Source organism: Falco peregrinus, chromosome 10 (assembly GCF_023634155.1).
Source record: "Falco peregrinus isolate bFalPer1 chromosome 10, bFalPer1.pri, whole genome shotgun sequence".
Lineage (NCBI taxonomy): Eukaryota > Metazoa > Chordata > Aves > Falconiformes > Falconidae > Falco > Falco peregrinus.
In genome coordinates this window covers 33,046,331-33,161,655 of record NC_073730.1, presented here as the reverse complement: position 1 = coordinate 33,161,655, position 115,325 = coordinate 33,046,331, and the positions used below count along the sequence as shown (strand labels likewise).

At 43.2% G+C, this 115,325-nt stretch overlaps 2 protein-coding genes and 1 long non-coding RNA gene across 14 annotated transcripts; 1 reads left to right on the top strand and 2 right to left on the bottom strand.

Annotated features, from left to right (window-relative positions):
* Positions 1 to 1,875: 1,875 nt before the first annotated feature.
* On the bottom strand, positions 1,876 to 6,932 carry LOC129785237 (uncharacterized). The gene is made up of 2 exons (XR_008749003.1): positions 6,491 to 6,932; positions 1,876 to 5,585 (listed from the first exon to the last, which is right to left on the bottom strand). It is a non-coding gene; the product is annotated as an uncharacterized LOC129785237 (long non-coding RNA).
* Positions 6,933 to 10,861: 3,929 nt separating this feature from the next.
* Positions 10,862 to 73,618, top strand: JAK1 (Janus kinase 1). 4 transcript variants are annotated; one of them, XM_055815215.1, is made up of 25 exons: positions 10,862 to 11,007; positions 42,978 to 43,053; positions 43,921 to 44,119; positions 46,333 to 46,456; positions 51,602 to 51,755; positions 53,677 to 53,840; positions 54,414 to 54,753; positions 56,245 to 56,421; positions 57,156 to 57,313; positions 58,039 to 58,162; positions 59,653 to 59,842; positions 61,782 to 61,888; positions 63,153 to 63,299; positions 64,147 to 64,234; positions 64,789 to 64,916; positions 65,421 to 65,556; positions 65,997 to 66,148; positions 67,270 to 67,420; positions 68,149 to 68,243; positions 68,428 to 68,620; positions 69,237 to 69,361; positions 70,114 to 70,286; positions 70,738 to 70,855; positions 71,211 to 71,321; positions 71,972 to 73,618. In XM_055815215.1, the coding sequence occupies exons 2-25, from the start codon at positions 43,048 to 43,050 to the stop codon at positions 72,071 to 72,073; spliced, it is 3,462 nt and encodes a 1,153-aa protein (XP_055671190.1). In that variant the 5' UTR covers positions 10,862 to 11,007; positions 42,978 to 43,047; the 3' UTR covers positions 72,074 to 73,618. The 4 variants fall into 4 exon arrangements, with proteins under 4 accessions (XP_055671190.1, XP_055671191.1, XP_055671188.1 ...); XM_055815216.1 differs by having other exon boundaries at positions 42,974 to 43,053; positions 59,656 to 59,842; XM_055815213.1 differs by having other exon boundaries at positions 42,974 to 43,053.
* A 169-nt stretch (positions 73,619 to 73,787) lies between these two features.
* On the bottom strand, positions 73,788 to 113,061 carry RAVER2 (ribonucleoprotein, PTB binding 2). 9 transcript variants are annotated; one of them, XM_055815219.1, is made up of 15 exons: positions 112,434 to 112,808; positions 102,230 to 102,296; positions 95,458 to 95,927; positions 91,347 to 91,538; positions 90,329 to 90,455; positions 89,321 to 89,406; positions 85,782 to 85,886; positions 85,448 to 85,559; positions 84,095 to 84,333; positions 82,121 to 82,232; positions 81,583 to 81,728; positions 79,673 to 79,762; positions 78,858 to 78,986; positions 75,627 to 75,728; positions 73,788 to 74,954 (listed from the first exon to the last, which is right to left on the bottom strand). In XM_055815219.1, exons 1-15 carry the CDS (start codon positions 112,605 to 112,607, stop codon positions 74,892 to 74,894), a joined length of 2,214 nt encoding a protein of 737 aa, XP_055671194.1. In that variant the 5' UTR covers positions 112,608 to 112,808; the 3' UTR covers positions 73,788 to 74,891. The 9 variants fall into 9 exon arrangements, with proteins under 9 accessions (XP_055671194.1, XP_055671199.1, XP_055671195.1 ...); XM_055815224.1 differs by having other exon boundaries at positions 84,095 to 84,324; XM_055815220.1 differs by having other exon boundaries at positions 89,321 to 89,403.
* Between the last annotated feature and the right edge of the window lie 2,264 nt (positions 113,062 to 115,325).

Sequence of the window (115,325 nt, the reverse complement as noted above, 5' to 3'; positions counted from 1 at the left end):
GCCCCAGCTGCTGCTCGCTGCTCCAGGGAGAGGATGAGGATTAGCTCAACCAGCGGTCTGCTCCAAGATAGCAGTTAGGTGGTTTATGTTATTTTTCTGATTCTTTCGTACTGGAAGGCGTTTCTGCCAGACTGCTGCTGGCTGTGTCTGTGGGCTCAGACAGGGTCAGTGCTATATAGCCATGATGGAACATTTTGCCAGCGTGCGTCATTTAAATGGAGGAAATTATTACTGGTGTTTTGATAGTGCCTCGAGTCTGTTTCTGGAGGAGGGCTTTTATTGTACTAGAGACTGCAAATGATAAAAAAGACATCCTGCTACCAAGAGTTTAAGTTCTAGATAGGTTACAATCTGAGCAGACTCAATGCTTGGCTTCCTCTCTGTCTCTTCCCAAAGCCTGCAGGGACCCCTCAACCTGGGCAGGAATACCCTCATCCCAAAAAGGAGAGCTGGTCGTCTCCTGTGGCTGCAGCTGTCCCTAGCTGTATGACAGCAATACGCCTGCGCTTCTTCACGAGCCATGGCACGCTTCTGTTTTGGTTGCAGGATGAACGGGAGAGAAGAGGAACTGTGCGAGTGGAAGCATTTGTAAGCTTGCAGGCTGGCCAGGGCTGGGGTTCATCTCTTTTTGCCTATTTCTGCTGTTGTTTTAGCATCCATCAGGTGCTCGGGCAATGTACATCCACTTTCCTGGGAGAAAGGTAGGTGGCAGTGAGGTTTGGAGCTGGAAGTAGCATGGTATTCATCCAGGTCCTTGTGGTGCTGCCCCAGGGATGGCTCTGGGTGTTCACTCATGAATACAGTAGAGATGCTGGCTCGTACTAGAAACCAAAAAGTTCTTGTCCTTCCCCTGCTAAGACACACATACCAGGTGTGTTATGGACCAGGTCCAAGGAATGAGGTTCCTCACCTACTGAGCCCTGCGTCAGATTTGAGGGTTAATGACCAACCCAGCTCATTTGGTGGGATGTGCAGCAAAGCTGCTCGCTGTGTACTGCTGCACATATCAAGTACTGGTGAAAGAGAACAAAGAGCCTGTATGAGTGACATGTGCCTCTGGCTTCAGATTGTGATTCTTGTTTCCTGTTACAACAAGTACGGCTTCGAGGTCTGACAGGAACTGAAATGCTGTCTGTGCCTGAAAACAACACCTCTCTGATTAGATTTACTGGGAGCCTTTATCTCCTTCTAGCTCAGCAGACATAGAGTCAATCTCTTTTTTCCTTTAGCTTCCGACTGATATCATAATGGGACAGACTCATAAATACTGGTGGGTTTGTTATGTCTAAATATTGCTACACATGAACAATGCAACTATCAAGTCTTTTTTTGGCAGTGGAGCACTTCCTCCCACAAACCGTGTTAAAGCAAGATGTAAACAGCATGCATACAGTGATATGTGGCATCACTTTCTGCTCAAAAGTAAGGTCTCTGAGGACCATCCGTTTTCTGATAAAACTTTGTTATTTATGGGTTTGGTTCCCAAGGCGAGGCAATTTTCTTGTGACACGTCTCAGCTGTCATTCCAGATGAATTTGTTCTAACCCAGTGGTTCTCAGGCTTTTTCATCAGGAAAGTCCCTTTTCCCATCTGGAGGCCATCGCCTTCCCACCCACGTTTTGCATGAGAAGAACAGCAGTTCTGCTCCTGTGACATCTCCTTGGGACTGCAAGGCTGCAGACAAGAACGGCTGTTCTGTTCCTGGCTCTCGTCCACAAATCATCCTTTTAAGGGTTGAAGTTTCTGCTCTGAGCAAGCTGGCCAGCAGCTATCAGCTTCTGACAACAGCAGGATAAAAGAGTTCCATTGTCTCTTAGCTCTCAGCCTTGAAACCAGGTGAAGATGTTGCTTTTCCCCAAAATACTTTTTTTAAAAAAAAAAAAAATGTGACTCCTGTTACTGTTCAGAGTGAACCATCGGTACCAAAAAGCCTCGTTTCAGTTGTACTAAAATAAAAAGAATCATTCCCAACAGAGTTTCAAGCACACAGTTGTCTTTTCGAAGTCCAGCAGTGCCCTGTATGAATCAGACTGTGTTTTAATTACTGTTCATTCAAATCGTTTCTGGCTAGCACAGAGCATTTGAACTTTAATCCAGACCTTCTTGATTAAAGATCTTTACAAATCAAGTAGCCTAATTGGAATGTCCCGATATGTGCAAATGTTAGATGAACCAGAATGTAACTTGGTTTTAGGTCAGGTTAAGCAATTTCTGAATGTGAACCTGGAGATGTTGGACAAAGTGGAATGAAAAAACCAAGTGGATGAAGGCTCTGGTGAAGTCTGTGTGATCAGAAATGTTGGGGGCTCAGCTGTGCAACGTTGATTTTCTTCAGGTGCAGAGATACCTTCTTGGCATGCCAGCTCCAAACCTGCTCAGTTAGAGCACCCCGCCTGCAAAATCTCCTGAGTTTGACAATAATTCAGCATTATTCATTCATTACAAATATGCTCAGCTCAACTGTGGCAGTATTTTCTTTGAGTAAAATTGGATCGATGTGTTGGAGCTGCATTCCCGCTCTTGCTATTCTCAGCAGAGTGCTGTGATGATGTTCTTGCTCCTGTTTGCAGGTGAGGGCTCCTTTTCCACCCAGTGCAAACACTGCAGTTACAGTAATGGCAATTACACCTGCCTGTTACCGGGAAAAGTAGTCCCCAGGAGTACCGTGAACAGAGGACGACACAATCATTTCTGCTCTATGCATAAAATATTTCTGACTGTATCTCATCTTTTGGAGATAAATACTAGCTGAGTTGTTGAATAATATGTAAACCCTGCATTTTTGTCATTCATGTGATTCACAAAGGGAAATGGTGACTTTAATTAGTGTTTGATTGTGGACAAAAAAACTCCTCAGAAACCGAGTGTTTCTGTGTGGTACAGTACCAAAGTTACTGCTATCATTTCTGTATTCAGGCAGATGATGAAGTCAAGGTTGTGCAGCTTGGTACGTAATTTGCTCTTCATAACCTTTCATGGGAGCAGGAGGGGGGCATGGATCTGTGGGTGGATTAATACACTCTTACATGAGATGATGGATTTATGTTGGGCTAACGTTCCAAGCTTTCTGGGACCAAACACTGCTGGAGCCAGAGGAAGAACCCCTCTTGACTCCAAAGGGCTGTGGCTCAGGCCTATACTTCAAATGAGAGGTGAAATTCTGATCCCAATCTCAAGTTCCCCATTGACTTCAAGAGGACAAGAGCTGCCCTTAGTCAGGGTTTTTTGTGATGCACAGGGATGTGCATCTGACACTGGAAAAAGCCACATTCAACCGTAGCAGAAAATGGGGCTGGGGGAAAGGTGTGAGGCTGTTCAGGAGGGAAACAACTCTCTTTTTGGGTGGTTCCCTGGACCTTCTGAAATCAAGCACTGCAGCCTCAAACACAGCTCGGGACATGTTAGTCCCTAGTGCTGTGCATACACTGGTTTCCTTAAATTAAGGCAAACTTGTTAAGATTTGGTGCTCTGCTGCATCTGGTCACCACTGCCAAGGGAGCACAGCAGTTACGGTGTGGCAGCTTGTGGTGCAGGAGGGGTGGGGAGGGAAGGTGGTTATCAGCACTTTGTCTGCCACAGTTTGCTGCTTCCTCCCTACGGTGAATTGAGAGCTCGCTATCGACTGCCCTCCATTTTAATTAACTCCAGAAGCAGGCAAAGTACACTGAATAATTCAAGAGAGACATGTGTTTAAACATTTGCGCAAGCTTCACGTTTCTCTTGCCTAAAAATAAGTCTGTGAGAGAGCAAATGATTCCTGTCCAAGGTGCTGGCAGATGGACAACAGAGCCATGGACCCCATCCCAACACCATCGTGTTGCATCACCCAAGAAGGCGCCATCCATGGGGCTCATCCTTGCTGCTGGGACCGTCCTGGGGCTGATGGTGGTGGGAAGTTCAAGGAAATGAGTCAAAGGCTGCATGCACAACGGCACCACCAGCACAGGCAGTCTTGGTCTGGCAGTAGCAAAGAGCTCCTAGAGAAGAGCCCTGGAGGAAGGGCTGGTAGAGGAGTAGGTGAGGTCAGCGACAGGTCTGAACATCAGTCGTTTTAATTGTTACTCTGAAGTTACAGTGGTAGCTGTTTTCCGTAACTGGGAGTCTCACCTCCTGCATTTTTTTTAATAGAGCATGACTTTAACAAAAGCACACAAGCAAAAATGTGAATGTGAAGATGCCCTTTAGGGTCAGTGTTTTGGAGTGCTAAAGCAGATGCAATTCTTCCAGAGGGAAGTGGGTTAGGAGGAGTCAATACCTTTCCTGTGGAAGCGCACTGATAATGGCTGTGCCGGTTTAGATGGGCACAGATCAGCAGAGACAATGTGAGAGGCTCCACGCCGATGTTTCTGATGTGTGGCCAGGATTACCAGCTGATTTGGTGTACTTTATATGCAAGCAATTTCCTTAAATGTGTTGGCTTCACATTCCCAGAGTGATAAAAAATGTCATGTTTTAGAAAAAAAAATTTCCACCCGCTGCAGAACAGCAACATTCAAGACAGCATGTGATGCCGCCCCTCCAGCATCCAAAGCCTTGCTGCATTCTTGTTTGAAATGCAGTGCTCCAGGGAACTCTGGAAATAAAAATTTCCGGAGGCTTATTGCTGTTGAAGCTTAATTAATTTAATTAATTTTGGATGTAAATGTGACATGCTGCAGTTGTAGTTGCATCCCCATTAAAGGAAAACTAATTTTAATCACAATCCACAGTGGGTGTTTTATCTGAAAATTATTAGAGGAACATAGTAGCTATTTACTTTCTTCTTAGTCGAAGGGCTTTTCACTTTTTCACCTCTGTAAGTGGGTTGAAGTTAAAGGAAACACGCGACAGCCTTTTAAAACACTTGCATGAAATACAGCATGTTTCACTGAAGAGGAAATGAGGAAAACAATTACTGAAAACGGGAGAAAAATCCTACACTGCTTTTCACATCCATAGGTCTCATGGAATGAAACAGTAACATCAGCTGTTTTCACCAGATTTTGTATTGCAGCCTGCATGTTCTCGGTGCCTTTGAAACCCATAGCTAACAATATCCAAATGCACTGTAGGAATTACCCTCTTGCTGTAGACAGTGTAGACACATGGTCCTGCTGAATCCATGGTACACGTGGCTAAGCAGCATGGCGGGCCGAAGGCAAAGACTGGGGCACTAAGCTCCTGACAATGATACTGCTAGTTCTTAATAGGCTTGGGAAAAAGTCCACGTTTCTCCAGGCTGGGAGTTTGTTTGCCATTCTGCTTTTTTCTGAACCCTCTGTGCCATTATGAGCAACACCCTTCTGGAAACATGACCTTAATTCTCTGTCTCCATATGGCAGAGGGAGGGGAATAAGGCAAATGACATATAAAAATGCTACTTTATAACACAGACCAAGGAAATGTAGTTTCCAGAAGTACACCTAAGAAAAGCAGCAGCAACAGAATGTGCTTTGGAAGTTGTCCAAGCAAGGCTGCTAGTGATTTGTTAAAGATTTTAGAAATGCAGTGTGCTCCAGGTCGTGTGTGTTCTGAAAGACACAGGCACGTGGTCTCTGGACGCTGACCTGAGACATGTCCCCAGCCATGCAAACAAGCTCTGTGATCTGTGGACCACAAGGGACGCGAATCAATGTTGTGTATCATTATGGAAAGGTGAATGCTTTGGTGACAAGTGTGGCATTTCCAATCCTAAAATGTTTAATTATTGCTCTGGTTGAGGTCACTGCTCTGCTTTGTCCCTCCCCACCAGCAGACCCACCTCAAGTTCCAGTTAGTGCTAGACTTGCCCTTATAAAAGCCAACCGTTGCACATAGAGCTTTTTCTGGGTTTTATATGTGTGTGTATGTGTATATATATATATATGAAGCTAGTATATAAGCAACTGTGTCTAGCTCTAGTGGTGTAGCTGGCAGGCAGCGTGGTGGCAAGTGGGTACCTGTGAACTGTGCAAGCACCAAACTCATCCTGCTGGAGACAGCAGTGCTGGAAAGCAGATGAGCTGAAGAAAATGCATTTGAGGTTCTGGGCAGTACTGATTTGTCTTTGCATATTTTACTAGTTTGCTTGAAGCACAATAAAAAGGTGCTCATCAAATGAGTCTGACTTCAGTGGAGAAGGAATCAGAAGTGGGATTTGGAGCTGGCCACCATCACCACCACCCCACCATCATTGCTACCAGCACCACCACCACACTGCTTTACTATGTTTCAGAGCAGTGATGGCTGAGACAAGGAGCCAGATTTAGGCTGCCCCAGTTGCAGTGTGCCAGCTGCGCGGCCACAGGCACTGGTGTAACTCCCATCCTTTGCAGCTGCTCTACAGGTCTTTACACAAACCCAGTTTCTGCCTTACGAGAAGTGAACACAAAGTATATTTTTCAGCAGAGAAATCTAGGGAAAAAAATGCACATAATGCTGTTGGTTCAGTTTGTTAAGAGGACAATGAACAACCAGAAAGCGAGCAATGGGAAAAAACAGACAGTGAAGGCAAGCAGCAACTTGCACATACCTGATTCAGGATTGAGGCACAGCAGCAGCAGCACCATGCTCCTAAGCTTGGAGCAAAGTGAGCAGCTCCAGCTCCCTGGCCCGGGAAATCGGGAAATCGAGCTATGTGTTACACCTCCTACACACTGCTCTGCCAGCTCGCTTCAGCCCCGTGCAGGAAATCCCCCTGCAGCTTGGCCTTCAGCAGCAGCTGCCACGGCACCCTCAGAACAAGGACTGCTTTGGATGGGCAAAATTTAATCCTTTGTTTTGCAGAGTAAATTTGGACTACTGACATGAAGTACCTCTTCTTCCCCAAACTGAGGTTATTAGAAACCCCACTTAGCTTAAAAAAAGGGGGTTGAGCATGATATTTAGAAGTAGTTAATAATGAAGAAGCAATTCACACATTCCTGATGTCTCAAAATAAATTCTCACACTTGACGAGCACTCTGAAAACTGTCACAAACATGGTTTCACCCATGTTGTGTGAGCACAGGAAGTTTAAGATAAATTCAGCAACAGATCAGATGAAAGAACTTGTGCACTTGTGTATCTATTTATACAGCTCCCATGGCAAGTCCCACCCCACCACTGCAGTGTCTGGGGGCCTCACAGTCTCTAAGATACTGCATGGTGATGGTGTACAGCGCTACCCACTTCGTCAATGGAGAGTCATGACGGGAAGGAGGTTGCAGCATGAATTCACCCGTAACACCCAGCTGACGGGCCGGCACCCAGTGGGTGGTTTGGAGCCCCTAAGGTTGTTGCGGTGTGACCCCCTTCACCTGACCCAGCTCTGTGTTGCCTGATAGCCTGGTCCTCCTGCTCCTCCTGGCCCTGCATCCTGGCTGCTCCCCATGCTCCAGCCACAGCAGGGTGAACCAAACCCAGCGCGGGTCCAGATGAGAACAGCTTCTGCTCTCTGTGTTATAAAAAATAACTTCAAGTGAAAAGATCAGTGTGGTTATCTTGATGAAAAAATCATAGAATCACAGAATGGTTTGGGTTGGAAGGGACCTCCAAGACCACCCAGTCCCACCCCACACCACGGGCAGGGACCCCTCCCCCCAGCCCAGGCTGCTCCCAGCCCCGTCCAGCCTGGCCTTGAGCCCTGCCAGGGATGGGACACCCACAGCTGCTCCGGGCAGCCTGGGCCAGTGCTTCGCTGCCCTCACAGTAAAGAATTTTTCCTAATACCTGCCCTAAATCTACCCTCTTTTAGCTTAACTTCATTACCCTTTGTCCTACCCATACCCTACACGCCGTTGTAAAAAGTCCTTCAAGTTGCTTTCCTTTGTAACTCCCGCTTTTTTTCCTGGAGATAAAAATGGAAGAATGTTTTTCTTTTGGGGGAAAAAAATATTTTAAAAATAAGTTCTAATTTGAGCAGCACTGAACATAGCCTGACACTCTGCAGGAGCATACAAGAGCACAGAGAATTATTCTCAGAATACTTTCTAATACTATCCAAAGTTTAAGGAATTGCTGACATTGAAAGTCAGCAGCTTATTTTACACATTACACAGCACCTCTGACTTCATTGCCTCCTCCTGATTTTTGCTAGTACGTATGAGAAGAACCAGGCTCCAGAAGTACTGCCAGGAACAAATCAATGACAAACTGAAGCCACTTAGGTAGTGTTAGATCATATTTATGTAAAGGTCCAGACAATCCCAAGCTGATGGCATCGGTGATTTAAAGCACTTTACTGTATGTACAGCTCCTCACTGTACCTTGAAATGCCATGAAAAAAAAAAAGCTTTCCAGACATTTATACTGTTTAAAATAGTGTGGAAACACCACCATTTCAGAGGCAAAAGTGAAGTTTGGCTTCTGGAAGCTTGAAAACCAAACTGCAGAGCAGGCAAGTAAGACATAATGTGTGCATCCATCCTTACCCCTTCTTTAAAGAAGGCTGCCAAAGAGGGTTTGTTTGAATTTAGTTTGGTTTTTAATTCACAAATATCAAGACAGTCAATGCTGGCCATGTTTATTTTGCCTTTTTTTTTTTTTTTTTTTGTGGAGGATATCCATGAATCCTGGAATTTGCAAAATAAATACATAAGACACAAAATAATTCTTCTGACCTGTCACTGCACCCAAGTACAGGACTGACAGGGGAAAGAAAAATTTATTTTGCATCAAACGCCTTTTCTGCAGCTCTTTACAAGCCTATTCTCTATATAAGCAAGAAAACATATTCAGCAAAAAATACATGTGATTAATTCCTTAGAGAAGACTACTTTAAAGGTTTTAATGCAAAATTACATCCTTCCCATAGGATGGTATGTTGTGGTAAAAGCAGACCATTTTGGGTATAGGTTGGAAATCCTCCCCTGTTATTAACATAGTTCTTGGAGTAATTTTTAGAAGCACATTAATTTCATCCCAGTTATATGTCATGGAACAACTAGTAGAAACGAGCAGACACTAGTGTCCTGAAATTAAAGAGAAAAAGCAAAAAGCTCACATTGCAGGCAGGACTAGGAGACTGAACACGCAGCTTCTGTGAGACTGTAAGTGCCATAGGAGCTCAGCCCCTTTTTTAGAGAGACATGTGTGAACATGAGTGTTTAATTCCCACTGAAGGATGTGGCCTTTCGGAGCCTGCGTCATTCCTGGACATGGTCTTGGGCTCTAGGCACTGATTTAGACGGAGGCAGAGGTAAAGCTGCTCTGCTCTGAGCTGCTGCAGGCACAAGCAGGCCCAGGCTAAGCCCCTTATACAATCCTTCCGTCACAGCCACCTCCTCAGCTTTGCTTTGATTTGATTTGTAGCTTTGAGCTTCAGGATTCAAGGACTTCTGCAGCATCAGTTGCTGTGCTGGGAAACGACCCCTGCCTGTAAAGCATAAATAATAAAGATCTGGTATGTTATTTGGCATGAAAACCCACTGAGAAAAACTGATTTTATCATGATAAAGGCAAAGCCATGGAAAGGACTAGCAAGAATGAAAGCTAATCAATGGAAGCACAGCCTCTGCAAGCAGATCCCAGAGCGGAGGGTGGGGAGCAAAAGAGCAAGAAAAGGTCGGGTCTAAGAGCCTTGGCACAGCCCCGTGCATGTGCAGGGTTTGACATCTCTCCTTACAGCCTCAGGACCATTTCTGACCTGAGTTAAGATTACCAGAGTGATGGAAACAGGGCGAGACTATGGTGCTTTCCTCTGCACCCACAGCACACGGTTAATCCAGACCCAGTGGCTGAGGAAGAAGATTAACAGGGTGCAAAAACATCCAAATTAGGCTCTGCTGGCTCCTGGACAGCTGGGGAAGCAGGTGGGGAAGGGCTAGCTTGCTCCCTCTTGCTGAAGGGGAAAAAAAAAGTCAATATTTATCTAGCTATAATTTGTAAACTACAACCACCTGACATGCACATCCATTGGCCGCGGCCTCCCAGCTCCCGTTGGAGAAGAAAAGCTTTGGTTTGATTTCCTGGAGAAAAGGTTCAGGACTCAGGACTGCTGAGGCACAGGGCAGCTGAGCTGGGGCCAATTAACTGTGCTGGGATATAAATGCTTCAGAACACAAAGGGGCTTGCACAGTTGTGCGTAAGGAGAGCTTGACAAGATGTTACCAGTGCTCCAATTAGTCTGAATTATGTGAAACTCCATCATGTCAACAAGGGGCACGTTTACCAGGGTGGTGGTGTTTTTTTTTTAAATGACCGATTCAGCTGTTGGGACAATTTTCGAAAATGCAGCAGCAGGTTGGCTCTTTCAGAAGAAAACACCAAATATATGTGTGTGTGTGTGTGTGGGAAAGAGGGAATCATTCCATTGAACTGCATCATTTTCTTACTGCTACTACTTCCACTTGTGCCATTCCCTGTGATTCCCGAGAGAAAAAAAGGAGTTTGAAACCTCAGTGAAGCAACCAGCTTCGGTACGGGCAGCAGAGCTGCGCGTTATCTCATTTTGGTGTAAACACCAGGCTGTTTGCGCCGGCTCGTTCGTGTCTGCTGAGGCTGGAGATAGGGCCACAGGTTTGTTAACCCGACCCCGCCGGTCACCCAGCTACGGCACGGCAGGCACTGGCCCGCGCAGCCGGAGCACCCCTCGCCCTCACCGCGCGGCGCCATGTTGGCTGCCGGGGGGCCTGAGGCACCTGCAGATCAAACCTCCGGGCTGGCGCCCCGCCGCACGCCTTGAACGCTTTGCCTCGCTTCACACCAGCCGGGGACAGCCCCACGTCAAACCCCGCTGCCTCCTCGCTGAGCGGGCTCCGCGACGGCCCCAGCAGGAGTGGCCTCTGAAGGCTCGAGCCGCCCGCGGCTCGCCCGCCGGCAGCTCCCCTCAGCCCGCGCGGCGGGAGGTGGCGGCGCGGCACCACCCCGGGGCGGGCCCGGCCCGGCGCATGCTCCGCAGGCGGGCTCCGCCGCCGTGCCGGGACCGCCGCCCTGCCGCTGCCGAGCGCCCGCCGGCTCCGCTCTCGGACAGCACCGGGCCGGGCCCTGCCGCCCCGCCAGCGCTGCGGCTGAGCGGAACGGCCGCCCCGCACTCCCCTCACGCCGGCTCGGCTCGGCGCGACGGAGGCGGTGAGTGGGGCCGGGGGGGGGGCTGCCGCGCCCCTCGGCCGGGCCCCTGGGCTGAGTGGAGCCGGGGAGGGCGGTGCGGGCGGCGGGCGCTTTTGCTGAGGGAAGCTCCCGAGATGGCCGACGGCGCGGGGGCGGCCTGAGGCTTCCCGGGCTCAGCGCGGCGGCCGGGCCCGGGGCCGCTGGGTTCTCCTCGGCGGTGAGGGGCCGGCGCCTGGGCTGGGGTGCGGGGCTGTGGGCTCCCCTGAGCGGTGAGGGGCCTGGGCTGGGGTGCGGGGCTGTGGGCTCCCCTGAGCGGTGAGGGGCCTGGGCTGGGGTGCGGGGCTGTGGGCTCCCCTGAGCGGTGAGGGGCCTGGGCTGGGGTGCGGGGCTGTGGGCTCCCCTCGGCGGTGAGGGGCCTGGGCTGGGGTGCGGGGCTGTGGGCTCCCCTCGGCGGTGAGGGGCCTGGGCTGGAGTGCGGGGCCGCTGGGCTCCCCTCGGCGGTGAGGGGCCGGCGCAGCATGGGGTATATGAGCCGAAGGGAGTTTCAGAGCCATGTTGTGGCGGGGGGGGGGGGGGGGGGGGGGGCAGGTTTGGTGATGGGAGGAACGGGAATGAAATAACTTCGGTTCTGCCCGCGGATGGGAAAGGGTGAGGTGAAAAAATATCCCAGGTGCTCCTGAGTGAGCTCAGATCCCCTGTGCTTGGTCTCTGTTGTGACTGGAACTGCATAGAGATACTGCTGCCTTGCCCTTCTGTGCAAATTAAGGGCTTGGAAAAATTTATTTGGGCTAGCTGTCAGTCTGGCATCTGTTCCTGTATGAGGGATAAAGACGCTTTTTGGACATCTCTTAGCCCCCATCTGTAGGTGCTCCTTCCCCTAAGGGTGGGGACAGCTGCTATGCAGGCAGGCAGGTCACCCATCAGCTGGATATCCATCACGCGAAGGGACAAGCAGGCATGTGGAGCAGGTAACCTGGCATTTGGAATGTTGCGCCTACTTTCCACCTTCTCCAGACACCTAAAAACATAATTCTGCTGTACGTGGTGTGAAAGCAATTATTATGTTGTTTGGATAATCCTGTTGAGTTGGGATTTTCAAGATCTGTATAGAAAGGACATACATAAGGAGAATCAGGACGCAAAAGCCTGAAGCATGTCAACCATGGAGGTTGATGGCAGAGACAACATGGCAGCCACTCAGTGTGGCAGGAGAGGCTGGACCCACCTCTCTTTAAACAGGCATTGAATCTGTGCTTAGGAGGAGGGTGGGGCGATGCTGGGGAAGCATGTGGCTAATGGGGTGGCCACTCCAATGGATTAGGGATGGGGGGATGTATTTTGAAGCATAGAGACCTGAAGGGCAGATAAGTGCAGTACAAGAAAGTTGGGGTTTTTTTCATTGTTTTTGGTGGTGGTTTTCCTGGGGGGAGATGGAAGTAATTCAAAGTTGCATTGGTGTTTAAACTTAACTCCAGTTAGCTCAGTTTAACTCTTGCTTGTAAAAGTTTCTCTGCAGTTTTCTTCTTGAGCAGAATGTATATATGTTGGTACCATTTTATTCTTGACTGCTGGAGCTTGATATTAAGTTCAGTTTTGACCATATATGGGGAGTAGTAGGCATTTCCTCCTGGCACTTGTTTTTAAAACACACAGGAAGTTGCACCTTGATCTGGGTTTGTGCTAGGTGACACAGAGGCAGGTGCTTTGAAATACAGAGCCAGCTAAGGACATGCTGCTCATGTCTGAGCAAACAGCAGATCGCATCAGGCTCTTGCTGTCATTTGCGGTGTTGAAAGTTAATGATTACAGGCAGATTTTAGAAGTGTTTTTCTCGGTACATTTTTAGTGATTCAGTTCTCCTTAAATACCTTACTTGTTTAAGTATCTGCAAGCTGTTTGCCCCAAAGCCCAGTGGAACAGAGAATATACTATGCTCCTGCAGAGCAAAACTGCAAATGTTTGACCTTTGGGAAAGATTAGGTGAAAGCTTTGTAAAAAGCCAGGGTGAGTGGGTTTAAATTTGCACAAAAATATAAACACAAAACTGGAGCAACTTTTAGTTTGCGAACTCCTGGAAGTAGCTGCACTGCAAAAATCAGAATTTGTTTCAAGGTGGCCTTGTTTGAAAGGCAGCTCCTGTAAATCTTGAACTGTTCAAGCATATGCTGTTTCTATGTGTCCGAATTAACTTGCGTGTTCGATGAGTTTATTTAAAAAAACAAATGGGAAGCAAGATCTGGAGAGAATATCTACTACAAAAGCTTTGGAAAGTAGACCTGTTTCAATTGCAAAGCAAAAAGCTGAAGTGTACATGAACAGTCACTGGACAGACTCAGTGGTGAAAATCAACATACCTTTTAAACTCTTTTTCCTTAGCCAGAGTTTGCAATTTAAACTTTAATTCTTTTACTTTACCTCTTGGGGGACTGGAAGTAAGCCAGGGTTCTGGGCTGGAAGAATAAGCACTACTAATTCAGTAAGCTTAGCTGGACGCTTCTGTAGCAGTTCACGACCTTGCAAATAAAAGACTGAATTCACAGAAACTAGCTTCCCTTTTTTTGTGTAGAGGGGAAAAATCTTTCCGTTTTCATAGGCAGCATCCTGACAGTGATGCCCGCAGTTGCGGGCAGGAAGATTTCACCTCTTTCCTACCATGTGCCTCCCCATCCTCCCTCAATCTGGAGGTGAAACACCTTTTTCTCCTTGGCACCTTGCTGCTGGCTGACTTGGTATGAGGAAGAGAGGTTCAAAATACAACACCAACCCAAATGGAGAACCCTTGAAACTTTGTTCACTTTGTTGGGTATGAATTGCTCTGTGTTTACATAAAGAGGAAGGTGTTTGAATTGTTTTGAGAGGTTAAAGCTTTTACACATAAAAACAAACCCTTAAGACTGATTTGTATTTAGATGTGAAAAAGATTGTTATGAGAAGCTACGAACCAGAAAGCATGCTGAGAAGCCAGGTTATGAAGACTGAGCTGGGTTCCTGACTCATCTTATGTCCAACAGCAATTAAAAGTGACAAAATGTTTTCTTCTGGACAATAAATTGGCAGTATTCAAGTTGTTCTTCTGTAGCCTGTCCAACAGTTTGCGATTTCTTAATGATCGGTTATTATTTCTGTAAACACATCCAGAGTTGCTGTAGATCTCTAAAGCACTTAAAATGCAATTAGCTTTCAGGTATTGGTAATAGCAAGCACTTGCCAAAGTGATAGAAAATGGCTTTTACAGTTCAAGCACATGATTCAGTCAGTTAGTGCTCAAAGCCTGCCTTTTCCAAAGAAAACTTTTTCATGGACTGATACTGCTCAGTTTTGCTAGCAGGGTGAGATAAATATGGTTGGAGCTCATCAGGAAAGTGGAATCTCAAAAGAACGGCATTTTGGGTGTTTGATAGCTAAAATTGTTACACCTATCTGTTGCTGCAGTATATGAAGTGACAGACTGGGGGGGTGTTATTCTGCTCATCACTTGATGTCTTTATCAGACCTTCAGGTACCCTGTCCAGTATTTGTTTTCCCTGTTCACCTGATCCTTCCAAAACCCTGAAACAATGCTAAAAAGTGCTAGGTTACTGGAAAAAGAAGTTGATGATGGTTCTTTTGGGCAAATTGGTTGCAGTTTCTCTTCATTGAGAGTGAGGAAGTGTGATTTAGTGGTTTTAATGTCCTGGCCTGTTGAAAACAGGTGGATTTTTAAGGAACAGGTCCTGACATTTTTCTTTGTGCTGAAGGGTTTATAAAAGTACAGACAGTTTTGCTGGCTAGAGTAAGTCTCATTTTTTCCCTGAACTGGTTATATAAGTGTAACATAAGTTGCATAACTGACATAAGAACTGAGCTACAAGGAACTGGAAGAGCAGCTTCTACTTGGAAGGAGGGTAGTCTGTACCACTCATATTACACATCATTAGCTTTTACCATCCTCTGACACTGTATGAGTTGTTTGATAAGTGGTGTGAATATGGTTCTCTGCATGTTATGTGATTATGATCACACTTTAAAACAGCTGTCCCATAAAATTATTCTGTTAGATTATTTTTTTTTTCCCTGCAGGATGTGAAAGGTAAGATAGGAAATAAAGGAAAAGAACTGGAAGTTGATGGAAAAGCAGAGAATGTATACATCATCCTGAGCTATGGAGCAAGGTGGTGGTGAAAGTCTGGGAAAAATCAAGTTGGAGTTTTTGTTTGAGGAGGAACTTGCCTGCAAGGTTAAGATTCTGAACAAATGCTGTTATAGCTACCAAAGAATAGGAAAATTGTATTGGAGTAAATGCCTTGGTGTTACTATTGATTCTGCTTCGTCAGCAGTTCTGAAAGTAAACAGTCCTCCAGGAATACCAAGTCACGGTTCTGCTGTAGCTGTGGATGAGCAGCAAGGGCTTGCTAGTAAAGAACAAACTTTTACAAGTTTTACAGTTTTACAATCTGGCTTCAAGAAATACATGCGTTTATGATGGATGAATCTAGCAGCTTTGCTTTGTGAAGTCTTTTGGACTCGTATTTGAAGCCAGTCTGTTATGTAGAGGAGGGTCTGCTAATAAATGGAATAAATTCAGTATTTAATGCTGTGTTCTCTGACTTTTGAGGCACATAGGATTTACCATGAGTCAAGACTTCGGTTGCCTTTGTGTGTAGTGGAGGAGGAGACGGGAAGGCTCACAAAGATAAGGAGTCAGTCTGCTGGTGGATAAGCATGTAATGCAGCATTTGAGGAGTATAGAACCCTTGAGGTGTTTTAATCTCAGATGTGTCACTGGCCAGTGCCTGACTTTGGCTGAACAACCTGTTTATTCCTTCAACACATTTCTCCTCCACTCTCCTGGAAATGTTGTGTTCCCTCCCCAGTCCTCAAAGGCTTACTTCCCTTTAAACACAAAATCTAAGTGACGACGGCTACTCCTACTTCCAGGAGAAAACTCCTAAAGGAAAATTTGCACATTCCTCAGACTGTGGTACGCTATCTCCCTTTTTTTGCAGAGTGGATCTCAGAGTGGCCCTCGCTTGTTGAGCCACTAATATACATGAATATACTGCAAGTTTTAGCAGTTTTGTACACCAAGTGCCATTTAAACTGTTTCTCCAGTGTTTTGTTTCAGGTCATTTTCAGCTATTTGAAGACTTGAGTGGAGTCTGGATTGCCCATCAGGTGGCCCAGTTGGAATTTAGCAGGGTATTGAATTACTTAATTTTATTAGCAGTATTCCTAATAATTACCTTTCAGTCTGGGGCGTATTCTGTCAAAATAAATTTGTTGGCCTTCCACTTCAGATCTTTTAAACTACTTAGTTTGACTGGTTGGAAGTTGAGATTGAGGTAATATTGACTCATGCTATTTAGAACAGGAAAAAAATTCTTGTTCAGCCTGGGAGGTTGTACCTAGATCTGTGAGAGCTACTGTGCCTAGGGCTGTGCTGGAGACAGCAGTTCTTGAAAAAAAAATCCTTACACCTTTCATGTCAGAGGAAGGACTAACTTAAGCCTTCTACTTTTTTATATAAGGAAGACAGAGCAGAATGCTGGATCATCATGGTAGGTCTGCGACTTGAGAGGGGAGTGAGAGGAGAGGGAACACTTGCAAAAAATTTGTATGCAAACTGAATTTTTGAGGAAATTAATTTGGCGGAACTTACTTTTATACTTATTTTGATACACTAGCAGCACAAGACATACATTAAGCAAAACAAACCTTAAAAGCCTTGGCACTTGTACTGTCTACATAACTTGCTGTTGCTTGCCATCCATAAATACCTGTCTCTACTCCTCTGGATTTTACCAGAGTGTGATAACAAATTCAAAGCAGGCTGTTTGTTTGGTTTTTATAAAGCTATATTAGTTTTTAGGGCATTAGATGTTTAAGGGGAAAAACACCACAAGTACAAAAGGTACTGTCTAGCTTAAGCGTTGCATTAGGCTCAGTCTTTTATATTTAAATCCGCTATTTTAGTTGGGTTGTTTCTGTTGTCCCTAGGGTATCAAGTGCTTGCATCTCAACTCAAGTTGGTGGCCGCCTGCATGGAAAGAAAGTGTGGCCACTCAGTTCTGAGGTTTCTGATGAAGAATAACTATAAGCTGGCATTTGGAGTTTACTTATGGTTTTCTTATACGCAGAGTGTCTTTCGTGTTTACTGCAGATGCACAAGAAATAACCTTTCACTTCCTGAATGTTTCTGCATTTCACTTTTCCTCAAAGTATGGCAAAACAAATGCTAATAATTTTGAAATTGCCAGAGCCCACCTGTTCAGAGAGTTTAAAAGTTCAAAAGGAACCAGACAGTTAAGTCAGCGAGCCTGACCTGTATGTATCAGCCTCTGTTGCCACCCTTCACAGCTCTATTAACTGTGCTGAAGCACTCTCTTCTACAGGACATATCCTCTCCCCTGAGAACAAAAGATTACACATTCACTGTTTACCTTTTTGTTTTTTCCTGCTATTGATTTCTGTTGCCTTTGTATTAAACTGTGGGGGGGTTTTTTTCTTCATTTGAATCTTCTGTCCTTCTTTCTTGTTCTTTAGACTTAAGCTGAAGGAAGAAAAAGGTTCATTTGACTTCACTAATTGAAGTAACAGCTGCAATGCTGAACCTTAGCGCTTGCTGCCTTCCAGTTTCTAATGGTAAAGTCTATTTGGTCTGTAGGCCATAATGGACCGCACGTTCTTCTGAAACCGTGTTATAGCCTTGTAACTTTTTCTCACTGTTTTCCTATTAGAAACATCAGTGCCTGGCTTGGGCAGAGAATGGCTGAAAACGTGTTTTATTTGATTGTTACATATTGATTTTTAGAAAGCCTCTTAAAAACTCTGTCCCCTAAAGGTAGGGAATAGTCAAGAGTTCATCCAGTCTCTGCAGAGTGCTGGTATAGTCAGAGAAGAGGGGCCTGTCTGATGCCCATTTGTTTGTAGGGTCATAACTCTTCATTGCCAAGAAAATGTCTGTTTGTGTTCATGCTGCTGCATCATTGCCCTCATGAAGGGAATGTAGAAGTTGTGTTTAGTGATGATACAGAACAGGCCCCCATAGCCCACTGAATGTGTTGTACATATGTGCAAATCACTAGCACAAGCATTGCCAACTGGGATTTTCACCTGGAAGCCTTTGTCTTAACACCAGCATCACCTAGAAAAAAACCCAACTTGTGTTGTTTTATACAAGCACTCATTTTAGTAGTAATTCATCGCTGTGAACAGCTTTCTTACAAGTGTGGAATTGTTTAGTACAGGAGAGCCTGGGTTTGATTTCACTGTCAAAGGCACAGGTGGTGAGTGAAAGGACATACAGGGATAGCTGACTTAAAAAGCTTCATTTTACAAAAGAAGAACAGCTATCTTCTGCCAAGTTTAAAAAAAAAAAAAAAAAAAGTCCTGCGGGTTTTACAGTCCTTTCAGCTTCCTGTACATGTGACTTACACCACCACCAAGTTACATCCATATAAGCAAGATTCATCAGCAAACGGAAGGCTTGCTTTGCTTAAAAAGAGGTAACTTTAAGTCTTGAGTAGTCAGTATATGCCAGCACAGCCTTAAACAACTAAAACCCATGATACTGGTCACAGTAGCTTAGCTGTGTACAGATTAACTGTTTGCTCCTTGTTGGTACTACCTAGAAGTTTATCTTGCAATGAAAGTGTGTGGTATCTCCAGGTTTCATCTCACCATGTTTTTACAAGTTTGCTGTCAAATTAAGTGAAAAAGTTTTCTTAGTTTATGCTGTGTGTGTGGAGGGTTTCACATTGCAGGTCACAGCAGCACTGTTAAGGCACTCCTGTTGTGGCATGTCATCCCTTTGGTTGAGCAATTGGCATACTCTGATGGATACCTCTTCCAGCTCAGAGGACTTCTCATCAGCTGCCTCCTCTGCTTTCCTCAGGGATGTGTGAACTTGGACACTGTGTTGTGAAAATCCTGCTTAAGAAACACCAGTATACTTTTAAGTAGAGGCAGTGTGACTTCTTCATATAGCCCAGCACACACAAAATAGTTCTCTAGACCCGACTTGCACCACGGCATATACCTATTAACATGCTCTGTGTGCCATTTAGCATGCAGAGAAGCATTTACGTAGAACCACCCTCTCGCTCTGTATGCTTGGAGAATTAATTTTACATGGCGAGGGCAGGACCTGTCAACCTATAGGACTCTGCCTCTTCAGGGAGAGAAATCTGGATTGCTCATTACCTTCACCTCTGCTATGCTGGCACAACCTCTTTGCGTGTCTTGTGATTGTTTCATGCTTTCTCTGATGAATACATTTCTTAAGGCTGTTTAAATCCATTATATCTTTGTTACTTAACTGCTTGATAAAGTTTAATTAGCAGTTAATGTAAACTGCTGTGCTTGTTAGTGTATGTATATGTGCTAACTCCCATTTGTCTTTAGTTCCACACAAGTTTAGTTTCTCACAGATAGATCAGTGCATATCAGTGAAGCTGAGTAATTACATAAAGAACTTTATTTGTCCCAAGCTTTGTGGTGAGTTCAGCCTTTAAAATACAGCTGAGATGCAAACCACCATCTCTTCCTGCTAATTTTGCCAAAGCTGGCAAAGGCTTTTCTTAGAACTGCAACTTTTTTCATCACTCCATCTGGAAATACAATTTACCACATGTTTCAGCTCACGTATATAAAGCAATTTGATCAGCACTTGTTCTGCTTTCAGGCCAAGAGAGCTTGCTCATACCTATGTAACCACTTGAGCTGTACCATCCCTGAGTTGTTCACTGCTCCCTTTTTGTTGAAAGGTACTGCCGCTCTCCCCACAGCTGAACCATGTACGCTTTCTTTTTTTGCCAGAAAGGCTGGTAAACACCAGTAAAATAGTAACACCTTTACCAGGCTCTGCTGCCTGTACAAAGCATGTACATCTGCTCACAGCCAAAGTAGTTTTAGAAATGTTTTAGGGTATGGCCTAATGACTGAATGATGCTTTAAAAGAAAATCCTTTCTTTTAGATATTAAAAGCAGTGGAGGTCAGCAGTTTTCCCAGACCATTTCAAGGTATTTGTTTTTCAAAATCTATTGTTACTCAGTTTCAGAGGCAGAGAAAGTTAGGAGTAGTTTAATTAGCAGGCAAGACTGATATAACAATCCTAATCTTGGAAACAAGTACATGCTTGTGGGCCTACAAAGCTATTCTACTGGTTTTAATGGGGCTTCTTGTGGTGTGTACTCATAAGGGCACAGCCTACAAACACTAACATATAATTCACAGAGTCCCAACCACACACTTAAGAAGAAGCCAAGTATCTTCGATCTCTTTGTTAATAGAGGATAATTTTTCTCGACTTACTTTAGAATCAGGCTGTTAATGGTAGGGAATATGGCATAGTTCTGCAGAAAAGCAAGCAGTCTGCTCCATGAACATCCCATTATAAAATGTTCTGAAGGGGTAATTCCCTTTCTTTCATCTGTCTCAGGTCTTGCCCGTAATAAGGGATGAGCTATAAAATATCTTTTAAAGGGTAGGAGTAAAAGGTACCTTCTTGGGAATTTGACCTGAGGAGTCAATGTGGAGAAGCCTAGTGTGGTGGGTGTGCTTCAGTAGCAGGCATTCTGCAATAAATAGTTGATGACTTAGAAACGCTGTTGTAGAGTTCTGTCTTGATTTTGCGTGCCGACTCCTGCATCAGATTTTCTTAATTTATAGCTGAGGTATATCTTCCTGGTTTGATTTGCATTTGAGCCTGTTAATTTCCAGAAGCTGTGACCTTACAAATTAATTGGTATATTTTTTTGTGTGTGAGCATGAGTAATGTAAGGGTGGGTGGGGGCCCAGTCCAATTAATTTTGCAGTAATTCAATGTTTTTTCCTCTTTTATGTTATGATTTTATAGCTGTGGTCTTGTTCTAAGTCAAAGGCGCTGGATTTAGGGAAAGAAAAATAATTTAATCCTGATTAGTTTTTTATAAGGCACCATGTCATCTTATGCTTAAGAAAACAAATAAAGTTTTTAATTTTTTAAACAGTTTTGAAAAATTATTTCACAATCAAGAGGCTGGAGCATCCTTCCTTGAACACTTTAGTACTGTGAGGGTGGCCAAACACTGGACCAGGCTGCCCAGAGGTGTTGCCTGCAGAGAGATGAACAGCCTAAGTGGGGACATCCCGGGCAGCCTGCTCCCACCACTCCTGCCTGAGCAGGGCTTGGAGCAGGCAGTCTCAAGAGGTCCCTTCCCGCTTCAGCCATTCTGTGGCATGGAAGTTGTGGTTTAATAAAATTAACAACTCTGTGTGTCCATTTTTAATTTAATTCTGTAGTTGGATTTATTGCCAGATTAAATTTGTGTGTTTCAGTCCTCTAAAAAAACCCAACCGATAATAACTAGTAAGGAACGGCTTGCTCGGAATATCTGGTATGTGTATTCTGTTTCCCTTGCCACATCTTTGTTCTCTTGTTACAATAAACAGAAAAGAATCGACAAGATTTAAAAATGGTGGGTTTGGCTTTTGTAATTCTCAATTAAACTTTCATCATTCCTAGCTAAAATTGCAGGGTGCCTCTTTCAGGGTTTTTGACAAAAGTATTTTTTGGGAGTCTAGGTTAAGTATGTGGTGGTAACTAGCAGAAAACAAAGTTTAAAGCAGCCTAAGTGAAGTCCTTTGCCATGGTTTCAGTGACTTCTGGTCACAGTCCATGAGGTCTCAGAAATTCTTGAGACAAAAAAAAAAAGCGGTATGGTATTTCTGATGTGTTTGACACTTAACAAATCATGTCTTCTGGTATCATCAAAGAAAAAAACCAGAGCAGTTTTTCTGTATCTCTCTTGAATCTCTTAGGTGTACTTTTGCTTCCTTGCTATGATAGAGAAGGAAATAGTGGCACACAGATTTCTCTCTCTTTGCAGATGTTAGGAATTTAATTTTACTCAGAGTGATTTTGTAGAAAAGGCTTGTGGCCTTTTTGCTCATGTGTGAGGTGACTTTGCTCATGAGTGGTTTTTGCATGCCTTGTTCCACTAGACTTTCAGATTTTCAGAAGAGATTGAGAGATTAATTGTACACTGAATGCTGGAGGGGAGGAGTGAAAAGGCTGTATGTTCTTGTTGGAAGCCAATGGATGCTGAGAGCCAGCTTTCTGGTGGCTTGGTAAGAAAACAGAAGATGAGAAATTTGAGGTTCTTGTAACTGTAGGTGTCATGTATTTTTTTAAAAAAAGTAAAATTGTACATGAGCCATTTTGACAAACATTAGTGAGAATCCGTCTTTCTGCTTAAGCACTTGTGGTTTGAGTGGAACGGGCATACTGTGAGCATCCTTGTTCCATGTGGGTGAAGATCCTGCCAGAGCAGAAACTGTTAAATATATCTCCAGAGATGATCTCCCATCCTGAGTGGTGGCATAAGACATGTGTTGAAGTGGAAAGGAGAAATTGTGGGGAGTGCTGAAATCCCCTCTTCCTCCCCCACTTTCTGCCTCAGAAGCCTGCAAGGATGGAGTACTGCTGTAGGTTTATCAGCTGGCTTTGAGTGTGATCTGTGTAATCCTCAGGATCGTCCAGAAATGGTACCAGAAGCCTCCAGCACAGCGATCAGGGAGATGTTTGCTGGATGGGTTGTGTGTTGTGGTGTTAGTCATCTTGATGCACAGACATGGAAGTGACAAGTTCTGTACTGTTGACTTGTTGAATGTCTATAGACCAACAGCACACTGGGTTTTTTTAAGTTTGTTTCCCCTTAAGAATGAGGGAAATACTTTTTTTTTCTATTTGCATAGAAAGACTGTGTCTAGAATGGTATAGAGAAGTGCAGTAGACATGTTTTTAACTGCAAAAACCCTTGCATATTAGAGGTAACCACTAAATATGTGCAGAAGTTACATACATAAAAATAAATGTTGGTGTTCTGTTTTCTGGTTAAGTACAATTTATGTGCGTTTATCCATGTGAGATACTGAACCGATTTTACTTTGCAACATAGAAGTAGACACCAAGGTAGAAGTGCAGCGTGGTTACAGCCAGATTTCTAGGTTGTTAGACACAGGGAAAGATTTTGACGGCTTGTTTGAAAAATGGGGTCTGTCTGCTCTGAAGTTCGTATGAAAACTCTCAGATTGCTTAAGAAAACTGCTGGAGGGGTGATATACATCCAAGTTACTACAGGAATTACAGGTATTTTTTCTAAAAAATAAAAGGTTGTAGAGATCACTTGTAACTAATTTCTGTGAGTTTTCTCTGAAGTCTAGTTAACTTTTCAATACAGAGATATGCCTAACGTAACTAATACCTGTTGCAAATTTATTGATACACAATTTCAGTGTGTTAAGATACAAGAATAGGTTTTTTGACTAGTTTTTAAAATGTGAAAACTAGCCAAGCATTATGATTCTTCTAATATGTCGATGAATTTTGAGTCAGTTTTTCATGGGATAACAGCCTTCTGGCAATTACAGTGACTTAGGGCAGTGGTTTGGAGTGAAGCTGCTAGTCTTCCTAAAATCCATGAAGCTTCTGTAAATGCTGAGGAATGCCTGATGTGGTATTGCTACTTTTTGTAAGGGTTGGACAGTTTAAGACTGGGGATGTTTGTATGTTAGGTCAAACCAACAACACAGTAAAATTTGAAAGAGGTTTTGTTGTTAAGATTCCTGCATGTTAACTTGCAATTCAATTTCTAAGTTGCTTTTAAGGACAGAAAAAAGGAAGTACTTTTATGGCTAAGAGTATTTCGAGCTAAGGCTTAAGTAGCCATCTTGTACTGCCGGAGCTAACAGGCTGTACTTGGCAGTTAGTGTATGCCCCATGTGCCTTCTGGTTTTATTTTTCATTATTTTCTGCAGAAGTGCATGTGCTTTAACAGACAAATTTGCTCCCCAAAGCTTTTTTTCTCTGAGTATTTGTAGGAAGCGTTGCCTGCTACAGTTAAATATTTATTGCCCAGAATAGCTGCACTGCTGTATTTGCAAATTGTCTAGCTGCAGAGCTTGAGCGAAGCATGAAATGCCCAGCTGCTTTTTGAAAGTTCCTTTTCTCCATAGTTTTTAATTTTGAGATCCAGGCTTTGGAACTCTTAATTGTAAAACATCCAGTTCCCATCACAGTGTATAAAACCAGGGGAGAGATGTGATTTAAAGTTCCTCAGATTTGCCTCTCTCCTTCTCTTCTTTTTTTTTTTTTCTTTTGTCTTTCCTAATTTCCTGGCAGTGGTGTTTTACTGGAGGACCTCTCTGGTAGCCTTTCCTTTTCAGCTGTATTCACTCTTCTGTGTTTTCTCATTTGTAGAAGTATGAAAAGGAGTACACTGTCTGTGAAGCTACTCTCTGTTTAGTTGAAGTTAGAACTGACTCTTTGCAGCAAATAGTTGATTTTAACTTTACACACACACACCCCAAATTCAGAAGATTTTGTCTCATGGTCTCGATGCAAAATGTGTTGTTAGTTCTGGTATCAAGTTCAAAAGGGGAAATACGAAACCTCAATTCTAGAGCACAGTTCCTGTTTTTCTGACTTGACAGTTTGAGCTCAGACTTCATTACTGCTAGTTTTTGTTAGTTTTGGAAGCAGTCAAATGCTATTTGATAGTTAAGCAAATGGGTCAGTCTGGGCATAACATTTATCTGTCCTCTCTTCTCAGTTATGCTGAAAACATCCCCCACACATGTCATGTTATGCTTTTCCTAGCAAATAATAGAAGAAAGTTATAATTTTTAAGGCTAGCATATCCTAACATAAGAGAAAAAGTAACTATGAATAATTCACAAATAAGGTACCTAATAGAGTAGTGCAAATACAGCACTCAGCGACTTGGGACTTGTGTAAAATAGGAAGTATTTTTATTAATGCTGTCAGGATAGTGATTCTCCTTCTGCATTTTCTTTTCCCTTGATGTCTGAAAAAGCCACTCAACCCCTAAAGAAATATACTATTGTTGTTTTGTCAATGAGAAGTGAAGATGTAATAAAAACTTGACATAACTTCTGAAGGATATATATGCTGATTAACTATATGAAGTTGCTTTGCTACCACTGGCTTCTCTCCTTCCTTTTGTCATTTTCTTTCTGATCTCTTTTAAGGCATGAGCATAAAAATTAAGTTATTTGGGTCAGTGAATATTACTGCAGATCTGGCAAAGACTTTGCTCTACATGATTTTTAAGCACATAAAAATAGTTCTGGAGGGCTAGTTATTTATATAAAATATACAGGATCACATATTGCCACCTATAGTGTATATGTAGTATTAAACAGATTGTAACTGATAGCTGATTAGCCTGATTAGTCTTGATTAAATTGTACATAGAATCATAGAATTGCAGAATGGTTTGGTTTGGAAGGGACCTTGAAGGCCATCTAGTTCCAACCCCCTGCCACTCTTCAGGGATACCTTCTGCTAGACCACGTAGCTCTAAACCCCATCCAGCCTGGCCTTGAACCCTGCCAGGGATGGGGCATCTGCAGCTGCTCTGGGCAACCTGCTCCACTGCCCTCACAGTAAAGAATTTTTTCCTAATATCTACCCTAAGTCTACCCTTTTTTAGTTTAATACATCTATTATGAAGGTTTTGTAATGGCTTTTCCGTTCCTCTCTGATGTTTTGATGGTAAATGTACAGTTGAAGTATAAAAGTTACAAACTTAACTGTGTGGAAATTCCCTATATGTAACCACTAGTTCCTGTAAACTCCAGTAAATAAGACTAAGGCTTGCTTTAGAAGGGTTTTTCTCTGATTTTTTGGGTGGTTTGAACAAAGACTGCCAGAGAGACTGCATTCAGAAAGCCTGTCCACCCAACTTGCGGGTTTCTAGGAGGATGATCTTGTTAGAGGGCGTCTCTGTGTGGCTGCAGCTAGGAGGGAGAGAGGGTAAGGAAGTATTTTGTGAAGCGAGATGCTTGGTAGTTGCCTGTCAGACTTTTTGAGACTGATTTAAGCATGACAGCCCTTTAATTTCTAGTCTTTTTTGATGTTGGCTTTCAGTCCTTTTGCAGCATAATCCTGTGAATCATTTACTTAGAAATGATCACTGAAGGCTGAAAAAACACGTAGAAAATTCTGATGAAACCTTAGTGTTGAGTATTGATGCATGTGACCCCTCCATCCTGGACATCTCAGTTAGCAGTGGCGTTGTCCAGTATGTAAAATAAGAGATGTTACGGTCAGCATGTGGAAGGTAGATAAGGCAAGAGGTACTTGGGGTGAGTCATAGACAGTTGAGTCAGTGTTAAAAGCAATTGAACAAGAGTGCCCCTGCTATTTTTAATATTTGCTTACTCACATTTACTGTACTAAGCTCTTTACAGGAAAGGCAGTTAAAAGCTGTAATAAGGTCTTAAAGCTACTTTTAATGGCAACAGCTTATTTTATTGATTTGGACTGACGTCTTCAGTCCTGCCTTTTCAGAGATTTTTAGTTCTTAGCATAATTCTTGCTCTGCTTGATGCTTCCAGAAGTACTGCAGTCCAGTATTCACAGCATTGCATCTAGACCTATGTGAATAAATTGGCAGAGGCCAAACCTTACAACCAGATCAGCAGTGGCACAACTGAAGCGATGAAGAGAGGTGGTGATGGAGTAGCTTGATAGTACATAGAGGTGCTTTTATATCTCATGAAGTGGAAGTCTCTTTCATAAGGGACTTGATTTAATATAGTAAAAAAAATATTCCTGGGTTTTAGCCACTATGGAATATAAAAGTCACAGCTTTTCTTTTGTAGAAGCCTGCTTGCAATTTAGATAATCATTAGGGTGCTGCCCTTCCCCAGACAGCAGCATGTTCAGTTCGTGGATCTCTGATGACCCGTAAGCTGCACCCCTGATGCCCTTCTTTACAGATAGGGATAGTCTCTTCTTTACAGTGCTGACGGCTGTATTTGCAGGAGGAAGAAGTTTAGGAGGTTGCTTGGGGTGCACATGTGTGTCATGGAGTTCGGTGGTGGCTTCCTGTTTACTGCTGCTGAGTGAGGATTTGGGCTTGGGCCAGAGAAGGTGCAAGAGTGTGGCTTGTGGATTTGCTGTTACACTGGTTTGCCCCTGCCTCTCCCCCACCCTCCCTCTCACTAGCAAGATGTTGCAGAAATTACTGTAGCCATGGGTTGGGTTGTTTCTGCAGAGCAGCCGCAGAATCAATATGCTGGCTGGAAGTCGCTTTCTTTTCAGGCTGTTGAAAAAATTTCCCAGTGTGCAGCCAAGTTCCTTGAGCTTCGTGTTGGCACTGGAGCGGGGGAGGGAGATTGGGGTGACAGTTCTTCAGACCAGAGACTCTTCAGTTGAGTGTGGATAAACTGCGCCTGCTTGAGCTGTTGGAGCAGAGATAACTGTTGTTATCAGTCTCTTGGGAAGAAAGGCTGACTGCGGCACGTCCAGCTAGTATCTTGGGACTCGTCAGTGGGGAGGGGAGCGAAGCAAGACGGAATGATTTCTTGGTGTCGAGTCACAGCAGCAGCGTAATGGTTCTGCATCCAAAGCTGCTGTTGTGAGAGAGGCATCGGAAGAGAGGGAGGGAGAACTGCAGCTAAGCAATGTCCGCTGCTGTGTGCTCAAAAGAGCTGAAATAAAATTATACCTGGACTGAAAAGTGAATTGGCTGTAAACTTTTATGAAACTGCTCCTGGCCAAAACTGAACATTCAGAAACAGTGAGCTACTGTAAATTTTCATAATATAAAGACAGTACTGGGAATGCAGATAGGTTCCTGAAAATGAGGATAATACTCCTCTCATAATTTTTGTCTTTGAACAGACCTTGTAGCTGTGCTCTGAAGAGTGCCACTCGGTATTCTGAAATATAGAGTATATATTACTCACACTTTTTTTTTTTTTTGTCTTTCATACACTGTATAAGACTCATAGGAGGATGATTTTGTTGTTGAGGGGAAGATCACCAAGTTACCAGGCAGCAGCTGCAGAAATGGGGCAAGCAAATGTTTTCTAAAAAGAGAAATCAGTGAACTGTAAATAAACATGACATTATTCAGCCCTACCAGAAGTTTATAGAAGAGTTAAGTTGGATTGGTAAACCAGAAGAGGTTTAAGACTTTCTAGGCAGAAAAGTATTTGGACTGCCAGGTTGAAGTTGTTGTGCAGGTTGAGATTCTGTGCGTTGTCACACCTCTATGTCAAATGCTAAGCGTAGTAGAGTCTGTCTGGGTACGGATGGGTGTAAAGGCCAGCTTTAGTCATTCTGGGACCAAACCATCAGCGATTAAGATAATTGTGCAATCTGCAGTACAAATTCTGAAATTCGTAACCCAAGCAAGACTTCCTAAGAAAAGAAAAAGTCCCACTGCTCACCATTGTACATTAAAGCCACCGACATGTCTTACCACCTTTGAACCACTGTTGGCCCAGCTCTGAGGTAAACATGTAAAATTTGCTCCTATTTAGCTGGTTAGTTAAAAATAGCATATGTATTTGTCCAGGAGATTGAATGAATTGAGTGTAAATATTTAGTTTGCTTTACAGGGCGATACGAGGACATAGCTCGTAGTTGACAAAGACTCACACCAGTAATTCTCTTAATTGTAAGAAGTACACTATGTCAAGCCATAGCATTCACAATTAAACTAGATAGTGGAAATTTGGTAGAGAACTTGCTGAAAATAATTGTTAGAACTTCAGTTGGTTGAAAAAGTCTGTAATTACTGATACAGTGTCTTGAAACACCGTACTGCTGTGCTCAGATTATCAATTCAGGTATGTGCAAGCTGGGGAAACACTGAAATCTGTGTTAATAGGTGGTGATGGAGCAGCAGACTGCATTTATGGGTTCCTTCTCAGCCCCATGTTCCCGCAGAATAGACTGCTTGTGGCAAAGTCAGTCTGTGCTTAAACTAAATAGTTGGTTGCTTTAGTTGTCTCAGGAGATAAAACTGATACTGGAAGAATATCAGGGTGTTCTTGTATTTCAAGCAGAAAACAACTGTTAGATAAGACTTTTAACTGCAGCAGTTGGCAGCCTGGCCTTCATAACGTCACAGCTGTCCCATATTCTGAACTCCTGTGGGAGAATCAATATGAAACTATGAAGGATGTGTGCTGTCTTAGTATCCAGAGACCACCTGAGGTATGACTGACATCATGCTTGCATTGAAAGGAGCAGTTGATTACTCTGTTGTATGTGTGTGTGCATCTAAGTGAAAGAGCAGCCAGCACCATCTATAGGGATGAACACAGGAGGCCAGAAGAGTGAAGGAGGAGCATCTGACCCTACTGTTGGAGAGCCACTGCAGTTCAGATGCTGCTTTTTTAGTCAGCAAAGGGAAGCACAAGGATCCTTGTTATCCAGCAGAGCTTGAGTTGTCTGCTCAGACAACTTTCTAAATAGCTTAATTTGGATTTCACGGATTGGCTTCCCTTGTTTCAAGTGGCTTCTGCCAATTTACTTGTATTCGGTGATTCTTAGGCAGAAAAGAGCCTGCAGCTCTGAAAAATGGTGATTTTTTTTCCAGTCTTTGTTGCGTTTGAGATCACAGAAAAAGGATTTAGGGTGAGATCTGTACCATGTCATGTCTTTATCAACTTTGCAGGTGATATCTAGGGCTTAACTCCTCTTTTTAAAGTAAAGTAGGCAATGTAAGGATTCATTAAAGCCTGAGAATATAAAAGTAATTGCAAGCAAACAAGTATATCCTGGGGAGAGTCTGCTCATCCAGCTTTTGAATCTCTAGTTTAAAGAGAAAAGCTTAGATGCAGATGTCTGAGATCCCTTCTCAGTTAGAAGAAAGATTCAGAAAATTCATCTGACCTACTTCAGATTTGCATCTTGGGCTTAATTGTCCAGATTGACAATGAGAGGAGCATACAGTGTCTAGGTCAAAGGCAGACATCTGAATTTAGGCAGATATACGGAAAACTGGGCAACGTACAAGTATTGCCAGGGTCCCCTCTCAGCTCTGGCTGGGAAACCTGTTTTGAGCACAGCTTCTTTCTTAACAAACCATTTGCCTGAGGCTGAGATGAATAAAGGTCAGTGCAAACTAATTTTTCAGCTGTTAACCTGTGCGTCTCATTTGTGGGAGAAGAGGTGTAACTGTGCTTGGCTTTTTGGAGAGAAGAGATGAGAGCTTATCCCAGTGCTTTTCAGGCAGAGACTAAAAATAAGCCAGTTTTGAGTTTCATCACTGTGATCCTTTTTCTCTAAAGGTCGGTGTATACACCATTTTCCATACTCTTCTATTTTCTGCACACTTGCAGCTACTCCTGGCTGGCCTTTGAAATGAATGAAACAAGGCATGAGAAGTCCTTGGTGGTAAGGCTACAGGGTGTAGCACAGCAGTCCTTGCAGAGGGACCTTGCAGGTGAGCTGACCTGCTGCCTGCCCCAAGAAGCTCTAACTTTGGTGAAATGGTGAGGAGAAAAAAAAATAAGCTGAAAATAAACCCATAAAATGGACTGGATGGAATTAGAAGAGGTATTTCAGTGTTGTGTCCCATTTTGCTTCAGACGAGCCAATTAACTAGTCACAGTTCCTTCCTCTGACTAATAGGGATAAATGTGTTTACAGCTAACCATTAATATAGGTGCACTCTGGTGATTAGTCAATAATAAAAAGTAATTGCTATGTGTGTTTATCCCAACAGATGAGCAATAAAGAACTGTATTTCCCACTTGTATTAAAAATTACGTCTTAATGACAATAAATCTTTCTCATCTCCAGTCATATACATACTTTGAAATATACACACGGGTATGAGCATGCCAGTGGATATATACTGCACTGTTGAGAAGTAGTTATTTAAATTAAAAGCTAAAAAAATACAATTAGATTCAAATAGCGATGTCAGAACATGACTTTGCTTCTCCTTTCTGGGGGCTGATCTTCCTTCTGGTCTTTGTCATGCTGGTGGGAACCAGTAGGAAATGCCTTTTAAATGCATTTAATACATTTAATGGAGTAGTGAAGTGTGAGAAAGCAGGCAGTCTGCTGGTGCAGTGCTGCCTTGTTTCCCGCTGGCATTTCCTGAATGCCCATCCCTGCTGCAACCCCTTGGGTTTGGTTCTGGGAGATTTCTCTTGAGCCAAGCGAAAACCCAATGAAGAGTTGGTAACTGAGCAAAATACGCCTTGTTAGTTTGTTTCCACGTGCATGGATAAGAAAATAAATGTCTGGAGAATGACATTAGGACTTGTTAGCTAAAGTGATGGTGAACTATCTGCAGAGACCATTCCTATTCTGAAACCCACCTACTCATATGTATCCTGACCTCTACATCCAGCCTTTGCTTTTCAGGAGAGGTCTGAAAGCAAGTTTGAGCCACTTTGTGGTCCTCACAGTTTGGTGAGTAGATCTTCTGTGAGCATGCAGCTGTCTTGTGCAGGCATATTGGTCTTGTCCCCAGGCGTCATGCATGGAGGCAGAGGTGGGACTGTCAGAGGCCTTTTCCTTGTGTTGGCTGGTTTTAGAACATGAAATGCTAAGCTAGTCACTCTCTTCCTGCTGTTTGAAGCTTAGAACATTTTTTCTAGACACAGCGAACCAGTGTCGTCCAATATGGGAACTTTTTGGGTCGGAAAACACCATACTATTCACTCTCCATTGAGCATGTCTCTTGTATACCTATGTGGCTAGATACAGATTTTTATATATTTTTTTTGCCTTACTGTTTATTGGAGCATTAACCTGAATGCCTTCAGTTTTTAAATAATAGCTCCTCCTAGCCACATCTGCCATCATTAGAACATTTACCCTCTATTTGTCAACTGTTTTAGCACTACTGAGCACAGTAGTACACCTTTTATTTCCAAATATGGTGACTGCCATATGCTGTAGTGAGAAGAATGAAGCCCAGTATATCAGAAAGCAAAAGATTCTTCAAAATACACTAGTTAATAGGTATAGTAAGACAAGGTTGAAATGTTACCTTGACTAACTCTCCATTAGTTTCCTAGCCAGTGTATTGGATTTTCAATGTTCTGGATGGCATTGGCATAGCTACTGTGGAGCTCATGTCTTTCTGTAAATTGGTCTTAGATGGCTGTGGCTTTCCACGGCAACATTTGCTAACTCTTTGGCAAGAAAAATCTGAATAGAAATTATCTCACAAGCAATGAAAAATGATCTGTTGATATGAAGGAGCAGTTTCCCCCTAGATGGAGGTATTGGTAGCTCACTGTCCAGGGTGCTCTGGTAGCCTGCATGATGTGTGGCAATGTGCAGTGGGGTGGGCTGGCCAGTGGGATGGGCAGGGAAAGCTGGTGTTGCTCTGCTTACAGTCATACAGAGGAGAGCTACAAGCCATTTTCAAATCTAAGTGGTGGTTTGCATGATGTAGCAGAAATCATAATGCCGCTTAAGAGGTGATGCTGCTTTTTGGTCTAGCGCTTCTAGCTTTCTAGACATGAAAGTGCAGTCAGGAGTTGAGCTTTTTTTTTTTTTTTGCTGGTAGTAGGGCTACACACTGTGTAGACAGACCAGCTGGAGTTCCCTTGAGTCCTCAGTGAAGGAACACTGTGTGAGTGCTAGTGGTTAGTTGGTGTTGCCATGTTCCTCCCTTATGCAGATACCGGGAGGAAGGAGGGTGAGAGAAAAACTGAAGCTAAGCTCTGTTTCTTCCTGTTGCTGAGTTTCGCTCTGCCAGGTGGCAGGTTTTGCAGGAATTGGATTCTCACTGAAGGGCAGAGGTGCCACCTAAAAGTTCTTCGTTGTTGATGATGCATGTTTTTCTTTCTTGGTTTCAGTTGTTGTTTTGATTGCAGCATAGCCACACGCTGATCTGTGCAGTTAGGTTGAACTAACTGAAAGAAAGGTGTGCTGCCTCTGCTACTGGAGGTGTTTGGAGGATGAAGACTTTGGTGACTTGTTTGGTGACTTTTGTTTGGTAGCTGTATGTAAGGCTGTACCTCAGAGTTTTTTGCTGAATTGGATTACCCTGTCTGTAAGACCAGAGGTAATCTGTGCTTAGATCTGAAATCCCATTGGAATTTTTCATGTTGCCCTGTTCTTGTTCTGTTTTACTGTGTGCAATGCCCCTTACAGAGTTTTTATGACTTACAGGACCATGCAGCTACAGTTAGCGCTTCCTCTGCTACTACTAGAGCTCCTGCTGGTTTAAGGAGATTTCTGCACTTCAAATCTCAGCTTTTTACTTTGTTGCATTGGAACTATGTATATATAGTGCCTAGCAGAAAGGGCTTTATTTGAGGCACTATCTTTAAACCTGAGACTGTTTTGTGCCATCTGGCTGTACCTTCTCCAACCAGAATTGCATGCAGTGTTCCAGCTGGGGCTACCAGCATTACAGTAGTGTGATTTTAACTTACTAAAGATGAGCAGAGAACACAGAGAGGGGTAAGAGACACTGAAGATGAAATTGCTCTTGCTGTCAGTAGCAAATTCAGAGTTTGCTATGAAATTGTATGGGTTTGTAACTATTTTATAGAAAGAATGTTTGTCAGTTAGGGGATGTCTTTGTTGGTGGTTTGCTCTGAACAGAGAAGCAAAGATAACTGGTAAAGTTTTGTTTGCTTTTGTTTATGTCTTGTTTTAAATGGTGAGCCCTTAGGAGTGAACTTTAACAATATCTTCTCACCACATTAAAAAGAAAAAAAAAGGCAAACCATCAAAAAACACTTACCAAAGTGCAAAGCCGCCACAGGAAGCATGAAACTACCAGAAATCTTTGTGAGTAAAGCAGTCTAGGGGATTCAGGTATCTTGCCATATGCAGAGTAGATGTTGACCACATTGGTAGAACTCTTTTAAGGCCCTTATAAGTGATTTAAGTGCGTTTGGCAACAAGTAAGTGACACTTATTTTTAAACCAGATAGAATGCAAGGAGTTGCCAGTGTTTCAGTTTGTTCTTCTGAGGACTGCGATGGTCAGCTTGAAGTTGCTCCTTGCCATCAGTAATTCCTGCTCCTCAGGGTGCCAGCACTGCTTCTGGGCAGCTCAGCCCCATTGCAGGATGATGCTGTGCAAGTTCCTCCTCTGGGGTAAAGAAATCTTGCAGTAGCAGAGCCTCCTCTCTCACCTGTTCCTCTTCAGAGGCCAGGTGACCTCCATGCGTGTGGTGGATGCTGACGGGGGACAGAGGGAGGGACATGGGGCATGCTTGCAGTCCCTTTTTGCTGTCACCATCGTAATGTGCAGCCTGTGCAGTTAGTGCTGCCCAGCTCTGGGGAGGAGGAAGCAGGGGGTGGAGAGAACTGGGACAAGAGCCTCCATTTTGTGATACAATTTGAAAATGAAAAAGGTTAAGAACATCTGTAGCTGCTCTCAAGGAAGTGGGTACAGGGCTGAACACAGGGGAAATGACCGTGTGTGGTTGCTGTGCTGGTGGGGAGCCTTACTAGAGTGGTCTGTGAACAGCCAGTGAGTCTTGGAGGAGGGGAGCTTTGCAGCAGCTCTGTGGTCACCAAGATGTCCCAGCCCCTTCGCACGTTTTACATACTCTCAAACTAGAAAGCTGTAGCGTGTGAAGTCTGCCTACTCAGGCTGTTGGTATTTGGAGGAGCTGTTGTTTCTAATTCTGTCATGTTAGAGGCTGCAGAGTGGGATGTGGGAGACCCAGTCTAGTTATCAATGCTGGCGCTGATTTGCTGGGTAAGTGGGCAAGTAATTGAATTTATCCTGTTCTTCTATTCATTTGCAGAAGAGACACGCTGATAGTGTTTCTTCTGCTGTCTCATCAGTATTGGCTTAGACATCAGCTACTTGTTTGTTTTGGTTTGTTTCTTACTAAAGATCTAAGACATGATCGGAAATCCGGGTGCTGTCATAATAAACCTAAGGTTGTTTTTTCCTTAAAAGCGAGTCAAATGTAGGATTCCATTGTTGAGGAGCACCAGTGGATTGTGGAGATGATCACTGTACCTGTTTTGCAACAGGGGAGTACAACCAGCCCCCTCCCAGGTACACTCAGTCTGAGTAATTACCCAGCTGAAGCTTGCTGAGTGTGGAACAGTGTGGTGCCAGAATGGCACGTCTAGGACCTGGGGTTTTCTCTTCTCTGCGTGTACAGACTGCTGAGCAAATGAAATCAGTTAAGTGGATAAGGTAGAGATGGGATGGACCGTGGCTTATAAAAGACTGGGCTTGTGAGGAGGACGTGGAGGAGAGCCTGTACATGCATAGTGAGTCCCCAAATGTTAGGTTCCTTCATAAAACATTTCAGCATGGTGACATCTCTGAGATTTAAGGCTTGGGAGAGCAGGACAAAGAGACCTCTCTTGCTGCAGTCCAGTTAAAGAGGGGAGTTGTTCTGCAGTTAGACCTTCATCTGGAAGATGTGGATGATGAAAGTGCTTCACCTTCCTCCTGGTGGCTTTTCCTGCTTAGGAAACCTGCTGGTAGTTCCTAAATATGCAAGGAGCAAAGGGACCCTGAATTACTAGGTTGTTTTGTGAAGGAGGAAAGTAAGTGTTGAAGTTTGCAGAAATCCTGTCACAGTGTTGGGCAATGAATCCCCCTTGTGCTTCTAAACCCCAGCACCATCCTGGCCAGACAGCTGCTCTTGCCACATATGTGCACGGCACAGTGACTTGTGTGATGATGTTAGCCCACTATAGTCTTCCAGTCAACAGAGAATGCTGTATGTCTTGTAGTGGTTTTTCTTCTGTTCTGTGTTCATTTCCACCTTTGTCTTTCTGATGGATCTGTGCAGTGGCTAGTGTGTTTTCCTCCCTTGGAAGAGGCAGAGCCGTTCCCTGGGGTTCAGCACCTCCTTGTAGTCCTTAGAGCTGTGCTGACTTTGGGCTTGGGCATACAACCAAAGACTCGTGAGTTGAAAGAGTTACTGTGTATCAGCAGTGCTCTCTGCCTGCCCCAGTTGTGAGGCACATTCTGTTAGCTTTCACTGAAGTTTTAGCTTTGAACTGGGGCACAAAGAGCACGTGCGTAGTCTTGCCACATTCAGTTCTAGTGACCTGACAAGGATCACTTGCCAGGTAAGCCCAGAAAGAGCAAGCTCTGCACACCCTTAAGACTTTCTCTTTCAAGAGAACGTGGATTTGGACGTCTTTACCACACTGACTGATTTTCCTGAAGATTTTTCCACACATCTGAACTGAACTTCAGGAAACCCCTTAAATCAGTGCAGTGCCACCAGGAAGAGGCCGCGTTTCCTGAAGATGTGCTTCATTGCTGGGAAGATGACGTGGGTCTTTGCCAGCAAACTTGCATCACATCTGAAAGGTGCAAACTGCTAGCTGTGTGCTAGCGCAGGGTCAGGTTGGGGACCATAGGTGAGTGGTGTGGAGGAGAACATACAGGAAAGAAAAGGATCATTAATGCTGTGTCCCAGGCAGGAATAAAACCAGATTGTCCGTGTAAATCTGTTTAAGGGTGGAATCTCCCTTCAGTCCTATTAGCATCAGTCTTAGTAATAAAGCTCTTTTTCAGATGGTTGGCTTGTGGGAGGGGGGGAAAAAAAAAGAAGTTTCATCTATTTTGCATGTAATAGGCTTTGGAGTATTTGCTACATGGTAATTACATAACAATCATGTAATTGTTTGGTACGTTTCCACGGCTTGAAGCTTGATGTGTAAATAAGTTTGCCTCCAAGGAAATTGATACGGTTTTAGCTGAAAAGTGGTTAGTATGGACTATACAAGGATATAGTAACAGCTAGTAAGCTTCTCAAGAATTGTATGATTTAAAGTTGTTACTATACCAGAAATTGTGGATGACAAAGAATTAGGTACACATTTACAGTTTAGAAACAAGCTATAAAAATTGTTGGTTGCTGTAGAAGCCCAATCCGTATCCAAAGGAACATCAGTCAGGCTGGAAAGATTAGGTAAGAAAGAACAGTGTGACTGTGTTTGTATGCATGCTGACGCATCTGCAACAGCCGTTACAGGTGGGACAGTAAAGGTGGTAGATTAACACGCAGCTTTCAGAGCAAGCTGAAAAACTTCTTCCCACATAGGTGACGTCACAAAATTCAGAGAAGTAGCTAAAATTGCAGTGGAAAAGCACAGGAAACAAGCATGGTTAGTTCTTGTAGTGTGACAATGAATTGAGTGGGTTTGTAAAGCGTTGGGTTTGGTCTGAAGCAGTCAGTAAGTGAACGCAACAGGAGTCTGCCTCCTCTGCTTTTCAGTTAGATTGCTAAAAATGGAAATATATAACATCTGTTAATATAAGCGTGCGAGTGATGAAGGCTGGCTGACATACCTGATCATATACACCCTGTTTTTCAGTTCTGAAGAACTTCGCTGCACCTAACTATTCTTGCTGAAAATTTCCATTACATGCACTCTCAGCCCAATTTTTAAAACAAAGTTTTACAACATAGATCAGTCATATCGCAGAATGAATACTATAGAAAAACCCAAGGGGAATTAGTAATTCTGGTTTTGGGGCAAAGGTAAACAGCATGTGGTGAGATCAGTCTGAATAAAAGAATAAAATAGATGAATACTAAATTATACATTCAGTGACAGTGTCCTGTGGAAAAAAATAGCATGTGATCACATACATAAAGGTGATGAAGTATTGCATACACACAGAAAACACCCAAATACAATTTAAAAAGCAGCCTCGTTCTGTCCTGTAGCATTTGTGTTCTTGAATTTCCAGGAATAATACTTTAAAAGCTTTTTTCTTCAATATGACTCGGAAAGAAACATCCCTAGAAAAGAGCACTGATAGTAGTTATTACATTTAATCCCAAAGTATTAGTTATTAACGAATGGGAGTGTCAAGAGCTGAGTTAGCAGCAGTTAGCTCACTGATTTTATGAGCAGATCCACAGGTCAGAAGATGACATGGGCACTGTAGGCAGTAGAGAGGGAAGCGCTGAGCTTTTTGCTGTCCTCAGATTTACTTGGACAACAGTTTTAGACCTGAAGGAGCTCTGTGTATGTTCATGTTCTACTCTATAATGAAAAGTTTTTATCTTTTTCTCTCCAGTGAGCTTTAGTTAATCGAGGCTGGTCCAATCTTTGCCTGCTGTGGTGGTGGGTTGTGCCTTCCCAGGGCTGCTGTAGGAGGGTCTTGGTCAGCGGTTCGATAGCTCCTTTGGTAAACTGGGATTTTAACTGCTGCTTCACTCCTTGCTGTCGTATCATTCCTGTCATTTTCTCTTGTCAAAATTTATGAAGGAGAGTGTTTGGTTTTATTTTAAATGAGTCTCTGATAGGTTATGCTAGATTAGATGCATGTACCATGCTGAATGGGCTGTGACAAGTTTCTTTACTAGTATGTTGAAAAAAATAATACTAATAGAGAACTTCTGGGCTGACATAAACTATGAATACTACAAAAATGCCATGCCCTGCAGGCTTAAGGAAAGCCTGTTACTTTCTTGCCATAAGCAATCATAAACATCCCCTGGCTCTGTCACAGTCATGAAACCAGAAACTGAATTGGCTGAAGGGGGAAAAAAGAGGAAGAGCTTGCAAATGGTGCTTCGAACTGACTTCTGGTTTGGTCGGATTTTATCTGGGATTTTCCTCTCCTCACATTTTAGGGACTTTTGCCCCCAGAATAGACCTTCCATCTTTGCATTTTGCTTTCATGATCTTTGTTTATGGTGGAAGCATGGACAGCACAGGCAGTGGTGTAGCAGGGTTGGCGCAGGAGGTCAGCAGCACCAGCTGGAGTCTTGTTTTCCTGTCAGAACTCCCCATAACGAGCAGGAGGCAAAACTTGCATTTTAAATCCAAGCAGGTCTGAGTGCACAGGTTTACCTCAGGATAAGCATGGATGTGTGCTGGGGAGTTCCTTCTCAAAACCTTTGGGTTTCGTAGTTTTCAGTGGTCCATTAAAATGTTTTATGAGTGGAAAACAAAGGGTGCTGGGTCTCGGGGGTCCAGCGGGCATGGGCAGCACCTTTCAGGGGAGCTGAGGGCATTTCTCCTGGCAGGCACAGCAGCTCTGCTTGCATCTCCTCCACGTCGCAGTGCCTTTCTTCTGGGAATTGCAGCAGTTCTGCTGGGAGAAAATTAAGTGTGTCCCAGTGACAGCGAGAAAACTGAGTTGGGGTAAAAACTCAACAAACCCTTTGTCTACTTATATGGGGAGCCTAAGCTGTGTGACATCCATTGCCTTGTTTCAACTTGGGTGAGAAGTTTTCTTAAAAATGCCCATTAGCGCTTGTAGCCAGTTTCTGTTGGTATCAGATGTCTTGAAGTATCTCCCAGCTGATAGTTTTATCCTCTGTTTCCTTATTCAAGTGAAGCTCTTTTTGTGTTTTGGGTTTTGTTTTTTTTAGAGAGGGACTCTTGGCAGACCGGGTGCAGATGTTCCAGCTTCACAGGAGGCTTCAGAGCCAGGCTGGCTTTCCCAGGCTTCTCCTTCCACAATAGTGGCTTAACTTCTTTCTGGTTCAAGGAAGATTTGCAGTTGTTTCTAAAGTATTTAATTTATGCCTTTGCCTTTTCTTTGTTTGATTTTTGAGGCATGCAAAAGTTTAAAGGGGTCATTTAATAGTGTTGTACATTTGTAGGGTTTTTTTCCTTAGAAATGTTGGGACTATTGGGCTTGAACCGTTCTGCTTTTACTAAGGTAATCTTGTCTGTGGCAAGTCATAGGCAGGAACCTGAATTTTTACCAACTATTATTCTCTTCCAGGTATTTAATTAAGTATGAATAGTTTAATAGCCAACCAGAAACAAACTAATTTTGAACAACCTGTCTTTAGATTTTCCTCTCCCTATTTTTTAACTTTTCATCTTTCTGATACCAAAATTTTGCGGGAGCTTCATCAGTGTATGAGAAAAAAATACTTTCTGTGGGCTCCAGATCTGTTCATTGACCTTGTCCAAAGAAATTAGATATGAGTTTAGGCAATTGTGGGTGCATGGTTTTGTTTTTGTGCATGTGTGCACCCAAAATCACTGATTTTGTGGTTGTTAACCTTGCATGAAGAATGAGTCATTGTCCCCCTCTGCTGGCAGTGCACCGGGCTGGGGATTTGTTCACCCTGACAGCCAGCGAAGTTACTCCGTGAATGAAATACAGAAGGTGGCAGGTATGTGTGTATATGTTGGTCAGGATTTTAAATGGCCAGAGAAACCCTTTGCTTTGGGGAGTGCTTGAAAAGCTATAATGCAGCAGCTTTTGAGGTGAAGATACCAAGTGGTATCTTGAGTAAAGCCATCCAACCTTCCCCGAAATGTTTTGCAGCATGCATTGCAAAAGACTTGTTTCCCCCATGAGAAGAAAAACACACTCTGAAAAGTGCAGATTCTGTCTTGTCAGTCAGACTACTCCCAGCAGTATCCCTGTCATCCGATGCTAAGTCCCCTGGAGCCGTGCTGCTCAAGGAGGATGGGTAAAGTGTTGGGAAGTGCTGCAAGAATGAGCAGGGGAAAGTGGAGCTTGTGCAGGAAGAGACCAGTGGAACATGGCACAAGCCAAGCAAAGTGCAACCTGAGAAGGGATCCAGCTGGTGTCTATAAGTTCATCAGGGAAATATGAGCAAGGGAGATAATCTGCAGAAGATACACAAAACAATGGTCTGCTGAGGCTCTGAAACCTTGTAAGTGGCAAAGGATAAATATCCCCTTCAGATTTCTGAGAGGAAGCATGAGGGCTGTGTAACATGATGCCTAAGATTGCAAGAGACTGAATGTAATGGCCATGGGGAGCTCTGGGTCATGCACATGGGACTGGGGTGAGCCTTGCAGAGGGGACAGTCCCATGGCTGCCTGTATGTGCTGGCAGGCAGCCGGGTCTGGAGGAGCGAAGGGCTGCCGTAGTGCTGGCCCGGCTGGCACTGGGTGCCATCACCTGTATGTATATAATATTAATGTGTAGGACTGGTAAGAGATGCTACTGTTAAGAGAGAGCAGGAATGTGTCTTGTTCAAAGGATGCTTTTTGGAAGATTAAGATGCATTTTTAAAAAGGTGAATTCCTGACATTGAGCATGGGAATATCTGGAAAACCTGTTTGTAAATATTAAGTTAGAGATTGGATGTTGGTTTGTTTGGTTCATCCCCTGAAGTGTATTGTAAATGAAGCGCTTAAGGCTTTTTGTATTCTGGGAATTGCTGCTGCGATTAGAAACAAAAGGACAAACTACTAAGCAAACCCAAAGAACTTATGTTGAAAAGCAACAATTTTGATTTATGAATCTGCAAGAAGGCAATGGTTTTATATTTCCCTTCACATTTTAAAACATCTGGACGATCTTTTTACTGTTATGCCCACACAGACATTAAAATATATTGAGTTTCATAGAACAGTTTGAGTTGGAAGGGACATTAAAGATCATCTGGTTCCAACCCCCCTGCCATGTAAAATGTTTAAAAGAGAGTGTTTTCAATTAGATTAAAGCTAATATCTTTAGCCTTTTGTGTTTAATTTTTATGGTCCTGTGCAGAAATAATTACTGGCTTGTCTGCATGTTGCAGTAGTCATGCTCTCAATTACTTCTTCCCCATATTACTGCTGGAGGAATGTGTCTGGAAACTCAGATTTAGCATTAAAGTGGCACGGATGGAAGGAACATTCAATTTAATTGTAAATGTGTGCTGTGCTGTTAAATGTGGGTTTTTTTCTATTTTATCACATTTGCTGGGCACTTCCCAAGCACAAGGGAAGCTTGTGCAGCAGTGTCAGACTTTTCTCCTGTCTAAGTGTAAGGCTTGTAAATCAATATTCATCGAAGTCTGTTATATCAGATTAAGGCCTAATGCTGTTGCAGTGAAACCAATACACATTTAGTTCAAGTATGTTTTGGCAGAGATAGCAGAGAAGAGAAAAAGGTGGGGATGGAGAATACAAATGGAGGAGTCTTTCACCCTCAGATGAGTAATGGGTGATGTTTACCAAACCAGCAGTACTGTCAGGTTTAGATCAGGCACATTTTGTCACATTTAGTTTGCCATTGCTCTTCGTTAGTGACTATGCCAGGAGAAGCAAGTGGAATAGTTTTCCCTTGAGAGCGTGGAGCCGTGGCTGGTGGACAGTGACGTGGGACCAGGGCCAGAGCACAGGAGTCTCTCTGCAGATGCAGAAGAGAGTCCCACATCCTTCCTCTCTTCAAGGAGTCCAGACTCCTTCCCCATCTGGCTTATTCCCATTCCTTAGGAGAGGAGCAGCCTGTCTGCCCTTGGAAGGAAACATCACCCGTGCCTTTCAAGCATGCCAGCACTTTCACTGATGCTCCATGCTCTACCATCAGGACTTCTTACCAATCAGGACAGATTTCTTAACAATCCCCACTCTTTCCCCACCTGCTTCTTAAGTATTCCTGTAGCATCTCGTTGATTTTAACAGCCGTGCCTGGTATTAGATAGTGCTTTAAATAGAGGCACTGTCATGCCTGCCAGTAAAAGAAAAAAAGATGGTATTGTTATTTTGCTGGTTTGCTTCAGGTGATGAGGATAACCTCTAACTTTGGGTGGGACTAGTTTTGCAAACCAGCCCCAGAATACTGAGGTGGTTTGTGGTGTTTTTAAGCCTTAGATAAGGCTTAACACCCCCCCCACCCCCCCATGTAGGCTCCTGGAAAGGTGCCTGTGCTGCTTGAAGACACTGAAGACATGGGCTGTGCTCCTTGTGAACAAGGTTCCTCTGACAGAAATACAACCCTTGCAGTGATGCTCCCTTGAGTAGCTTCCTTATTCTCTGCATCCCACCCAAGGCTCTGCACTTTTCATAGGGCAAAGGAGACTAAAATAAAGAAAAAAACCACAATCATTTGAAGGGGAAGACACAGTAGAGACTAGGGAAGAATTGGAATTAGCAATATGAAGTTAAAAATGTGAAGAATGAAGTGACTTCAAAAGCCACAAAGGAAGTAGAGCAAAGAAAAGAAAGCTTCTTTGGTGTCACAGCTAAAGGTTGCAGTGAGTGCAACACTAAACTGATGGTTAATGCTCTGAAAATAGGAAAAAAACCCCAATGAATAATGAAGGCTTTCCCCTGTTTTTTGTTTGCATCTCAGTCAGGGCATCCAAAGAGTCAAAAGAAATCAGTAGACTTACATAGATTCCTAGACACTTGCTATGACTGTCTTTGGCTGAGACTAGGTCTGGATCTCAGTTACATTAAATGAAAGATTCCCTTGGATTTCAAGTGGCATTTTATCAGCCAGGCCATATATTTTGTGCCTCAAACTGTACAAAGCCATTCTTGACAATATTTTTTTTTTTTTTCCAGCCAGAGTCAAGTTGCTTTTGGAAAGTGTGAAGATAATCCATTTCAGTTGTGTGGAGGATCAGACAGTCACATAAATGCAGGTGTGTTGGCTTTTGAGGTTTGGTTTTGTTTGTTTGTTTTTCGGTGGGAGGATTGATTTCATAAACTGTAGAATTGGTGGTTTGGGTTTTTGTTATTAATTGAGCAAAGGCGTAGTAAAACGTGGAACACAGACCCTGTAATACCTGGAGTGTGTGTTCTTCTATTTCCTTTCTGCTCTTTCTATTAAGCACTGGGTATAAAATGCAACATGCATTTTCTTTCGAGTCAGAGCTGTCTTGTATGCATTCTTGGCAGTCTAAAAGCTATTGGATTAAACCTACTTAATGCTACTTTTTCCTTCTGGAGAGAGAGAGAAGTAATAATAAAAACCTAACTCTCCAGTAAAGCTCTTTTCATCATGACACATCAAGTATCAGATGTTTAAAAAACAAAGGGTGAGAGGGGAGAAAACTATCAAAAATATTTAGCTGTTAAGGAGACAGTAAAAATAGAAGCTACCTTTTTTTTCATTTTAAGGAAATATAAATTGTACTGTTTATATTACCAAGCCTCAAGTATTGTTTTTCAGCCAGTTAGGTGCTTAAGGATGTGAAAGTTATTCCTGCTTTACAGTCAAAAGAGAAACCTCCTAGAATAGTTGTGGAACCACCAGAACAGAAGGGAATTATTTGGAACAGAGTTACCAGAAACAGAATAAATATTGACATTTCTTTTTTCACTTCTCCCCTCGTTTGTGAAAGGGGGACCTGATTTTCAGTAATCAGGTTCCCAGTGTGAAGACTCTGAGATGCGCTGTGCCTAGCCCATCATAGTGTACAGCAGCCTCATCAGCAATGGATTTGTGTTCTGATAAATACTCAAACTCTGCTTCACGTTTTCCTTAACTATTTTTCCTCCACTTTCAGTATCTAAATGTAAAGGAAGATTGCAAGGCCATGGCTTTCTGTGCAAAAATGAGGAGCACAAAGAAGAGTGAAGTAAACCTGGAAGCTCAGCATCAGGGTTTAGAAATACTTCTATACGTGCAAGATAAAAATCCCATTTGTTACACCAGTGGCGAGTTTACCTCGGAGGAGCTGTGCATTATAGCTGCCAAGAGGTGTTGTGAGTATTTGGATTTTATGTAAGTTCTCAGTGGCAAGGCCTGACAGTATCGAAAGTGATGCATCCTTCTCTGCATGTAAGTCAATGTTTGTAGAAGAAATGTGCGTGTTATATAGTCTAGGATGGAAACTTTTGCCAAGGGTCTGTTTGCGCAGTTCTTAAACTGCTTGGAATGGAAGAAATGGTGGCAGAGACTGTCTTGAGGTTCACCTAAAGTGACGATCTCCCACCGTGGTTTCTGGCAGATACAGGTACTAATTCTTTAATTTGGGTGAGGTGATTATGTTTCTTTTAAAAGGAGACGCCATATACAAATAAGTTAACACAAAGTGGCTTTTACTTTGCACAGGAGTTGGTAAACCTGTCAGGATCTGTCCTATGTTATAAAAATTTTTGGAGAGGACTCATGAAAAAAACAAAACCAAACCCAAAACCTATTTGCTACTTTCCGCTTTTAGGTTTCTGTTATTTGACACCCCTTTGCAGAGTTATTCAACAGTTAAGATCACCTGAACTGCACACCATTGTGGTAACACGTCAGCGTATGATGAAAAGTCCTTGCTTTGTTACTGTGGTCCTTGGCTCAGCAAAATGTTTGAACATATATGTAATTCTACTGGAATTAGTGGATTTAATCTATGTTTGAGCCTCATGAAACCAGTGTGCTTTTCTATTTATGATGCTACAGTTCTTTCCTGCCCTGATCCCGAGTTTGTGTTTCCCAAGCTTCACAGAACACTATTACTCAGCTGATGTGGGAGTGGTGAATCTGGCTGTCTAAATGGACAAACTGGGCTTTAGCTTTCCTGCAGCTTTAAAATATTTTCTTTTCCCGTGTCGTCTTGATGCCTGTGACATTGAGTACCTTTTAGTTCATTTTACCTAATTGCTTCCTTTCCATTGGAAAGGCAGGAATGATGGGAATCTGCAGGACAAACCTCATCAAATAAGTACTCATGTTGTTTTTGAATAGTTTTAATGAAAATGAGGAGTACTGACACTCCACATATTTCTGTCAGCATGGAAGAGCTGTGAACTTCTACTGTTTGTATGGGTGTGAACCCGCACACTGTGCAGCTGCACCCAGTAATTTCTGTTGGAAGTTCAGAACCTTTGAAGAAATTACTTAAAGTGAGCTTTCCTTAAAGGAACTTTTTTCTGCCTTCTCTTGCTTTTCACTAAGTCCACAGCACATGGCAGTGAAGTACAAAAGCCTTACCTGTTTCAGCAGGCCTGTGATGCTGGTCTCTGCTGTAAATCACAACTTGAATGTTAAACAATCGATGGCATTTCTGTACTGCTTGTTGACTGGCAGAAGGCAACGGCTGCCCAACACCACCTTCTGTGAACTTTGCAATTAAGCTGTTTTTATTCCCTTGACTTCTCTTCTTCCCTTCTGCTGTCTCTACCCAATTCACAATATAGAGTTTCACTGAATTCCACAGGACCCCAACAAAGTGCTCTGCACTTGGCCTAATTTCAGAAAGACACTTAAGCACATGCTACAGTGCTTTCTGCAGCAGAACTACTTGGCTGCTTTTGCAAAAAGGTACTGCCTCCTGTGGAGCAGGAAACCAAAGCAAGGATTACAACAAGGGTAGACCTGTAAACATACCATGGTCTGTTTTCCTTTGGGATGATGTAAATACAAAGGTTAAAGCAGGTCGGCCTAGACATACAATTCAAAGTCTGTTCTTCATTGGAAACCCCTCTGTTGAACTAGCAAAGAATGGAAAGATTCTGCTTGTTTGCTAGTGAGAAGGGGATTTTCATTGTTTCATTAAAACCTTCTTTTTCAACTAGGGGAATAAAATTTATTAATAAAATAAAACTGACAACAAAGTTGTGGTATCACTTGAGTCGTTTTGTTAAAACACCCGTTTCTGTCGTCTGGAAAAAGTGGAGATTTTTAAATCGTTTCCTCTTAAGTTCAGACCTTTGGCAAAATCAGGATTTCAGAGTAAGTTTAATGTTAGAAGTAGCTTAAATGATACACTGTTTAATACATGATAAATCTGTTTGAGTGAACCAATGTGCAGTTTGCAGTTCCACTTTAACAATAACTTTCTAATGTTTGTTTTAAACTAATCCTAGTATCAGTTTCTGTTCATGGTCTATTTTGCAAGATCAGATATTTACGCATTTGTATTATTGGGACACACATATGTATTGTAGCCATGCAATTCATACATTTGTTTACTTTTCTCTGACAGCTATATCTCCTCTGTGCCATAATCTCTTTGCCCTGTATGATGAAAACAAAAGACTCTGGTATGCACCAAACCAGGTCTTCAAGATAGATGAAAAAACATCACACCAGCTCCATTATCGAATGAGGTAAGTGCAAAACATCTGAAATACGATTCTTTACCTGTATGTGGATGCTCTGACTCTTACTACTGAACTCACTGAAGAAGCAGGAAAGCAAAACCAAAAGAAGCAGCTTGCTTTTCACAGCATAGGTAAGAGATGAACAGTAAAAGCTTAAAATGTCTTGTCTCCTGATTTTTTTTTTCATCTTTGCTATTGAAAAAAGCCCCAGAAGTTCAAAACCCACAAGAACCCTTATTCACAAAGCTGTAGGTGACTGAAGTAACGAAAAGGTAAATTGAAGAAAATGGCTGGAAAACATTGTTTTATTATGTCACTATTTTGAATGTTTCAAGTGCCTTGGAACACTTTGAAGTGTTCAGAGTGAACTGTACTCCTACTGAAGTTAATGGGAATTTTACAATGAACTTGAAAGGAGAAAGCAACATGCTATTACTTTTGAAATTCTCTAGGACTGTAGGGGAATCAGCATGACCTCACTGTGAGTCGCATGCACTAGACTGTAGAAAGCATCAGAAAGTAGAAACCATTGTTCCCAAGATGTTTACCTGACATGTACCATCAGGTTGATCTTCAGGTGGCGTCCTTAAAATGCAGCACATAGCATGCTGAGGTTGCTGGGGCTGAATGGGTACAGCAGCCCTCATCCACTGGGAAATGAAAGCAGTAATGCTGACAACTGTTGAGCGCTCTCACATACTGTAGCTAAAGGAAGCATGCCCTCCTTTTAGGATTTGACAGAAATCTATTTCTGCACATTATACTGCCGCCGCCTTTTCATTTTTGTTATGACTTTTCTTCTTGCATTAATTCGAGCGTTAAGTGTATGATATAGGAGAACAGTATGTGGAATAAACTTTGCTTCCAGGAATAATTATCTAGAAACTTTACCCATCTTGCTAAACCAAGTCCACAGATCATTTCTGTCGATTCTTCAAGGTACAACTGTAAGAAAATAAGCTTCTACGTAATATTCCCTCTTCGCCTTAAAATGTAATACATACATGGTCAGTTTGTGCTATAGCGAAAAAACTTCAAGTGGTAATATAGCTGTGTGCATTTTAACATCTTTTTTTCTGATAATCTCTAGTTAGACAACATGACTGTCCCTTGTACATGCTAAGGGGGGGATCGGCATGTATAAACTTCAGGTTGTGCATCCAAACTGTTTTCTAGGCTTGTTAGAGAATAACAGCCTCTTTGCTTATACAGATAGAGACAGCTTTGAAAAGGTGATCTTTGAATTGTAAGGTTGTGATTCTGATTACGTTTGTGCCAGACAAAAATACTGGCAGTCAACAAACAGATCTTTGCTTTTCAAGTAATTATAATACTGACAGCTATTATATTATAGTCTTTTCTTTAACACAGTCTTTTAGTTGTGTTAATGACTTAACCTTGTCTAATCTCAGATTTAAACAGCTGTGATTTGGCAAATAAAACGCCGTAGAGTAATGACTCCACAAGAAGCTCTGAGGACTCTGATGGCCTCTTACAGAGCATTCAGTGCCCTTTCTTGCTTTAAGAGATCGGTCAGATTAACCATATACTGGATAATAATAAAATTTCTTGGTATAATGTGAGTCTGGGGTGTTTTCCCCTGATACTGAAATTCTTTGATGTGGTCTGCTTTTTTTTCAGTAAAAAGAAAGTGGTATTTTAAAAGTGTAGTTGTGGGAATTTAATTTATCTAATTAGAAGTATGATACCGGTTTTATCTCAATTCTTAAAAAATAACTTCTGCTGTGTTTGGTGTCCATATGTTTCTGCTTTGGGTGAATGGTGAGAGCTCTCTCCAGGTACTCTTCCATTCCTACTGCATCTTACCTGCATAGTGGGTAAATGCCACCTTCTTTAAAACTGCTTGAAGAACTCCCTCTTATAAACCTTCTTTGACTATTTGTAACTCTTATCAGCTGATAGGTATATAGGCAAAATTGATGTTGAACTTTATTTTCTGGAAATTTTTCTATTCTACCATTTTATAGAATGAAGCTATGGAAAATGCTCTGCTTTCCCTATTTAAAAAGTTTTGGTGGTTTATTTTTTTGAGCTTTGGAGTTGGGATTTGAAGTTTGGCAAGGATGTCTCTTTTGTCAGATATACTTCATCCATGTAAAACTGGCAAACTTTGGGCCAAGAATATGTATTTAAAATAATTTCACGTGCACTTATGAAGAGCCTATATGAGTTAAGCACTAAAATCTAAAGATTCCCATCTCCCTAAGAATACTGCCATGTATTGATGAAGTGGTATTTTCCTTTCTTTCATTTCTGATCTGTTGTGTATCTTGGCTTGGGCATCTGAACTAGAGAGCAGGGCAAGCACTGTAAAATTATGAGCAATACTGGATTGTGAAATTGTTCTCTAAACGACTATTGTTTATTCTGAGCTCTGCAAGAGCAGAATTCCTCTTGAAAAAGGAAAATGCTCTGAGCTTATTCAGTAGTGCAGTGTATTAGACTGTATCTAGCGATTTAGAGACTAAATCATTTTTATGTGGACAACCTTATGTTTGAAATTTCATTACATTGATAGATTTGATTTAGTCGTGTCCTATTGAAATAATATATATAAAATGAAGGTATGTGACTGAGTAGTTTCAAATGTTTTTAGATGATTGGTTTCTCTCCCACTGCTGAAAGCTTTAGATTTGGTTTCTGATTGTGTGGACTTCCTGTCTTCCTCCTGCTCCCATCAAATCTGTGCCAGCTGCTGTACTTTGGTAATATTTTAAAAGGACTTCGTTTTCTCAAGAAACTTTTTAACTAGCACTGTATTTCTTTCATTTACCTCAAGCTTAAAAAAAAAAAAGTCTACAACATAAGAAACCACAATATTTTGTAATGCTCTGGTCTAATTAGCACACCAGCTGGTGGACGAGGAGTTTAACTGTTCCATAGCTGCATTGTGTTTAAGCCAGAGGTAGCAGTGTTTCTTGGTGTGGAGAAAGGACCCAAAGAAATGTTTCTGGAAGCTCTGATAAGAGGGGTGATCACAGCTGCTGTAGGTGAAAGAGAACAGCAGGTCCCCCTCCAGCATTTCCACCACTCCTTGGCCAGATTGAACTGGTGAAGTGCAAAGCTGCTCCTTCCCAGGGGTGACCCGCTCGGGCTCCCAAAATCCCTCTGGCTGTCTCTCACCCATGCTGCAGGTGCCTGCCCTGGGCTAAAATGCTCTAAAGGAGGAGTGGGTCATGCTCCTGAAACATAGGAGCCCTCAGTCTCCAGCCCGTTTGCAGGACTTCTGAATTGGAAAGCTTGTGCTCCTGTTTCTGTTTGTGAAAATGGAATAGTAATAATCTGTCTCCCCCTTGTCACAAGTCCATCAGTCTGTTCAAGGGAGACTGTCCTTTATTTATATGGTTCCTCAAACAATTTTTATTGTAAATTTTAAGTGTTGTCTTAATTGATGTGGTTTAAATGGGGAAGGAGTAAATTCTCCTCTCAGTTACAAACAGTACGCAATACCTTGCCCATAATTCTTTTCAGGAAATAACAAAAGAATGTGAGGTATTAATTATCACTCATTTTTATAAAGTAGCATATGAAAACAAGGTACTTCCTGGAGGCAGAAGGATTTGCTTTGCTCTGCTTTTCATGCTTCAACCAAAGGAGTTCTGCATTACCTCACAGTACTTGTCAGGAATTTTTGGTGTAGTTGTGTGTTGGTGTTCCTACTCACGCTATAGACATGTGCTTTTGGGGGACTTAAAAACAACTTACCAAAAAGAAAAGATGTACAGAAACACAGTACAGAAAGTCTCACCTCTTAAAGTATAATTTGATATGTAATTCTTCAGTTGAATGGTCAACTTACTGTGCAGATAACTACGTGTGATTAAAAGACATGATGCTGAAGTAAAAGTGCCAATTTTGCTTTGCTTTTGAAGACCCTGACTCTGGACTGAGGCTGATACACACCAACCTCAACCACTGCAGGACTGGGGTTTAATCCATGAACTTATATTCTGTTCAGAGTCAAATCACAAAGATAGTCGCATAACTTTAAAACACACACATTTGCATGTGGGTTGTCCTGCACCATAATGTTTGTAAGCATTGATTTTACATTTCCCTTTGTATTAATGCAGAGAGACACACACAGACAGACACACACACACACGTGTGTGTGCATGGTTTGCTCTTGCTGGTGCTGAATGCTCCTCTGGAATTAGATGGACGTGTTCTTATAGAAGTCATTTCTACTTAGCAGTTGGGTAGGTCTGCTCTGCTGTGGCCTTTTAATTGTAAGTAGTACATGATCACATGCAAGGCATGAACCTTTGCAAAAGGCACATTGATTCAAACCAGATTTAACTAAACTTTATTTAAAATGTTAATAGAACCCAGATAAACACAAATTTCCATAACAGTTTAGGCAAAGATTTCTCAAAAGGTGCAAAGAGAGGCTCCAAAATTTCAATTCTTTTCAGCAGATGCCGGCTCCTTTAGCAGCTTTTCAGTTAAATAGCCTTGCATACAGATGTGGCTAAAAAGCTTGTTTGCAATATACACAGAAGATCAGCTGTGTCCCTTGAAGACCAGATGATTTGAATTAGTGCTTTTTTCACCAGCTCCATCCGAAACCAGAGGGAAGCAGACATTCCAGGGAGCGAGGCATCGTGCTGCTTCCTGCTCCAGCTGTGGGGGAGGTACTCATGGCAGTTCTGCCCTGCACATTGCTTTGGTGCCGATAGAAGAGGAGGCCTGAAGTCTTGCTAGCCCTTTAGATGAGTTGTTTTATCTTGGAATGCAAATGCCAGTCATTGCACGGTAGAAGCATTACAGTCTCATACTGCTCAAGCAGTGTCAGGGGTGATGGAAATCTAATTGTCATCTGAGTGGTGGCTTCTTGTTTGGTGGACTGTGCAGGGATGCAACAGGCAGTCAGGTGTGAACTGTGAGTTAAGAGTGTGAGATACTGTTGAGTGGAAATGCTGAAGACCTTTGACTAATACACCATTTTCCCTCAATTCCTCAGGCCAGGCACGTGGTTTTTCTGCAGCAGACCATGTGCAAGCTGCAGCCTCAGGGACTGATGGGTTTTGACTTTTAACTGATTTTCTTTTAGAAGGTTAAAATACGTATCTACTGTAAACAGAGGATTCCCCCAAAAGTTTTTAAAGTTTATTCCTCTTTTCTTGTAAGGTACTACTTTACAAACTGGCATGGGACTAGTGAAAATGAACCCTCAGTGTGGAGGCATTCCCCAAGGAAAGCAAAGAACTCTTATGAGAAGAAGCCGGCACCAGAAGGAACTCCTATACTTGATGCAAACTCATTAGAATACATCTTTGCACAGGTAAGAGGTTGCTTGCAAGCATCACACAAAAACTATTTGATCCAGTAGAAGTGGCTTTAAAGACCTATTATCAAACTTCTAAAGTACATGCAACCTTACCTGTTAGTAATTGATAAGTGATTTCTTCATACTCCTGCGTGGTGGAGAGAAGAGAATTGGCTATGTGAAGAGCAACCTGTATATATGCAGAACGTGTGAAGAAACTGTATGTCTCACAATCCAAAAAGGGCTACATTTTTATGGTGTACTTTCTTTTAATATCAACTATTTTTAGATATAAATGCTATCATCTTTTCTTTTGCCAGATATTTGCACGCAACTTTGATATCCGTAGTCCTACGGAGAGGAGCAGCAGCAGTATTAAAACTGACAATATGGTGTCCTTTTAATGAGTCTTTTTTACTGTGTGGTGTAAAAGCATTGACTGATAATACCGCTGTCACACAGTCAGCTTACGTGCAGTTTTTATTTCCTTCTGTTGTGCCTCCCTCTTGGTGGCGGTACAGGCAGCACGCTGGATGTGGCAAGTAGGCAGGATCCCTATTTCAGAAGGCTTGTGCTCTTGGACAAAAAAGTTTGTCCATGATTTTGCAAACTCCAAACTGTGTAGTTTCACCAAAGAAGTGGGAAGGTTGAAGTTGATGAAGGCTTGTGAAATGAGCAAATTAAATGCATTGGAGGAAAACTTGTTTACTTTTAATTCTGAGTATAATTACTGCAGAATTTTAAGACTTTGAAATATGGTTGTGTCCCTCAGGAAAAGAGATAGCATGAAGGTGCTTCACTGAATCCTTGTTGTTTTGTTGTGAAACCAGAATAAAAGAAAATACCAAATTAGCTACAGCTATGTGTGCGTTTTAATGGTACCACCTGCATTTTAAAGTAGGAAAAGAAGCAAATCTTTTATTCTGTATAACCAAACTGACTTACACCTTTTTTTCTATGAACATTCCTGTGTACATATATGCAACTTTGCAAAATCACTATTTGAAAACATGCTGCAAAACTGGGTTTTGTCCTTTTTTTTTTTTTTTTTTTTCTTTCTCCTTTTTTTGAGTGTCAGCAAAAAGAATGAAAACATATTTCAACTTGTGGGATGAGTAGGGACCCTAATGGGTATTGTCAGACAATATTGTGTTAAGTAGAATTTTACTTCTGGGTAATAACATTTTAAAAAAAGGCCAGACAGACAATGCTAATGGTAGTATAAGGCAACAGAAATGTCTTTGCTCTTTGGTAACCAAATATTTTTTGGACTGTCCCAGAGCAAGGCGGCTGCCACAGAGTTTGCAATCTTGGCTTTGAGATGTGGCTTAGAGACTGAGTGCATGAGGTTCATAGAGATACCAGGCGATGAAGGACAAAGATGAAGCAGAGGCACGGAGTATTTGTTGCGTACTAGAAAAAAAAATCATGATGTGCTAGAAGGGGACAAGGGTGGTGCTTTCTTTAGTTAATTACAAAAAAAATTGAATTTTTGATGGGCTAGTATATAAAAGAAGGGGACAGGGGGTTTTGAAAGAGTCTGAGCAGTGCAGGTGTTCTGCCTGTGTGTCTATACACGTTCTTTGTGAAAGCCACCATGCTGTGGACTGCATGTGGGGTGGATATGCTGTGATGATCCACATGGTGATTCCAGCTGTTCCACAAACTGTCACTTCAAAACCAAAGTGCTGGTGTTTCTTCTCAAATAGGCAGGGTTTTGGGGTGAGTAGCACTTGCCTGTGTTGCTGTTTCACTGGCCTATGGGAAGACTGCATCAATTGCACAGCTCTTCCCTTCTACCCCATCCTGTCCTGGCTTACAGTTTTGGGTGACTCTTGCTCAAAGAGAGCTGTGATGTTGTGACATATTGCTTGCTTGTAGATGATCAAAGACAGGTACCAAATCTGGTAGCTTTCTTTTTTTGCTTCCTATGAAGGGTCAGTATGACCTAGTGAAAGGCCTGGCACCAATCCGTGATCCTAAAAATGATCAAGAGGTTCATGAAATTGAAAATGAATGTCTGGGGATGGCTGTCCTTGCAATCTCTCACTATGCCATCAAGAAAAAACTGAAGCTTCCTGAGCTTCCCAAAGATATCAGGTGAGCTGGGATAACTTCTTTGTCACTGTTGGGTCTGCTGTGCTTCTCTTCCAGAAAGGATTTTAAGCATTTTGCCTTCCAGGGTCTGACTGCACAGGAGTTACAAGCTCCGACACTACTGTTGCTAAGTGGGTCTTCCTAATCTTGTCAATAGGGATATGTCTTAGAAAACTGCATTTTTTTTTTCTCATCTGGAGTGTGTTTGAAATCTGTGCAGCTAGTGCATGCAGCATACTGATGTGTTGGCTACCTGGGAATAGTTGGCTTGCTGGGAATTCTGGGTTCTGGGTTAGCAGGTTCAGAAACGGCAGTGTTGTTAAGTGGCAACCTCATGAGAATACTGTTAGAATAAATTGTGTTATGGATTTGAGTGGGCTATATCCATCTGACTAAAAAGCTTTCAGTTAAGGTTATTATTTGAATTCCTATTGGCTATTAATGCTGTAACCCCCTGTTACAGTACCAACTGCACCTTGTTCTCTGTAACTCCTAAAATAAGGCAGTTGCACATTTTAGAGATTTAAAAGTTTAGGAGACGACAGTATTAACCAATAGCATTGTTTTTCCTTCTAGCTACAAGCATTATATTCCTGAAACTTTGAACAAGACTATCAGACAGAGGAATTTTTTAACCAGGATTCGGATAAATAATGTTTTCAAGCATTTCCTTAAAGAGTTTAACAACAAAACCATTTGTGACAGCGTATCTCCACGTGATCTGAAAGTTAAATACTTATCAACAATGGAGACCTTGACTAAACATTATGGAGCAGAAATTTTTGAGACTTCATCTTTGCAGATTTCATCTGAGAATGAAATAAATAGATGTAATTGTGGAGACAATGAGATCCTCCCACGATACGAAGTCATCGTAACAGGAAACAATGGGATTCAGTGGAGGCTTAAGCCAAATGTAAGTATCCCTTGATAAGTGGGAATTAGAGGATTGTTTTGGGGGGCATAACTGTTTAAAAATGATCTTCAGACACTGCAGATCAGCTTTTTATTGAGAGGACTTCTTTCATAGGATTGTAGGATTATGCAGTTTGGAAGGGACTTCAGTAGGTGTGCAGTTCAAGCCCCTCTTCAGGGTTAGCTTGAGATCAGACCAGGTTGCTCGGGGCTTTATCCATTCTGGTCTTGAAAACTTCCAAGGATGGACACTGCACAACCTCTGTGGTTTAACAGGAAAATTAAAGACTGTACTGTGTCTGCAGACCAGACACAAGTCTTGAAAGGGAAATGTCTGTGGAGACCCTTATGGTTTGGTGCCCTCTCTTGATATCAAAGTCTGTTAATGCTTTTTCTGTATATGGCACCCCAGGTGCTCTGTTTGCTCATCCCTGTAGACTTGTCATGAATAAATTAAAATATAGTGACATTAAAGCTAAGCTTTCCCCCATCAGTGATACTTTAGTTGTTCCTTGTTTCAGTGCTGCTAATAGAACTCACTTTGCATAATCTCTTCTGTACTTTGTGTACATAAACATTAAATATGCTCTAGGTTTGAAGGGGTTATGCCATATTCTACAGTTTTTCTCCACATACAATACTTAAACAAACAGACCTCCTTTTGCTTGCCTCAGTTCCTGATAGTGATAAGAACCTACTGATAACTGTCTTCTGTAACATGGAAAGTAGTGTGCTTCGTTCTATTTAGATGTAACCTAACGATCTATCTCAACCTAACTGTCTATCTCTGATGGAGATTTTCTGATTTAAATGATAACATTAACGGGGAGGAGGGAAGGAGGAACTGATATTTGAGCAGAAAAGCTTGCAAGAAGTGCAGCCTGTTTCTTCTAAGGCTCCTGTTTCTGCTGCTTTATAGATTGTATTTATTTAAATGCCTAAACGAAAGACTTTCATCTCAACGTGAGCTTTCCTGTGACTAGCAGGAAGCTTTGATCAGCCTGAACATTTATCCTTTTTAAATAAGTAGTTGCTAATAATTTTCAATAATTTTTGACCTGTAAGATGATCAGCTTCATTGTGGGCTGCCTGCTGAATTTCATCTGCTGCTGGCAGTTCAGGCATGCAGTGTGAGAAGAATGTGGCTCTTGCATTTGGGCTGAGCTCTGAAAGGGTATTTCAAGTATATGATTTAGAAATTTTAGTAGAACTTTCAGCTCTGTACTGCTACTAAAATTATTCCTAGCATACCAAGAGAGAGGTAAGTCAGCTACCTTATGGCTTCTTGCCTTCATCCTCATGAAAACTGTATCGTGGACAATTCTTGATAGAAGTATATCCTTGCAACACAGATACATGGAACATGTAAATGAATTCATAATGCGGTGCGAAAAGCATTCAAGAATTAAATACGTGTGGAAGATTAATTTGTTGTGAATTTTCATTAAGATACGTTTTTATTACTGTACTTTTATCCAAAATATATTTCCAGTCTGTACAGATGGAGAAAGAGAAGAAGAAAAAATCTGATGGCAAGACCAAAAAGGAGGAAGAAAAACACAAAATTCAAGACTCATGGAACAATTTTTCCTATTTTCCTGAAATCACCCACATTGTCATCAAGGAAGAGTCTACAGTTAGCATTAACAAGCAGGATAACAAAAGGATGGTAAGAACTAAACCTGGATAGTTTTTCCTCTCATGGGAAGCTGTAATGACACAGTGTTGTTGGGCAACAGGTGACAACCTCCTTGAGGCATGTTTTTTGATGAGACTCTTCAATAACAGTTCAATATGCTGTCCTCAGCACTGTACAGATGCAAAAGTCCTGGTTAGAAGAGCAGAAAGTTAGTGAGCTCAGCTGATTCCCTATGCTTGTTCCTGCATGTGGCCTTCCTCTGCACAGCTTGGATAGCCAAAAGCAGTGTCAAGAAAGAGGAGCTCAACACAGATGGCAGAGAGGAGCTGGGAGGGAAGGAGAGAAGGGTCCGTTTATAGATACCCAATTTTAAGTGTCCTAAGTGATTTTTCTTCCTGTGGGCTGCCAGCTGTTAGCGTTTGAAAAGGAGCTGCCAGAGTGACATTGGCTTCAAGTCCAATGTGTCTGCCCCAGTCCTGAACTCGTCGTGTTTCACAAAGGCTGGCACAAGAGTTGGCCTTTCAGACCTCACAGAAGATGACAGCAGAACATGTCATGCTGGAGAGTGAAAGTTTCTGGCCAGTAATGAGCGGAGAGGATAGCAAATGGTCAGTGTTGACTCCTTAAGTATGTATGGTTTTCTGTCATAGGTTTCTGGGCAATTTTTTAGCCACTTTATGCAAAAATTGCTGGATATTGAGACACTCCTGAAATGTTTTAACAGAACTGTAAGAATTCTTCACTAAAATATCTTTTTGTTGTAGGAATTAAAACTGTCTTCACATGATGAGGCCCTGTCGTTTGCATCGTTGATAGATGGATACTTCAGACTTACAGCAGATGCCCACCATTACCTCTGCACAGATGTGGCTCCCCCACTGATTGAGCACAACATAAAAAATGGATGCCATGGACCTATTTGGTTAGTAAAATGTTTGATTTATTTCTCCACTTGAATAATTGTGAATAATTGCTGCATTGTGAATCCATTGAGGAAATCTGACATTTGGAAGGCCATCAGTTACCAAAAGGTTATAAAACAACTCTAACTTTTCTAAGGATTATATGGGAAGAATATCCCTGTTTCTCTCCATGTCAACTCCTCTACAAGACCAATGTTTCCTCACTCTAGGAGTATTTTGAGGCTCACTTCACTAATAGCTGTAGAGATCATTGTCAGTTGAACAGATGGGAATGTATTAGGTAAACAGAGTTGGACTGTGTCTGCTTTGACCCTGGGAATCCTTGGATGGACAAACAAAAAGCCATTCCTTTTTTTTTTTTTTTTTTTTAATAGCTAAAGCAATTATTTTCTCTTCTGCTCACTTTTTTGACTTTTTCTTTGAAGTTTGAAGATGCAACATATAGAAAACCGAGAGCCTGTGTGTGCACTGTGCTGGATGTGGAATTTCCCCATTAAACGTGCTAAGAGCTTAATAAATCTTCCCTTGCTCAGTGCAGCTAAATGCAAGCGTGCGTAATGCACACAACTGAATCATGTTTTAATAATAATATAAATATTTCTAAGTTGCGGTTATACATTTTTGTTCCAAATATAGGATTGCTCTCCTGTGTATTTACTAATAATGGATTTTGGATGCAACTCCTTGTTTGTTATTTTCCTCATTTGTACGTTGACTCTTTCAGCACGGAATATGCCATCAACAAACTGCGACAGGAAGGGAACGAAGCAGGAATGTATGTGTTGAGATGGAGCTGCACGAACTTTAACCACATTCTTATGACAGTGACTTGTGTTGAAGGCTCAGAGGTACGTCACGTGTGGTATTCCCAGCAGTAATCTGATAATAAGCTAAAGACTGGCAGCTCCCTGTAATCCATGTTGATATATTTATGTTCTTTAGGGCAGTCACCCTTATCTTTGTTTGGTAGCTGATGCAGCAGAGGGTAGATAATTCTACTCACAGCTTTGTTTTCCCCAGACCCTTGTGCTGTCTCCACAAATATGATTCATTACACCCAGAAATTTTCCATTCGTGGTGATAAAACTGTGTGTGAACATGATTGAAATAAGGCATTTTAAACTCATATGGTGTGAGAATGACATACAGCATTTGTCACTGCAGCTTACATAATGTTTTTTGAACGTGGATTTAATTATATGAATGTATTTCTACTGACACACTGTAAAAGAGTAGTGCATGAGAACAGTTGCCTTTACGTGTAGAGCACCACAGAAGGAGATATGTACACAGTTAGCTGGTGGAACATACTTCTTGAAAGATGAGGGATAAGCAAAAGCTCATGAGGTAGGATAGGTGAGGGAACCAGATGGTAATGGTTAGAAGTAGAAAAGAAGAACGCGTGAACTGCACAGAAGTTTGAATTTTACTGACCTCAGCTGGAAGTCTGCAGCTGACTTGCTGGTTTTGGGAAAACATTTAAAGTGTACGCACAAGAAGAAGAATAGCATAAACTCATATAGACTGCTTTTCTTGCCTTAGGAAAAAAAACATTACTAGAATCAATGAGGTCACAAAGCCGTATTTGATATGGGGTTCATCTTCTGTAGACATTTTATAGAAACGCTAGATGATAAACACTGTCTTCTCACAGGATAAGTGAGGCACTGAAACAAGAAATTAGTTATGTCTTGGAAGACATTCAACCTCACTGCAAGGCTTAGAGAGGAAAGGGAAAGGTGGCACGAAGCTGCAGTGTGGTAGAGCTGAGGAAGCAGGTGTAGAGGGTAGACCTTGGAAGGGCATAGGCTTGAGGCAGGTAAGTACAAAAGTTCAGTCATTCTTCCCCAATACCTTTGAAGGAAACTGGAGGGTCTGAACAACCGCCTGAAATTTTGTTTCACTTGTTGAACAATCTGGGTTGTGAAAGGGAGTTTTGCTATTTTTAAAGTTGAGATTTTTAAACTGTGGTCCAGATTCTGCAATTCTTAACCAAGTGAAGAGAAAATTCCTTCTGAAGAGCCAGGGCTTCCACATACTCTGAGGCTCTGCAAAACACAGGAGCGAAAATTTGGACTTGTTAGATGATTGCATTTTTGTGTTGCTGCTCTTCCACTCTGTTATTATGAGCCTTCCTGGGACTGAAGATTATAGGGATTTTAGGGCCTTTTTCTACTTTGTTGGAGTTTGATTAGAGGTCCCTGGCTTAGGAGCAATGGTTAGCCAGTCCTACATGTAATTTCAAAGGCTTTTGGGGAGCTTTTATGGCTTTACAAACCTTCTTTGACTTTAATGATTATATTTTGCTTTCTTTTTTTTCCTCTCTCCCCCCTAATAGCAGATGATAAATAATTCAGTCCAGTACAAGAACTTCCAGATTGAAGTGAAGAAAGATGGGTACTCCCTGCATGGCTCAAACAAGTCCTTCTCATCCTTAAAAGAGCTGATGGATAACCTGAAAGGACAAATACTTCGGACAGACAACATAAGCTTTACCCTGAAGAGGTGCTGCCAGCCAAAACCGAGAGGTAGACTGTCTTTAAAGAAAGGCAACGAACTTTGTTGTCAAAAGGAAACAAACTTCAGAAATAGGGGGCATACTCAGTGTCTTTTGTTCTGTATTCTTGTGTGAAGCTCTTTTTTTCTCTTAAAAAATGCTATTTAAAGTTTCTACCTTCTCTGTGGAGGAGGACTCTGGTCAAAAAGCAAAAGCAAGCACTGTGAAGAAGGTGTTAGGGACTTCCTTTCCATGTTACAAGCCCAGCACAGGATGCTCAGGGGCTGGTGCATCTCAGGAGCCTTGTTTGTGTGAACTTTTTAAATGACAGTGAGAGAAGTTCTGTTTTCCCTTTTTGCACCTGAGCAGCTGGCCCTGCAGTATTGACTCTAGATTTGTTCAAAAAGCAAATGTCACAGCTGCGGTGAAGAAGGGACCATATAAGGTTCTTCCTTTGCTCCACCAAGTCACGTATGCCAGGCAGTGCCGCTGTGCATCGCATTTAATTCCTCTAGCAAAGGAGGGCTGCAGTCTGCAATGGTTGCGTGGTGACCTTTGGTTTGAAGTTTGTTTGCTCTCATGATGAGCTGTTGTTCATTCTATTAATCTTCATGAAGCAGCAGGGAAAGCTTGGTCTGCAACTCTTAGCAAGCCTTGCAGTCAGTAAATCCATCTGTGAGGTCATATTTTGAGAGGGCTGGGGCGATCATGTAGTTGTTGAACTATTAATGCTAACACTTACTAAAACTGTTTGCTAAAACTACAAGTGTCTTGCAGCTGAATTTTGTACAACAGAGGAAACAGTGCCGTGATTGTGTTCATCAGATAATGGTTTCCTGTTAGAATGAGGGGATTAACTGAGCTACATTAATTACCTGCTTGGTCTGACAGTTGTGGAGGAGCGGGCTCTAGATAAACACTGAGCTTATCAGCACTTTGAAGAAGATTAGTAATTGTCTGGAGTGTGGAGAGATTATACAGTTTGACAATTTGGTTACATTTTGACAGCTGTATTTGGAATAACATAGAACGGGTCAGGGAGTTGACTGCCCACTTCAGCTTTTCCTTGGCATTAGTTACAGTGGGAATCCAGTGCATTATCTGTGCTGGTCCCTGTTCTCTTCCATTGTGGATTTTTTTTTCCTGCTTTTTGAATCTGGCTGTTTACTTGGTTATTCACAAAGAAGTTTAGGGGATGCAGAAATAAAGCAGTTTTTCCAGGGTATGGTTCATTACTGATTGTTTTCAGAGTACTAGATCACAGTTGAGCCCTGACGTAACAGTAAGGCCAGATGCACACAGACATCTATCTAAACCCATTGTATTGTAATAAATAATGCCTGCTGTCAAAACACAGGAAGACAAAATTCATGTGCAAGAATTCTAGATCCAACTATGCGTCTCCCTGACCAGAAGCAGTGGGGAGGAAGCACTGGCCTTTTGAGTCTTTTCCTTCTGTTTATTTCCCATCCAATTTAATTCCAGTGTTCTAGAAACAGCCTGTTGGTGTTTCCCAGAGTGCAAAAAATTCTCAAGGGGGTAAAGAGAGAGGAAGTAAGACTCCAGCTACCCCTTTTTCCCCCTCTGCACACTGGAAAGGACTCGTACCTGTTGGCAGGAGGGAGTATGTGCTATTTTATTTAAATGTACAGCAGTGGTATTGCCTCTTTCAGTCCCAAGTATTTCTCTGTGCAGTAAACCCTGTTCGGTTTCCTAATATCAGCCCCAAGAAGGCTAATACCAATGCTGTATATATAGTATAAAATATGTAGCTCTGCGTTAGTGAATTCTCTGATGAATGACAGAAGTTATTTGAGCAGAAGTTAAGTCAGTTTTTTCTTTTCTCCCTCCTCCTCATTCACCTGGGGGTTTACCTTGCAGTAAGCATATACAGTAATGTTACTGACTGAGAAGGGCGAATGCTGTTATCTTTGAAGTCTTAAAGAACGTTTTCTCTCCCTGCCTTCCAGAAATCTCCAACTTGCTAGTTGCAACCAAGAAGGCACAGGAATGGCAGCCTGTTTATCACCTAGGGCAGCTGAGTTTCCATCGAATCCTCAAGGAAGAAATCATGCAGGTAGGAAGCTGCTGAACTCCGTTTCTGTCTTGTCATTAAAGTAGTACGGCAGCCCAGTCAAGTAATGCAAAATCACCCCCTTCTGGCTGGTTCTTCCATTCCCATTTCTCCTCAGCAGAACTGAATCTGCATCTCAGTTTGCTTTAAAGACTTTTATTGCAGTATATAAATGTTTATAAGTCCTTGTGTGGAAAAAGAAGATAAGCTTGGAAGCAATGCCTTTCACTAGAAATTAAATTGATATTTGAGCAATTTTCTAATGTCTGTGGGAATAACTGCTTCTAAGGTAATTCTTAAAAAATCGTGGAAGTCTTAAGAGCTGTTTTTCCTACCTGGTTTGTTGCTAAATCTGGCTGTATCTTTTAAAGCCTGGTGTATCAGAGAAACAGGCAACTTGAGGTTTAAGGATGATATCCTACAATTAAAAAAAAAAAAAAAAAAAGTGAAGTATTCAAAACTCTGAAGAGTGTTAGCACTCAAAATTTTGTGTTCCAAACTGATTTAGCACCCAAATTTTCTGACAGTTGTTTGCAGTTAGTGATGCAGGTGACCTGGATAAATTTAAAAAAACCACGCAGTGGCTTGAATGCACAAATCACATTTAATGTTTCTAAAAGACCCAAGCTTTTAAATAATGCAGTTAGCTTCTTCAGTTAAATAAAAAGTTTGGTGGTTTTTTTGTTGTTTTTGTTTTTTGTTTTTTTAAAATGACATCATTGACTGGGGAGGACAGATAGAGATTATGTTAATTGTTTTTTGATTGGTATATTTACAGTCAGCGTGCAGGCTTCCTGCAAAAATATCCCAAGGTGGAATCCCCTGTTATTTAGGAGGAAATTGCTTTCCCAAACAAAGTGTTCCGTTGAAATATTACTTCCTCTGGCTCTTGGAAGCACATTAAAGATTGCCTTAGTAGCAGCTTATTGTAAATAAGAGGCTAGTTATTATTTATTCATTTGGTATTTAGACTAATAATGTTAAATCGCACTGAACCTCTTTGATGTTAATGGAGGTGTAATAGCCTTTTAATATCAAATGGGTTTACAGTGGTGAATATGCTCAGAGACCACTAAAGCAAAGAATAATGTGCTGTCATTGGCTTCTTGCTGTAATAATTTCAAGTCTGTAGCTAGATCGAGTAGAGGGCTAATTCCACTCTTTACTGGGAGAGGCAGAATATAGTGCAGATTCAAGTATTTGTGTAAATCTACACTTGTTTGCTTTGTGTCCTGGTCTGAAAAATACGTGGTGTGTTATGTCTTAGGGCGAACATCTTGGAAGAGGGACGAGAACACAGATTTACTCAGGGATTCTCAACTACAAAGATGATGAGAATGAAGGATATCAAAATGAAAAAGAGATTAAAGTCCTCCTCAAAGTCTTGGACCCCAGCCACAGAGACATTTCTTTGGCAAGTTTTTTCCTTTTTGTCTATTGTACTACAACTGCCGGGCCTCGCCATATCGTACGTGGCTAACTACGAAAAGCCTTTAAAAAAGAAAAGGAGTTGTGTATATGGAAATGGGATATGTATATGGAAATGTACATGAAATGGGAAAATGCTGAAGGTACATCTCACCATCTTAGGCAGTCAAAGCCATCATTGACCAGTATTTTTGAGACACTCAGGAAGCTGATCCCATTAGACGGGCAGCAGCGCTGGGTCTGGCTGCAGCGTGCCAGCACTCTCTTCCAGCCTGCACATGTGCAGACCATAAGTGCAAGGAAGATGGACTGAGACCCTGCTGTGGTATAAAACGCACCGTCATACCCAGAGTCTTGCAGCTGTGTCAGCTGAGAGCTGGGGAGTTCAGTGAGGGTACTGCTGCCTTCCAGAGTTTACCTGTGCCTTGTGCGTTGGGCTGTGAGTCTGTCACCAGTTCTATCATCAGCATGGCCACAGGCAAGTTACTCGATCTGCATTTTGCTTAATCAGCTAGCACTAGGCTGAGCACATAGCTTAATCAAAGACAGCACAGGGGATGCTAAGACCTAGTGTATGCGTGTCTGCAAGAGCACAGGGAGGAGCATTGGTCGCTTGCGTGACCTAGCAAACACCAGCACGCCTCTGAGGGCATCCATTGCCCGTTAGTACAGTGGGATGGCACACCTCTAGCACTGTTGACCCTTTACGTTACTAGAAAACGGTGATCTTTTGCAAATGTTTCTGTTACTTGATGCTCTGTATTTGTTAAACACTTCGATGACTGACACAATGACCAGCCGCTTAATGGCTCGCCTCTTCCACTTCCTAACAGGCATTCTTTGAAACAGCAAGCATGATGAGGCAGGTGTCTCACAAGCACATCGTCCTCCTCCATGGAGTCTGCGTCCGTGACGTTGAAAGTGAGTTCAGTGAACTGGAAGCCACTAGGCAGCACGCTTCAGCAGCAGCCTTGATAGGGACAGGGCAGCCATTCAGTTCAGTGCTAGCACGGGGGGCGACGAGGGCTGGCAGCTGCTGCCTCTTGATTTTTCAGTGCAGACAGAAGTGGAACTGGAACTGCAAGGCAGCTGCAAAGTCCTTTCTACTAAGAAGTTTCATGTTCCAGTGCTGTGTTTGAATAAGTGCCTTACAGGATGGCTCCTTGAGGTCGGGATGCCAGAGCAGTAGTGGTAGTGCCAGCACAAACCGGCCTTCTGGCAGAAGTTATTTCCCTGGGAAGGCTTGGCCCTGTGGTCTTTGTTCCAGGTTTACTGCTCATTCACTGCGTAAAGCCACTCTTCTTAGCCTTTTGATTTGGCCATTGGGCACTGAAATAAACTTTGCAGAAGGTGAAATAGAGACATACTATAGCCATCTCGCCTGGCGGCTGCGGGGGAAAATGGTGGCAGGCCTGTTAGGTTACTCAGACACTGGCTATTGCAATACTGACTTTTTTATGCACCTGACTTTGTAGATATCATGGTTGAAGAGTTCGTTGAATTTGGGCCTCTGGACCTGTTTATGCATCGGAAGAGCGAAGTTCTGACAACTCCTTGGAAATTCAAAGTTGCCAAGCAACTTGCAAGTGCGCTGAGCTACTTGGTAAGAAGGCATCTTGACAAAAGCTTTGCCTGCAGCTGCTGCAGCCTAACGCTACAGCGGTTTCGTGTGCCTTAGTAAGTAACAACTTTCCTTTCTCAGGAGGGACTGTACAGTGTACGGGGTATTCTTTTTGTAGTCATGATGTTGCTTTAAATAAGGAGGACTCTCAGAGAAGGTGACGAGCTCCTTTTTTATCAGCAGGCCAAACAGGCTGTGTGCTTGCGTTTGCCACCAGTTTCTGTACGTACCTGCAGTTATGCTCCTTGTGAAAAAGGAATATAACGTTGGTCTTTTTTCCAAAGTGCCTCAGCTCTGCGAATACAAATGCTCAAGTACGAACTCCTCCTTTCCCTGCTTTTCTCAAGGATCATTTCTTCCAAGCTGTATTTTTGGATTTCAGTGTGGAGTATTTTACAGTGATCCCCCTTGTTATAGGTATGGTAGAGCACTTGCAGAGCATCGCTAGCTCGCTGCACTCACTATTCTTTTCCTCCCTTACTGTAGGAGGATAAGGATTTGGTACACGGCAATGTGTGTACTAAAAACATCCTACTGGCAAGAGAGGGAATTGACACCGAGTACGGGCCTTTCATAAAGCTGAGCGACCCAGGAATACCAATAACTGTGCTGTCCAGACAAGGTAGGGTACAGGAATCGGATTTCTCTCTTCAGCGTGGTGGGGAAGGGGAGAGGCACAAATATAATTCATACCAGCTAGAACCGGCTCTAGAATAGAAGTAATCAGCTTTCATGAATCTGAAAACTACAGGGAAATAAAGGAGCGCTGCTGATGGTGGGTGCTTACTGTATTAATTTCTTTAAAAAGTCACGTTAAGTTTAGTGAGATAATACAGAAGGAATCTGTTTCTGGACGGCTTAAGGCACGAGCCTGTAAAACCCACAGAGGCGTCCTTCTGAGAGCAGGGATTTGAGAATCCAGATCTCCCTGAAACTGGGCAAAGGCTGTAGCTTTGTTTTAGTTAAGCAGCTGTTAGACAAGAATAATTAAGTTAGAAGGCTGGTTTTTTTAGTCCTTCGATACTAACTCCAAAATATATTGCTTCTGTGTTTTTATCTAAGAATGTGTTGAACGAATCCCCTGGATTGCACCTGAATGTGTCGAAGACTCCAAAAATTTAAGCGTTGCAGCAGATAAGTGGAGTTTTGGTACCACACTGTGGGAAATCTGCTATAATGGTGAAATACCACTGAAGGACAAGACATTAGCAGAGGTAAAACTACGTTACATAAACTTTACCTTAACCTCTTGGATACAGCCTCTTTGGCACATGCGTTTCCATATCCAATTCGCTTTCAACCTACAGGAAAAGCAGCCCAGTGGGACTCAGCAAGGGGCTGATCCATCTAAATGGTTGCAGCAGGAATTCTTGTCCTTACTACAAACATTGCTAATTATTGCTTCAACCTGACCTTGCTGGGGATTTTCAGAACTTGGCATAGTAACAATTAAGCAGAACTTCTGATGCTCTCACACCTGCCCTTTTCTAACCCCTGTGTCCAGTTATAAACTGAGGGTCTGCTTAAAAGCAGCTAGGTGCTTCTCTTGTTTCTTTTGGACATCGGTTCAGAACTAATACCCTGTGGGACACCATTGTTGCTCACTCTGAAATCTGGAAAAAAAAAAAAAAAAAGGAGTAAATCTTGTTCTGCCTTACTGCTGGCAGTTCTGTTCATCACTGCTGGAGTCCCTCAGCATGTGTTCCACATGTGCTTTTTCTCTCTTGAAGTTTTGCTGTGTTGGGAAGGCGACGGAGCAAGGCAGCTGCTGCTCCTCTGAAGGAAATGACTGAGTACTTGAGTCATTGCCCAAGTTGTTCTAACAGGAGGTAGCTGAAAGGAGTTTTCTGCCCTGACTATGGGGCTGCTTCCTGCATGTGGCAGGCAGCTGGGGTGGTTCTTTCAGAGCTTAAAAAATGCACGACCCACCCTCGTCCCATCTCCCTGAAGCTGGTACCTTCTCGGGGGTCGTGGATAGCAGCCAGTATTGTGTCGGTAACCTGGGCAAGCATTTCCACACAGCCATTTGTCTCGCTGCGTAAGTAATGTGGCAAACCTGGCAGAAAAGTAACTTGTGAAAGGTGACATCTTCATCACGTTTTAGAGACTTCATGTGTTTTCAGGGGTTGCTCCAAACTACACCAGATTCAGCACAATAGTAGTTATCTACTATTAGGAGATGGTTTAGAGTTGCTGCTGAAAAGGAGGATTTCCTTGACAAAGTTGAGGTTTGCTGCGAGTTAAGGATCTAATGGTCAAATCTGCTGATGTAGAACATGGGGTTATCAAGTGAAAAGCTAAAATTCATGCAGGAGTTTCCATGTGTGCCTTGCAGAAGGAGAGGTTCTACGGGGGCCATTTCGTGTTGGCGACACCATCATGCAAGGAGCTAGCTGACCTGATGAAACAGTGCATGAACTACGACCCCCACCAGAGACCCTTCTTCAGGGCAATCATGAGAGACATCAACAAGCTGGAGGAACAGAGTAAGGCGCAGTTTTGCTTAGCGGCTGGAGAGAGGGGTAAGGTTTATTTGGCTGAGCTGGGCACCTCACAGCAGCATTCTTCCCCAAGTACGGCTGCATTGACAGCAGCGTGTTGTGTTGTGTCCCTGCAGCAACGGAACTAGCCCCTTCTATGGGTGAGCGCAAATAGGGTGTGGGTGTTGAATTCATACTGGATGTGTGGCTTAAGGTGTGGTGGTGGTAACTGCCGTTTCACTTGACGATCCATGTTTTATACAACAGCTTAAGTTGGTTTCAAGACAATCTTTGAGCTCCGTGAGATTTCCATAGGACTCTCTTGATCAAAGAGCAGATGGCTCTGGTTCATCTTAAGTTGAAGTTTACTACAGAGCTACTAATAGATGCTTAGTTAAGGGCAAAACTTTACATCCTGTACCTAGTCTTACGTAATCATGGAAGCTGAGTGGGTGGGAAGTATACCAAGAGAAAAGTGACTGGGTCTGGAAGAAGACCCAGGCAGCAGCCCGCAGAGTGAGGGAGGAAGCTTGGCAAGTGGTAAGACGGGCACGTACAAACAGGAGGCGTTCCCTGCCGACAAGCAGGCAGGACTTAAATAAGACCAGTTGTGACAGCAGGGACAGACACACTGCCAGCGGCAGATGGGAAGTGAGCAAGGATGCCTTGAAGTGTCAGGACCAAGATGGCCTTGCAGGAATCTGTCTGACCTGGGACTTTTCTTCCACTCCTAGATCCCGATATTGTCTCGGAGAAGAAGCCCTTTACAGAGGTCGATCCCACTCTCTTTGAGAAACGCTTCTTGAAAAGAATCCGTGATTTGGGAGAGGTAAGAGGAACGTCGGATACAGAACACAGATGAGTGTTGGTGTGGGTGTGTGTATACACGGCTGTGTGCACTTTGTGTGTCGCAACAGGAAGATGTGAACCGTCACCACCTGACGCAGTGCATCAGCGATGCTGTGGCTGGCGAGTGCTGTGTTAAATAATGCTCTCTCTTCTTTTACAACTAGGGTCACTTTGGCAAGGTTGAACTCTGCAGATACGACCCAGAAGGTGACAATACAGGGGAGCAGGTGGCAGTTAAATCTCTAAAGCCAGAGAGTGGAGGGAATCACATCGCTGATCTGAAGAAGGAAATAGAAATCTTGAGGAATCTTTATCATGAGAACATTGTGAAATATAAGGGAATTTGCACAGAAGATGGTAAATTTTCATGTAGAATATTAAAAGTATACACTCAAAGTATAAGGGTTTTCCTTTAGAAACGAAGCGTAACAGTCTTGGTTCAATCTTAGGGGTTTAGATCTCTTTATTCACCGAAAAAGCAGCAATTTCTCTGTGTAGTCCTCCTGCCTATGTTTGTGCTTGACTAACCTGGATGTGAGCAGCTGGTCAATATTCTCACCAAATCTGTTAAAAAAACAGCAACCAAAACCACCTCGACAGGCTGATGCTGGAGTGAGCTGACCGCTGCAGCTGGGTCACAGCCCTGTAAACCCGGAGGCCATTATTGGCAGCACGTGTTATTAATAGAAAAGAGCTCAGTTGTCTTCTGCTTTTGCATTTGCAGTAGCGATTGTTCTAAGCCAGTTATTAAAAAACTTGTAAGAACTTTGAGTTCAGTAACTGCCCTGCCTGGAACAGATTCCCCTCCGGATTGGTCCGGCAACTGCTACGGGGAGTTAGCCCGCAGCCTGGCCACGGTCACACGGTGCCGTTACAGACGCCGCCAGTGCTGTGGGCTGGTACAAAAGTTACTCGTGTTAATGATGTGGGAAGGGCCGTGTCTCTGCAAATTGAACACGCACTCTGTTTTTAGGAGGAAGCGGGATTAAACTCATCATGGAATTTCTTCCTTCTGGGAGCCTGAAGGAGTATCTCCCGCGGAACAAGAACAAAATCAATCTCAAGCAGCTTCTCAGATACGCGGTTCAGATCTGTAAGGTGAGCTTGGCACCAGAGCCTTCCTGCAACTCTTCTGTTTGATTAGATGACTATTTAATTTGGGGTGGGGGTTGGGGGAGAAGAGAGGCTTGTTTGGTGAACAGAACCATTGTCCTGTCAGGGACCTGAATCCCAAAGCAATCTCTCTTGTGCCTCAGGTGCTTACTGGCACAAGGATCAGCAAGGGAGTCGTTACCAGGTTCCCTTGCATAAAAGTTTAGTGTGAGAAGTTGTTCCTGCTGCAGAATTTGAAGAATTAGGAGGGAGGGCAGCCTTTAGAAAGGGCGTGTTGGCAAGAGGGAAGGAGCAACGTGAAGCCTGAAGCAAGGAAGGGATGCGAGTGCAGTCAGGCTGTGTGAAGCAACGTGTTTTCTGCAAGAGACTCTGGTTTTGTGATGACAGTGGACTGGGTGCTTGTAAGGAGCACAGGCACAGGCTGTCAGATTTAGCAGCACGTGAAGGAACTGCTGCTGCAGAGAGAAGGGCCTGAAGACGATGGCTGCTCAGCTGAAAATTAAAAACCACAAAGCCGGAAGAGCAGTCTCAACAGATGAGGAACTCGGAGGCAGCATTTAAGGTGTGGGGGTGTCAGAAAAGGACCCTCGGAAGTGCCAGGAGATGGAGAACCTGCCGTGGGAAACCTGGTACTGAAACATGTACTATTGTGTGAACGAGGGAGCGTGTGACGGGGAGGCTGGAGAAAGACGGTGATTAAGGTATTGGAGAACTAGTGTAACTCTGTTCTCTCCTAGGGAATGGACTATCTGGGCTCCCGCCAGTACGTGCACCGGGACTTGGCAGCAAGAAACGTCCTTGTTGAAAGTGAGAACAGAGTGAAGATTGGAGACTTCGGTCTCACCAAAGCAATCGAGACTGACAAGGAGTACTACACGGTCAAAGACGACCTCGACAGCCCTGTTTTCTGGTAGTAACTTAGAACTTACTTTCTTTAACCAGACTGTGCAGTGGAATAACTTGTCCGCTCCTGCGGACTTAGGCTTTTAGTGTCCTCAAAGTTTTTTCTGTTTTGGTAAGAAGCCTAAATAAAGACACATCAGAGCAAGGAAAAGGCACCTGGTAGACTATACTTATCTACTCTTGTGCTGTTTATTTATTCCTGCACTTAATGATCCCTTTTCCCATGATATTTTTGTTGGTTTTGATTTATTTTTACAGTGACTTGCTGTGTAAGTCGTACCTTACCTACTACTTCTGTGGCATCCCCAGCCCAACAGGCGCGTTAATTTGTGTACAAGGATGCTGACTTTGTGTACAAAGATGCCTCTTTAGTTCGCTTTAAATGCATCGGGGGTGTGCATGTACGAGCAGATTGTGCAGCTCTGAGTAGGGTTTAACGCTGCCCGTTGTGTCCTCAGGTACGCTCCGGAATGCCTGCTCCAGAGTAAATTCTACATTGCCTCGGATGTCTGGTCATTCGGGGTGACACTGTACGAACTGCTTACCTACTGTGATTCCGAGTCCAGTCCTATGGCAGTAAGTGGTTGTGAAAGAAACTGCTGCTACAGCCGCTTCAATCAGATATTTTAATTTTTTTTTTTTTAAATGTGTTATTTTTGGAAACAAGAAGTGGAAGGAACCTCTTTATCTCCTGAAAACAACCCCTTGAGGTTGTCTTTCACTAAAGATTCTGTACAGAGTTAAGTTGTGGTGACGCTATGTTGATGTTGCTATCTATTTCCTAACGCGAGTATATGGCGCACGGTGTCCGTACAATAAGCATCTACTGATTGTTTTTATGTTGAGACTCAAATGTCACCTTAATGTCAAATTGAAATGGGCTGGATTGGCACGGGGTAAGAGGATGTGCAGCTGACTCCTCTCTTCGCAGGAGTTCCTGAAAATGATCGGCCCCACGCAGGGACAGATGACGGTAGCACGGCTGGTGCGTGTCCTGCAAGAAGAAAAGCGTTTGCCACGTCCGCCCAACTGCCCGGAGGAGGTAATGGATGCGCCTCTGCTTTTATAGTGGTGACCTCTGATGCTAAATTAGCACCAAAAGCATCTCATGTTCATTAGCCTGGCTAATCCTGGCAGGAAACCAGTCAGGTATGCCATTAAAAAGGCATTTCCAAGTTTTTTGAGCATTATTTTAAAATGTTTTTTGACACTGACATTCCCAAGTTCCTGACATCCCTACAGAGGCATTAAGAACTTTGCTTTAAATACCATGTAAAATTCAATTAGAATCCTTCTGATTGTTGAGATGCAGAGTTCCAGGGTGTGCAGTGGGGTCCCAGTGCACAGACCACGAGGCGCAGCCTGGCTCCTGCTGCTGGGGGAGCCGGGACATAGCCCAGCTCTGCCCGAGGCACGAGCGATGGAGGGGAGGGGGGGGGGGGGGGGGCGGGCAGGCTTGGCCTGTTTCCAGGTGGCTCAGGGACAGGGAGGTGAGCGGCACAGCGTGGCGCTGGGGAGCTGCCTCAGAAGGAAAAATCCTCGCTAGTAACAGTGCTGGTGAACTCCCACCAGAATCCGAGGCGTGTCTGTCTGTCCCGCATTTCGTAGCAGCGGGAACCCGTTCCGCTGTATTCACTGGAAAAATAGAGTGTTTCACTCCTCCTCTAAAAATTTCTCTTCTGTTGTTGCTAGGTGGACCAGCTGATGAGGAAGTGCTGGATATTCAAGCATGATGAACGGACAACCTTTCACAATCTGATCCAAGGATTTGAAACAATTATGAGTAAAATTTAATTAGTTTTTTTTTTTTAAATACGGTCAGTACTTTAAATATGTGTCAAAATATAAAGGCCTAAGACCTTTCATTTTATTTTTTTTAACTACTGTAATTTGTACTCTGACTGTGCTAATGTGTTTAAAGGATTCTTTTTCCAACAGTTTTCCTTTTTAATTTTAGTCAACAGTTGGATCAAATTAATTAAAAGGTATGGCAGAAACAATAGCTTCAACTCATTTTGCTGCTGTTATTGCAAGGCAGTTTTCTCTTTATCTGATTCTGGTCTCACCACAGCTGGAACTACCCTGCCGAACACGAACCGAAAGGGTGGTGTCAGAAAGCGCTGCAGGTGCCAGTGCAAAGCTGGGGCACTTAACATGTCTGCTGGGCACGCTTATTCCCTGAAGAACTAAACTAGTGGACATTAGAGGACTGGAGGTGGTAATTCAGTTTGGGGAAGTTTTAGAAAAAGGTTTGGCTGACAACTGTCTTTCATGTGCACTTAAACTGCAGTAGCGAAAACCCACCTCTGGCATAAAAATCCAGAGAAGACAAAATAACGAGCTCATCTCAAAGTGCTCTGCAGTTCTGAGCTCTTAGGTATGTTTCTAAAGAAACTGCGTAACTGTTGTGTTCAAAAACTGAACCAAACGAGAAGCATGATCAGTGTGTATAGTTATGCACTGAATTGAGAACCCCACTTTTGGATAAATATATTTGCTTTTCCTAACTCAGCCCCCTGCCCCTTTCTACCTGCTGAGGCTTCTGCCCTCTGTGTCGCTGTTAACTGTGCGTAGGAGATCAATTACACACTTCGGGGATAGAAAAGAAAATGAATTCCTGTACAGAACCCGGGGGAGCACTCCCCTAACAAAGAATAATTCTCTAAAAGAGAGGACTGAGCAACCAGGGCAGCATTACTAGGTGAGCAGATACCTCCAACACACCAAACAGTCTTTTTGTTACCTGCGGTGCCATCCAAGGGGTGCGTGATGCACTTTTTTTTTATTATTATTTTTCTATGATCATTACACCGAGGATTTATTTGGCCAGCAGGTTGAATAATTTTAGTAAAGCTGTTTATTTGGCCTGACGAATCTTTAACACAGCCCTGGCCTTCATTTCATTTGACATACAGGCTCGAACCATACACTTGTGCAGTATTGAGTTAACCAAAGGTCAGCAGCGGGACCAACTGGGACCATGCACGGGCTGTAAGGCGGCCCAGTGAGGGCACTGGGCACAGGTGGTGTAAACCTGCCAGGCTTCCATAAACAGCAGCTTAACTGGAACCTTCTGCTGACCCCTGTCCTAGGACTTTCCCACCACACCTGGATTTTGAAAATGCTTTGAGGAGATACTCAGTTCTTACAACAGAAAGATGTCTTGAGATATATGTATCTATATATATATATAAAATTGTAATTATGAGCTGCAACAAGGTCAGATTTATTTTTACAGTATTACTTGTTTTTTCTGTATGTCACTTATGAACCTGATTTAAATCTGTAAGCACTTTGTTACTCTTTATACAAACAAATCTAATAAATTTTTTTTCTCCACGTGCACCTCTTTTTTTAAATCATAAATTAAACAGAGGATGATTTTAAAATAACTTCCATAGGAATGGTGATCTGAACATGCTGGCTTCAAAACAACCCTGCCCTTCATTAAACGATCACTTTAAAGGTAAGCCAGAGATGTTTTCCTCCCACAGAAATCCACTTTAAATGCGTACCAACAATTTATTTTCATTGAAAAGCATAACAAGTTGAGAAAGTTGCATATACAAACAGTTTGAACAAAATATTACAAGAGAACTTATCAATACATACACGTAGAGTCCCAGAGGAGCTCTGGTAACCTGCGTTTGCTATTTGGCTGTCTTAAGCCGTTATGCCTGTGGGCACAGCGCCCTAGCTCTACAGCACAGCAGCTGAGGAAGAGCCGCTTGGATTGTGTTTGGTTTTTTAAGCTTTGAAAATACATATCCTGGTCACATCACAGAGCTTGAAAGGCAGAGTTTAAGACTTTTTTTTTTTTTTTTTTTTTTAAACAGTACTGAAAAATGGCTCCAGTATTATCTAGCAAGGTGAAGCCAGAAGGACCTGTGTTCCAGCCTCAGTGCACTCAGTCCGAGGCAGCAAACCCTGCTGCCTGTCACAGAGGGCTGGCTCCTAATCTGTCTGTCACAAGCACTGACTTCAAAAGGAACGATTTCTAAGTCTTCTGCTACAAGGATTAATAGCAGAAAAGAAAGGCTTGAGCCAGAGCGGCTTAATGAATCAGCTGAAAATACCAAGTCTTTAAAAAAACCAAAACCATATCAAAACACAATCAAGCTGGGAAATAATTGGGGCCAGACGATGCACAGGGGCAGGCAGGCTGCCACAGCTCACAGTCTCAGGGGAGGAGGGAGCCCACACCGTACACCTGGCACAGGTGAGTGAGTAAACAGTGTTTCCTTCTAGTGAGAACTACTTCATGCAAAAGGTAATATGTAAGAAAGAGTGAAAACCAGAACGAGGATGCTCTGCTCTAGCAGGCTTTGGAGTGCAGCACATTGCTACAGTTAAGATGCTTAAAAAAGAAGAAAATACAGTCAAGAGCAGGAAGGAAGGATTAAAGCCATCACCGAGGAGCATGTCAGTATTGCTTCTGCTCCAACTGAATCATCCAGATCCAGGAGGAGTCAGAAAAAGCAGAACAGGCCATTGATTTCTTCCACTTTGTTACCTTTATACTGCTCCGCCACCCGAGCATGCTGCCAGCAGCCGGCCACACTGACACGCGTGCCTGTTGGAAGGAGGACGGCACTTTGCCACGTACACTGTGTTACACAGAGGCATTCACAAACTGTAAGTTACTTATTCCAAGGAAAAGCCGTGGATTCTTGGCCTAAAAGCAGATAAAGGTTACTTCATTGTCAAAGTATCACTGATCTGAAGCGAATTGAGTGTTGCAAGGCAGCACACAATATAGCATCTTACTTTTAACAGACATTTATTGAAAACATCACAGAGGCTCTGGTAATACATTTGGTGTATCTCCATTCCAGGATTAAGAGGAAATACTAAAAATTTAAAGGCTTGTAAATGCAGAACTTTTAATCCTGGAAAAAGTAAGATTGAAAAACCCATAATCTGAGTTAAAAAAATATGAAAAAAATTACTATCAAGATTTCATCTTTTAACTTCCTCAGTCTGAGGACTAGGGCAAGGATCAGCATTCCCTCCTCAGTATTTTTATTGCTTTCAGCTGGTAAGCTACCTGAAACATGCCACATTACTTTGCTTTGTCAGCCTCAGCTCACTGTTCCTTGCAGCGGCAGACAACAAAGGAAACACTCGTAGCAATATGTACCATTTCCTTGGCAAATTTGCCCATTACAGAGGTTGTTCCTCTTGGGATACTTATAACCCCCCTGGAAAGAAGAATTATTTGTCTGAAGTTAAGGCAGCAATAAATAGCAGAGGTACGAAAAGCCTGCCTTCACACCCCGAGGCAGGAGTCATTATTTAGGTCTCAATAAACGCGCTTTTTTTTTAGAGAGGATTCTGCATAACGTACTGCGGAGCCCTGAGTCTGCTGGCCAAGGTACTCCAAGGGGCCAGGTTCTGGGGAGGACATAAGGTACGACGAGCCTCGCTTCTCGCTTCTCATTGGAGCCACCTAAGGACAAGAAGAAAACAAGTGACACATGATCCAGAGTAAACGGCATCAATAAATAAAGCTCCAGCCTGGGAATTGCCAAGGACCGGGAGCCAGTAACTGACTCCAAAGGCCCGACTCCCTCAGCTTTAAGGTCCAGCTATACACAGCTCATGAGTCAGCGTTTGTGCCCTTTCCCTAAAAAATCCCAAACCAATCATAAATGCATTGGTGCCCCACCATCCATGTGTGTCTGTAAGGGCAAAGGGCTGGCTGGGCCAGGTGGCCCTGCTCCAGACAGCTTCAGTCTTTCCAGTAAGGCACCACTGGGCCACCTTTCATCCCTCTGTCCTTTCTCTTGGAGAGCTGAATGGGTTAACCCATCCTGGCCCAGCTGTCGCGGCAAGGCAGATGGACTCGGTTTGCGCTGCGGATTGCAGGTAAGCAGCTGCCACTCGCAGGCACAAGTTTACATCTGGCACCAAAGCCAAGGAGAGAGCAGGAATGGCTCTTCAACCAAAACTTCAGCTCAGCTGTGTCCCCCTGACACTGCAAGGCCCAAGGCTCCCAGAACCGGGCTTCTAGCGAGGGCACGGGGACCTAAGCCTGCCCCACTGCCAAGGGCTCAGGTTCAGTTCCTCTTTGGGATCCAGCACGGCAGGACGGCGCACTAGCCATGGACCTTCAGCACTGCAAGCTGTACATACACATTAGAACCCACCGCCCTAATACAGATCCCTTCTCCCTGTCCCCCAATGTGTTACTAATTTCATTACCAAACGGCTTAAACAGTCGCCTTGTGCTAAAAGGCTGAAGCATCTGCCCTGTGACAACCACCTGAACCAGATCTGAGCACATCCTGCCCCACCACACCGTGTGTCCTGGGTTACCTCTGCCTCCTAGATCAGAAGAACTGGGGTTTTGGTTCATGTTGGAGTGAGTATTTTAGAAACCTTAACATGTTTCACAAACCAGGACACTAACGCTTTAACTCAATCAAATGAGCAGCTGTGCTGACCCATGTCCCCAAGCCAAACACTTCCCGGTGGCTCCCCTTGCGGATTCACATTCACAGCTCACATTACCCTCTCAGTCTGATTTCTTTTGAGCCTGCACTTGTCATCAATAGGAACCTGCTTGAGGAAGACGTTCAGTTTTCCTCCTGTCCTCTCCCCTGCACTTCTAACAGCTGTGGAACATCACACATCCACCGTAACCTCCACCGTGTCCTGCTCGCATGGCAGAGCACAGCACCACCACTGCAGCCTGTGCACCAGGGGCTGACCATGCTCCTTCTGAAGCTCTGAAATGCCGCCCACAGAAGCAGGACAAAAATGGGCCGCAGGGTTAAAGCAAGTGCACACGTGAGCACACACGGAACCGATACAGAGCCTCTCAGGGACCAGGCTGCATGCCCTCTTCATGGAGGTTTAGCTGTTAATTCCTGGAATGAGGAAAGTGCCTCGCTGTGGAGGAAACTGCACTTGTGTTTGGTCTGTGCCAAGGGACGGACCGACCGCTCTCTTTCTGCCTTTTATGGCATCTGGCATTAAGACAAACTTTCAAGCTGCTCAGCATCACCCCCACATACAAGCTTTCCTCTTTACACTGGAGTTAAAGGTATTAGTTAGCTCAAACCCCGGAGTCTCTCCTTCTCTTGTTACAATTTCACTCATTTCCAGAGCTGTTAGGAACCTGAAAGCTCAATTTTTTGCTGCACAGACTACAGTTTTCACATGGCCTTGGCCATCTCTAACCCAGGACCTGCCAACACCAGCTCCAGCCAGGCCTCATCTCCTATCTAGGACTCACGAATTGCTACAGTTGTGTGCTCCTTCTAAATCTGCTCCAAAAAACCATGGGAATCTCGTGCCAAGCCCGAGATGCGAGTTTCTGAATGCCAGAACATCATGTGCTGAATCCGGCTGCTAACCTCTGCTCAGTGAAGGGATTCAAAGCCCTCATGGAGGAGAGCTGCGCAGGAGGCTGGGCCCCCTAAGCTCTCCCAGATGTGACTGCTGCCTACAGCCATGGCTCCTCTCAGCACGCCCGGGCACCGCACAAAGGTCCACTAGCTGCGCTGGAGGCTGGAGAGGCAGCTCAGCATCCCTCCAGCAGTGCTCTGCTCCCAGAGATTACGAGCGCTCCCACGGCTTCGTGGCTCACAGTGAGGCATACCTGCCTCCAGCCGCTTCAAAAGAGATGAGAATCTGGCTTTTAAGGTCTCTCCCACCCATAAAACCAGGAGCAATGTGATTTACCCATGGCAGGAGGGTATGAATTCCTCAGGACTTCTACAGCACTCGGGAGATGGGAAGTCCTCTGTTCAGACTGAACAAAGCTTTTATCCCCACCATACCCCGCCTGTGTTCAACCAGCCTCTGGTTACACTAGCCTCCAGCCTCCTTTAGGCTGGCCCCTCCCTGCTTCCGTAGCATTTCCCCATCCCCTCCGCAACTCTTCTTGATGAAAACTGTCTACTGAGTGCACCAGACAAAGGAAGCTTTGCTCAGTGAGTCTGGCTGAAGTAGGCTGCATCTGACATCTGTTATAAAATTTCAAATTAAAGCCATTTTAAAATGGTTTTCTTCCCAGGATCAGTTAAGAGTATTACAAAGTGAAAGCTGTAGGTAAACTGGACACTGCCTTGATCTGCCAGTTCCAGAGGTTTTATCCCAGTGGCACTCACTGCAAAACATCTGCAAGTCAGGCAAAAAAACCCTTTTAAAACCTCTGTGAACTACCTCCTACTCCTTTCTTCACTTCCTACTTTATTTGCCTCCTTCAAGGCATTTCTGCACATTCACCCTCACAAGTAACATCTTTCCCAGAAGTCTGCTCACAAACATCCAGCCTTTCTTTGCCTGTGGGCTTCGGTGGTTTGTGGGCAGTGAGGAGCACAGATCTCCAGGGCGTTGGAGGGCTCCGAGGGGGGCTGGCGCTGGCACGCCCTGCCCAACCACTGCTTTTATTTATCACATTCACCGGGAACTGCACGTGATCCAGAGCAACTCGGGATCCCGAGGGGCAGGGATGCAGTGGAACAGCTCTGCCTTGGCTTGTTGTGGGTCCAAAGTCCACTCGGTGGCAGCACAAAGACAGCTGGCTCGGGCTGTGCCTGCAACCACCCTGCTCGCTCTCTCCTCTCACCTTATTTAACGGGTTTTGTGGAGGAAGCTGCAAGCTGCCTGGCTGGACTGATCCCTGGGCTCCACTGTAAAGTGTAGGCATGACCTGCAAGCAGGTACTGTAGTCTGGGTAAGATCCACCTGTAGATTCCTGAATGCAGAACGGGATCCACGATCAACCAGAAGTTGAAAGAAAATAGGTTTAGAAATTAATTTTTACTTGATATAGTAACGAGCGCTCAGCTGGCATTTTCATATCTGAGTCACACTCAATTGCTAAAAGGAGTGTACAATTCACAGCAGCTCAGGCATGCAGCAATTTCTTGAGCAAAATGTAAGATTTGGGGGATGGCTTGCTTTACACAATTCCTTTTAAAAAAAAAAAAGGGGGGAAGAAAGAGGAAAAAAAAAAGCGTGCTTGTCTGTGGTCACAGAAACCTCGGGCTATGTAATAGCCTGGGCAGGAAACAATCCTCCAAGAGGCTCACTGGAAACAACACTACACTGTGCTGTTTCTTGGCAGGAGTATTTTAATACACTCCTGAACTGTACAGGTAACTCTGGCTTGTGGGATTTCAGAGGGAGGGATATTTATGGCAGATATAACCACAAGCGCGAGTATGAACCCTGGAGAGTAACTGTGCAGGGATGCCCTGTGGAAGGTGACCATGCAGTGCCATTCATCCCACACTCTCCGGCCCCTTATTTCTTTTCACAGTACTGACAGCAGCAGCCACTATCAACAAACAAAGCAGGTGTCCAGAGTCCAAAAGCACCCTTGCAGCTGATGGGAGAAACAGCCAATGGAGACAGGAAGAAAATAAAATTATTTCTCACCTCAGAGGCTTCATTTTCAAATTCATCAGCTCTTGCCTGGGTAGAGTTACATGCCTGAGCATAATGCTGATACCACTGCTGAACAGCCTCCTATAAAGGAGGAAAAAACCTCTTCCCATTAACTGTCTACTAAGATCACTTTTAAATGAAAACAATTCTTACAACCTCACAGGACATGAGTAAAAGGCAAAGCTCTCCAAGAAGCATCAAAACATGTTTAACACCAGTGATAAATATAAAACCAAGCATTTAAAACTACATTAGGTGGTTAAAGATACACAAGGCACCACTGCCTTGGCAGCAGACACAAGTACAATGTCATTTCTGATGCGTAGAAGGAAGTGACAGCACCAATATAGCTGAGTGAGGTTCAGAGGTGCCACATGTCGTAAGTGACATCATTTGAGTCCTTCTTGTTACTACAGGTAATACTAATAACACTAATACTACAATACTACTGATTTTTTTGGACACTTTTTTAAGGATGTGGGGTTAGGGACTACCTCCAGGAAACATCAAAAGAAATGTAAAGCCAGTAATCACATTCAAACAAAACATTCAAGAATACCGTAGCATTTACACAAAACACACAGCACAGCAGCCCACAGGACACCTCTCTTCCTTCTTGAGCCCACAGCTGTCACCAGACTGATCTGACTGGGAGATGGGTCTGGCTCCTGGCAAAGCTCCCTGCTGCAGCAAATGCAGTGCAGTGACACCGTCGCCTCCACCACTCCTTGGCCAGGCTGAGACCCTCCTAATATGAAACAACCCCCGTGCCCACCCACGCGCGCCCGTCTCCGTCCCCCAGGCCCAGCCGGCTCCCAGAGCAGCCCTGCTCTACCTCAGGAGTTTTGCAGCCACACACATTTCCTTGCCAGCAACCCAGGAGAGGGGAGCACAGTTTGTTTCTGCCTCCCAGCCACAACAGAAAGATCAGGGAAAGATCAAGCGACTCTGGGGAGGAGGTGATGGGGACAGGGCAGGGAGAGACCTACTAGCAGAGCAGGAGCGGGTGTCTCAGCCCAGACCCAAGATTTTCACACAGATTACCTGATGGAACTACAATCCAATTCTCATATTTGATTTGCATACAATTATATTCCTACACAGGGTAGTGATGGCTAATGAAAATATGGAAAGGTTATTTCACAGAGCGTCCTGACGTCTGTGAAACCCAGAACTTGCTCTCAGTAGTGCACCACTCTCCAGAGGGGCAGCCCTCCACCTTAATGGCCATGCTGTGATCACCAAATAGGACGTGGGGGGAAGAAATCCTGAGCAGTGAAACCAGCTGGCAGAGACTGCAAAAATTCCCCAAGCTACACAGGAACTTCTGGTAGACAGAACAGGCTCTTCTCTGGGATCTAGCCAAAATTCAAGAAAACTTTAAAAACTCCTTGGGAAGGGAAAGAGAAGAACTTCATGGTTTTAAAGACAGACAAAAGCCAAGCCAGAAGTTACAAGTAGTAATTTTTTAGCCGACTGCACTGAATTCAGGTTCTCAAGAAGCAATCTTTCAATGGTTCTACTACTGCAACAGGGAAGGTATTGAGGCTCTTTTTGACTGGCATTAGGTGTACTTTGTGCTAAACCAATTCTGTACCCTGAATTGATAAGAGATAAACTATCAGTGAAAAGGACCTACAAGGTTCACTCTGAAGAAGAGGGTGGGCTCTGGTTGTAGGAAGGCCTAGGAACCACTGAAGAAGAGTTCATGATGTTGGACAATACTGTTCAACTGCATGCAGGGCTATCGGACCACCTGTGTACCAAGAAGTGTGTTAAGAGTATGCAGAGAAAAGGGATGAACATCTCAGGAATCAATCCCCGAGCAGATCTCTGCCAAAAATCCTGCTACGAGAGCTCTGGAGTGACAAACCAGAAGAAGGTGCTGCGAAACAACGTACCTGTGCATATTCCCCATGCTGTTGAGAGTAATTAAAATAACTTTCCATTGCATGTTGTGATGTAGTTCCCTGAGACACAGCAGCGTCCATGACGTTGTTCGAAAGTCCAGTCTGCTGCGGTGGACTAGAGGCTTTGCTGGCAATTGCTGTTTGTAACACAAAGAACACACGGTTTGTATAAACACACCACTTGTATAACCTGTACAAATTAGGTTGCAATCTTGTTTAGTAATATTCTGGGATTAAAAGAGAAATCTGCTACTTCAGATTAGGCTGTGCTCAAAATTTATCAGTGCTACTAAAATTGAAGGCTTTCTAGGAGTTTCTCCACAATCAGCAAGCCCATTAACTCTGAAAATTTATGCTTCCCAAAGAAAATATTAACTGTAAGGATAGATTACATCCCAATTTTAAGAGAGTCTACAAGATTTCTGTAAAGATAAATGTTGCTGTCACTAGAATTACTCGCCAAATGGAATAACTATTTGCCACACTGGTCAAGGAAACTTGCAAGTGAAACTGCTAAATGTTTGCTTACCTGGAAGACATATACCAGGCAACACACTCGCCAAGTTCAAGTAGGGGTTGGTACTAAGACGTATTTCTTTTGGTGGTTCTCCTAGCAGCGAAGTCTGTTTTTTCAAGGGAGTCTGTGAAACAATTGGACAGCACAGTTTGCGTTATATTCATGCAACATTCGTCAGAAATAAGGTAAGTGTTCCAGCAGGATTTTGAAAAAAGCTTAGCCCTATGAAATCTAACAGGAAAACTTTTAAAATAAATACTGGGGATAACTATCTGGACACACTGGCTGCACTTTTTTTCTTGTCAAATAATTTTGTAGGAACGTTTCTCTTTAGACTGTAACTAACTAAAGGATATCGAAAACCAAACAAGAGAGAGCCTTTTATGTTCAAGTGAAGGAACAATAATCACCGTAACGACTCCAGATGCAGGGAGTTAGCATTAAGAACATGGCCGAGACAAAAATCAACTCCTTTCACCCGGAGTCACAAGCAAATAAAGGGCAAATGAATGCTGGAGAGATGACACTGCCTGCCATCTGCCATTATAAACACTTCTTACTGATCACTCTTATTTATAAGCCCACACTTAAAAGGAGAAAATATTTATGAGCGCAAACAAAGTGTCAGGACTCACTCACTCACTCCAAAAGTGTTTGTTTCCTATGAGGGACTAGGAAGGGTACACTACCCCCTTACTTCCCATTAGCTTATATTAGAAAAAATACCGACAATAAGGATGAAGTAGCTGTAGCAAGTTACACAGCTTGCCTGAAATACACAGCTCAAAGACGTTTATACAGTATTCTACTCTACATCTATTCTGTTCATTTATTCAAAGCTCATTAAGAAAAAAAAGCTCTATTTTAATGGATCAATACTATTTTCAGTAAAACTATTAATCAACAACTTTTCAAAAACAGTGAGACCAGTTTGTAAACACAGAAAGTTTCAACAGAGTGCTGAAACTTTTCATCTGGGTGCGAAAGCAGGCATTTAATTAACTATATAGACTTCTAATGGTTTACTTAAGTTTCCTTTTAAATAAATGAAATGCTGAAACAAACCACTGATTTTATATATGTACACCCCCCACCCACCCCCCCATGTATTTTATTCACATGTATCTAGACATAGGTAAAATACCACTTCATTACAGTAAAAAAAAAAAATTAAAACATGAAAAACATACTTTCTGAAGTAGGACCATATCTGTCAAAGCTGTCTAACAAAGGCAGATACCGATACTGTATATAATCTGATTGCTTCAGAAAATATGTAAGGAAAACACAGATCTGATCTGAACTAAGAACATGTTTCCCCATAAATGTCAAGGTATTTATGTGTAGTATAAAAATAGTAAATTCTGTTAATAGCAGGAAAAAAACTTCTGAAAAAACTACACTGTTCTGGTTCAACTTAAATCCCACCCCATCATCCTCTCACCCCATGCTTTCAAGGGAATAAATATTAAAACTGATACAGACTAAGAAAACATCAGCTATGGCTAATAGGGTATGGATTAAAAGCCGACAATTTACACACACACACACATATATATATATATCTCAACACACACCCCACCTGGAAACCCAAAGGCCCTACACATACCACCAGAATTGCTCCTGATTAGTCATGAAATTCAACCACAAGTTCTATTTTCAGTCTTTAAAAGGGACATTACTTTTGAGATAATTTCATCATCAAATACTATGAGGTATACATATGGAAAAAAAACCCCTCCAGCATTGTAAAGACTCCTTTGTTAATTCATCTGGACCTTTCACCAAAGAGCATTATTGTTCTCTCCCTATTATTCATAACTGAAATGACCTTACAATGTCTCCTGAATGATCCTGTGATCTAGCAAATTTTACAGTGAAGAACTACAATAAGCAGTTGCAGGTAACTCTTAAGCATGTTAAAATAAAAAACTATAAAATCCACAGACAAGAAAAAAGAAAATACTTGTATTCAGTGTTCCTTACCCCCAAACTTGTATCAGTACTTTTTAGTTGATTCTGTTGTTTGGCATGTCCAGTCCGCAAAGCTCCCACAGAAAGATTTGTTAAGGTCTGATGATAAGGCTGCGAACCCGAGACAACCGCTTCGGTAGGCGGTTGTTTATCTGGAGCATTATTTTGCCCTGGTATAGCTTGTCCAACAATGTGCTGATTCGGAAAGAATGGCAGCATGCCCATCCCTGCTGCTGCTGCTGCTGCTGCTGCTGTTTGAATTGGAGTCAGATTAGGTGCCGCAGTCAACCATAAATGGAGAAACTTTTATGTTAGACAAGATTTATCAGTACATTTTGTTTGTGGTTTCTACTAAGTGATGAGAAAAACATTTAGAGATCTATTTTACAGCTGCCCCAGAACACTGGATTCTAACGATAGTTTTTGGTTTTTTACCACCTCAGGAGCAAACAACTCTATTCAAAGCTAACACAATAGAAGAAACTCCTGACTTTTCTAAATGTTCACCATGATAAGAAGTTACTTGGTGTTCCTGTCACTTTCAAAAACCCCATGAACAACACCCCAGAGGATCCTGCATTGCAACAGACAGGAACATTATTTTTACAAACAAAAGAGCTAGAAAGTATTCTCCAAAATTAACATCTAGACATTCAGAACAGGTTTTTCCCCCACTCCCTCCCCCAAGCTTTTCCTTGCTCCTCGTTACTACCGTAACTCAGACCACGGCTAGAACCACAGAATACATGGCTCTCAGTGGAGGAAACAAAGAAGACGCACTAGAAATAGCACAACTGATCTCTCCTCATAAAAATTGAGGGCATGACTGGTGCAGAAATCTGCATTCAAAGTTGACAGCTGTCACAGACATTAAAGCTCTAGTACTCAATGAAATGAATGCAACAAATCTATCTGCAGTGCCCCTTCAGCTACTCAAATTATCTGCTTTGAAACCACAAACCCCAAAATTTTGGTCCTAAATAAACACATATTCCAAGTGTACTAAAAATGGCAGTAACTGAGCAAGCAGAATATTTAACAACCTGCCACAACCAATTTCAACCAATGCCACAGTGTACTCTTTCTTCCCTGACAAACAGATGAGAGAAGCCAGGCAACAAGTCAAGATACATTGTTTGTTTCCTGCTTAAACCGGCAGGTTACCATTGGTCATATAGATACATAACTTGTTACCTTAACTGTATAGCTATATAGCGTGCATTATTGTCCAGCTCTCTGCCTACCTGACTGTGCAGTCACAACATTCAAACGTATTATTGCTTTTGCCACAGTGGGAGAAAGTAAAGTGCATAATTCCAAGCTGAGCATTTATACTGATTTGGTATGAAATAAAATGTCACTTACACTTAAGAGTTTCTCCACGGGCTCCCATGCCTGAGCTCACTGATGGCATTACCCCTATTCCCAGTACTGTCTGAAGCAGCATTGTTGGAGGTTCTCCCAGCAAACCTGGTTTCTGTAAGGAAGAATAGAAAACTGTGTAAATGAGTCAAATAATCCATCTGTAGCTCTTTCTTATAACTTTCACATTCAGTTAATCTTTTTAGATATACTAAAATGTTAAAAGTATACTAGACAAAAACAGTTATCTGTTTTAGCAGTTTTAAGAATGTTGAAGTTGACAGTCTTGAAGTTGAAGAATGAAGAAAGACAGTCGAAGTTGAAGTGATGACCTTACACTATTAGCCTTAATGTTTTCAATCTTCATCAGCTGCTGCTGTGGCAATGGTAGGTGAGCCGGGCTCTGCAGCAGTAAGTTAGATGTACTCCCCAGAATTGAACTCTGTGGAATTATTAAAAAAAGTGTTAGCTAACAGTCCAGGAAAACAGTACATTCTTGAAACATTTTCAGATGATACTTCTTAAAGAAATCTAGATTACTTTCTGAGTTAATACAGCAAAGGAAAACAGCTGTTTCTTCCACAGAACTTGATTTTTGTTTCATTCATATTTCAAGCTCTTCTAACCTCTCTTCCACCTAGCCCTTTTTTTCACCTCACAACTACAAGTATGCTTTGTGATGGCTTTTACAGGATCATGAGTAACTCCAAATACAATCCAGACTCCATTGCAGTCCCTGTGTCTAAGCCAAGATGGAAAGTGAAATGTGTTTGGAGCCTCTGCAGACAGACTAGATAGGGGAGTTACCTATAGTGCCAGTAAGAAAGATGAGACACAAGGATTTCAGGGGATTAAGAGCCCTCTGAATAAGGACTTCGTTGTTGTTAACATCTGCACTGTGCCTTGCATTTCAGTTTTAATACACAATCTCCGCCAGGTATCTATACACTTCACAGGACTCAGCTGCAACTGGCAGGGACTCTCATCCCTTGCTTTACAGTGACCAAACAGTATCTTCACTTTCAAAGAAGAATATCCAGATATGCTTCCCCTCTCTTTTTAGTGGCAAATATCTACATGAAATTCTATTCCAGAACCATTAAAAGGCTTACAAATCACAGTGCCTACAGATTGCCAAGTCTATAAAATATTAGTATTTTTCATTCAAAACATTCTGCATCAGTTTGCCAGCAGAACCGAGACACTTAACAACTTTGGGGCACCATGTTCAGACTCTGCTACTGGTATATTCAGCATTATGTGGCTTAAACGAAACCTTATGTCCACCCTGGATCAAAACCCACATTATGATTCATCCTAGCTGAGCACCGGCTTGAAACTGTCTGACAGCAGCTTCTGAGCATGATCTGTGAGGCAAAACATAAATTGCTCAACAAACCTTTTTGTACAGTAGTGCAATAAAGATATATGGGACACTGTGTCAAATCATGAGTATAGCCTTCCTCATTTTTTTGAAATCTCCTACATAGGAAAGATCACCAAAACCAGGTAATGAAGATGGAACCCCACAAAAGCAGGCAGCCCTCCCAATGCACGGCTCTGCAGATTTTGCCACCTCCTGCAAAACACTTCAAAACTATTTTCAAGCCTAAGTTTGTCTGAATATACACCCCTCTGTACCTGTAATATGGGCTTCTGGACTCAGAAATGTGCAATTTAAAACAAAAAAAGTGCCATATCTACATTAGTTATATATCTGCTCTTTTAACTGCCTTAGTGATTTCCATTAAAAATTATCCAGGGCTGTTTATTGTCATCGATACCAGTGTTCTTCCTTCTTGGTTACGTCAACAGAGAACATTTACTAGTTCAACTGCAAAACTTTCAGACATACAGGAGTGGAAAATCAATTTGGTTCGAATCCTCAAAAGAAAGTCTCTGGGTTAATAAACATTCAATAAACTGTTGGATGACTGAGGGAAACACACGACTGTAAAAGCTTAAAATGCATTATTTTAGCACACGGTAACTATAACTAAGAGAAATTAAAAGAAAGAAGTTTAAAATCATGCCACCTCCACAGTTGAAAGATTACTTAATGAATAACCTTCTGTTGAATCTTGATCAAATTCCCCTCTGTTGAATCTTTTTTTATGGATTATTTTCTAATGTTGTGGCATAGTCATCCTAAACACGTTATTTCTTCTCTCCTTTTTTTAAAATTTTTTAAACTTGTTTTTTAAAAAAACAACTTTATAAAACCTTGACTATAAAATAGCAAAACCAAGATATACAGTAAGCTGAATCAGTGTGTGACTGGGGAGGTGGAGAGAGAGTCAAGCCAAGACACTGTGTCTGTTCCTCTATCTTGCAACAACACTGAATTTCAAGACAATAAAAACAGTGACCTGGTTCTCTGGCTTTAGAGAATACTCTGAAATAAGTCACTGAATAACAGAAAAATGTGCCTAACAGAAGGAACTGGGATAATCAAATCATTGTCAACAAAATTCAGGCTATTAGACCAGGTTTGGAGCTAATTAAATGACAGGAAGCTCCCTGGAAGAGAACTAGACTTGTAAGTCCTCCGAAAGAGAAAACACCAAGTTGTCTAGCTGCAGCGCTCTTAAGCCAAAAAAACATTGGATCATCATCAATCACACTGTTAACTGTGTAAAACATGCCTGTCTCCAGCTGCAATTAGAAAACACTCACATTGCCTTCCAAGGAAGTACAGACTCTCCAAGGCTGAAGAGAGAGCAGCAGTAACTAAACATATCAATTGAAAACGTCATTTAAATGAAAGAAGTACAAGCAAAGAATGATGTTTTTTCTTATTGTACAGGACCAAAGCAACCCATCTGAAAGGGCAAAATTAAGTAGCATTTATTCAAAATGAATATATTCACCTACCAGTTTTTAGCAGAAAAAAACCCAGAAAAGCTAAATATACTTAACAAGTATCTCCGCATTTTGGTGTGGGGTTTTTTTGTTTTTGTTTTTTTTTTTCTAAGATCTTTAAGTCTGTGTTTGCCAAAAGAACAGCAGAAATAACAACTAATTGTATTTTATTTTTTAAATCGGAATTTCTGAAACACCAGAAATAGTAAGTCAAAGCAAATGAATCCAGTCCCTCATGAGTATTTATGAAAATCCCTGCCATGAATATCACAGGCAAACCTCGGCTTCTGGAGCTGGAGCAGTCTCTTAACAGAATCTCAATACAAGGTGGAAGCCAGGCTGCTGGCCAAGTGCACTGCTGCAGGGAGGAGTTCTGGCTGTGGGTGCTACTCTAGCATATACTCATCTCCAATTTCTAGGGCAAACTCACCCAAATATCCTTTATAGTACCTTTCAGAAATTCCGGTGTCCATCTGGAATTACAGATGCTCTCAGAATACTTTAAATAGCTTAAAGCTTGGGGGTTATTTTTGACTAAGTAGTAACATCTGAAAATCACTATTTTTTATGGCATATATAGCACATTCTAGACCCTGCAAACTTTAAAATGAAGATAGCGATGCTAAGCTTTTTGGCTTGAATAAGATAAAACAATCAAGTCTCCACAGGAGAAGGAAGTGTTATGAGTGTGCATTCTCCAAAAGAAATGGCTGTGCCATGCTCCTCCAGCACTAATTTAAAGAGGACTTTTTTTGCCAGTATTAGCAAGTTGTCTCTACATCAACAGGTGTTAGCAAATCAAAAGCTCAGTTAAGATAAAATAACTCACTGTGGATAGTAAGCACAGTCTGCTCTTACATCCCCACAGGCATCTCATAATAGAATGCTTTTCTTAAAGATAGCTTTAATGAAAACTCCTGATTTCAGTTGTAATTCCTTAAAACTTTTGAGAATATTTTTCATGCCAAGATCTCCATATATATCTATTTTGACAGAAGTTATTTTGTCACATACCTGATGAACTTTATTCAACTGCAAAAAAGGTGGGCCAACTGCGGAATTTATAAGGTGAGGTAAACCTGCTGATGCTCCAAGAACTGCTTTAGAAACACAAGAAAACATTGTAGGCAAGTAAAAAATCTTCAAAAGAGTTATCTTATTTTTTTTAGATTTGGTTTTCATGAAACTTTCCAGTGTACTAAAGGTCACTATAATGAAACTTTTCAATACACCCAGCTCTGATCTGCAATTAAGAGCACATGAGACACAAATACACTCTCAAGGCTCTCCTCTAAAGCTGAGTTTCACTCCAAGATTCAGAAATGCCTGGAGCTGATTACAAGACCACAGCATTATCTCAAGTGCTTTGAAAAGTCAGCATTAGCCGTCATGTTTCTTTGCTGAAGTGGCCACTTCACACAATTTCTGTGTTATCTTCTGTCAATAGATCATGTTACAAACTCTTAGCTGTCCCCCACTTGACTCTTCAAATTATCTGTTCTCATCTCTGTTCCTAATGCTTTTTCACCATCTGAAATGTGGTAAGATTGGTTTTTGTATGTTTAATAACATCCATCCTAATAAGACGACAGAGGAACGTTTCTGGGTAATACCATTACAAATGCTGTTTACAACTACGGTAGCACCCAAGCGAATAAAGATTTACATTGGAAACAACAGGAGAAAGACTCAGGCTGCAAAATTCACATCTAGAATCAGATTTCAACTTGTCATTTTAATGATGTTTTCCAAAACCATTTCATTTTAAACCCATTTCTAATATGAACATTCAGAGACCACAGAGTTAATATGAAGACGTTTTTAGGTAACACTAAATTTTACCCAAGCACAAAGCATAGCAATCCACCTCCTGCTTTCATAAAATGTGAAAGTGTCTACATAAACACACTATACAGCATCTGCACAGATTTTAAAATAGCATTCCTCCTTCACTCATCTGCTGAAAGCCTTGTATCACTAAGAACATGGTTCCTTTTCTTAACTGTTTTTTAAACAACTTACCAGGTTTAACAGCATGTCCACGCAACTGGGGTTGCAGTAGCATTTGCAACATTGCTGGATTGTTAAAACTTTTCATAATCTGCACTGGATTCGGCTCTGGAAGCAAGCCTTTTCTGTTGTTCCTCATCTCCAATTAGAGAGATACAAAAATGTTAGAATCCAGAGAAAACAAGGGATACATTCAAATCCCTCAAACTTGTGTGACAATGACACACAGAACTCATTTTCCACAGAAAAACCAACTCCTTCCCTGTTTCCTGCTCTTTTCCCTGTTCATTTTCCCTCAAATGAGATACCTAACAAACTAGTCCCCCCCAGAACTTCAAGCATATTATTTTTCCTGAGACACATTTATTTTTATCCCATAAGCCAAGACAGAGTTATCAATAAAGTATATGAAAGGCACTGTTAACATGAACACCACACACTGTTTTATAATAGTGCCAGTCATCTCTTTTATGAAGACGGGCTAGAGCTAACCAAAGTAATGAAACTGTTCTGCTTCTACATTTAAGACAGCATCATGTTAACACTTATCACATCCAATTTTCTAGGAAATAACTTGCTAAGACATGTGGGTGTAAAAATCTCTCTTCTATATTGAGCATGAAATTAAACTATTTCTCTTACCTTGAAATTTACCTCAAAATTGACTAATTCTTGCCTGTTTTAAACCAAGTTTAGCTTGCCAAATGACTCTATTTCCCATTACTTTATTTTTTTTCAACTGGAACAATTTATCTTACAGAAAATTAAATTTACAAAAATCCCAGAGCTATGTAAAGTGTAATTTTGTGATATCCTACAGCTGTATTTTACCCTTCCTCCTTGCAGGATATGGCCATTCTTTGCCTAGGAAAGAGACTTAATTGGGCTGACTAGATTTAAAAAATAATTAAAAAAAAAGCTAATGCTTCCAAAAGCTTGGCTCCTTTTCCTAATGCAAAGCAGCTGAATGCCTCTGACCCAATTCAGGTGTATCAAACTCATTCTGAAAACAGATTTGCAAGTATCTTACCATCCTTTGTGCTGCTATAAGTGCTGCTAACGTGCTTCTGCCTGGTGCTCCTGGAGCACAGTATGACACCTGGATTCTCTTTCCTTTGATAGTCATGCCATCAGTGACTTCATGTACTTTCTCAGCCTGCTCTGCAGTTTCATACTCAACCACAGCAAAGTCACCAATGCAACTGTCTTCATCCTGAGCAAACTGAAACAACATTTCACAGCACACTGAAAAAACATACAGAATTTCAGGAACTGCTTTGCGGCACTCTCACCTATCCATGATAAAACACCTCACAAGCAGCTGACACCCTATGTCAACGCCTACCCAAATCAGTATGTTTCTTTCTCAGATGTACTAGATATAAGTTGAATATCATACCTTCATATGATATTTGGCACACATACTCTTACCAACTTGAAATACCACCTTCATGACAATCTAATCTCGGAGAACCTGAACTATAAATGTATTTAACAATTATGTTCAGAATAAAAAAGGAATGAGAAGGAAATTGTACATACAGGTGTATGCCACTATAATCTTTAATTTGCATGAGGATAAGAATTACAAATTCATTATTGTTCAGTTTTTAAGCCTACAATAATAAAGATGTCATTCATCAGACTGTGTGGTAGCTGTTGAAATATATAATGATGCAAATTCCACTGATATATACTGTCTTTTAGGAGAATATGAAGTGTGCGGTTGTATTTAATGCCAAGAGAAGATGCCAGACTGATTAATCAAGCAGACTGGAAACAGGCTTACATGGAAAACAATGCTCTGTTCCTTTGTTTCCGGAGTTTTTATAGCAGAATGAGCAGATTTAAATCAAACAAAAAAAGAGGGCGAGAAGGGAGGGAATAAAGCTTAGGCAAAAATCTCCAGTCCCAAAATGAACAGAAATGATATACTGAAACTAGCTCTTATGTGGAACAGAGGAAATCTCTAGATTTCACTGGATAAAAATAACCTATTCACAACTATTAGGTCCCACAAACTTACATTAAAAATTGCAATAGAAATCTCAAAGATTTTGAAGAAAAAGAAGGTGGTCAGATCTTTAATGCCACTGTTAAAAGACTGGCCTCTGGGAAGAGCTCTGAAGAACACACATATTTTGATATATAAATACACACACACATATATATATATGCTATGTATATATATGTGTGTGTGTGTGCCTATGGGAGAAACACTGTATTTTATTTTGACATCAGTTTAGCTGTACTGGTAAAGACCTGAAGTACTTGTGAAAAGAATGGTTTGCAGCTATGGCACATATTGCAGTTTCATGCACAGTTAAAAACTCCCTTTACATGGGGAAAGTACAGCTGCCAGTGTTCTCACAAACAGATCAGTATTTTTAAACTTCCCAAGTAAACAGGTACAGAAGAAAAGCCCTCTGTTCCTATCTAGGTAACAGTGGAGACTTCCTTGTGACAATTTAAAGTTGACATAAGAAACGAATGAGCTTTTCTGGTTCGTTTTATTAAGCAAAGGATGAAATATATTCCTATAAGTCCTAGGAAAAGTCATTTTTCTAAGACCCATGTATAAGTATTTGGCTTCAGCTTTTCCTGACACAACATTTCTATCGTAAATAGAGGAGACATCAAAATGGTTAAAAAAAAATGGTACCTTTGGAATAAAATGAAATAAACCAGAGTTTATTTAATGAGTTAATCTAAGATAAAAGATCATATTTACATGATGAAATACTGTGTCAGAGTTACCAGCAGAACTAGGCCATGAAAGCAGCACTGAACAGCTACATTAAAAGGAGCCACGCCAGGAGACGCGCAGAATAGTTTAAAGTGACCCTACCAGGGGGACAATCTAAATGCAGAAGTGGTGTGAAGGCTGGACTGGCCAAGACCAGGAAAAGGAAGGAAGACTGTGGCAGTAGTCACCAAGATGTAAAATAACAAGAGTGAATGAACATTTTAGTGGTTTTTCTAAAACATGTTCATTCTTCCAGAAGTTTTCCAGACAAAGGCACTTCTCCTAGTTGTTCTCTATTGAAATTCCCTCCACACCGATGTTTCTGCTACCCTGTCCTCTCCTTGTTTCCTCTTATGTCTCTGCCCATCATTTCACACCTCCTTGCTTTTTTCCACACTTTTTGGGGTCTTCTTCCTCCTCCTTTCTTTGTACTTAATTTTTAGGTCACCTCTCTCATAAAACCATAATTAATTAGCACTATTGTGATGAGAATTCATCCACCACCTTCCCTTTTTCATCTACCAAATTTGAACTACTTGTTTACCTACCTCCACCCTCATATCTTCCCTCTCTGGAGGGCTCTGCTTCCCCCGTTAGCTCATGAGGTTCACCTCTATCACTACGTCTGCAAACTAGCACCTCTGCTGCCTCTCCCCGCCACCTCTCGAGGCAGAGCCTCCCTTACCAGTCAGCACCTGCTGGATGCCCAGTGGAAACAAGGCGTGACTGAGAACAAATCACACGTTTATTCTCTGAGAATCACCAAGAATGAACTGTAAGTTACAATAAGTAAACCTATTTTTCTTCTATTATCATACTTCTATGGTCTACCTAATTAGTCTGTTACACAGTGTGCTTATTCAAGTGATAGGTAATATAAGAATGTGTCAAGAATGTTTTCTTGGATATATTTTTGTCTGGGTGCCTATTTCCCAATTCAAAATCATACTGTCTGATTCCTGTATTTTACAGAAATGTATTTAGTGCCATTTACTGATATAATACATACACAGATGCTCCTCACTTACACCAGGTGTGACCCATGTATCATTATGATTTAAGAAGGAAGGTAAAGCTCATTCTTAAGTGCCTCTAACTGCACTGTAGAATACTGTTAGTAAAAACCATCTTTATCAAAGCTTGTTACTCTTTGAACTTCAGAATTTTTGAAGGATGTTGAAAAATTGCTGGGGGAGCCGATAACAGCCTCCAGATTATCTGACAGCTGGAAAAAAACCCTGAAGTAAAAGACTTTAAAAGATCAATCTGTTTAGCTAATTAAATAAAGACTGAACAAGTGACTTGATTAAAGCATTTAATACCTTCTTACAGGAAGAAAATGGTAGGGAGCAAAGGCTCCTCTATTTAGTCATCAGTGAGGTAAAGCTGAAGGCAGATACATTCAACTGAGAAAGACAGAACTGCAAAATAACAAAGGAAGGGCAGTTTCTGTAAAGAGTTTCTTCCAATTTATGCATCTCCTAGTGTATTTGGATCAGGGAAGTACAAGGATGTACTTTAACTAACTACAAATCACTGGGGCTTGAAAAGAGCACTAGCGAAATTGTGATGGCCTGCAGGTGGTCAGACTAGACAGCCTGATGGACCTTCTGGTCTTAAGATACTGGGGATCTCTGGTTACTTATCCCTGAAGCTAATCCCTGAGCAGCCTTCCAAGACACTTAAGAAGAAAAGCCCAACTAACTCAAATCATACCCAACTATGTGACTATGTAGAAAGCTTTCTTTCTACTGTCTGTTTATGCTATGTTGTTCTGCATCACTTCTACAAGCAACATTTTAATCATGGTCTAGTATCTCACAAGCCATGAAGATGAGTAGGAAACCTTTATACTTGCAGAGACTTCTGCACCTGCAAGCTTTCCAAAAGGCTTGTATCACTGTCAAGCCCAGCAACTATGAGATCCCAAGCCTACATCTTCTTCAGTCAGGGAAAAAAACACATTAGATACTTGCAGAGATTTCCTAAATATATTAATTATATATTCTCCTTCATCTAAACTGTTGCACTTGTGGTATTCATATACTATACCTTTCCTTACTGAGCAATAAAACCATGAGCAACATTTACTTTATAAGTTCTCTAAAGTATTTCTAAAATTAGTTTCAATAAAATACATGAGGAGGGGATGTCTTACAAACATCTTATTGGTGCTTCATGGGTGTGGTGTCCTGCAGAATTCCCAGGTAACATAGACCAATCACTGCAAATCCGTATCAATAAATTATTTGTACCACATCATGTATCACAATGCAGATGCATAATCATTTACTACTTAACGTAAAAATAAAAGTATAAACAAGCAGTGAACCATGCAAATACAGAGCTACTTAAATCAGACCTTGATCTTACAGAAGATACAAATTCAACATACCTGACAGAACACAGGTTTATACTTCAGTGAGAAAGCTTGGATCAGTTCTTTTGAATCAGCATAGTCTTTTTGAAATTTATCTACACAAAGGCACTTAGAGTGAATAAGATTTGTGGTCAGCAGGTTCACATCCATCCACTGTGCAAAGAGAGTGCTCTCATCTAACTGTTTCCCCAGAAGTTCCAGTCTTGCCTTTGCAGCAGAGTCCTTCTTCATATATTCCACAAAGCCATAACCCTTTGAATGGCCAGTAACTTCGTTATAGACCAGAAAACACCTCTCGACATTCCCATACGCACGAACAAGTTCTTCAAACTCTTCCAACGTAAATGAAATGGGCAAATTAGTAATGCACAGCAAAGCATCTGTTGGTTGCAGCTGCACGGATATTTCTTTTCCCCGGAGAGAATACTGGTGAAATTTCTGAATTGCATTTTGAGCTTGCTCTCCATTTAACAGAGTAACGAACGCTGTAAGAGACCAAAACAAGTTGTATCACCTACCACAGCTCCTCTCCAGCTACAGAGGTAATTACTATACCTCTCCCTCCCCCTAAAACCCACCAATGTAAGTCACAGGAAGAATAAGACTTTGCGATGTACCCTGAAGATGCAATGGATAGATGGATATGCTGTAATACATATTTTACAATCTAGCATTATCAACTGGACGTCATGAGTAATTAACTCCAAAAGTGATTACAGAAACACAGATACATACAACCTAACTACCTGTAATACAACAAAAAAACTGTATTTGGGAAACAAAAAGAAACTAAATTTTCTACTGAAGTCAACACATTCCTGATTATACTGATTATCTTTGACAACAGCATCAATAAATTCTCACTTCAGGGTTCCTGGACCTTTTTTGGGTTTTCAGTCCATAATGCATTTCACACAATCAGAGGCATACCCTGGATGCGGTCGGCAGGCACCTCTAGAGGTCATCTTGAATAACATCCTCCTCAAGCAGGGCTACCCAGAGCCGGCTGCACAGGACATCATCCAGGTGGGATCTTAATACCTCAAAGGATGGAGACTCCACCCTCTCTGAAACCTGTAACAGTTCTTGCTGACCCTGTCGTGGTTTAACCCTGCTCGTAATTAAGTACCACACAGCCGCCCCCTCACTCCCCACTCACCCAGAAGGATGGGGAGGAGAATTGGAATGTAAAACTCGAGGGTTGTGATAAGAACAACTTAATAATGAAAATAGAATAAAAATTAAGAGAACAATAACAATAATAATAATAATGATGATGACAATATCACTTATAATGAAAAGGGGGCTGGGGGAGTGCAGGTAAGAATAAAATCCAAAGACAAAAAAAGAAGGAAAACAAGTGATGCAAAATACAGATGCTCACCACCTGCTGACTGATGTTCAGCCAGTCCCCAAGCAAAAAATGGCAGGTCCCAGCCAACCCTGGTCCTGGTTTCAGCTGGGATGGAGTTAGTTTTCTTCTTAGCAGCTGGTGCAGTGCTGTGTTTCGGATTTGGTGTGAGAACAATGTTGATAGCACACTGATATTTTCAGTTGTTGCTGGGTAAAGTTTATACTAAGTTAAGGACTTTTTGGTTTCTTGGGCCCAGCCAGCAAGAGGGCTGGAGTGGCACGGGAAACTGGGAGGGGACACAGCCAGGACAGCTGGCCCAGACTAGCCAAAGGGGTATTCCATACCGTATGACATCACGCTGAGTATATAAACTCTGGGGGAAGGAGGAGGAAGGGGGGAACATTTGGCATTATAGCGTTTGTCTTGTGAGTAACCGTTAGGCGTGATGGAGCCCGGCTTTCCTGGGGATGGCTGAACACCTGCCTGCCCATGGGAAGTGGTGAATGAATTCCTTGCTTTGCTTATGCGTGTGGCTTTTGCTTTACCTATTAAAACTGTTCTTATCTCAACCTTTGAGTTTTACATTCCTTTCTGACTCTCACCCCCGATCCCTCTGGGTGAGGGGGAGCAAGCAAGCGGCTGCGTGGTGCTTGGTTGCCGGCCGGGGTTAAACCACAACACACCCCCAAGTTTATGTACCAAGCAGGACTTCCCATGATATGGAACCTCCCTTTGGCTAGTTTGGGCCAGCTGTCCTGGCTGTGTCCCCCTCCCAATATTTTCTGCCCCTCCAGCCCTCTTGCTGGCAAGGCTTGAGAAACTGAAAAGTCCTTGACTTAGTATAAACGTTACCCAGCAACAACTAAAAACAGCAGTGCGCTATCAACATTGTTCTCGCCAGAGCCACAACACAGCACCGCATTAGCTACCAAGAAGGAAATTAACTTTATCCCAGCTGAAACCAGGACACCCTCACAGTGAAAAAGTGTTTCCTGGTGTTCAGAGGGAAACTCCTGTGGTTCAGCTGGCACCTGTTGCCTCATACCCTGTGAACTAAAGAGGATGCAACAGTCTGTAGCGAACCACACAGGTCCGTGTGTTTTCTTCCAGCGCCCAACTGAAGGGCAAGGCACAGGGCAGTGCCAGGCAAACACGTTGGCTCATTTCAGGGACCGACAGACAACTGTCTTGCACTTCACACAACACTGCCAGCCACTCCTGGATGGACGGCTGGGCAGCGGGACACGTCTTCAACGCCAAAGTTGTGAAAGATCACCTTCCAGAAAACTCCACAAACTTCCTTCTTCCAGAATAGCCTTCAAACCCACAAATCTCAGCAAGTACCACCCAAACTCTTCAAAAGAGAGCAGAGCGTAGGACGTGCTGCTTTTAACTCTCTTTTAACCTTTGCTGAGCTGCTGTTCTTCACATCCTACAGCTAATTTATTTGCTTCCCCAGCACTACCAACTCTCGTTTTCCATTTCATTTTTATTCTTTGTTTAGTTGTGTCTTCTCATTTGACCACTGGAAAAGCGGGATCACATGGATGCAGCACCAACTCCAGGCACCAGCCTTGGTGATGTCACAGACACATCACAGTGGGGACTGCTCGTGGTTGGCCACCTCACCGAGGGGTCGGTGACACGGCTGCCCCACCTCAGGGCTGTGCTGGCTCAGACCGCCAGACAAGGCAGGTGAGCAACAGCTGCGAGGAGCAGGCACCGAGGGGAGGGCAAGGGGGCTGGGGCTGACCACAGGGGTGGAGCGTGACTTCTCTTTTGTTGTTTCTCCTGGGAATTACAGCCAGACTCCTGGAAAAGGACGCAACAAGAGCACGGCTCCTGTCCCTTCTCAGCTCATCACTCGGCGTGAGAGTTCTCAGCGTTCTACAGGACAGATAAGACAGTCCTGGCTTCTACCCCATCCTGGTTTTTGTGGGAGCCTCCCGACACCATAGGCAAAGGTAGCTTCACAACCCTCTCCCCCGCGTAGCCCAGGACTGGCCACCAGCCCTGGGGATGTCCCGTCCCCTCCATGCCACAGCAGGCAGAACAGCAGCAATGGCCCATGTCATGGTGGCTAAGGGACAGCCTTGGTCCAGGGCAGGTGTTGCCTGGCTGTCTGGGATTCATATGATAGACAGCCTTGGCACAAGGCTGGCCCGGTTCCAGGCAGGGAAGCGAGGGCTGCTCATGGTGATAGAGAGTGGCTGCCGAGGTCCTTGCTTCTCCTGTCCTTGACAGCCACACCCTGGACATGAGCACAAACACACAATAGCACATTCCTGTGGTCTCCCACCTTCTCACTCAGGGAGAGAGCTCTCAACACTGCAAAGGACAGATAAGACAGCCCTGCCCCTCTACACCATCCCGGACTTGCAGAGAGCCCCCCAAAAACATGGGCAAAGGGAGCTCCACAAAATTCTCCCCTAGGGAGCTGAGGGCTGGGACACAAGGCCCTGGCCCAGGACTGGTGGTGTCAGGGTGATGTCACAGGGGGCCAACTGCTTATGCTGGTCAACCGACAGTTGTGCCACCCCCCTTATCTCTACCCCATCCAGGTACCACAGGAAGATCAAAGGTGCCCACTACCATGGATAAAGGCAGCATCAGAAGACCCACCTTATACGTACCCCATCATCATCCAGCAGCCACCAAGAAGGTGCCCACAGCCATGGGCAAAAATAGGGCTATAGCACCCACCCTGCCTGTATGCCCCCCTGCTCCCACGGGCAGCTCAAAGGCACCCGCAGCCGGGGACAAAGGGACCTCCGCAGCAGCCAGCACCTCTCTACCGTGTCCGGGTCCCACAGGAAAACAGAACCAACATGCAGCCGTGGAGAAGCGGACCCCTGCAACACGCACGCTGTCTGCACCGTGTCTTCGTCCCACAGCCAACAAGAAGGTGCCCGCAGCCATGGGCAAAACGAGGGCTACAGCACCCACCCTGCCTGTATGCCCCCCTGCTCCCACGGGCAGCTCAAAGGCACCCGCAGCCGGGGACAAAGGGACCTCCGCAGCAGCCAGCACCTCTCTACCATGTCCGGGTCCCACAGGAAAACAGAACCAACATGCAGCCGTGGAGAAGCGGACCCCTGCAACACGCACGCTGTCTGCACTGTGTCTTCGTCCCACAGCCAACAAGAAGGTGCCCGCAGCCATGGGCAAAACGAGGGCTACAGCACCCACCCTGCCTGTATGCCCCCCTGCTCCCACGGGCAGCTCAAAGGCACCCGCAGCCGGGGACAAAGGGACCTCCGCAGCAGCCAGCACCTCTCTACCGTGTCCGGGTCCCACAGGAAAACAGAACCAACATGCAGCCGTGGAGAAGCGGACCCCTGCAACACGCACGCTGTCTGCACCGTGTCTTCATCCCACAGCCAACAAGAAGGTGCCCGCAGCCATGGGCAAAACGAGGGCTACAGCACCCACCCTGCCTGTATGCCCCCCTGCTCCCACGGGCAGCTCAAAGGCACCCGCAGCCGGGGACAAAGGGACCTCCGCAGCAGCCAGCACCTCTCTACCGTGTCCGGGTCCCACAGGAAAACAGAACCAACATGCAGCCGTGGAGAAGCGGACCCCTGCAACACGCACGCTGTCTGCACCATGTCTTCGTCCCACAGCCAACAAGAAGGTGCCCGCAGCCATGGGCAAAACGAGGGCTACAGCACCCACCCTGCCTGTATGCCCCCCTGCTCCCACGGGCAGCTCAAAGGCACCCGCAGCCGGGGACAAAGGGACCTCCGCAGCAGCCAGCACCTCTCTACCATGTCCGGGTCCCACAGGAAAACAGAACCAACATGCAGCCGTGGAGAAGCGGACCCCTGCAACACGCACGCTGTCTGCACCGTGTCTTCGTCCCACAGCCAACAAGAAGGTGCCCGCAGCCATGGGCAAAACGAGGGCTACAGCACCCACCCTGCCTGTATGCCCCCCTGCTCCCACGGGCAGCTCAAAAGTGCCCACACCTACGGACAATGGGAGCACCACAAAACCTGCTGCATCTGTACCCTGTCATCCTACAGACAGCCAGAAATTGCCCACGGCCATGGGCAAAGGCAGAGCTCGAGCACCCACTGTATCCTCACCACATACAGCTCCCACAGGCAGCTCAAAGGGGCCCGCAGCCGAGGACAAAGGGAGAGCTGCAAAACCCAGTGTTTCTCTACTCCATCCAGCTCCCACAGGCAGCTCGAAAAGTGGCTGCAGCCATGGACAACGGGACCACCAAAACAACCATGGTATTTGTACCCCGCTCTCATCCAACAGCCAACAGGGAGGTGCCCACAGCCATGGGCAAAGAGGGCGCCGCACCACCTACCCGACTGACACCCTTTCCAGTTCCCACAGGCAGCTCAAAGGTGCCTGCAGGACTGGACATCGGAGCTGTGCAGCACCCACCATGCCTCTCTACCATGTCATGGTCCCACAAGCAGCTGGAAGGAACACGATGCCACAGACAAGGGGACCTCTGCAACAGCCACGGTAGCTGTACCCTGTCATCATCCAACAGGCAGCAAGAAGTATACGCAAGAGCAAATGTAGTTCTAGCTTTAATCATTCTTCTCTTATTCCTTCCAAGTATTTTCAGATACTTGTCTTTATACTGAACAGAGGCATTCATTCTCAGTGTTCAGCAGTACCTCATAGACAAGCTGGCCTTATTCCAACTTCAATACATTTTTAAGATAATTGGACAGTAAAGTACAAAGTTTTGCTCCTTAAGAGGCAGGTGCCAAGAAACACCATTATCTTCACGGAATCCTGACAGAATTCTGTTACATACACCGCTTTAGTATTTTTCCTGAAAACCAAGGTTGCCTGAGGAGATGGTCCAGGCTGCAGGACCTATGGCAATTTGGAAGGACAGCAACACACAGAGAATTATTTGTCCATTTCTGTACCTCACAAGCACTAGGAATTCGTCAATTCCCTATTTAGGGTATTAAGTTGTAAATGAACTTGAGTGGACCAAAGTAATTCAGGACATTTCCTTCAAAGACTTAAGTATTCCTTTAATAAACCGCTACTGGCTTCATTACCCAACACAAATACATCTGGAGCTAGGTTCATCTTCCTCCAATCCTGTCATAGGCACATGTTGTTTGTCCTAAGAGAAGTCTCAGGACTAGTTTTTCAAAGGGAATCAGACAGTTGAGGTTAGCTTTGTCCCAGAGAGTCGCTCCCTAAGGGAACACATGAGAGAGATACCATAGTGGGATGACCTACTGCTGGCTGGTATCAGTAAGGCTTCCAACTTTCCATTGGCTTCAGTAGAAGGTGACAATCTATGCAGCTAAAAAACATCCCAGAGGGACAGTCAAGCTGTATGACAGCAGAGAATTTGATGACTTCACACACTGCAGATGATCTTCCTCACTAGTTTCACCACACAACTGAAATGGTTGACACTGGCAGATTTGAAGTTCTTACCTGTTCTTTTATTTCTGTCCACATAACAGTACTTGATTTCATAATCTTTAAATAAGTCATGGATTTCCTAAAAGAGAAAGAAACGTCAGATGAGTAATTCACCAGAGCAAATAAGGCCAGAAATTAATAAAAAAAAAAAAAAAAAAAAGCAAATCACAACCAAGAATGTTTCAAATAAACAGAAAATTTGACCATAGAAACACTATCAAATATTTGTTTTTAAAAGAGTCGGTTACAATACTGCAGCAATGTTTTTATCTCATGTAAAAAATAGGCTTACTGGATTTGATTATTTTACTTCTCATTATATAAAGTCACATAAGCACAACAGGGTGTCCTGTTGACTGTCTTTTGACAAAGACGAGTAACATCACAGTTCATAAAGTAGCAAAACCCCTACAATTTCTCCAAAGGACTGCCAACATATTTAAAATAACATACAGACAAGAAGTACTGGCAACATCACATCATGCAGTTTACTGAGGGCAATGCTGTCATAAAACACAACAGTTGCTTTAGTTGCCTGTAAATGCTTTAAAATATTCTCAGTCTTTTAATAATGAATATTCTGTCAACCAGAAGATAATCGTGCACAGAACACCCCCTGGAAAGTATCCTCTATCAACTATGCACAGACGGTCAACGAAGAATCAATCCCAAGCATTACTTACTCGCGCTAATTCACAGGGAGACAGCAGGGGTGTGGGAGGGGTGGGGTAGGAGCAAGCCTAAGAGGTTTGTACCCATTTGCTATAGCTATTCCCAGTAAGAGCAAGGTGTATGCACATGCCCCACAAAACCATGAACGATTATCAGTTCAGTGGTGAGAATACAAAGAGGAACTTTAATCATCCCCAAGAGGAAACCATGAGTAGCAACCTGTGTACATGTATTCTTTCAGTTGGATCAATCTCATACACAACAGCAAAAGACCATTTGAATAAGCAAAATAATCAACCAGCTTTCTCTGAAAGTTTAATTGCAGACAATTGCCAGTAGCCCAGCCTACTTGCCACTTTGTTAATTCGATATATATAGTCTAAAGGTTAATTGGGTTCTCTGTGACTGGTATCAGGTGTATACCTTTTAGTCAAGTGAGCACCAATCTCTAGTTCCACTAGTTAACAGCTGTCAAATACTACATTAATAAAATATGGCAGCGTTTCTCAAGCTACCAGACATCCTCTATCAGATGTGATAAGGATGTGGTTTCTAAAAAGCTAAATATGCCAGGCACAATTCAAAGATTCGAGCCAGGTAGGCGACTGGACATCTCTTTGACATAAATTAGATGGTAGTTTCTTGTCAGTCATGAGAGACCGGGAAGACACCTTCTGCACAGTTTTGTACAGCTCAGCTGTATTGTGCCACTGAAAACTCCAAAGAAGTTATTTCTGTCCCACTTAGAAAAAGAGGGATATATTTACCTTTTTTATTTCTTGCATGATTTTACAAGAAAAAACACTGGAAATTTTATATGATCACTAAGTAGCAGGCAATACTATTTCAAACTGCTCTGAACACTCTTTTGAAAGTCATCTGTGAATCACATGATTTCACATGATTTCCCATTAACTGTTTGAAACTTTAATTGAAAGAGAAAATAGATAGTACTGAGCATATTTTTGTGGGGTAATTATAAGGTCTCATGTGAAAAATGATGAGGACATAAGAAAGATTTAAAATGAAAACCTAAATTAAGTAATTTTAGTAAAGATTTTAACACCAGCTTCCACAGGTTGTTGCAAACACTGCCAAGTTTTTGTGCAACAGGATCTTGCTGGAAGGTGCTTATTCTTGTGCTCCCATGGTCCCTGTGGCAGGGCCGAGACCTTACCTGCAGAGCTGGGTTTGTGTAGTATTGCAGTGAAAGCATTTGTCACGTAAAGACCATTCCGGATAATTTACAAAAATAAAACACACCATGACGACCCTTAAGCAAATGTATACTCCTTCAAACTAAACAGATAAGTAAATATGCGCGTACATTAGACTAAGACTCTTCATAGTATTTTCAGAATTACTAAGACAGCTTTTGAACTCAGGCACTTCTCCAAACTTTACCTTCAACATCTTGCAACACTTGGTTGTTAGAAAAGAACCAACACTATTACCATTTTAATGTTGTTAACAGTTTCTGTTCCCCACAGCTCAGAGCAGAACCGTCAGGGAAAGCAATAAGAACACTTTTATCTGCTCCTCCTAACCAGGTTCGGCTGCGCACCACCAAACATCGTGCACCACCAGCACTGAACGCAAACACAGTTGGTCCCTTTGGTGTAAGCAGTTAGCCAGTACTTGGGCCAGGAAGGAGTGTTTACTCTAGGAGGAGAAATGGGTCATCCAAGTCAGGTATATTCTCTGGTGCGAACCTATCAACTTGCAAGGAATGTAAGCAGAGGGCTGTTTCCCTGAGCACAGCAGAAACAGCCAGCCACAGGTCGTTCCCGGTTCCTGACCTTCCAATTGCCTGCCCCCCCCCAGCCCAGCCATGCCAGCCCTCTCCTCACATCAGGGCCTACCGCCACCACCACACGCACCCACAGAGAAGCCGTTAGCCCCTACCCACACTCTGTGGCAGGAAAACCTTTTGCCCTCCCCAGGTTAGCCTTACCATGGCATCACCTTGTGCTGGGCAGCCATGCAAGAACGGCAAAGCAAGAGCTCACCATTTCTTATCCCATGAGGTTTAGCAATGCGGTAGTACTAAACCCAGCGATGGCACCACACACAAGCACTGGTTGCCATCCCCAGTGCCACCACTTTGCCCATGCTCACAATATTCACATTCAAACCATCTGTTGACCAAGCCTGGCCACTGTTAGCATTTTTTCCACATAACGTTCATGAAGTTGCTTCTCCTAAAGGATTGTTTTCCTCTTTTATAATAGAATGAATCTATTAGTCTAAAAACAAGTGACCAACAATCACCACAATAATCACGATTTAACTGCATCATACAAAGTCTAAACGTAATGGCAACATCCACTAACGTGCTGGAGGTCTAGATGGCATGAGTGTCACACTGAACATCGGGCTAGATGATAGTATTTCGACAACAAAAGTTTTGAGCAGTTATAAAGCTATCTGGCAGACACAGAGCAGTCACAGATCCCATAAAGTTTCTAACACAACCACTGTTTATAGTGGGGTCTGTCTTGGCCCTTAATTATTGCACTCCTAGGATCAACTCAGAGCCGGCTCCTGAACCAGACCTAAAACTAGCACCAACTCTCGGGCACCGACGTGCGTTTGCACCCCAGCAAAACGGAGCAGAGCCCATGCCAGGCAGCTCCTGGGGATGTGTCCCTGGACAGAGCAAGGATGATATGTACCGCAGAAAGGGAGAGGAGGAGAGAAAAACAGAGAAGAGAGCTTGCTCAGAGTAACAGCAGTTGCATAAACATGCAGGCCATACCAGCGGCTGTAACTAAACATCTTGGAAAGGAAATGTACAGCCCCTTAAACTTTCAGAGTTCTTAAAAGCAGGCTTCAAAGCTAGTTAATCTTAGCATCAGTAAAAATTAAAATCCTAACCAGAAAACAGTCAGTTCACCCTTGAAAATTTGCAGAAAAACCAAAACCAAATGCATTAAAAGGAGTTTAAGAGAAACCACTAATGAATACAGGCTAAATATACCTTAAAAATGCATTATTTACTACTGTAAGAAACATGGTCTTGAAAGACTTCAGTTCTTGTCCTGTCCTGTCTTGTCTTGGGTAGAAAAACTGGCAACATGATATTCTACCACATACGATCAATATGAAATCTGCATCTCTCAAATGGAAAGAATGCTTTCCTCAGAGAGGATCCGTCTTGATGCTTTATTACCTACACCGTTTAAAACGCAAACAAGGAAGGGAGCTACTAACAGGCACATTTGCCCTATTTAGCAAATTAGTAAAGCTCAGATTTTACTTCCAATAAAATCAGCTTTTCATACCCAGGATCTCACAGTGCAAGAATATGCAAGAAATACTCAGCCACCACCTGGAACAGTATACTACACGTGTAACACCTCCAGCACCCTAAACCCAAGCGTTTTTCTCTCTCTAGATGTAACACTGATTTGTGTTGTTCTGGCAACAAAAATATTTAACAATTATAACAGTGCCTGGCCAGATTTCTACAGTAAGCTTTAGTGGTGGTTCCAATATAAACACTGCACAAGCCCGGTCTATAACTTGGCTCTCAGTCAGTAGCTGAAGGCCTCAACTTGACACACATATTCTTGAAATGGGAATCAATTATGTCTTAAGCAGCTGAGCTAAGTAACATGTTTGGCTAACCAAGAAGTTTTAAATCATCTCGTAACTAAAAAAGACTTTGTTTTCATTTGTAGAGACAGAGCAGGAAAGAGGAGGAGTTCCTGAGAAAAAGAGAGCAAGAAAGAGGAGGAAAAAAGGAGGGAGGGCGGGAGGGAGGCAAAAAAGTAGTCTGCTATGGGGAAAGAAAAAAGGGGGGGGGGGGGGGAGGTAGTAAGAAAGAGAACATTAGCACAGTTTAAAATTATAATCTTTTACTGAGGGAAAATCCTGGAGCCTCTGTTGGACAATGAGAAGTGGAGGACACAGCGCCAATGACAGGGCTAGATACCAAAGCACAAGGTGTGATGCACAGTGCAATTCTAAACACCTCCTGTCTGCTAATGACCACAGAGGTAGGAGGTCCTCAAATTTTCACCAACAGCGCATCGACTGCAGATAAATCTTCCCTTGCTTCTAAAGAGCAAAATCTCAGACAAAGATTGGGCTCACCATACTGTATAGTATGTTCTCTCCTCTGACATGTTCAGGGTTTTTTTCAATGTTGCATTAAAGAAAGTTCTTAGATGAGCAACAGCTGTAGGATCACGTCTAAGATGTTTAGCAGATGTTTACCTGCCCAGGACTCCAGGAACAGTGAGCCCTGAGATGTGCCCTAAAGCTGTTTGCTCAGCACATTCCCTCTTCACTTCCACGAACAGTCACAAACTATGAAAGTTGCAACAAAATCATGCCTGTAATTTTAGGCCACAAACTGCTTCTGGTGCAAACCTTTTTGTTTGAGAACTGACTCCCACTTTTGTAAGATCATACCCTCCAAAGATCTTTATTAAAGGAATGTAAGAAAACGTTAAGAGAGAAGAACAACAGTTTCTCAGTAAACTTATGACGGACATGGAAGGAAAAACATATTTCTCTGATCTTCCAGAGACATATTAGTGTGTTGATAAGAGGAACACTATGAGACTGCAAATTAATTTCATCATCCTGGGTATTCTGGGTGGTATGCAAGCTAAATGAAAGATGAAAAAGACATAGAAGAGGTAACACGAGAGAGCAAGAACACAAAGCAAAAGAAAAGCAAGAAAGAAAATAAAAAAAAACCCCACGTACATCCTAAGGCATGGAAGCTACTCACTATCCAACAAGTATGCCTTTCATGTTCAGTCAGCGTGACAGGGGACTAACTAAAACACAAAGGCCCCTTCTACTTAAACGTCAGGCATACAACAGCCTGGGAGAGAGTACTTCCTCAAATCATCGCAGCTCATTAAAGGCTTTCGATCAAAAAGGAACAAGGAAAAATTGGGGCTAATCCAGCAAGAAAGAAGGGAAGGAAAAAAAACCCAAACCCAACCAACCACTCCACCAGAAACAGCATCACGCTAAGCAGTGATTTGTCTTTTGATCAGGAACAGACACCAGTGAAAAAAACTGGGTAGGCACATCAGGTCCCAAAACACAAGATAAATCCCCATCCTGGGTGGACTGCACCAGTTCCTTATCAACACCTAAAAATATTTCATCTTTCTTTAGACTCCATCATACCAAAGAAGAACTACAGGGTATTAAAATAATTAATCAGCCCTACTTTACTTCATGTCCTACATCAAAGTAGAACATTCCCTCTACAACATTTATTTTCTAGCCTCGGGCGTTAAAGAAGAAAAGCAGGAATGTGAACGTAATATGGTGGCATTTGAAAATAATAAAGCACAGGAAAAAACTGCTTGGAAGCAAGTGCATCTCTCACAGAAACTCACGCCTTAACTGCAAAGGAGGGAATCAAAAAGTGAATAGCCCTTGCTGGTCAGCTAAGCTTCGCAGTGAAGAGTGGAGATTTTGCTACACATCTCAGTAAAGATTAGCAGGAAAGATAACCCAAGGTCTGTTCTTCCCAACAGCAACTCCATGGGATACAAACTGGTATGCCAGGGTACCAGACTGCTGGCTACGTCACAGTAATGAGCCACTGCTCCTATGGAAGTTAATCAGACATAAATAAGGAACCCCTAGGAGTGAAAAAACAGGGCCTTGGGGGAAATCAAAACCACTTCTTGTGATCCACTGAGGTAATTACACAAACCAAAACAAGCAGAAGCTGACTTGCTAAACAGGAAGTTTTATTTTGCTGGAGCTGAAGCAAGGTACAACTTCAGTTACATTCTGGTCATCCTGAAGTCCTTAGCATCTCTTTACCAGTAAAGAAGAGAAGTTACCATCATTTCCCTCCCTCTCTCCGCCCAGAGCTGTCCTTTTGCCTCCCAGAGCATTCAGAGCAGTTTCAGGGTAATTCCAAGGTCCTTCAATTTGCGATGCATGCCTTTCAACACTGCACTTTCAACATCATATGTGATTGTGTTCCTTGCTGTTGAAATGGATTAATTGATTCATCAGCAATGACAGTTCAGGGAGATGCACACACAAGGCAATCGCAAGAGATGTCCAACCAAGAGACTGACAATTCATTGCCGAGCGCTGACCAGAATAAAACGAACAACTACAACCGAGCTTAGCTTTAAGTCTCTTTGCAAAGATTCTCAATACAAACATCAGCCTTGCCACAACACTGCAGCAGAGGATATTAATCTAACAAGAACACACCCGCTATCTGTTACTTTCAAAAAGACAGACACCAGTGGGACAACCTCGCCTGTCTTACTGCAAAACATCACATTATCAGTGCCCTCCCAGGATTCCTTGAATCCTTCTAATGGCCCTACACACTAACGAAGGCATAAAATTATTACTCTGGTAAGAGCAAATGACAGTTCCTCACTCTTGCAATAAGAATTGCAAGTGAGAGGAGTATGTCCGTTTCTAGGTCATTATCACACCACAGCACAGTTCAGGTACTGTGCTGGAGGAATCCGACAAGGATGAATATAGGGACCTAACTGGCAACTCTGGAAGACTTCACCATGACAGGACAGTACAAAGTCAACTGACTTGCCAACTAAACAGAAAACGGGCAATTTGCCTTCAAGAACAGCGAAGGTGCAATATAAAAATGTTTACTGCAGATCTGTCACCAAAAAATCCTTTCTCCATCGCTGCAGTGAGAGAACTGCTTGAAGAAATACTAATCCTGCAAGTATGTATTTGCAGAAAGAATCTTTGTGATGTAATTTTGACTTAATTTGTTCCCCTTCGGATTTCCTTCATATTGAGACTCAATGAGAAAAAGCTTGTCAATGCTGACTTTCTTGGGTGCTACAGACTGCACAGTGCTTTTTATTCCGACCGTCCTTCCTCTTGAAAGCAGGCTCTGGATTTCCTCAGGAACACCGATGTTGCCAAATGCGTTTAGAGAGAACGCCACTTGCCAAGATTCAAATGTGGGCAACCTCTGACCCTTAACAATACCCACCCAGCACCTAAAGTGCTGAACACTTCGGACACTTAAAGATCCCTGTTTGGTTTCTAAGACTACAAACCTCTGGTAACGTTTCATGGCTAAGGCACATCTCTTCCATGGCCTTAATTTATTATTATTTTTTTTTAACTTCAGTTTCACACAGGTGGAACTCCAAAGGTAACAGAAGATTACAATAATAAAGAAAACAACCTGTTAATATGTAGCTACAACTGGCAGAGGAAAATGCTTGTTACCTAATTTCACCTAACAAAAATTGGGAGCTTTGTTCTCATTTTGAAGATGATGAGCCTTCTGACAAAACTGAGTATCTCCAGCAATCTGTATCCGGAGAAGAGCAGTTTCTCACTTGGAAAGTATTTTGGTGAATCTTGGTCTCACTCTTCACTTAACAACAAATGATAGCAAACTCAGCACCCCAATGATTAGAGATGAATATTTACATTTATGAAAACCTGTTCTAGAAGACTTTGCTGCATTTTAACATTTAATGTACAACTCTTTCCTCATGGTGAATAAACTGACCAGACCAGCAATAGTTTATCTGATTTTACTTGGCTAACCGATCACTTCAAGAAGGAAACAGCAGACAAAGCACCTCTGCGTGGCGTTTACCAAGAGTGTTAATTTGAAATAACTAATGTTAAATTTGGTGGTAATTTTTGGAAATGCATGACAGCCAAATACACAGGTATACTTCACATGCCTGACCACAAACATACTTCTCCTTTCCAAAACTGCTCCAGGACAGAAACTTTCTCTGTACACCACAACTATTCTGCCTTTACACGCCGTCACCAATAGCTCAACAACGTTAACAAATGTAAATGACATTTTTTGAAACGGTATTTCAGGACCTGTACATGGTGGTACTGTTCTATCCTATTAAGAGGTGAACATCAGGACCTTACATACAGAGAAAAAGGCATCTAAACGCTACTTCTAAGGTATCAAAACAAAATGGCAAACTTCCAAAATATTACGTGGCTGCCAAATCGGACCTTCACACTACTATTTCCCTGTAGCATTCTTTGTCTGACCAGGCAACGCCAAGCCTGATGGCTTCCATATGGGTGAAACGTGCTTTTAAGCAGCACACATGTGAATTCATGAAGTACCTGCTGCATGCAACAGGAGCAAGTTAACACAACTGTTCTGAGTGTCAGACAAAGTGATCCTGTTCCAGCTATCCGCAGAAAGCATCCTGTGATACACCAGTAAGCCCTCTCTGTCAGCACAGTCACGTGTGATAGCTTCTTGAAGAGACGATGAGGATTAGCAGGTTTTTCCAAGTTGTGAGTTTACTATTGGATTAGGTTATTAGGTTGCTATACACAGAGGTGAGGCTCTACACGTAAAACATCGTGCAGGACCACAGCAAAGCTGCCGTATCTAAAGCTCTACCTATAATCACACTACAAGCAACAGACCGAAAGGTGCCAGGTATACCAGAACAAAATATGAAGTGCTGCAGCAAGCAAGCTCGGTACTCTGGATCAAATTACACTGATCGCTGAAAGATTCTCTCCAAAATGAATGGTCCCTTTCTGCCGGAGTTATGGAGAAAATGATAGTCTACACGTGTGCACTTACCCGCAGGTAGCAAACTTGCCTGTGCTTTAGGGAGAGAAGGGAAGAGACACAAGGAGCGGTTTAGAACAAAAGCTGTAATTACTTATTTTTTTATACTTGTGCATCAAGTTGAGTATTTGGATCTGGTAAAGATCCGGTAAGTGACTGGGCTACCAAATCACCTCAGAGACTGACTCATGCATTAGTTCACGAGTTTGCCGATCTTCTGCTATGAATAGCGGTAATTTGAGCGGAATTTTCCTAAACCACCACCAGATTGCAGAAAACCACTTTCACTGAATACACGCTGCTCACCTCCGGGAAAAAAAAATGCCTTTTAGCTTTGTTTTTACACAGAAACGGGCTGTAAAGGCGCCTTACCTGTTCGGCGAGGGCAGGCGCGCAGGTGCCCCCCGCGCCAGTAACGGCCCGCGCCGGCCGTCGCCTCCCCTCAGGGGCCGCCACACGGGCGCTACCCCGCGCCGCCGCCCAGGGAACCGGGGCTGCCCCGGGACCGCAGCTGCTCCCTCACTCCCGGGCCCGGCCCGGCTCCCGCAGGCGGGCGGGTAACGGCGGGCGGGCACCCCCCGCGGCGCCCTGCCCTGCCAGGCGTCGCGCCCCGCGGCTGAGGGCGACGGTTCCCGCCCGGGGGAGGCCAGGCTGCAGCCGCTCTCCGCAGGCACCGCGGCCGCGGGCGGTAACAAAGCCCATCTGCCACAGGAGGCGTCGGGAGAAGCCCGAGCCGAGCCGCGGGGGGCAGGAAGGAAGGAAGGGGGGGGAGGGAGAAGGGTGCGAAGCTGCAGCCCGCGGAATCCCTGAGGGCGAGGGCTAACGGCGGGCCGCCCCGCACCTCCCTCAGGCCGGCCCCGCGGAGCGGCTCCCCCGCAGCAGCCGGCCCTGCTGCGGGCGCTTCCCCGGGCACGAGCCGCCTGAGGCGCCGGCGGGAGCGCGCCACGCCGCCGACCGGCTGAGGGGAGGCGGCGGCCGTACCTGGCTGCTGCTCTCGGCCGGCAGGTTCCTCAGCAGGATCTTACGCCTGTTGCCCAGCTCCCGGCGGGTGCTCGCCAGGCGCCTCGCCACCTCCTCGGGGCCCAGCGGCGGCGGCCGAACCCCCCGCGACGACTCCGCGGGCAGCTCCGCACCGCGCTCGGCTGCTGCCGCCATCTTGCAGAGCGCCCGGGCGAGCGGGGGGAGCCGCGGGGCACGGCCCGGCCCGCCGGCGGGGCGCCGAGAACCACGCCAGGCCCCGCCGCCCGCTCCCCGCCCCCGGCCCGCCCCCCGCTCCCCGGCCCTGCTGGGGCAGCCGGGACCCGCGCAGCCCACGCTGACGAGCCCGGCGGGGGGCAGCCCGCGGGGAGGGGCCGCAGCCCACTCTGAGGAGAGAAGGGCGGGGCGGGGGCGGAGCTCGGCGCTGCCCTTCCCGCCCCCGGCCCGCCGCCTCCTCGGGGCGCGTGGGGATGCGCGGGAGCAGCGGGGCCGCGGTAACGCGCCTGCGGAAGGACTGCGCGCTCTCGAGGAGAGCCTGGGCTGCGTTATGAGGGAAGCGACCCCAGGAGCCATCATGGCAGAGGCGCCTCACAGAGGCCAAGGCCTGGGCAGCGGCCCTCTCCCCTCACCCGGCACGGCCCTGTCCCCTCCCGCCATCACCACCCTCCTTAGGTACAAGTTCACCCAGAGCCACTGAAACGCAGGATGACAACAAAATAAAGCAGGTCTGGACTGAACCCAAACGCTCCATCCAAGGTTAGCAGGCACGACGGGCCGAGATGATCTTGTTCTAATTTTATTCTCCATCGGAAACATACCAAACAAATCACAAAGCCTCCAAATGGGTAAACCAAGGCCTGCCCTCGCGGCAGGAGTCACCCTCCTTCTACATATTTTCCCTTCTACAAAGCATCCATCCATAAAAAATATTTCACTCTGTTAGTCAGCACTTACTTTAAAAAAATATAACAGATTGTTCTCCTGGAAAACTCATTTCCCCTTACCATAGTTACTTGCAATGTCACTTACAACACAGAAAATTTAGCTCTTGCTGTTGTCAGCACTGCTATAAATGAATGAAGAAGAATTTAAATATTCGTATCCGGTTTTAGATATAAGGCTGACCACAAAGAACAAGCAAAAGAGAATCCAAATCTGAAAAACAGTAGTCTTAAAAAGGAAATGGGAAACACGCTCTTAGTTAAACTGGGGATATTTGACTAGGTTCTTATCAAGAAAATCTAATTCTGGATGATAATTCTTGACTAAGTTTCAAGTGCCATTTTAGAGACAAGGCTTACCAGTTACAGAAAAATAAACCCCAACCACGTAACACAACCAAATAACAATAGTGTTTTTAGAAATTGCTTTAGTCCAAACCAAAGCTAGCAAGTTAAGGCTACAAAGAATCCTGGACCTCCGTTACTTCTAAAATTAATTGTAAAATTACTGAGCAAACAATAATCAAAGTAGGGTTTTGTGTGCTATCAAAAAAGTTGTCATGAGCTGACAAACTTCTCTTCAAGGGCTTCCTTTTCCCTATTTGTTTTGAACAGGTAACGTTCTTCCTCCTGCAATATTTGCATTATGTTTAATGACTTTTTGGAAATCAGAGGTACGAACGGCACTTGTAAACAGTTCATATATTTGTCATAGGAGAACTTGAGAACTGCCAAATTCAGCCTGTTCTGAAAAATATTAGCTTAGCCCTAATACTTAAACCCAGAAACAGGGGAAAACTACTATAACAAATCATTAGCGTGAGATCTGATCCAAAAAAAATTTCATAGTCTTAGAAAAACAAGATAGGTCACCATTCTTTGAGAAATTTAACTGAAACGTAAGTACATACCTGCCATTTTTTTTGAAATTTCAGATGAAGACTTGCTTCTTAAAATGGTTAAATAACTTTTCCAGCACAAGCTGCGAGTATAGTCTTCTTAAGCCCTAAGGATTTAGAAAGTCTTAATCATACTACCTATAAAACTATCCATGGAAGAGATAAAAAAGTTATGAGAGAAAAGTCTGCTAGTGACTATTTACAAATATTGTGATTTTCAGATCAAGCTATGAAATTGAAGTTGGGATACTAAATACCATCTCCTCAAAACCTATCTGAAGTATATCGTAAAGTATGTGATCTAAATTACTCTGGAAGCATGAAAAAGATCACTTTGCTAGGAGTACTGAAACACGTAACTATCTGCTAAGGAATAATTATCAGGTTAAGCTACTACAGTAGAAATTATATATCTGTTCAAACATCATACAGTTTAGTGAAGCTAATGAAGTAGTGAAAGCAGAGTGATTAATTATACCATTAGTTTTTTTCAGTTAGAAGATAGACACTGTTTCACCTGTGTGCTGCTGATAATTAATCCTACGCATAGCAATTGCCTTCTCAAAAGCTGCCTGCCTTTCTTCTTTAATAGGCTGCAGGTGTATCTGAATGGAAGCCATTAAAAGTTAAAAGTGCGCTGCTAAAAGAAAGAATTCAGAAATGAATAGTTTGATATTAATAGGAAAAAATAAAACTACTGCAGTATTAGTTGTCAATAGTTCCAGAGAAGTGTAAGCATTTTTCTTGCTTAGAGATACATATTTAAAAGACTGTATTTTGTAGGTAGAAGTATTCATTGCCCCCTCCCCGCCGCCCCCTATTCACATTTCATTCTGCTTACAGGTAGTTGAAGTTGCACATGTAGATTAAGGAATTGCCTGCAGAAAGAGGCAACTACAAAGTGCTGCGGGAAGACAGCAGGAAAGATCAAAGAAACTGCCATGTGTCTGTGGAGGCAGTCCATGAAAAGGAGCAAGGAGGTAGGCCACGCATCACTTTGTATGGCAACCAAAATCAGCCAAACAGGCACCAGCACCAAAACCCAATCTGACCAG

Bases quoted from the DNA above. Each gene is read 5' to 3' on its own strand.
- JAK1 (XM_055815215.1), top strand. The intron at 59,843-61,781 runs GTAGACTGTCTT...CCTGCCTTCCAG, and splicing joins CTGCCAGCCAAAACCGAGAG to AAATCTCCAACTTGCTAGTT. The intron at 68,244-68,427 runs GTAAGAGGAACG...TTTTACAACTAG, and splicing joins GAATCCGTGATTTGGGAGAG to GGTCACTTTGGCAAGGTTGA.
- RAVER2 (XM_055815228.1), bottom strand. From the start codon at position 113,006: ATGATGGCTCCTGGGGTCGCTTCCCTCATAACGCAGCCCAGGCTCTCC. The intron at 102,297-112,433 runs GTACGGCCGCCG...TTTCTCTTTTAG, and splicing joins CGGCCGAGAGCAGCAGCCAG to GAAATCCATGACTTATTTAA. The intron at 90,456-91,346 runs GTAAGATACTTG...CTCTAATTGGAG, and splicing joins TTATAGCAGCACAAAGGATG to ATGAGGAACAACAGAAAAGG.